This window comes from Brassica rapa, chromosome A08 (assembly GCF_000309985.2).
Source record: "Brassica rapa cultivar Chiifu-401-42 chromosome A08, CAAS_Brap_v3.01, whole genome shotgun sequence".
Taxonomy (NCBI): Eukaryota; Viridiplantae; Streptophyta; class Magnoliopsida; order Brassicales; family Brassicaceae; genus Brassica; species Brassica rapa.
The window spans coordinates 10,983,701-11,106,885 of NC_024802.2; the positions used below are offsets into that span (position 1 = coordinate 10,983,701).

The following is a 123,185-nucleotide window of genomic DNA, read 5'->3' on the forward strand; positions in this document are numbered from 1 at the left end:
TCGCGGCTGATAGTTTTGTCGTCCTCTGCCTCTTCCTCTGTTTCGCCCATTACCTCTGTTGGAAAAGTTCCGTTGAGGTTGTTGTTGTTGAGGTTTCTGTTTGTTGGAGGAGATGGTAGCAGCAAGAACTTTTGGTGAGGAAGACGACTCATCTTTGTGGGAGATTGTCTTCTTTCCTTTGCCAAGACGGTCCTCTTCCAAGATCAGCATGGATCGAGCTTCATCAAATGTGGGGAAAGGTTGTCGATGCATGATGACATTGATGATGTTGTCGTACTTGCCGTTAAGTCCATTGAGCAAGTAAGTGACCAACGTCCTTTCAGAAACAGGAGCATCATGGTTTGCAAGCAAGTCCGCAATTGTCTTTAACTCCTGACAGTAAGCGTGAATGGAGAGATCGCCGATTTCTTGCGTGCGAAGTTTGTGATCCAGTTGAATAGATCGCGCTTCTTTGTTGTTGCGAAAGAAATTCTCCAGGCGAAGCCAGATCTCTCGTGAAGTACCACCAGGTTTGAAAGTGCTTTTGAACAGATCCTTCGCGAGGGTCCCATATAGCCACAGCTTGACTAGCCCATCACGTTTCTTCCAAGCAGCATCTGCATCATCGGCAGGAAGAAGGGTGCCGTCGAGATGGCCGACGACGTCGAAGCTCTGGCAGTGGGTGAGAAAGAGCTCTTTCCAGGCGTCATAGTTACCATCATCAATATCCAAAAGGAAGGGAATGTAGTGTTTGATGTTGGTGACGCCATAGGCGCGTTCGACTGGAATCGCAGGAGCGGCCATTTAGACGAGAGAGAGAAAAGAAAGAAAGAAGAAAAGAAAGCGTAGTTAGGTTCAGAATCTAGAACCCTCTGATACCATGTAAGTTAATGTGTTTCCCTTGAATGATTATGTGTATTGATATGAACATATATAGTACAAGTACGTGAGAGATTCTAGGGATCATCTCTGATCTAAACAGAATATCCGAGGAATAATATCTAAGCTATACAACTGATAGTTATCCTCTAATAACCGATCTCAAAACAGTTTGACAAACTCGACCGGTGCAGCAATGGAAAGATTACTCTTGTAGATCTCTTGGATAGTAGCAGTGGCGATTGATCCTCTACAATATTTTGGTTTAGCTTGGTTTACAGTCGTTGCAAGTTACAACCTGATCAAATGATGCTAATGAGTAAATGATACTTGACGAGGAGCCTGCTCTCTGGTTTACCTAAACCGGGTCTTGATTATGTGGTTGGTCTTGTTGCCTTGCGTAATTGGTTAAGCGACTATTCACTCGTCCAATTTATATAAACTTGGGTGCTTATTGTCACGGCCCGTTTCAAGCCCAAAACGTCCATGACTTGCAGCTGAGCATCGGACCGGGCCAAAGAAGATTCAAGCCCACATTTACTTAGGTTTCTTAAGTGTGAAGTACCTTTGTAAAATATCTAAGTATTTTATATATTAAGAAGTGTGTAGAATACTTAAGAATGAAGTTGCTTAAGGGGAAGGAACTTCATGGTGAAGTAACTTCATGGGTAGGAAAGAATCTGAACCGTTGGATCGGTTTAATCTCCACCGTCCATTGAGGAGGTGATCTTGTATAAATAGGGGGTGAGATCCTCACTTGTAACATATCCTGAACTTAATAAGAAATCAGTTCATAAAGCTCTGTCCTCTCTCTAAAACGTTCATACTTCTCTCTCTAAGTACTGATCAGTTTCCGAAAGGCTGACTTAGCAAATCACAAGGGTGAAAGGTGCTAAGGCCGCACGTCCTGATTGCTGTGAAGAAATCAGTCCGTGACAGTTGGTATCAGAGCGGAGTTACGATCCAGACAAGGGGAGACTCTGTCCGAGTGAAGAAAATGGCTAAGGGAGATAAACAAAAAGAAGCAAGCTCGCAGTCCGGCGTGGAGGAGCGCGGACGGGAGGCTACATCCACACGTGCTGGCACCCAGCGGGAAAAGAGTGTTTCTCGTGAGGCTTTGGGTGTGGCTGTGGGCGAGATTGGTGAGAAGCTCGAGAGGGTCGAGCATACCGTCACTGAGCTGGAGAGTGTCGTGTTCGGTGGGCTTGAGGAGGTCAAGCAAAATGCTGCCGACTTGGACTCTCGGTTCATTCGGCTCGAGGAGCTGGTGACGGGATCCATGCAGGCTTTGCGTGATGACATCGAGGGGATGAAGGCACGCTTTACTGCGATGGAGGAGGACGTCGCACTGGTCAAGAGGGCAAGCGCGAACGTTGGAGCCGTTGAAGGAACCAGTGTTGGTAAGGTTGAATTTCCGAAGCCAAACCGGTTCAACGGTTCGCGGGATGCCAAGGAGGTCGAGAATTTCCTTTGGCAGATGGAGATATACTTCGACAATCTCAACTTGGTGGCTGAGAATGCGAAGGTGAAGGCCGCGACGTCCTACCTGTCAGACACGGCCATGCTGTGGTGGAGAAGGAAACATTCCGAGATCGAGCAAGGAACATGCCGGATCGATACTTGGGATGATTTCAAGAAGGAGTTGAAGCGGCAGTTCTACCCGGAGAACGTCGTGTATGAGGCCCGTAAGAAGTTGAGGGAACTTCGACAGCGTGGTTCGATCCGGGACTATGTGAAGGAGTTCACAACGCTCATGCTTCAGATTCCGAACATGACCGCGGAGGATCTTGTGTTCTACTTCACCGATGGACTGCAATCTTGGGCCAAGCAAGAGTTGCAGCGTCGGGGAGTCAAGACAGTGGACGAAGCCATTGCGGTGGCTGAGTCGCTGACTGACTTCCGCACCTCTGGTCCGTCTGAGTCCTCAAAGAAGAAGGAGCAGGTCGTGGCCAAAGGTGGGGGAGCGAGACGGGATACTTTCCGACCATCCAACTCAAGGAGCTTTGAGAGGGGTGCTCGTCGGGAAGACTTCGAGGCAAGGAAAAAGTCCTTCGTTCCTAAGGGAGGGTGCTTTGTGTGCAAGGGGCCACATGCGATGAAGGACTGTCCGAAGATGGGATCTTTATCGGCTATCATGGAAAGTCGGGACACCGAGTCTCCAGAAGAGGAGCCGGGAAAGATGGGATCGTTGCAGCTTCTCAACGCCCTGAAGGCTAACCCGGTGGTAAAGCCAACGAGCAAGGGGCTCATGTATGTCGAGGCTCGGATCAATGACAAACCGACCCGAGTGATGGTGGACACGGGCGCCACTCACAACTTCATGGCGATAGACGAAGCTGTGAGACTTGGTGTCAAGTGGTCCAAGAAGGACGGTTGGATGAAGACGGTGAACGCCAAGGCTCAACCAGTCCATGGGATAGCCCGAGGGGTCGGGATGAAATTGGGAAGCTGGAATGGTCCGGTGAACTTCTCAGTCATTCCTATGGACGACTTCAAGGTAGTCTTGGGTATGGAATTCATGAGACAAGTCTCAGCCATACCCATGCCTGCGTTGAGCTCGGTATGCATACTCGAGAAGGGATCACCGTGCATGATTCCAGCCTTGGAAGAGAAAACCGATGGGACGAGGCAACTATCGGCGATGCAGCTCACCAAGGGGGTGAAGAAGGGTGAACCCACGTTTTTGGCTATGATGAAGGTGGAGGATCAGCCCAAGAACGTGGAGTCTATCCCACAAGTCGTCGAGGCAGTCCTTGAGGAGAACAAGGACGTGATGCCAGCTAAGTTGCCTGAGAAGTTACCACCGAGGAGGGCGGTGGACCATCAGATCGAGTTGGAGCCGGGAGCCAAACCACCATCTATGGCACCTTATAGGATGGCTCCATCCGAGCTGGAGGAGTTGAGGAAACAACTCGATGAGTTGTTATCGACGGGGAAGCTGAGACCGTCGAAGGCACCTTATGGCGCCCCGGTTTTGTTCCAAAAGAAGCATGATGGTTCGTTGAGGATGTGCGTGGACTACCGGGCCCTTAACAAGGTGACGATCAAGAACCGTTATCCCATTCCGCTGATTGCCGACCTATTCGATAGACTTGGTGGGGCAAAAGTCTATACGAAGATGGACTTGCAGAAGGGTTACTATCAAGTCCGGATAGCGGAAGGGGATGAGCCGAAGACTGCGTGCATAACGCGGTATGGGTCGTTCGAGTGGTTGGTGATGCCCTTCGGGCTTACGAACGCCCCAGCCACGTTTTGCACCCTTATGAACCAGATCCTACAACCCTACTTGGATCGGTTCGTGGTGGCATACTTAGACGACATAGTCATCTACAGCAACTCGATGGAGGAGCATGTAGAGCACCTACGGACAGTTTTCCGGGTTCTCCGAGAAAACGAACTGTTCGTGAAGAGGGAGAAGTGCACGTTTGCCACTGAGGAAGTTCAGTTCCTTGGCCATGTTATCGGCCATGGAAAGCTGAAGATGGATGAACCGAAGGTCAAGGCGATTATGGAGTGGGAGGCCTCGACCAAGGTGACGGAGTTGAGATCTTTCCTTGGTCTGGTCAACTACTATCGTCGGTTCATCGAGGGATATTCAAGGAAGGCAGCACCACTGACGGACCTTCTCAAGAAGGGGAAGACATGGGACTGGTCCGGACGTTGCCAAGAAGCCTTCGAGGAGCTGAAGACTGCAGTAAGCCAGGAACCCGTCCTTGCCTTACCCGACTTCAGTCTCCCTTTCGAGTTACACACGGATGCCTCCGACTTTGCCATCGGGGGAGTGCTGATGCAAAATGGACACCCAATTGCCTTTGAGAGCCGCAAGCTCAATGAGACTGAACGGCGGTACACGGTTCAAGAGAAGGAGATGACCGCGATAGTCCATTGCTTACGAGTTTGGAGACACTATCTTCTGGGACCGCACTTCTCAGTCAAAACGGACAACGTGGCGACGAGCTACTTTCAGACCCAGAAGAAGCTGTCCCCGAAACAGGCAAGATGGCAAGACTTCCTGGCTGAGTTCGATTACACTTTGGAGTACAAGCCAGGAAAGGTGAATGTGGTGGCCGATGCACTAAGTCGGAAAGCAGAGCTAGCAGCAATGAGCCAAGTTGAGGGGACCATTATGGCTCGAATCCGAGAGGGGCTGGAACGCGATCCAGTCGCTAAGGAGCTGGTGAAACTATCCAACGAAGGGAAGGTGCATCGATTTTGGGTAGAGAACGGGCTACTCTATACCAAAGGTCGAAGACTTTATGTGCCTAAGTGGGAAAGTCTTCGACGAGACATCATTCGGGAGTGCCATAATACCCGATGGGCGGGCCATCCGGGACAGAAGAGAACAATGGCACTTATCGAAGCAGGATACTACTGGCCACGGATGAGGGATACCGTGGAACTTTATGTGAAGACTTGTCTTGTTTGCCAGCAAGACAAGACGGAGAACAAGCAGTCCGCGGGTTTGCTACAGCCACTTCCGATTCCAGAGAGACCATGGGACTCGGTTTCCCTAGACTTCATCAGCGCATTGCCTAAGTCCGAAGGGTTCGGATCCATCCTGGTGATTGTGGACCGATTCTCTAAGTATGGGACGTTCGTGGCTTGCGACCGGGACTGCACCGCGGAAGAGGCAGCAAGGGCGTTTTTCAAAAACGTGGTTAAGTTATGGGGACTTCCGCGGAACATCGTGAGTGATCGTGATCCACGATTCACCGGGCGCTTATGGACGGAGCTGTTCAAAATGCTTGGGACAGAACTAAGTTTCTCAACAAGCTTTCACCCGCAATCTGATGGGCAGACCGAAAGGGTGAATGCCTTGCTTGAGAGTTATCTCCGTCACTTTGTAAGCGCCAACCAACGAGACTGGGCGAAGTTGCTGGATATAGCCCAGTTCTCTTACAACCTTCAACGCAGCGAGGCGACAGGACGCAGTCCATTCGAGCTCGCAACGGGACAACAGCCACTAACTCCACATACTTTGGCTGCACCAAGGACTGAGGGGAGAAGTCCAGGGGCGTTCATAATGGCCAAACAGTGGGAAGAACATGCTGATCTTGCCCGAGCATGTTTGGAAAAGTCCCAAAAGCGGATGAAGAAATGGGCAGATGAGAAGAGACGGCCTTCGGAGTATTCAGTGGGCGACCTTGTACTTGTGAAACTACTTCCACAACAGTTCAAGGCATTCCGGAGCCTACACAAAGGCTTGATCCGGAGGTACGAAGGGCCGTTCGAGATAATTGGAAAGGTGGGAAAGGTTTCCTACCGACTTGAACTACCGGATACCCTTAAGATCCATCCGGTCTTTCATGTGAGCATGCTGAAGCCGTACCATGCTGATGAGGACGACCAAACCCGAGGAGTTTCGACTCGAGCACCACCCGTGGTGACTAAGTCTTATGATAAAGAGATTGAAGAGGTGCTGGCGTCCAAGGAAGTGCGGAAACGAGGAGTTCCACGACAGACCCATTTCCTCATCAAGTGGAAGGGTCTACCAGAGGCGGAAGCGACGTGGGAGCCGGAGGACGACTTATGGCAATTCCGGGAGGCACTAAAGGCGTACTCGGTGACGAGGGCGTCTCCGACTTAGGTGGGGGAGGATGTCACGGCCCGTTTCAAGCCCAAAACGTCCATGACTTGCAGCTGAGCATCGGACCGGGCCAAAGAAGATTCAAGCCCACATTTACTTAGGTTTCTTAAGTGTGAAGTACCTTTGTAAAATATCTAAGTATTTTATATATTAAGAAGTGTGTAGAATACTTAAGAATGAAGTTGCTTAAGGGGAAGGAACTTCATGGTGAAGTAACTTCATGGATAGGAAAGAATCTGAACCGTTGGATCGGTTTAATCTCCACCGTCCATTGAGGAGGTGATCTTGTATAAATAGGGGGTGAGATCCTCACTTGTAACATATCCTGAACTTAATAAGAAATCAGTTCATAAAGCTCTGTCCTCTCTCTAAAACGTTCATACTTCTCTCTCTAAGTACTGATCAGTTTCCGAAAGGCTGACTTAGCAAATCACAAGGGTGAAAGGTGCTAAGGCCGCACGTCCTGATTGCTGTGAAGAAATCAGTCCGTGACATTATGGTAACATGTATATAAGCAAGAGAACTAATGGGAATAAAAAAAGGAAACAGTGGTATACATATCTAAAAATAATATTTTTTCTAGTAGTGAATATCACAATTTCAGCTTTTTGAGTGTTTTAGAAACAATATTATGGTGTATGCGCGTGACATAATAAAAAAAAGAACCGTAAATGTAAACACTCTAATGTTTACTAATAACAAAATGTAAGAATTGTAAAAAAAAAATGTCAGATTCAGTTATTCGTAGTTATTTTTCTTTTAAAGAAAAATGTAAACTTACTAAATTGCGATGAGGTATTTAATAAAAAAAATGTAAAGCTAGCGTTGATAATACATGTATATAAGTATAATCGTACACGAGAAAAAGAAGAAGAAAAACAAAGTTTAGAAGGATAAAGATTGGTTTGAAGAAGAAGATGAACTGGTATAATTTGACAGCAGAGATCGGCACGGTGTTGGGTGTTCTTATCTTGGCTCTCGTTTCGTACTTGTATGGTCCCTGTTTAATTAGGAAGTGTTGTCCCCATTCTGAGATGCCTGATTCTAATGTCTAACTATTATAAGTTACTACTTTCAACTATGCTTTTTGTTATAGATTTTTAAATTACTTATAGAATAGCATATCGGCTTTTTTTTTTTCACGATATTGTAACTCTATCCTACGTATTGCATTGATATTATAGAATTCTGCAGTTTTATCATACGTTATTACATGTTAATAGTATACGTACCATCATCCAAAAATTTAGAGAAATCTCAAAACGAACACTGTACTTTACCATTTTATCAATATGCGCAGAGAATCAAATTATTCACACCAGAAGTATGTATTAATGACATAAAGCTCACAAGAGCTTTTTTGAAAAAAAAAACCTCACAAGAACTACTATCAAATAGACAATAAAAAAGTTTGTTTGACCAGATAAATTAAAAACAATAAAACATGACAATATCAAGAACTCAAGAGATGTCATGATGACATGACAACAAATGCCATGTTTCTTCTTAAGATCTTGTACAAGTAAACGATTTGAGAGGTCTATATCCAGCGATCGAACAACTCCCTTTGGCCTAATTTCTCTCAATGCTGAAGTCACACTTCTCATAATCATATCTCGACGGGTACAACAAGTATAGTGATAATGATCTAGAAACCAGTCTCTAGCTTACTAAAACCACGTTCGGATTGATCTTATCCTATGTCTTTGGTCTTGTCTTGCATTTATAATGTCGGATTTTTAATGCCAAAACCTCTCAATTATGTTTCATTTGGATAGAAACCACTCAATTATTGATTCAATGTATAAACCCTCCAAGTCACTTGTGTTAATGTAACAGCCTCTCCTTTAGTTGTATTGTTAAAACAAAATGATGTGTTTTGATTATTTTGTAAACTACATGATTTCTTAATAAAAATAACACATCATTTATTTAAACATCATGTAGTTTAAGCTTAGGACTTATGCTCTCTCTAAACCCCAAGTGTTTCTCAAGTTATCGAGAGAAAGAGATGAGGAATCTTAGTTTTTCAAATTCTGGGATTTTTGAATTTTAATTGTGAGATCGAAAGAGGGTTAATACGACAGAGGGCTTTGAGAGTCGCTTTGAGTTTCATGTGTCAAAATCAAAAAGGGAGAGTGAAGGAAGAGAGTTAAAGAGTTGTCCGCAATTGGAGCTTTGAAGATGAACAAGTAAATTATTTTGTTATTTGCTTTCTTTTGATTTAATTGGTTTCATCTTACTGTACTTATCAAATGTTTTAGTTTATATCATCAGAAGCTGAGTGATCCAGCAAGAGATCACCAGCTGAAGCTTGAAGTAATTCCCAAAGCACTTAGATGACTTGAAATATACATGGATCTCGACGAGGTTTCTATTATGTTCCATCCCATGTCGCTGTTGATTACTAGGAAGGATGAATTCTTTAAACTCATAGTTCTGTTAAAACAGCAGGTGGAATCTATCTATCTATCTATAAAAGAGGGTTTACTCCTTCCTGCTTGCGCCACGTAGAACGCCACGTCATTAAATCGGCTCTTGACAGCGCGACATGTGTCTCGGGTATGAAACTCACTGTTTCATCTGATTTGTTGCATGATGGGCTTGATCATTATACGTGTGTTTGAGCTAAAATTTTGGACAGTTTATTTGGCCCGATGAAATGGAATATGCCTCTAACCCTAATTCAGCTGTTTATCACAATCTCCTATATCCGCCATCAGAGTGACTGAGATGCAGAAGTCGACATGATGATTTCGTTCGTTTGGGGTTTTGACTTTTGATCAAGTCTTTTCACCTTCTTTTCATCCATCGAAACGAGGCAGATTCCAGATCCATCGCATTAATCCTTTAGCCATGATCTACACTTCAATGTGTGCTAATTTTCTTAGAGGTTTTACGGGTATAAAAAGGTACGCTTTCCACCTCTAAAGACCATCTTCTAAATCTATGAAACAACAAAGTAAACTTATTTGCTTAGGTTCTGGGAAGCGGTGAATGTTAAGAGCGGCGACGAGCTAATGAGAGTCGACATGCTCCTTAGTGACGCCAAGGTAATTTCGGCTTTTAATTTTTTTTTTGGTTTTTTATCCTAATCCAGCAAAAAATGGATCTCCAGTTTCCCTTCTCCTTCACCTTCTTCCTTTACCGTCAGTAATCTCTTTGTCTTCTCTCTTTCCAGTTTTTGCATTAAGTTTCTGGAATCAGCATAAAGTTCGTAGCTTTGGTTAATATAGTTACATTCGTCGATGACCTCACAGTTTTGTCTTTTCTCTTGAGGCTGAAGCTATCACATAACATTGCAGTACTCTGTTTCATGTATTGATTGACGCTAACTATTCTTAGATTCATGATTAATAGAAAAGTATCTTGTGTTTATTCATGCTGTTCATGTCTGTTTACATGAAATTGTGAAGGATTTCCTTCATGTTCTGTTCACATATTCATACTCCTAAGGAATCTATTTCGGCTTTTGGATTTTGTAGGTGCCATGATAATGCATATGTAAGCTCTTGGGGTTACATATTATGAGTTCTCTTGACGCATAAGCTACCTTCAGTTTGATGAGAGGGTTCTTTGAGCATCAGGTTTGTTCATTGTAACTGATGTTGGTTGTATGCATTTATGTGATTGATGATGTCGATACGTTTATATGGTTTCACTGAAACTATTTATTGATAGGCATTGTTCTACAACGCGCTAGCACAACCCCTGTCAAGAGTTGAAGTTGTGGAGAAAATTGTCAAGCTTGGAACAGTCACGTTGGAAACTCATACCAACATGTTTTCAAATCCGGCTTCAACGACACAAAACCTGACCATGCAACCAGAGTTTCTTTCAAGGTGGTTCCTTCAGTTTTCATTTTTGGGTTGTTTTTTTCTTAACGCTTAGCCATGGAGTATTAAGAACAGAAATTGTGAACATGTCAATCAATGAATACTGAAATTTAATGGCCTGAATCTGAACCTATCAAGTAAGTTTTTGATCGTTTTTGATAAGTTCAGATTCTTGCAAAAATATAATACTTGATAGGTTCAAATGGTGAACATGTAAATTTCAGTAGGGTTATTAATTCTCAGTAGTCTTCTTCTTGAACCGTCCACCATATGAGTCGAGATAGAAGCAAAATTAAATTTTATCTTATGTTTTGGTTTCCTGGGGTTATGTTGTTGTAGTATAGCCTGATACTGGTTCTCCCTTAGATTTTGGAGGATGGAAAAAATGTTCTTGATACTCTGGTTCAAACCACACAAGGTAGAGATGCAAAATGGTCTCATTTCCTTCCTTTGATAAGTGCTTTTGCTGTTTTCACATCCATATCAGATAAAATAGTGATTTTGCTGTGTCATGGGGACTTAAAGATAATTGTTCTAAACCCATTTTTGTACACTGTAATGTATCTGTAGAGCTGTTGATCTCGGTTATTTACAACGATCTTTAAGTGCTTTTTTTTTGTCTCTCTGTTACATGGTAGCATCTCGGTTTTGTCGTCGTTTCATCATTAGTTAATACTAGAGACTTTTTCTCGGGCTACGCCCAGGTTTCTTTCCATAATTTTAATTAATTTAAGATAAAAAATTGTATTTGAGTTTATATATTTTTAACCTTTTTGGGAAGAAAAACTACTGAAAGTTCGAATAAGTTTTATTTGCAACAGTTTTCAACATTGTATTAAACTATAAACTATGAAAATTGTTATATAATGATAACTCTACGATCTTCCATGAAAACCTGTTTTACATACATATTCCACACCAAATATTCCTTGTAGAATTATATTCGATTAATAATAATATGCATAGTAAATATAATATATTGGATTTCCTGGAATTTGAACATGATTTCATAAAAATATTAATGAACCACTAATTAATTACTAGACATAACTATTTATAAGAAAAAGCTTATGCAGCCATTTTAAGAGTGTTACTAGGATTTGACCCGTGCTTTGAATGCATGATTTATTATATTTTAAAATTTTAGAAATATTTTTAATGATAAAATTATGTGTTTCTATATAAAATGATCTAATCTATTTACAATTTTAATGATTATTTATGTTTGAAATGATGTGTTTATATATAAGATGATCTAATCTAATCGGATTTTGAAGGATTATAAATCTTATATGCTTAATATTATGGAAACAAAATTAATGATATTCGAAATTCCGTTACCATATAGGTGAATCGTATAATATAGTAAATTCCTAATTATTAAATTCAAAACACTAATATTCAAGACAATATAAACATGCTATATATTGTGCTTACTCCATTTTTCACGTTGAATATATAAATTAGTTTAAATTTTTGAATTAAACGATATTGCTTGGTAAACAAGCTTTTTAAATAATATAGATTTTCGTTATCTAGCATAATAATGATTGATAGATAATTTAAAAATATCAAGTAGATTAAATTTTTTTAAAAAAGTTTAAGAATATACCTGGAATACAAAAATAATGAATTAGAAATTTACAACCGTAAATAAAAAAAGAATGAATTCAAAAATTATTATTATATTTGATGTATGAAAATAATATATAATATATATAACTGTAAGTTAAAATTACAATATTATCATTTGTTATATTAAGATTTGTATTATCTGTATGTTCCATATAACACTAAGTTAAAATCTAACCTTTGATATATTATTATTTGAATAAACCTACTTTTAAATGTATCGAGCACCGTTTATATGTTCTCTTCTTTTCATCAAGGGTGTGTATGTGATCCACCTCTGGCTAATGGAAGCACTGACCCACGCTCAAATACCAACGAGCAACTTGGAATTTGCAACAAACACCTTAGGAAAGTTTACCAGCTCTCTAGTTATGGCTGGGAAAAAATTTCAATCCGAAAAACTGAATTGAATTCGATCTATCTAGAAAGGTACTATCGAATCTGAACCAAAATTAGTTAAATATATAAACGGGTATAAAATTTTGTTATCTAGAGAATTGGAACTGAATCAGATCCGAAAAAAATATTTCAAATATCCGAATCAAATTTACATTTAAATATAATAATAATTTTTAGATTTAATATATATAAAGTTATGAAAATATATAATACACTTGAATTTGTCTAATATACTTGAAAATATATACAAATAGTCAAGAGTAAAATTTTAAAATAACTAAACAATACTCAACACCAAAAATACTTGAAATATCTATTGATCATCTATCCAAATATTCAAGCCAAACCAATTTTTATGTTAAGTTTAGGTATTATGGCATAAACTATACAAATTTATTATTTTTATTTTTATATTTTAAGAAATTTAAAGTATATATTAATTTAAATTTTTTCTACAAAAATTTAAAAACGGCTTATCCGAACTTGAACCTTATCCGCAAAAAATGAATTAAATCCGAATCATATAAAAACTTGAATGGAACTGAAATTTTCAACCCCAAAAATCCAAAATCTTAATAGCCCTAAATTAAATTTGAACGGATATTAGCAACTCAACCTTTCAGAAAAATGATGTGTGTGAAGTCAGATAATACAAGAGATTCCTTTTTATTCATATATGCAAACAAATAAATTTATTGTCACACACCTAACAACAAACCTGCCACAATTATTCTTTTCAAAAGATTACAAGTCAACATTTCATTCTCTCCTTTTTGGGTCAAATTAACTCTCTTTTTTCTTTTTCTTTTTCTTTTTCGTCTTACCAGCTAATATATTCATATTTAAACGTACAAGTTAATCTATGTATTTTTGCTGCATTATTATTATAATATCTTTATAAGTTAGGCATTTCAACGGCAGACTGATATAACTATATATGTGTATGTGTGTATATATAGCATAATGTTTTTCTTTTCTCTTACAAGTTACAAATACATAAATCCACGGTCTCACTTAGGGTAACTAGCACACCAACAAAAGATTCACGTTAATTAAGTAAGAAAACCTATATGAAATGTGGGGCTACATTCAGGTGAAGCTTTATGGATATGGTAGCGCAAACGATAAGACACCAGTTACGCCGTTCATGCCAAAATAAACTATAAATGTGTTTTGATATCTACTATGCATGCCTAGAGCTACTACTCTATATGCAGTAGAAGATTAAATTATTCCATGAAGATATTATTCTATTAGCTAGCTGTGTTATCCGATAATGGTTGAAGTTTATCTTCCTGGTTAAATAATCATTCCATTTGATGTGTTTGGTCAAATGAGAATAGTTGATGTCTCTTTTGCTTCATCGAGAATTATTCACTCATTTTATTTTCGAGAAAAGACTACTTCATTGGTATTGCTTTTCTTGAAACGTTTTTCATGATATTCCGTTTTTGACCAAAAAGAGGCTGAAAACATGTGAATTATGGGTTAACTTTGCTCATTAATAAAAGATCAGTACACTCCTAATCAAGTATAAGCATAGGCTAAACATGTGAATTAAAAAATAGTGTATACATAATATCATAGTGACTAAGATATTTAAGTATGTCATGTTGGGACCATCCATAACGTTCTAGTAATTATATAGAGATTATCAGACCTAATTCATCTATTCTATTAAAAAGGAAGCAATCTTGTGAAATCTACTTAAACAAGGTTATTGCAACTATTCATTTTAGTCCAACCTATTACATATAACAAAATATAATAACTAACCCCTAATATAGCAACCAAATAATATCTCTAACATTTAAGTAAATCCACTTTAACTCACTCAATCTTTTTACATAAGATCTTTCAACATACCACACGACTATACAAACATTTAATATAAACCTTATTAAATGTTTCAAATAATTCACTAAACGAATTGCTTAAACCAACTCCCTACAATACGTGATATAAATGATATTAAAAAATTAACACATAGAGGTCATGTCAATTATATATATATATATATATATTATATCTCATCCTCTTCCATTATATCAAATACTTGCAATAGGTCGGGTCCTGTTAAAAAAATATATTGATCAAACAATATTCTAATACATCAATGTCGTTTATAGAATGTCATGACTTCATAGAAAATTATCGGTTCTTTTAAAACTAATCCGCCTTCACGATAATAATATTGATTATTCACAATTTTGAAAATTAATTTTTAGATACTATACTTTTATAATACTTTTCACTTAAAAATGAATCTATACAATTAAAATTCTTAAAAAATCTACTTAAACAAGGTTGTTAGACCATTTCGTTCGACTTAACTATTTTTTTGGTCTTACTTTATATTACTTTAACTATATAAATACTTTACATAATTTTCTCTAATTTAAATGAACTCATTTATTATTCTTCCATAATCTATTATATAACTACTCTAACAATAAATCTTCATTAATATATGACAGATTATTAAAACATGTGTACACGTGATGTGATCATTACCACATATAGTTCCATTAAGAATATAAAATTTTTAATGGTTTAGTTATGTTTAATATAAGTTGTAATGAAGAATCTTCTGGTGTATAACATTTTTTTTTTTCATTTTTACTGTGAATTGGAAACTAAAACCCTTAATGTCAACTATTCAACTATGAAACATTAATTTAATTAATTACATGCAATAAATTATTAACATTTGATCTTACATTCTTATATATGAACTAAATGATTAATCTTATCATAAAAAATATTAAATGGGTCTAAACGGGTGGAGATTTAAATGGAATTAGTAAAAGAAAAGATTGGTTTAAATAGAACATGTTTACTTACTTTACAAATTCTAACAATGCATATGATGCGTTTTATTGAATTTTCACAAATGTAAAATATCTTGGGCTTTAAATCGGATAGTTTAGGCTGTTTGAAAAAAATACAAGAAAATAATTAACTATTAATTATCTGAATAAAACTATTCGAGTAATTATTTTTTTTGCATAACTTGGTTTATAAATAGTATTTTAGGATATTTAGTTATTTAGAAATTAAATATAATTAATATTTGTAGGTATATAGTTTGTATTTTAAAAATCAAAAACTCATTTGGTTCTCAGTTTGGTTTCTATTTTTTCGGTTCCCAAGATATAGGATATGCTCGAATATTTATGAAATTCAGTTTAATTTTGGTTTTTTTTTCAGTTTGATACGGTTCAGTGTATCTTGGTAAATGTACCCAAACCTATACATTATTTTAGATAGAAATTATATAAGAAGAATTTATATAATTTCAAAAATAAATCCGCGCTTTCTAAGCGCGGATCAAAATCTAGTTGTAGTTTATAATCCAAAAACTTAGTTGTGCCGTGTACACACCAAACAAAATAATATTTTACGTAGGATCGCTAAAAAATAATAATTCAAATCCTTCACCTACCAAATTGATTGATATCACTCAAACTACTGTACAAAAATAACTTTTATTTTTAAATAAGAGGTTCAGTTGTAATATTTATAGATCAAATCCATAGGGAACGTGGATTCAGTACAGTTGCGATTAAGCCCTGAAATAAATATGAAAGCAGTAAATAAATGTGAACAATGCAGTTGTTTAGTAGTTGTTTGATGGAAGGAGGATTGCTAGACTTAATGTTTCAGGCAATCAAAAGTTTTGAGATATATATTGCAACGGCATCACGATCCTAGATCTCGAATTTTAATGCAAAGATATCCAGCTTTCTGTACGAGTCTAATCTATTAACTAAGTCTAGTATCTCAGCCGTCGCTATTTGTTGATACGGATCGAGCGTCGATCGACGCTATTGGGTTAGCATGGATCGATGCTTCCTTAGGCAAGCATTATCGATCTGATCGATGTGTTCAGTAGTCTTAACTAAATCAGTTGTCGCTTGTTTCTAGCAATCGTAGCTCAATAGAATCTATTCTGGTGCCGAACCTACCGCCGTAGTTGTCCACATCCTAATATCAGGATTCTAGTTAGCCACTCTAGAACAAAAGCAGTAAAATCAATTCTAATGAATGATGTTTAATTAGTGTCTTAGCAATTATATAGTTATGGCTAATCCTTCATAACCCTAATTAATCCCTAAACCTAACAGGTTGATGTATTCAAACATGATAGTTGTCACAAAAATCATAGAAATAATAGATAAAATAGAAATTAAATATAAAATCAACGGAGTTCCAAGAAGACTCTGAATGAGTTCCTCTCTTCTCTACTAACCTAAGAGAAAACCTAAGCAATAGAATAAAAAGTGTAGCCATCAACAATGGTTTAGAAAACATATATATAAATAGGATTTAAGTTGTGCAAGGGCATTCTGGTAAAATTGGTGATTTCTAGGCTTAAGCCGGTCATGAATATAGGCCCGACACATCTTCTGGGATCACAGTCGATCAACACCAAGGGTCTGTTGTCGATCGACATACTTTCATCTTCTCGATTGTCTTCTCGCGAGGCAGACATATCACTCTTTAGTAAATCAGGCATAACTTCTGCTATAGGATGCTGATTGTATGGGAATGTCTTTATCCATAGTAAATATCGGACGTTTGGTGCAGTTCTGCACCTCAAAAAGCTCAATAATCACCAAAGTTCACTAGAATGTACCTGAAACTGAAAATACTCTAAAACATACTCCAAGCCCATATAATAGACTCTAGAACAACTATTTACCATGGTATAAATGTGGTAAAATCCATGGTATGTCAACTTCCCGAGACTTACCTTTTTGCTTGTTCTCAAGCAAAACAAAGAGTAGTCTTTATGAAAGAGTTTTGAAAACACATGGACTCACATAATTTTATACTTGCTATCATCACCTTTTCAATATTGCAAATCACATCAGATCAGTGCTAACTTTAGAGGCACTTCATGTACTAGGCCTTAGCTTAGCAACCAAACCATCCAGCCCACTGCTGAACTGATTCTGCCTGACATACCCCTCTATTGACTTCATTTCTGCATATAAATGTGTTGGCTAAATCTTGAGAATATCGACCAAAGAACACATGGGCTTTTACCCTAACAAGTATTTGAACACATATGTAGTCTTCTCTGATCCTTTTCCTCTCTCTTCTCTCTTCTCTACATTTTTTTCTTTTTCTTTTCGATTTCGATTCTCTTTCTCGTTTTTTCTTTTCTTTTCTTCGACAAAGTGTAACTAGGTGAATAGTGGAATCACCGGTAATATACATACCTCTCACTTCCAACGATGTGTGGTCATTACTTTGAATTAGAATAGTGGGATCATTGGTAATGTACATACCCCTCTACATCTCAGGAAATCATATCAATCTTATCTTTTATATATGCTGAAGAGAGGTGAGAGAAACCAGAAACACACAGATTTTTACCTTCCAGACTTGCAGGAGAAATCCGATCTAGTGTATACCAAGCCTCAAAACAAGCAAGTTAAGTTGATTAAGGTTGGAAGTTAGCTTTGATTCCTTTTAGACTTTCTCAGCTATCGTATGTGTTATTGGCTGGTGATCCACTTTGGCATTTCCATTCATCACACCATGCAGTCAATAAACTCAAAGAATGATGCTAGAGAGTGGTTAGATAATAAGTAAAATTGAAAAAGTTCATCATCCTCTTCTTGTGGCTCAGAAAACATATAAATAGGGTTTAAGTCGTGCATGGGCATTCTGGTAATAATTTGTGACTTATGCGCTTATGTCGGTCATGAAATAAGCTTGGTCTGTCTTTTGGGATCACCGTCAATTGACACCAAGGATATGTCGTCGATCGACATTTCTTCATCTCCTCGACAGCTTCCTCTCACGAGGCAGACGTACTGCTCTTTAGTAAATCAGGCATAACTTCTGCTATAGGATGTTGATTGGCCTCAAACCGGCAGCATTGGAAATCTAACTCAAAGCGATATTTTGTGTCAAAAGATGGGTTCAATCGAACTATGGGAATGTCTCTATCCATAGCTAAATATCGTATGCGTATGTGTAATTCTACATCTCAAAAAACTCCATAATCACTAAAGTTCTCGAGAATGTGCATGAACCTGAAAATACTCTAAATTCATATTTCAAATCTATATAATAGACTCTAAAATAACCATATACCTTGGTATAAATGTGATAAAATCGATGGTACATCATGAATCGTGAACGAAACAAATAGACCATCATATTTTTGTTTTTATCTTGCCATATTTAATTGATTTTATAGTAACTGTTTTACTTTGACCATACTAAGGTTGATGTATGTCTCCTTCTAATTTGTCATGTCGGTTAGGTATTATATGTCCTATACTCCTATCATGTTTCTATCAATTTCCTTGATGAAAACAATTACCAGATACATAAAAAACAATTATAGCATAAGGTTCGTAACAACTTCCCCCACGATTAACGCATAAAAAATTGTACTATTATTTATTCTAATTTTATAAAAAGGGTTATCATAGTTTACATAATGTTACTATTTAATTGAATTAGATTGGTTTGGCCAACCTTTTATTAGTATACTTTTTACTAGTTTATAATGTGTACATTTCAATGCTCCTTTACTTACCCAGGAAAGTTCTAATGTGAAAAGAAACTTTGGTAGCGTAACGATGACCTCATTTATCAGTCAGCATAACGATCCACTTCACTCAAAAGAGTCCCATGTGTAACAAACTTTTCTTGAATGTTACATATTTACAGCATACCGAGGGTCAAAGTATTATATATAATATTTTCTGTTAATAAATTGTAGGATCAAAAGAATTATATCTATCAGTTTCAAAAAAAAAAGAATTATATCTATATATTATTATACAAAATATGTAGGGTCTGTAAATTATTGCATTTTGACTTGGAATTCTAAATCCATTATCAAGCAAGGTGAAGCAGTAAGCGACGAACTGAAGAAGAGAGGACAGCCTAGCATGTGCCAAGTCATGTGTCGGCAACGGTCAAAGGCCGGTGCCAGTTTTACACGTGGCTGCCTAATACTCCCAAATTATTTTTGACTGCATTTTTTCACGAATTGTACAAAATATTCATAATTTAAAATTATATTCAATTCGTTATTTATTTTGTGTAAACCAGAAAATTGAATAATCGTAATTATATGAAAAAATATTAATATCCAATATTTATTAAAAAGGAATTAAATAATAAATAATAATATTTTAAGAATATATACATATATTTGGATTTATATATATTTTTAGGGAGTAAATGATGACAACTAAAAGGAATATGTAAAATGATATGAATTATTATTTATGGAATTTAACGGAATGGAATCAATATTTCACTTATTCCAAAAGTTTTTTGATTTGGAATGATTTTTCAAATGATAGATTATTTTTTTTGCTCGAATGGTATGAAATGTTATGGAATGAAATGGAATAAAAATATTCCATTTTTTAATTTTAACTGGTGAATTTTTTTTTGGAATACACATGAATTAAGCATTCATAAAGTTTTAATAAAAAAAAGATGCATTCCAATTGCAGCATTAGTTTAATTTTTTTATTTTATCTATACAGATTAAATTGAATATCTAGTTAAAATATAAAAAAGTTCAAATATTCAAATACTGAATATTTATGTAACAGCAGATCTGATAGAACCGAACATCTAATTATTTTAATAAAAAATTTGATCATAAAACACCTCTAAAAACTAGGAGTGGACAAAAAAATCTAACCAAGCCGAGTCAAACCGAACCAACCAAACAGAAACCGATCCAAACCAAACCAAAATCTATTATCAAATAGTTTGGTTTAAGATTTTCTTAACCCGAACCAACCGAACCGAAGTCAGACCGAGTTAAACCGAGCCGAAAAACCAATGTGTTTTTATTATTATTTGAATTAAACATACTAGCAATATACAATATACTAAAATTCTAAGACTAAAGTCACTATTAACTTTATTAACGATGTTTGTTTTTTTAATTTCTCGTAAACTTTTTGTGGTCTTTTAAAGTTTTTCGTTTCAGTTTTATATTAGATTTAATTTACATAGTTTATTTTTAAAAGGCATTATTAACAATTTTTTTAATTTACTATTTACTTTAGTTAACTTTGATTTGATTGTGTCCTTATAAATTTTTTTATGGTTTTAAAGGTTTTTGTTTCAGTTTTATAATAAATTTAGTTTACATAGTTTATAAATTTTTTTATGGTTTTAAAGGTTTTTGTTTCAGTTTTATAATAAATTTAGTTTACATAATTTATTCTTTCATAATCACACATGCGTTTATGTTCTAAAGCATGATTTTTCTTAAAAGAACTAAATTAAGAAAACTCAATTAAACCAAATCGAAACACAAACCAAATCGATTACAAACAGAACCGAAATCGATTCAAACCATACTAATTATGATTTATTTCAGTTGAAAAATTTTTAGAACCAAACAAACCAAATCGAACCAAATTCAAACCAAATTGATAAAATAGCCGAAATGCCCACCCCCTGCTAAAAACTATGATATTCGCTTCGTATCCATCCTAACTTCTCAGCAAGTGAATGGTGACTGTTTCCAGTTCCTAGGAGACCATAGTCTTCGCTGATTTCATAAGACTTTTCTCCCCTACGTTGTTTCTCACTGTTCCACGTGTAGAGTAGAAAAATATCAGGTGTGAACTTTTCATATTTTACTTTTAGCCCCACTAAAAAGGCAGCAGACCAAACGAGCCCAAACATTTATAAATCTTTTATATTTTTATCGAATGTGCCAAAACAATTAAAGAGGATTTTTTGAAATCTTAGAGAAGATACGAATTCAAAGACTCGAACTATTATATAAGGACTTGCCATTAATATCCGATTGTTTTAAATCACATTACTTTAAGCATTATACTGTAATTTGAAAATACGGTCTATGTTTTTTAAACATCTATTTTTTTTCTTTTATTATTAATTTGGTATTTCAAACATATGGATAACTTTTTTCTATAAATATTCAAATAATACCTAATTACCTACAACATATTTACATATTCATGTGACCAAAAAATAAATATAAAAAATATCTTTGAATACAAAAAAAAAAAGATATCTTTGAATCCGAATTGATTAGCTTTCCAAATTTTGCTTACCATTAGACCACCATTTTGTAATTAGTCTAATCTGTTTCCTCATTAAAACACACTTGTTCAACTTTTTTTTTGTCAAATTATCTTTGCATAAAATGCTTATTGCCAAAAACTAAAAAAGTCATCCTAAAGGCATAAACTGATATTCAATTTAATTAATTAATATATAGTATTCTCATTTGGCGAATATATATAAACTTTCTTCGTTTTCACATTATTAGTTTCAATTTATTTGGTCAAAAAATTGTTTGGTCAACAATTGAATCTAAAGCAGAAATACATTTTACTATTGAGAAAACTAAGTTATGGGGAACAATAAAAGGTATTAACACACGTACCACTGAATCTCTACTAATAAAAGGGAGCTTTTGAGGCTCCGTAGGGCGTCCACATCAGCGGAAAAAATTTATTCCGAAAGATGACACGTGTCATAAAATATAGTTTTACATTTTAATATTAATTATTTTCGAAAATTGTAAAAAATATGTAAACATACAGCATTAAAAAATGGAAAAACTACATTAAACATATGTAAGATTACTATTTTTCACTTAAAAAAAAAAGACGGCTTATCTCCATAATGTAACATTACCGTTTTATAAAAAAAACAAAAAGCATTATATATAATTTCGAAAATAATAAATATAAGTAAAACATACAACATAAAAATGGATATACTACATTAAAAATAAATATGTTTGACTATTTGTTCAAGTTCTTCTATTAAACATTGCCGTTTTACATTAAAAATAGAAAAATACGTAAAGATTTAAACATCTATCTTAAAATATAAAATATAGACATTAACTAAATATAAAGTATAAAAAAAGAGAAATACTCATCTCTACTAATTAAAGGGAGCTTTTGAGGCTCCATAGGGCGTCCACATCAGCGGAAAAAATTTATCCCGAAAGATGACACGTGTCATAAAATATAGTTTTACATTTTAATATTAATTATTTTCGAAAATTGTAAAAAATATGTAAACATACAGCATTAAAAAATGGAAAAACTACATTAAACATATGTAAGATTACTATTTTTCACTTAAAAAAAAAAGACGGCTTATCTCCATAATGTAACATTACCGTTTTATAAAAAAAAAACAAAAAACATTATATATAATTTCGAAAATAATAAATATAAGTAAAACATACAACATAAAAATGGAAATACTACATTAAACATAAATATGTTTGACTATTTGTCCAAGTTCTTCTATTAAACATTGCCGTTTTACATTAAAAATAGAAAAATACGTAAAGATTTAAACATCTATCTTAAAATATAAAATATAGACATTAACTAAATATAAAGTATAAAAAAGAGAAATACTCAATATATAAAAAAATAAATAATAAGTAAATATTATAAATATATAAATATATGAATTATATATACAATAATAAGTAAATGCACAATTTTTTAAAAATGGAAAGAGTATATTAAATATTAAACATCTATCTTAAAATATAAAATATAGATATTAAGTAAATAGAAAATATAAGAAAAAGAAATACACAACTTAAAAACAATGGAAAAAGTATATTAAGATTTAACCATCTATCTTAAAATGTAAAACATAGATATTACGCAAATAGAAAGTATAAGAAAAGGAAATACACAATTTAAAAAAAATAGAAAAAGTACATTAGTATTTAAACATCTATCTTAAAATGTAAATCAATCTTAAAATATAAAATTATTAGTAAATAGAAAGTATAAGAAATAAAAATACACAATATAAAGAAAAATAAATAATAAGTAAATATATAATATAATCTCGAAAGATGACACATGGCATTAAAATATAGTTTTATATTTTAATATTACTTATTTTCGAAAATTATAAAAAATATGTAAACATACAGCATAAAAAAATGTAAAAACTACATTAAACATATGTAAGATTACTATTTTTCACTTAAAAAAAGACGGCTTATCTCCATAATTTATCTTCTATTAAACATTGCCGTTTTACATTAAATATAGAAAAATACGTAAAGATTTAAATATCTATCTTAAAATATAAAATATAGACATTAACTAAATATAAAGTATAAAAAAGAGAAATACTCATCTCTACTAATAAAAGGGAGCTTTTGAGGCTCCGTAGGGCGTCCACATCAGCGGAAAAAATTTATTCCGAAAGATGACACGTGTCATAAAATATAGTTTTACATTTTAATATTAATTATTTTCGAAAATTGTAAAAAATATGTAAACATACAGCATTAAAAAATGGAAAAACTACATTAAACATATGTAAGATTACTATTTTTCACTTAAAAAAAAAGACGGCTTATCTCCATAATGTAACATTACCGTTTTATAAAAAAAAACAAAAAACATTATATATAATTTCGAAAATAATAAATATAAGTAAAACATACAACATAAAAATGGAAATACTACATTAAACATAAATATGTTTGACTATTTGTCCAAGTTCTTCTATTAAACATTGCCGTTTTACATTAAAAATAGAAAAATACGTAAAGATTTAAACATCTATCTTAAAATATAAAATATAGACATTAACTAAATATAAAGTATAAAAAAGAGAAATACTCAATATAAAAAAAATAATAATAAGTAAATATTATAAATATATAAATATATGAATTATATATACAATAATAAGTAAATGCACAATTTTTTAAAAATGGAAAGAGTATATTAAATATTAAACATCTATCTTAAAATGTAAAATATAGATATTAAGTAAATAGAAAATATAAGAAAAAGAAATACACAACTTAAAAACAATGGAAAAAGTATATTAAGATTTAAACATCTATCTTAAAATGTAAAATATAGATATTACGCAAATAGAAAGTATAAGAAAAGGAAATACACAATTTAAAAAAAATAGAAAAAGTACATTAGTATTTAAACATCTATCTTAAAATGTAAATCAATCTTAAAATATAAAATTATTAGTAAATAGAAAGTATAAAAAATAAAAATACACAATATAAAGAAAAATAAATAATAAGTAAATATATAATATAATCTCGAAAGATGACACATGGCATTAAAATATAATTTTACATTTTAATATTACTTATTTTCGAAAATTATAAAAGAAATGTAAACATACAGCATAAAAAAAATGTAAAAACTACATTAAACATATGTAAGATTACTATTTTTCACTTAAAAAAAGACGGCTTATCTCCATAACGTAACATTACCGTTTTATAAAAAAAACAAAAAACATTATATATAATTTTGAAAATAATAAATATATGTAAAACATACAACATAAAAATGGAAATACTACATTAAACATATGTAAGATTACCATTTTACATTTTTATTTTAAGAAAATAATATGTAAACATACAACATAAAAAATGAAAAAACTACATTAAACATATGTAAGATTACCATTTTTCACTAAAAAAAAGACGGCTTATCTCCATAATGTAACATTACTATTTTGTAAAAAAAAAATTATATATAATTTCGAAAATAATAAATAATATGTAAACATACAACATAAAAAATGGAAATACTACATTAAACATATGTAAAATTACCATTTTACATTTAAAAATAACAATAATATGTAAACATACAACATAAAAAAATGGAAAAACTACATTAAACATGTGTAAGATTACCATTGTTCACTAAAAAAACGGGTTATCTTCATAATGTAACATTAGAATTTTATTAAAAAAAGAAAAAAAAACATAAATATAACTATTTGACTATTTGTCCAAGTTCTTCTATTAAACATTGCCGTTTTACATTAAAAATAGAAAAATACGTAAAGATTTAAACATCTATCTTAAAATATAAAATATATACATTAACTAAATATAAAGTATAAGAAAGAGAAATACTCAATATATAGAAAAATAAATAATAAGTAAATATTATAAATATATAAATATACGAATTATATATACAATAATAAGTAAATGCACAATTATTAAAAAATGAAAATAGTATATTAAATATTAAACATCTATCTTAAAATGTAAAATATAGATATTAAGTAAATAGAAAGTATTAGAAAAGGAAATACACAATTTAAAAAAAATGGAAAAAATACATTAGTATTTAAACATCTATCTTAAAATGTAAATCAATCTTAAAATATAAAATTATTAGTAAATAGAAAGTATAAGAAATAGAAATACACAATATAAAGAAAAATAAATAATAAGTAAATATATAATATAAGTGAATACCAAAATTAAAAAATGGGAAATTACATTAAGATTTAAAAATATATATTAAAATTTAAAATATAGATATTACGTAAATAGAAAGTATAACAAATGGAAATATACAATTTAAAAAATGGAAAACATACATTAAGATTTAAACATCTATCTAAAAATGTAAAATATAGATATTAAGTAAATTAAAAGTACAAGAAATGGAAATACATATACATGAAAATAAATAATAAGTAAATAATGTAAATATATAATATATGAATTATATATGTAATAATAAGTAAATACACTATTTTTTAAAAATGGAAAAAGTTCATCAAGCATTAAACATCTATCTTAAAATGTAAAATATATAATATAAGTAAATACACAATTTAAAAAATGGAAAAAGTGCATTAATATTTAAATATCTATTTAAAAATATAAAATTTAGATATTACGTAAATAAAAATATAAGAAATGGAAATAAACATTTTAAAAAATGGAAAAAGTACATTAAGATTTAAGCATCTATCTTAAAATGTACTTCTATTTTAAATGGTAGTAAATTATATAAAAATGGAAATACCACATTAAACAAAAAAAAATGTATAGTTTTACATCAAGAAAGTCCCTATAAAACTCATTATTCCATCCACATCAACCTCACACTATTAAGCAAAATTTCAAAGCACTCGAGCAAAAAAATGGTTTCACTATCAACTCTTGCCGTCCCAGAAACCTTTAATGACATTGAATGAGATTTTTTTATAACAACAAACTTTTTGTTAGGTGGATTCATTGTTGGGAAACCCGCAACTTCCAAAAGCCAAACTTATTCATGGGAATTGAATTGCTTTTCATAGACTCAAAGGTATTCTTACAAATTTAAATTAATCTAATCTATAATTTTATTGTTAATATTCATACTAACTCTTTCATGATCAAACCATTTCAGTTGATAACCATTCAAGCGTTTATCCCGAAACACTTCCTTCCTCGCCGAATCAGGTATTGGTTCATGTTGGTTTAGTATTGTTTTTGGTTTACTAACCGGTTTAGGATGGTTTTATTGTAAATATAATTTAAGTTGGTTTAGCATATATTATGTTTAAAATAACTTAAATTAAATAATAATAATATTATGTTTAAAATATAATTTTAGAGAGTTTTCAAATATAGTTTACAGAACATTATAGGTGATGAATTTAATTTATTAAATTCGTTTATTACTTAAAACTAAGTTTTTTAAAAAACATACTGAGTTATAAATATCAATGATGGACTGGTGAGTATAACATGAAGACAAAAATATAAATATCTGATTTTCAAGATAAGAAATTCAGCTTTTATTCAGATACTCAATATATAATATCTTAAATTATGTTTTAAAAAATATACATAATTTATATATATAGATTAATCTTCCAAACTTAAACTATTATATTATATATGAATAATGTTTTTAAATAAAAATAATTTCTGATTTAAAATAAAAATAAAAACAACAAATGTTTATTTTCAAATAATGGATGTAATTTACATTATACTATCATTTAACAAGTATTAGATACGTTTTGATATATCATTATTTTCTATTCCCAGAAAACAATAAATTGTTAAACATCAATATCATCTAGGTTAAGTATACGAACAACAAAAATTCAAACATCACAAAAAATATTTACATAACCATTATAATACAATAATTTAATCAAAAATACAATTAAAAAAATATTAAAAAGAATAGTTATATACTTAATATTTGAAAATAAAAGATATTTTTGCTAAAATTGTACTTACCTGGCCAAGGAGATCGACCATCTTTTTACGGATCGATCGAATGTTGAGCATGTGGTCGATCCAAAAATACTCTGCAGTTTAATAAAATCTCTAAAACATTTATTCCAACACTCAAAAGATAGTTTTGCTAAATATGATAACTAAATAGCCAATAAAATTACAAAAAAATATTTAAATAGTAAAAAATATGTTAATTTAACGTGTTAAAATTTAAAAATAAATTTTAATTATGACATGCATTTTAACATTTATATAAATATAAATCATAGCCTAAATATAAATAATTTAACAACTTAAATTAGAAAAAAATAAAAATCCCGGGCGTAGCCCGGGTTAATCCCTAGTCTTATATAATAAAGTAGAGTTGTGCTCTGCACATAGCCCTCCACGTCAGCCTTCACCATAGGGCAATTTTGGACACGTGTCAGACACTTTCGTTCAAATTTTTTTTGTATTGTCGCATCTTGTGGAATGGGCCAGATGTTGGTCTCTGAAAATATATTGGGCTCCCTTATGGTCTTTCGTTAAAGTCCCAGATGTTGATACGGTTTCTGCCATTTCAATGTTGGAGATACAAAACAAAAAACAACCGTATCCTTCCAGATTCCACCGCCTCTGAGCGATAGCTTTGTAACGGCTGTAGTGAACAATTACGTGATTTGAACCACTCTTTCCATTCTCTTGCATTTCATCGCCCTCAACATCTTCCAAGGTAACCGATTGAGGCTCCTCCTATAAATGTGTTTGTTGCCTGCGATGAACAGCCTCGCCGCCACGATACCAGTAAAGACAATCTCTGTCAAGCATAGACTCCAACACAGGCGTACACTCTTGCCGATTTGAGAGCTGGCCTTTGGATCTTAGTAAGTTTGACTATGTTCTTTTCCTTTTGCTAACCTCATGACTGTCGTCATATCTGAAAGCAATCTCTTATACTACATCTATCAAAGAAGATTACTACGTACGTTTTGCTATTGCCGGGCCTGTTCATTGAAAGTCATTCCTCTAATTCTCTGTTATTTCAACACGCATGCCTCTGATGAGTTTCTTCCATATTTTTTTCCTTTAGTTTCTAATGTATAATATGCTGGTTTGAACAGGAACTAAGCTTTGCAACTCAGATAGTTCATGTGGTAATTGCTGGAAACGCTGTTGAATTTTTCCATAAACTGGACAGATATCTCTACTTATATACAGCTTCAATTATCGCCTCTTAGAAACGTTATTACTGGCTGATTTTTGCAGAACATGGACTCCAAAGATCAATCAAAACTGTATGAGCCCATCAAAGAGCTTGATATCATGTTAACACAAGTGAGGTAAAACCAGATCTATCCGTATCTTATTAATTCTATTGTGATGAAAGTTCAAATTCCTGTTTTGTTTTGTGGACTGTTTTAGATAGCTGCAGGAGTTTCAAATTCAAGTTCAAAGTCTTGGACGTTCTTTTACGTTATATTCTTTGAACATCACTGTTTTTGGCATCTATGCATTTTACAGGGCTGATATCAGCAAGCTTTCCTTTCTGCGCATAGTCTTAAAGCCTCTTCTAAACCTGATCCTTACAGTAAAAACAAGTTGTTTTAGTCCCTATATACTGGTTCTTATTATGGAAATTTTCAGAATGTTTGGCGAGCTGTCAATGAACTATAAACTGACTGGTGAAGCTGTAAGTTGTTTTATTTTACGAGAGAACACGGCTTCTATACCATTTGTACTTGATTTTAGGGTACTAAAGTTTTCTTGGACAGGTTGCAGTTTAAAAATGATGAACAGGATGTATATCTCTTGGGAAGAATGTATTAATCTGAGGGAAGTGAAGGTTTCATATCGTATGAATGATTGTATTAATCTTCTTGAGGAATTTGATGTCTAAAATTGGTGCTTTCAAGTCTTTTCTTGCATGCCTCAGCGTGGATACTTCCATCGTGATCTAAAGTCAGGTACACGTGTGATGTGTATTTTGATTCCGTTTTCAAGTTTTTTAGCAGTTATAGTTGAATCATATTTATATTTATTTCTCTTATGCAGAAAATATGTTCTCTAAAAATGTCATCATTAAGATCACTGATCTTGGCGTAGCCTGGGAGGTCCATTCGAATATACAGAGTATGTCTAGACACGCTGGTAAGGTTCACATCTCTAATCTGTTGGAATGAGTCCTTACAATCATTGTATTGTAATTGAATGATGCATGTGCTGATTGCGATTACTCTAAATTTCTAACAGGTACATGGCACCAGACGTACCGACTACAGTCATATGTGTACACGTCAAAAGTTGGTTAGTGTTCTCAAGATTCAAATAAAAAGTGTTTTAATATGGTATTGGTCCATGTCTTAAGAATGGTGTAATTTTTATTGTGTTTCAGATATGTGGGCTATGGGTGCTATTCTGACTAAAGTTGTTGTCTCTTCGCTCTCTCTCTTCGAAGCTAGATATTCTTTAATGTGTGCAGTGTGATAGGTATCCCAACCAAAGAGACATGGTTGAAGGGGCTAAATCTTACTAGCGTTATCGATTACCAATTCCCTCATGTAATGTTTGCTCAAATATTCAACGTTTCTTGGGCAAAAGTAGTGTCACGGATATTTACGTCTACATCGTTAATCATTGTACCAATATACAATAATATTTATGATTAAACGAGAGCACTAATAGTGTATTATACTATTATCTAAAATAAAAAGGATTTATTGAGAGTTTTTTTTTAAGTACTTGAAAGTGTTTCCTATATATTCATTACAGAGAATTAGGGCTGAACAAAATAACCCAACCCAAAAAGTAGTATATGTTCAGAGTTCTCTGAAGTATGTGTGGTTCAGAATTATAAATTTAAATATTTTAATTATTTTCTAAAATAATATTGCACAACTATCTAAAAGATTTTATTATCCGAAAAAATAAAAAAATATCTAAAAACTACACAAAATAGCCAAAATAAAGATTCAACAACAGTTCAAACACACAAATATTCAAATATTCAAAATTAACCAATTTTCATATTAATTTAATTTATTTGAGCATATTTCAGAGTTATATGTTATATATTATTTTTAAAATTGCCAAAAATAAATACTAATATACAGAGAATTTATAGTCCAAAGAAAAACCAGGTCAAACATATATAACCAAATGCAGCTAAAAATGGAACCAAAACATAAATAAAAACATGTGAATTTATATGAACAATTTTACCAAAAAAATATTTTATGACAATCAAATCAATATTATTTTTGACGTTTCATCAGAACCGACCAATGAATATAAACTTTTGGTCCGTTGAGTTTAACTTTTCTTCGGTTCTAAACTTCGTTAGACTATTTACTATGTGTTATGAAACAAAACTTTCTCTCTATTCTTTTGGTATGTGATGTTATAAAACTCTTTTTTCTTAATGTGCTTTGATAAATGGTAATGTTAAAAGCAACTACTTGATTATAAAGTTACCTCATTGTATTTACAAAATTTTAGTCTGAAAATTAAACATGTTTTATCAAATCATACACATTCTGTTGAATTTAATTAAACCAATAATAAAGCTAATATTGGTTCCTAGGAAATCCGCTTGCTTTAACTTAAAAAGATTTAAAGCCTAAACTGCTTTTTTCGCAAATAATTCAATGGCCTTCCAAACAAGAATATCCAATACATAAATAAAACCATTTTAATAATATGTATAATAAAGTTGGCAAAATATAAAATATATAATAACATTTTAAATAATGAGTACATATATTTATAAAAGCAATATTATATTTGTATTAATTTAATTTTATTCACTATATAATAACTATTGAAAGATGTAAAACAACTACATTTGGATAAACAAATTTAGTGATGAGAAAAACTTATGCTTTTTAACAAGATCAACAAATACAGATAGTTAAAACTATTATCAGTTGTATAAATTAAATATTAGCATATTAAAATTAGTAAATAATTTCATTAATTTTCATTAGTTTTCCTATCATGAATAAACAATATTATCACTTTATTTTTCACTTTAAGTTACAAAATATATTCCTACTCTCTCCTGTAATGACTCTTAAATTAAACAAATAAATAAAAACCGTAATATATGCGTAAGCCGAAAAACCGGCATCTAACACATAAGTAAAAAAAATCCCAAAATTCATTCACCGAGAGTAAGAAAGCATTGACATTACATCATGACATCTACTAACATGCACTCCTAAAATCTATTATTAGTTCACAACCCCCAAATCTTAAAAGGCAACAACTAATAATTCAGACTCAAATGGACTGCCAACTAACCGAAAAGAATCAACGTCCGACCCCGGCGCGTAGCGCCGGAATATCCCTAGTCTATATATATAAAACAGGGTTTTCTCTCACCTCCTGCTGCCATGTCATCAGAGTAGTAGGGGCAAAAGATGCCACGTGTTTTCTTAATTTTCGTTGCTAAAATTATGTTCTCTAATTGGGCTGTAACTTTAATTCTCGAGCATTATGTTTAGAACTAACCCTTTCGACCTTCTCTTCTCTTACGCAGCTGTTTCTGTCGCCGGAGTTGGGTAAACGGCAACAATTATGCTTCCTTCTCGCAGCCACCGTTACGCTAAGCATTAACGTCATTGAATCAAGTAATCCCACTAACCATTTTTCAATGTAGCTCACCTTGAGGAGCTTAGTTCCGTGTATATATACACCTGAAGATTGCGCAAGCTCAATCCTTTACCTTTTCAGAATTTCGAATTTTTGTTATTTGATTTAGTTTAGGCCTAATTTTGTTCTTATCGATCATGGCAATTTCTCAAATTCATTTTTCAGAGCTGAAGGCTGGCCGATACAAACAAATGATGAAGGGATGATGCATGGTGAATTGATGCGAAGGTTTATTGTAACATTATCTAACTTTTTAATTACAGTTATAGAGAGACGCAATTTTGTTTCTCTGATCCATCCTCTCCATTCGCAGGCTACGCTTATACAAGGGTCGATCAACGTTCACCGGCTAAACACCTTCAGACATGTCTTGCAAGAAGGCTTGGTTTATGAGCTAAGTGTTTTCGATGTGGCATGAAGCAACCCGAGCTTCAGGTTTGGGGATGCTCCTGTGTCTATTAGGTTCACCGAGCATACCATCTTTGTTGAGCTCACTTAAACCAATGAGCTGATCCAGAGGAAGAGTTTTCGGTTCTGCAATCATGACTGGCTTTTCGCACTTGCCAACACGAATACTGAGTTACAAGGTTTAAATCTTTAAACATCCTTTATAAGGGATCCATAATTTTATTATACAATTCACTGGCAGGTACACTTAATTGTTGTCTTGGCTGTGACAGATATCGTTGGCGAAGTTAGTTGTATCAGAACAGCTTACAACAACAAAGAGACCCATAGTACTCAATGCCTTATGGCAACTATAAGGCTTGATAGGTATGGCTCGATACCCACGACTATCCTTTTGCAAATTTATTTCCCTCCTTAAACATATATGTGCTTTCTCCGTTTGGTCAAGGATCAATAAGTGGGTTTCTTCACTCTGTAGGGACATTCCTCTCTGTCTGAGTGTATTGACGGGCTTGCAGCGCTCCTGGCTAAAAAATTGCTTGGCTCTGATGTTGAACCAAAGGTTGTTCTTGCAGATCATATTAAATCTAACTTTGTTAGAGTTAAGAACCAACTCTCTGTCAACATTTGTACACTAGGGTCTCCCCATTAGGTTGTTGGAGTGTTGGATACATTAGAGAAGAAATTAACATAACTCTACAATGACTTTGAGGAAAGTCATGGCACATGCTATGTTATTGTATATAGCTTGACATCAGTGTCGGTTAGCATAGCCATCACACATTATATCTAATTTATGGTTGGCTTTGATTTCAGGACGCCGGCCCATTTTTATTTGATCATGACTTTGGAGCCCCTACCTTAAAAAGTAAAAAGGCCCTGTCTTTTAATTTGTTTAATCACTCTCACATCTTCAGCGGCACCTAATCCCACTGTAAAATATTGTTCTCATAGGGTTTGTGACAACGACGAAGGCTCCTTCTCCGGTCCTACCAAGTATGGTGGGGTAAAAAGTTGGATACATTATGAACCATATTGGTGGCTTCTTTTGTTTTTTTCCTTCTTTTTTCTGTTTTTGAGATTTGTGGAAACAACCCAGAATTATAAACTGGATTAATATGAAATACATTTGTAAAACTCTATAAGCATTAAACGCTGTTAATTCCATCCTGAAGTTCAGTGTTCCAAATATTTGTTGGACAAAGACCGAGGAAAAAAAGAAACAGTGCAAGAAATCACAAGATTCATGTCGGCGTCTAAATATGGGAAAATATTTTTAATTAAGTGGAATCGTAGGGTGTACATTAGAAAAAGGTGCAGAGTTGTTAGTGTTTTATATATTCAAATTAGAATAGCTAATACGCAAACTTTTATTCATCCACTAATTACTCTCCAGTGATAAGAAAAACCGTTACAAAAGCGATACCAAGACAAGCAGATAGGTTGTTATTCTCAAAAACTCATCTCACCATTTTATCGTCTTTTTCCTCGAGAAAGGCTACCTATTTTCCTTAGAACATGTATCGAATTAATCCTCCCCAAGAGCTCTGCCTTTTTAATATGGTGAAGAGAGCTGAGATCAAATCAACTTTCCGGGTAATGAACTCAAAATCAAACTACGAGGTAACTAACCACTGCCTCCTACTTTCTTCCAAATACCCTTAAACAACTTCATTATTTGTTGTTTACACAGATTGTGATGTTGGACGCCCATGGTTGAACGAGAGAGCTATCAGCCGGACCAACTCGACTAGGGGAAGAGTACGTTTAGGTAAAATGTTCTACACTTTATAAATCCACAGCCAGGCAGTGTAGGGTAGACCGTAAACATTGTAGCTATGGTTGCCATTAATTCAGCGTTTTGCCAATGTAGATGATTTGGGAAGGTAAGCACGCCGCAACAGCGCGAACCAAACAATTTACACGCATCATGAAAGGTTTGTCGTGCTTCCATAACTCTGTCCTTTCCGGCATCCGAAAATCCACAACTATACTCACACACTCAACAATTGCCATGTTTTTTGCTGATACGTATACATGACAAAACTATCTATAGATACTGTGAGTAACCACGATACAATATATATTGTTTCATCGCAGGTGTAAGACCTACCAGTATCCCTCCAGTACTAGCTTATAGCTCTCCTCAAACCACATCCAACGTCACACAGACACGAATTTATAAACCAAGCTTAGATTATGTATAATTTAATTTGATAAAAGAAAACTACGCGCCGGGTTCAGCAAATTTGTATTTATTAGTCAAAAATCAGCCTTCACTTTTAAATCTAATAGATGTTAAAACTTAAAACACTTGGAACATCTGCACCGATATATTATTTTAAACAAGTTTGTAAATATAATATATTATTTATTAAATCAAACATGAACACGAAATCAGGAATCCAGTGACGATACAATACAGAATGATGTTAATGACCCCTGTTTTTATTGGTTATTTTAGCGACATGGCCAGCTTTACAGAAGAAAGAAGAAACATGGAGAAATAAAAACTTAGATGTTAGATAGAAACTACGAAAATTAAATAGAGATATTTGGGTGTGAGATGAATCTTATGAGTCGAGAATTCGTCTGCTGATATAGTTATTAATGGAGTAACTAGATTTTGACCCGTGCAACCGCACGGGTGTTTGTTTTCACTTTTCTATACATAAATTATTGTTTTAGAACATAAGTGGTATGTTACAAAAAAAAATAAATAAATAACATAAGTGGTATATATTTTTAATGTTAATCATATACATAAATATTTATATAACTATTTCAAATACAATAATTTTATAATTTACATGTTATAATTAATTAATTGTTTAAACCTTATGTATTTACCACTTATTATTATATATTTATCTTATTGTATTTGCATTTAGTTATTAAGCAAATAAATATATTCATGAGAAAATATATTTAAAAAAAATTTTGTATTTAATTTATGCTAAATTCTGACCCGTATTTCAAAACTGGATTTCTTTTTACCAATATTTTTATGCTTATTCATTTTAGATAATTTATTATTGTATATATAAAAGTGTAAGATATGTTAATTTTTAGATATGTATTATACAGTTTGTTAATTTTCAGCCGTTCTATCATCATATTATATTTTAAATAAATAGTTTATATTTATGAAAATAAAATTTATAAATTTATCAATTGAATATAATTTTATCATATTTATTTTAGTATAATAATTATATTTTAACGTGATCATGACTATAATTTATTTATTTTTATTTCTAAACGATAACTTAAAATACATTAAGTTATTGTTTAAATATTACACAGATTTATTAGAATTTTCAAAATATAATATATAAATATATATTATATTTAAAATGAAAATATATTATGATTAAAGTAGTTGCAAAGATTTTATATTATTAACTTTAAAAATACATGTATTATATAGTTTGATAATGTTAACCCATCTTACCAACATATTAGATTTTATTTTTGAACATAAATATTTTATAATTACAAAAATAAAATATATAAATATGTAAATTTAATACAATTTTATTATATTTAGCTCAATATAATAATTTTAATTTAATATGATTGATTATGATTATATAATAACTAAAATGTTATAGATTTTTTTATTTTTCATTTTATATAATTAAATATATTAATGTATAATAATATTTTAAACTAATTTCGAAATTAGTGAAAATATTTAAATATAATTTCGAAAATGAAGATCTTGTAAAAATCTTTTTAAACAGATTTGTTAGAATTTTAAAATAAATATATTTATATTTAAAATGAAAAGATATCAAAAGATACTATGATTAAAATATTTTAAAAATTATATTTATTATTAGTCTGAATTAAAATATAGTATGAATTTCTATGAATAGGTCCATTAGGTCTATTTTTAAAAAAATCACACATGAATCAAGGTTGTGACTTCTGTTTTAATATATAAGATTGGGGGAATCTCAAAGAGCTTTTGAATTCAATTCAAGAAATAAACCAAACTAACATAAAAACAAAAACACACGTATCATATGTAGTGCACAAAAAAAGAAACAAAAAGATTAAAATATATTTTAAAATAAATATTCTCATGATGTTATAATTTGGATGTTTATGCCCATATGGTCAACAGTACTAAACAATTCAGATCCGCCTTCTCAGAAGAAAATGACAACCATTAAAATTAGAAGCGGTAAACAACTAATGAATGAATTACAATTAATGCTAATAACAAAATTAAAATAAACATTTATACATCTCATCATAACAAAGTAGAAAGTGAAAATAGAACACACAATGTGTTTTTTTATATAAAATTCTTATTGCAAGAGAGATGATATTTATAAACAAGACAATAATAGAAATTAGGCATATTATTTTCATTAGATGTACAAAGCTATCATAGATAAAAACTAAGAAATTATGATATATTTTTTAAAAATATAATTAGGTTTTAAAAAAAAAAGCTATTTCGAAATTCTTATGGATGTATATATCAAATTTATGAGAATATTTATAATAGTAAATAAAAGTACCAATATATTCAAGAATTTTTTTATAAACACTTAGTTAACAGAGACTGAAGTTATGTATCATAACATCAACGGTACCCGAAAATGATTTTTTAAAAAGCAGCTAAGTAAATTTAAACATAATATATAATCAAAATTAAAAGAAAAATGTAAAACAAAATGTCAAAATTAAAGAAGAAATTTTGAAGAGGGAAAATAATATTTGGATAAAATATTTTTGGAAAATAGTCAATTCAAGTCCAATCAATGCAGGAGTATGATTAATAATTCATTTACTAGATTGAGGATCCCTTTGAAGACAAAGTATTTAACTTATACTGTCACAATGAAGTCCCAAAAAATTGCCAAATCTTTGACATAAACAAAGTATGTGAGGATTGTTACTATTTTATTAGGATGAAACAATTTTTTTTTCCTTCAAACATGATAATCACAAAAAACAAATTGACATTTTTCCTTCTCAAATATCAACTGTACTTTATGTTTAAATTTCAACTAAATTAACTTTGTTACGACTATCGGTTTTTATTATACTTTTATTTAATCGATCAGTCACAACCACTTATGCTATTTCACTTTGAACTAAGCAACTTAAAAAAAAGTTATACACCATGGTCGCTAACTACTATCAAATGGATCAGAAAATATATCATTTTTCAACATATTTTCTCATCTTCATATTTTTGAACATATTTTCTTTACAAAAACTATAAAATAAAATGTAAATTCATTTAAAAATAAAATATATGAACCCGGCGCGTAGCGCCGGAAAACCACTAGTTATATATATCCCAATGAACTTTTAAATAACTCATTTCCTAATCAAATTAGCCAAAGCATACAATTATTTACCACTATTTATCCTCATTCTTTTTGAGTTTCAAAATGCATAAATACAAGAAAGAGAGACGAACGCTAGTTAATGTCCAAGCACCAATCTATACCTATTAGGAAAAAAACTTATCCCCAAACCTAAGAAACTTTCTTCTCTCTTCATCTTTATCTTCTTTACTTCCTTTCACGTTTTTTTCTTCTCTTCATTGTTCTTCACCATGTCTAACGAAACCAAAGATCTCTACAACTACCAATACCCTTCATCTTTCTCTTTGTACGAAATGATGAATCTCCCTTCTTCAGCTCAATCTTCTTATGGCAACAACGGTTTCGATCATGGCCTCCACAGTTCTCCGGGTGCGTACGACTCTCTACTTCAGAAAACTTTTGGCCTTTCTCCCCCTTCCTCGGAGGTTTTCAACTCTTCTATCGATCATGAATCAAATCGCTGTGCAACTAATGACGTTACCGGTGAGACTCCCACTAGGGTTTCAACATCTTCTTCCTCTAGCGAGGCTGATCATCCCGGCGAAGACTGCGGTAAGAGCCAGAGGAAACGAGAGTTGGCTGAAGATGGACGTGAAGAAAATCGAAGTTCTAAAACAGTGTAAGTCACTTATATAAAGGAAATAAATATCACACAAGAAAAAAATCTCAAAATAACATTATTGAAAGTTAAAAAAAAAAAGATTATTTCTACTTTATATGAAATATTATGAAATGAAAAATTGACACCCTCTGTTAGAACTTCAATATCGTATGTTGAAGTAATTTTATAATGCATGATTTCAGAAACAAAACGAAAAAAAAGGAGGAGAAGAAAGAAAGAGAGCCACGAGTCTCGTTTATGACTAAAAGTGAAGTTGATCATCTCGAAGATGGTTATAGATGGAGAAAATACGGCCAAAAGGCCGTCAAAAATAGCCCTTACCCAAGGTAATTTAATCTCATACTTATTTTTCATTTGCATTTAATTGTTTTAGATAAAAATATACTGGGTACTAATAGTACCAAAACGAAAATAGGAGTTACTATAGATGCACAACGCAAAAATGCAACGTGAAGAAACGAGTGGAGAGATCATTGCAAGATCCAACAGTTGTGATTACAACTTACGAGGGTCAACACAACCACCCGATACCGACTAATCTCCGGGGAAGTTCCGCCGCGGCTGCTATGTACTCCGCTAACTTCATGAATCCGAGAAGTCTTACACATGATATGTTTAGGACGGCGGCTTTGGATTATGGATACGGACAGAGTGGTTATGGTAATGTGAATGCTAACCCTAGTTCTCATCAAGAGTATCGCCAAGGAAGTGAATATGAGCTCTTGAAGGACATATTTCCTTCCAATTTTTTCAAGCAAGAGCCTTGATTGATAGCTATAATTAAACTACATATATACACTTATATATTACTTCTATATACATATACTGAGAGAGAGATTTCAATATATATGTAACTTAAAGATCTATTTTCTCTCTTATTTGCATGTACATATTTTTTCATGAGAGAATGAGATATAAATGTGGCTTGGATTATATTTTATGATGTTTAATGGGTCAACATTAGAGATATTTTCTGTTTCATTTCTTTTGGTAAAATTTTATTTCCTGTTTTGGTTGGTTTTAATTACATGATGTTGTTGTGTTGTGTAATGTGCACTATCAAATATAGAAGATAATAATATAGTTCCAGCTAAAATAGATGTTCCATATGTTACGTTCTTATTTTTTTTTTTGGTAGCTTGATCAAATTGATAAGCTCACAAGAGAAGAAGAAATTATTAATAATAATTTTAATATAAGGGTCTTGGATATAATCATTTCGAGTTGTGGACGACGAATATCTAGTGTGTAAGTGAAGAAAAAAAAACAAGTTGAGTTCTTCCTTGTATCGTAAGAGAGAATGGACCAAAGAAAGATTTGACTGCTTCTGCCTTGTTTCTTATCCTTTCTTTTTGTTTCTGCCTTGTTTCTTATCCACACACATTGAAACATAGACTGTGAAAAAAAAAACATAGACTGCATGTGGACCACTAGTATAACCCCTACCATCATCAGAACTGAAAACAATCTATATATATATATCAGAAACCAGTCAAGGTTTAGAAAAAAACCCAGTAAGAAACGGATCTAAAAAAATGCTGAGAATACTGGATTCTTAACTAGGATCCTGATCGGTTAATCGGAAAGTAAATTGAATATCCATAACTTCCATTTTTATTGTTTTTTTTTTTTGCTTAAACTTTGGTGGTCTATTCTTATTGTTCTGAAGCCAGAAATAAAAAGTTTTTTTTTTTGGTGTAAAAAATGAAAAGTTACTTACAAGGTAGGAGTATAACCTAGTCTTTTAATTGGGGTTCTTAGCTTCGGATAAAAAACGGTTCTTAGTTTTTCTTAGATTTTAACTAAAAAAAGTTAAAAACCATCTTTTAAATAAGAGATATAAGAGTTGTTTCTTAACCGAAAAATGTAAAAAAAAAAATGTCAAATCATGAGTTAAGAACCCCGGCTAAAAGACCGGGGTTAATCATGCCCCAGCATGCTTTTTTTGGTTTTGATTTTTTAACATACTGTCAAACTAAAATGTTAGCTTGGTAAAAAACTTAGATATCCCTTCATCGGAGACGGTCGATACACTTGAGTACATTAGCGCCTTTATTTCATATGCGAAAGTCACTAATGCATGAAAATAAATTTATATCTCAACTATATGATTCAGGAGAGCATCATAAAATCATGTAGCTTCTGATCTTCACATGCGTACTCCGATGTAACTTCACTTTTCTATTCACAAATTTGTTTTCGATTACGAAGTACAACTGATATGTCCAACCCCTAGTCTGTTCATGATGATCAGTTATTCATTTTTGGATTGATGTATATAAAACCCATCCAAATACAGTAATTTTTTTTTGGAAAACGTTGAATTTGAATTAGAGTGTTTTTCAAAAAAAAATTATAATAAAAGTTTGAATAAAATCACATTCCACATATCAATAGACCCACCACATTCTTAAAGTATATGTTCCCAAATATATTACGATTTTAGCATAATTAAACATTAAAAAGAAATCTTTATATATATGTTCCACATCTTGACCAATTTTGTTGATGTTTTGGCTGTGAATGTTGTGGCTTACATAGATAAGAATATATAAAACAGGTCCAATCATATGGAAAATTCATTTGACATATATATCTACTTTAGCTGAAACATTTATAAATACTTTTGATAATATATTTTATTTCTGATACAAACAAATCTCGTGATAATGATATCTTTATTCTTTTTCCGGGTCGTCATCAAATTTACCTAACAAAAACAAAAAGAAGCCAGGATTTTAGAAAGAGAAAGCAAAGTTATACAAGATCTTCCGGAAGAATCGAGTAATTGCCAAACTCCCTAGACAATTATAGTGACATGAAGAGTTAAATAAAAAAGAAACTAATACATACAAATATCGAAAGTTCCATTCAAAACTATTAACGAGTTTTCTTTTTTAACAACAATATCTAACTAATTAGCCAATCCAACCAGTTCAAAAAACTAAACCGGTAGAGTAGAATCGACATAAAGCATAACTGAAGAAGAACTTTTCGCACCATGTGTAAGTTTGTCCGCCATAGTTTTTTGTGCTCTTGGTATATATTTGATCCGAAAGTCAGAAAAAAAAGTCTTACTGCGGTTGAATTCTTCCATATGTGTATAGAAAGCTTGCTATTCTTCAAATGATGACACCATCTTCACCAATTGAGAACAATCCGTCGCAAGCTACATCATAAAATTCAAGGATCTTCATGCACTCTATTGCCCATATTAGTGCTTCACACTCAGCATGCAAGGGTGACAGACTTCTACAAAGATTCATCGCTCCCATCGTAACTCTGTTGAGCCATTATGTCGGTAAAACCAACCTTATCCAATATATACATCTTCTTCTTTCCAAGCTCCATCAATGTAACAAATTCTGATATTCTTCAAAGAAAGATAATCAGACGCTTGTTGCAATCTCCCACCAAGGTGGTTTTCATTTGACCCCTTCACTAATTGAGCCTCCTTCCATACCGTACTTTCCACATCGGCTAGACGAAGTATCTCCTGCAGGTTGCCATTCTTATTGGAGTATATCTTATCATTCCTTGCCTTCCAAATATATAATAATAACCACGGAAAGTATTCAAACTCATCCTCTTTCGCCAGCCTCCAAAAAAGGTAATTCATATTGGTGAAAACTGAAGGAGATGAAAAAACTGCCGGCGATGAGGGGATCCTAGATAGTGCTCATGATTGTAATGCTGGTGGACACTCAAAAAATACATGATTAGTGAACTTCTCATCTGCCCTACACATGCTACAACGTAAATCACAATCGAATCCCCGAGTCTTAAGGTTCTTCAAAACTGGTAGTGTACCAGATAAAATTTGCCACACAAAGTGTCTCAATTTCGGAGAACGCTTCAGTTTCCAAGAAAAGGCCAGCATGGATTTTACATTTGGCCTGTAAATAGTCATCCTTTAGTCATCCTTTGACCTCTATCTGAAAATAAGGATTCAACCTTAAAACATGATTTTACCGTATATTTACACGACTCCGTAAATCTCCACCCGACCGTATCTGCCTTGTGTCTTCTACTGACCACCAAGCCTCTGATGATCTTCACATCGTCAGGATGGATATAAGTGTTGAGCAAATCCACATTCCATGAACAATCAACCGAATTGATGAGATGTTCCACCCTTAAAGAAGGATTTAAAAATTGAGTATGATTTTTTGGTAATGCTGACTTCGGGCGAGGAGCGGGGATCCACAGATCTGTCCATACAAAGGTAGAATGACCGGTTCCCAATCTTTTGATTAGCCTTTTTTAACCAGAGATCTAGCTGAAATAAGGATTCAACCTTAAATATTGATTTTACCGTATATTTACACGACTCCGTAAATCTCCATCCGACCGTATCTGCCTTGTGTCTTCTACTGACCACCAAGCCTCTGATGATCTTCACATCGTCAGGATGGATATAAGTGTTGAGCAAATCCACATTCCATGAACAATCAACCGAACTGATGAGATGTTCCACCCTTAAAGAAGGATTTAAAAATTGAGTATGTTTTATTTGGTAATGCTGACCTCGGGTGAGGAGCGGGGATCCACGGATCTGTCCATACAGAGATAGACTGACCGGTTCTCACTCTTTTGATTAGCCTTTTTTAACCAGAGATCTAGCTGAACATATGATTGTCCACCCGTAACAAGATGAATAAGATCTGTGATTTTCCACAGGGTATGTGTTCCGAAAATATCGTCCTTTAAAAACCTTTGAGAACAAGCACTCGGGTTTGTCTATCAAACGCCATAACTATTTAGTCAATAAGGTTGTATTGAAATCTTGAAGGTCTCTAAAACGTAGTCCCTCATCCTCCTTGTGTGTACATACTTTGTCACAAAAGAGCCAATGAATTCCTTTTTTTATTCCCGCCGCCACCAACCAGAAGTGAGAAATAGTACTTGTTATTTTTACCCTTTTAGAAGTCGGAAACATGAATATAACGAGTTTTTAATATGGGAAATTGGGCTATATGACGTTTAAAATTTAATAATTCACTCTATATGTAATTTTCCTACTATACCTATATCCCATGTATTTTCTTTATAATAAGTTTTGTTTGCCCTCTGATACAACCGAGAAATCTGTAAAAATAAATTATATTAATAGTATTACCACTCACAAATAAATTGTGGTGTATAGAAAGATATACATAGTTTTTGAAAGTAATTTTATTAAGTTTTTTTTTGCCTCTGATACAACCGAGAAACCTGTAAACAAAAAATAAATTATATTAATAGTATTATCACTCACAAATAAATTGTGGTGTATAGAGATATACATAGTTTTTGAAAGTAATTTTCTTTGGTAACTATGTAAAAACAATTTGTCTCTCTTTTATATTTGATCCACCGCATCACCGTTGATACTATTTCTAGAACACATTTTTTCAGAAGAAGCCCGTCCGCAAGAATTCTCTTGGTTACTGACAGAAAGCTTCGCCAAATCTGAAACCTACTGTGTTGTCGATGATGTTCCGGGTGCATCAACACACATGCGGCAACAGACGAGACTCGTGCAGCGAAAGACGTATGAATATTCTAGAAAACTTTGGATACCGTTGATAAAAACACCGTCCTATCCTCCTCCACCTCTCCGCCAATAATCTTCTCACCTTTTTAAAATGTTACAATGTAATATTATTTTGTTCTATTCTATTTTACGAATATAGAATATAATGTAATTTTACAGTGAATAAGCATATATTATATTTTGAAGTTGTCTCATTGATATGAATATTGGTTAATGCATTAACCACGCTCACACAAATGATTTAATTCATAAGTCTATTCTACTTTTCATTTATAAAGTATAGTATAATATTAAAGAATATTATATTCTATTTTCAAATTTTAAATTTATTTAAAATATTATAAATATATATATTATAGTTTATATTTGAGTTTGGGTTTAATGATTGAGATTTAGGGTTTAGTATTTATGGATTGAAATTGAGATAATCTTTAGTATTAGGGGTTTTGGGTGGGGTTATAATCCTATACTACTTCAACTATATGGACTAGAACACTAAATGCTTATATATGTGGTCAATTAATGTGTATCGTGGATGGCTCCTCCTCCTTTCTGTCTATATATATAGTGTAGTACAATATTACAGAATATTATTTACTATTATCAGTTTTTTAATTTTTAAAAATATTAAAATATGTATTATAATTTATATTTGGGTTTGGGTTTAGTGATTGAGATTTATGATTTATTAGTTATGGGTTGGGTTATGGATAATTTTTAATTCTATGGGTTGTGAATGGGGTTATAGTCCTATAATATGTTGGCTATATGAAATAGAACACTCAGTGCATATGTATGTGGTCAATAAATATGTGATGTGGATGGCTCTTTTTCATATGGAATAGTTGTGACACATTCTTAAGCATATCATAGATGTTGACTGGAAACTTTGTTAAAAGAAAGAGTAAAACCGGTTGGGAAATGGCGTAATCTCTGACATTACATTATGTCAAATCAGGACTATTATATAATTTACACTCCATATATGGTTATTACGCAAATAAACTCTTTTAATAAAACTAATAATAACAAACTTTTGATAAAAATAATTAATTTAAATCTTGTTCCAGTTCATAGGAGTATTATTATTGTAAGTATAATGAGGCCTCAGTAAAAAAGCCGATACCCGAATCCAAACCCAAACTCTACCCGAAATAAAAATATAGAATCGGGTTCTGATCCATCAAATAATCCAGGTTTCATATTGTGATATTTTGGATATCGGATTCGGTTAGATTTACCCGATAACTAAACATAACCCAAACTAAATCAAACATATGCATTGGTATACCTACCATGTGTGTTACGGATTATATGTTTTGAGTTTTTAATTATCATCACTGTATTTGAATGCTATAAATTTCAGATGTTGCTTTTTTGAATTTGATATGTATTGTATACTTTTTTTTCAGTTTAAGTATTAAATTTTCCATGTTTAGACTTTTAATTATGTATTTTACTTGAGTATAATCCGAACCGATCTAAATAATATGAACTCAATCGATATATGATTATTTTATGGGCTTTAGGATATAATACAAAACCAATCCAAAACTAATGTGTTATATCTAAATTCGATCGCTACTTACAAATTTATTAGAATGAGACCTAACACGTTTTACTAATAAAACAGAAATCCGAAAACCCAATCGGAATTCGACGGGAACACAAAGGCTTAGGTACAATAGTGGAACATGTTTCAAATATCTCTTAGATGGGCCGTGACCCCAAATTGATCCCATTTCTTTTAGCTGGTCCCCACGTGGTATCAATGGGCCCAACATTACTTCCACAAGAAAACTTGTCCCTGAGAGCAGAGTCCGGATCGGAGATAAAAGCTCTGTTCTTCTTGTCTAATGCCCGTATGGTGCTCGAGCTAATGACCACATAGATCACAACAAGTTCCTTTTAAATATATTTTTGAAATATTCAGCATTGTTATATTAAAAGAATCAGTTTATATAGTAAAGATGTTTCGAATGCCTTTTGTAGCAGCATGGGACAAGTCATGTAAATCATCTTCAAGCTCTGTAGATCTTATAATTCCAAGAGGATAATTTTCTATTGGCCCTCTCAGATTCTATGGTCATTGCACATTTGCACTATCGTATCATATCTCACTGTTCGAGACTTCGAGTTAAGGTAACTTCAACTCTGTGTCTGAGTCTGTCGAGTCGTTAATGTTTTCTTGCTATCCACGTAAACTGAATCTGTCAAAGTACATATCAGGCGGTGGTTGGATTGAGTTTGGATAGATCAACGGCTTAACTCTTACCGGAGGTGGTGCAGCTGCATTGTAGCAAAGGAATGCTATGTAAGAAAAAAAAAATACTTAGAGGAATGTTCATCTTTATCTTTCTTCTTCTGGTGAAGAAAAAACAAAGTAGCAACAGAGGAAGTGAAGCTGTCTCTTCTTCTTGTATATACGCGTTTGATTTGAGCTAAATAAAAGGAAAAATAAACTATTTTTTTCCCTTGCAACAAAACTTATTAAAATGTCAAGTGTACACTAGGCCTCTCTTTCTTGTTGTATCGTTGTTGACTTCTGAATCCAATCAACAGATAATAAGCCAATATTCGTTTTTTTTTAATCAAAAATAAGCCAATATTCAAGACTTCAACAAATAAAAGACGTGAAAAACTAAATCAAGTGGACAGACTAGCCAATAAGATTAGACGGAGATAACAAAATAAAGCGTTTCACCAAACTCGGTCTATTTTAACAACGTTGTGTGTATGGAGTCTGCTTAGAGCCGCCAAATAAAAATGGTTTCAAGAATTCCAAGTCAACGGTCAACGAGAGCATATAAGCTCCATCTATATAACAGTTTCACTAAAAATCTGTAAGTCTCCTTATAGCCGACATGGAAAGAACTCAAGACCTCTATGCCAATGGTAAGAAGCATCTCTTAATGTATATATCCCTTTGAAAAATTATCTGAAAACATGCAGATCATTTTAATCTTACAACCACGAAATATGCCAACCATGATTGTTGTTGTTCTTTTTAATGTGTTCAGGTCAGCAGAACATAGAAGCAAACCTCGCAGATCAGGAGGAAATGAATAACACCATGGAGATCGAATCATCTCCCATACCTCAAGTTCAACCAAAGAATTGTAAAAGGTGGCTTCGTATCTCCATTTATGTATTCTTTGTCCTCTCCTGCCAAGCACTTTCCACAATTCTTGGAAGATTGTATTTTGAAAATGGTGGTAAGAGCACATGGATGGGAACACTTGTCCAACTAATAGGCTTCCCTGTTCTGTTTCTCTTCCGCTTCCTTTCCAAAACCAAAACACCAAAATCAACAGATATAAGTCTCAGAAAGTTCCCTTCCTTCATCACCCTTGGATCAGTTTACATTGTCACTGGACTATTAGTGTCTGCTAACTCTTACATGTCTTCTGTTGGGTTACTCTACTTGCCAGTTTCAACTTTCTCCCTCATCTTAGCGTCACAACTAGCCTTCACAGCCTTCTTCTCATACTTCCTAAACTCGCAGAAGTTCACACCGTTCATAGTCAATTCTTTGTTTCTTCTCACCATCTCCTCTGCTCTCCTTGTTGTCAACACTGATGAGTCACAAAGCACAACAAATGTTTCTAGTAGAGTAAAGTATGTGATAGGGATCATATGCACCATTGGTGCGTCTGCTGGCATTGGACTGCTTCTATCTCTAGTACAACTGATCCTCAGGAAAGTTTTAAAGAAACATACAGTCTCAACGGTCATGGACTTGGTCGCCTACCAATCTCTAGTTGCAAGCTGTGTGGTTCTCATTGGACTTTTTGCAAGCGGTGAGTGGAAGACTTTGACAAGTGAGATGGAAAACTATAAACTTGGAAAAGCACCATATGCTATAACTTTGGCCTCCATAGCTATTTCATGGCAAGTCTACACCATTGGTGTTGTGGGGTTGATCTTTGAGTCATCTTCTGTGTTCTCTAATTCCATAACTGCTGTGGGATTGCCTATTGTTCCTGTTGTGGCAGTGATAGTTTTTGGTGATAAAATGAATACGTCTAAGATCTTCTCCATCATTTTAGCTATATGGGGTTTCATTTCATTCGTCTATCAGCACTACCTAGATGAAAAGAAATTGAAGCTTAGCCATACAGATCATGTAGGAGGTCCTCCTCTACCTGTTGATGAAGGTCGCACAAACATACAAATCGTATAATCATGCATATATCCTGTATACATTATATGTCTTTACGTACAGTTTAAGCATAATGTATATACAAAAATTTGTAACTCTATTCGGACAACAATTCAGTTTTGACTTTTGAGTTATAAGTAACTGAGCAAAATGAATATAGCAAAGGTTTTTTTACCACAAATTTTGTCAGTTTTGGTGTACAATTTTCAAAACGATTAAAGCCAGTAGATTACTGCCAAAATAAATTATATTTTGTCTTCAAGAATTCTCCAAGCTAAGACCATCTCCAATGTACTTCATTTTTTACTTTTTGCTTTATTTTGAAGCAAATTTTGCTCCAATAGTGCTTCATTTCTTGCTTCAAAATGAAGCAATATAACTTCAAATTTAAAGCAATACTGTTCATTGCTTTATTTTTTCAAATTAAGAACTTTAATTCATTTAAATTTGAAGCAATACGGTTTATTGCTTCATTTTTGAAGCTGAACTTTCTAAATTATAAATTGGTCCTTAATTTTTGTTTGTTTCTATCTTTTACCAAAATAAATTATATATGTCAATAATATCCAATCAATTTTAAAATTTTGACAATTCTATTCATCTAACTAGATATTTATAATGAAAAACATGAGAATATTCATTTAAAGAACTTTAATTCGTTTTAAAATAATGAAAGATAAATAATATCACATTTTACTTCTAAACACTTTTATTAATCATTTAAAGAAAAATATATATATATAAGATGTCTCTTTTTCTTACAAAATATTGTGTTATGTGTTTGTTTATTTATGTTATGTAGTAGTATTTTAGAATGATAATGTTTGATTTATATTAAATAATAATTATGTTAAATTATTGTTAAAACAAAATACTTGGGTAAAATTACAAAATATGAAAAAGTATAAAATATTATTAATAATTAATGATAAAGGGGATATGGAATATATTTGGAATATTCCTTTTACAAAAAAAAGAAATGAATCAATCCATTGGAGGAAATGTGCTTCATTTTTTGCTTTATTTTGAATAAAGTACAATTTTGAAACTGAAAATGAAGCCAACCATTGGAGATGCATTAAATGGAATCAGAAAAATGAAAGTCAAAAAGTCAACAATAGCCTACTAGATTATTGATGCTGCTCTGCTGTCCCTATCACGTGCATCTAAACATATTTAATAGGGAAATTGGGGATCATGTCCATAGTGGAATAAAAACTAAGTGTATAACCATAACAAAAAAATAGGCTATGATATTTATATATTATTTGCCATATTATCCTTTCTCATTTTCACCTCTCTTTTTAATTAACTTTATAAGTTTAAAAAATTATAATTTGAATTTCTTATATACTTATAAAAAACATAGAATTTTTTTCGTATATGACATGTTTTGAATTTTGTAAAACTAACATATATTTATAAAATTGAATATATACAATAATAATAAAGTTTTGTTCTATTCTATTACATAAAGTTATATAGAATAGTAGCGATAAAATTCATCTTTCCTTAATCTCTCCTTCAATCTCCCTCTCCAATCTCCATCCACATATCCCTCTTTCTTTTCCTTCTCCCTCTCTCTTTCACTTATTTTTTCCTTCTCTCTCTCTAATATATAATGTTCAAATATTATATTGTTGTATTCTATTCTATTATATTCTATTTATAAAGTATAAAATAGAATAGAAATTACACTTTTTCTTTCTCCTCTTTTTCCCCTCCCAGATTTTCTCTCTCTCTCTCTCTCTCTCTCTCTCTCTCTCTCTCTCTCTCTCTCTCTCTCTCTCTCTCTCCATTTTCTTCTTTGTACTTCTTTCCTCTTCTTTTTTCATCATCCCATCGTGTTCTTTATACTCTTCTATTTATTTTTTACATCTTTCCAGCTTCCTCCGTAACTTCTCTTTTCATTTTTTTATCATCCCCGTCTTTGCTTTTCTTCCTCTCCCCTTACTCTCAATATTTTTTTTCATATACATATATCCACATGCTATACTATATGGTCATCAAATATAGAATGGTATATTTTATTTTGTAATATATCAACTAATTATGTTATTTAACATAATTTATTTTACATTAAACACTTGTCCTACGAATAAATATGCTTGTTCATATTGTCTACTGATTAAATTGCATTGAACCCTATAAATAAATAGTACTAAAAAATTATATTATTCTCTATTGTTACATTTATGTTCGAAATAATCCATTCTATATTGACAACATAAATAGAATAGTATTGGTTGTAGCGTGTGATATACACACATTCACGCGCTCGTAAATAACTATAATGTCCAATAATGTGGCAAATTGACACATTTTTCAACACATAGCTATATTCTTCATTTTTTTCCAATATGGTTATACAGCAAAATCACCCTATTTAATAATGTAACTTGTGTGTGTGGGGGTGGGGGGGGTACCAAGTTGTGTACGAAGAGAACTCTCAAAGAAATAACAACCAAAAATGATAGTTTAAAATTTTTGTTGTCACTTTCTCAATTTTTAATGGACATAACTCAAGAACTTTATGCCAATGGTAAAGAAGAAGCAACTGATATTGTAGATTGTTTGAAGCTTTTTTTCATAAATAATCATGAGTGTCAATGTTTCAGGCGACCAGAATTTAGAAGCAAACCTGATAAATCATGAGGCAACTGAATCATCATCATCATCATCATCATCATCTGTACCTCAAACCAAGAACTATAAAAAGTGGCTCTGTCTCTCCAGCTATTTGTTCTTTGTCCTCTTCTGCCAACCACCTACAATTTTTGGTAGATTGTACTATGAAATGGTTGGGAAATCACACATGTGGTAACATTTCTCCCCATCTTGGGTTTTCCTTTTTTGATTTTCTTTAGCTTCTTTCACAAATCAAACAACCCAAATCAACAGAAATAAATTTCAACATGTCTTCTTCCTTCACAATTCTTGCATCAATTTACATGTGCACTGGACTATCTGTATGCAATTGGTTTACTCTACTGACCTGTTTACGAGTGAGATGAGAAACTACAAACTTCGGCAAGTTTCCTATGTGACCTTTGGCATCAACAGCTATTTCTTGGAAAGTCTACACAGGTGGTTTGTGGGGGTTGATCTTCGAGTCATCTTATGTGTTCTCCAATTCCACAACTGCTGTGGGATTGCCTATCGTTTCAATCATAGATGTGATAGCTTTTCAATGATAAACTGGATGCAGTGAAGATCTTCTTCATCATTTTAGTTATTTAGGGCTTCCTTTCATTTGTCTATCAGATAAAAAAGAAGTTAAGGACTATTAGAGACAAAGTCTCCCAAATCGGTAATTGCAGAAGATCCTTAGTAATATATAAGATAGATGAGTCAATCTACTCTTCACCAATTGGTTTTAGGTTGGAAGCACATCTATCTTAATATGGTATCAGAGCCCGATCCATACAATCCAACCCGATCCACCACATCGGTTTGGCCCAAAATTGGCCCATCGATCTTTGCCTAAACATTCCGAAATTGACGCTAAGAAAACAATCATCTCGAAGGAGCGTACAAAGTCTTCCACATCAGTAGTTACAAAAAAACCTTATTAATATATAAAATAGATGAGCCAGTCTAGTTATCACCAATTAATTTTAGGTTGGAACCACAGCTAACTTAACAATGACTTGCGACAAAAACCAGGTCAAAGATGACACAAATTTGATACGTTTATGTAATTTTCGTAATGGTCCATGTAAATGGGATGCATGTCTCTCTATACAGCTTGAGCCATCGTTTCTTAATGTCTTTTCTTAGAAAGATAGGCCATCGTTTCAGCTTAACCTCAACATTATCTTGATTAGAAAAAACTTCAAGACTAGACAGACAAACAAACACCAAAGTGTGTTCCTAATCAATCCACATGTCTCATCATAAGAGAAAGATAGCCACACAAAACAAGTTTACGTTTGTCTTTGAGTTATGTTAATTTTTAATTTTTTTTTTGAATAAATGTTAAATTTATTTGAAATAAAAAAAATTGTACAAAGAATACAGCTCTATTTAAAATGTATTTACTATAGAGCTAAATTTAAGTTATTTGTGTTTTCTTCTTCAACGATTTGCAAACCACTCCTGCAAATAATGTTCAAATCTCCCATTCTGCCACGAAGCGAATCAATACGATTCCAAATCAGCTTGTCAATGATGTGTTGATGTTTCACCATTAAAATGAAAAGGCAAAATTTCAAAATTTAAATCCATCTTGACTCAAATCATATCTTGGTCAATAATTGTCGTATCTTCAAAAATTAAATTCATGACAAGACTAGAGATATTTATAGATGGGCATGTACTCGATGTGGGGACATGTAACATGTTACAATGAATACTTAACAATGATCTGTCCCGAATCACTGAATATATAGCTAGCATTTGGTAGCATATTATCAACCAAGAGAACTGATAATAATACCTAATACTCTAGCTCCTCCTTGTCCCATCTCCAAGGAGGTATATTCCACATCCACCATGAAGGGTGATCAAGAACTACAAGTCATCGGTGAGTAAGCATCAACCAGTTCCTGGTGAACTACTTTATGGTATCTTATTGTTCAATATATGAAAATACGTTATACGTAACGACAAAATTACTTTCATATACTAATATTCTTGCAATATTTTGCCTCACTTAGTAGTTCAGCATGGAAAAGAATCAGACCCAACAGTTGAAGAAGAAAGAAACCAAACAGGAGAATCTCACTCAAACAGATACAAACGGTGGCTCCTGGTGTCTGTCTACACATTCTTTGTCATTTCCGGACAATCAGTTGCTACAATTCTAGGAAGACTATACTATGACAATGGAGGAAACAGCAAATGGCTAGCAACTGTAGTTCAACTTGTAGGCTTTCCTGTTCTGCTTCCTTATTATCTCTTGTCAAGCAAAACACACACAACAACTCATAGAGATGATGGCAAAGCAGTCTTACATAGGAACCGTGTCTTAGTTTACTTAGCTCTTGGGGTTCTTGTAGGAGGAGATTGTTACCTTTACTCTATTGGACTGCTTTACCTACCCGTTTCTACCTTTTCTCTGATCTGTGCATCTCAGTTAGCCTTCAACGCTTTCTTCTCTTATTTCCTCAACTCACAAAAACTCACTCCAATCATTTTGAACTCTCTTTTGCTCCTAACTATCTCTTCCACCCTCCTTGCCTTCAATAGCGAGGAATCAAATTTCAAAAAAGTAACAAGAGGACAGTATGTCACAAGTTTCATATGCACCATTGGTGCTTCTGCTGGGTATGGTCTAAGCTTATCCTTACAACAGCTAGCCTTCAGTAAAGTCCTAAAGAGGCAAACTTTCTCAGAAGTCATGGATTTGATCATCTACGTAAGTCTAGTGGCCAGCTGTGTAAGCGTGGTGGGGCTCTTTGCTAGTGGAGAGTGGGAAACTTTGAGCAGTGAAATGGATAGCTACAAGCTTGGAAAGGTATCTTACGTTATGAACCTAGTGTGGACGGCTGTTACCTGGCAGGTATTCAACATTGGTAGCACGTGGCTTATCTTCGAGATTTCCTCTCTATTCTCAAATGCTATTGGCGTTTTGGGTTTGCCTGTGGTTCCTGTACTGGCTGTCATCATTTTTCATGATAAAATGAATGGGTTAAAGGTGATATCTATGATCTTGGCTATCTGGGGTTTCATGTCCTATGTATACCAACACTATCTTGATGACAAAAACTTGAAGAAAAGTCTTGGAATCCCAACAACCGGATCCTCCGACTCACCAGAAGCAAAAGGGTCAAGTGCGCAAAAGATACAAACTCCAGCGAGCTGAAGGCAGCCTACAATAATGAATAAACACAATATATTTGTGATGCAACTCAAGTGAAGTCTTAGGGTGACTTATTTTCCTATTTGCATCATTGTAACAGTTAGTTGGTTTGGCTTAAACAAATAATGAAATATTGTGATGTAGTTTTAAAAAAGACTACCTAAATCAGATTACCTCAGTGAAATGGCATCAACAACTCAGTAACTAAAACTTGAGTTCAATGCTACGAAAGATGTGGCTTATACTGTATAGAAAGAGAGGGTGTGCACCTTTGTAGCTATTATTATTATAACATCTAGTCAGTTGTTAGTTATAAGCCATGGGTTTTAACTTTTAAGTAACTGAGCAAAATATTTAAAACAAACATTTTTATAACAAAATTTGTCAATTCTTGTGTATATTTCTAAAATGATTAAAGCAAACATTATTTACTTCTGATGCATCATCAGTAGATTACTGGCAAAATAAATACTTTTTCTTAGAGCCGCCATTAAAGAATTCTCCAAGTTAAGTGGAAGCAGAAAAATCAAAGTTAAAAACTGGAGCAAGTGTGGTATGTTGTGACTTCGGCCTCAGCAGCTATTTCCTTGCAAGCCTAAAATCCTTGCTTAATGAGCCTTATCCCGGCCCTAGCGCTACCTCGATGAAAAGAAGTTGATGAATTGCCACAGAAACCACGTCGACGATGATTCACAAATTTGATAAATTATTACACACATTCGTGCATGTATCCTATATAAAGCTCGTTTGTGTAATTTTTGTAATGGTCCATGCGAACGGGGTGCATGTTTCTCTGTACAGCTTGAGCCTGTGTATCAAAATAGGCTGTTACTCCTGTCAATTTTGGGAAAATAGCTTTGAACAATACGTAAGTGACCAGAAATAATGTAGCGACATCATCTGCCACCCAGGTATTATTAATTAAGTTGCAAGAGATATAAAAATGTCTTTTCTTGGATAAATAGGCAGACTTTAATTCTCTGCCATATAATAGCTTAACCTCACCTTTATCTTCATCATCATTATCTTGAGGAGAAAAACTTTCAAGACTAGCCAAAGAGAAACCCCAAAAGTGTGTTCCTAATTAATCCACATGTCTAATCATAAGAGAAAGATAGGCACACGGCACAAGCCAAATTAATTCATAGTGGCAAAGACGTTTCAAAACTATCCAACTTAAGATCAAACAGCTTGTCTATATGTTATGTTGATGTTTCTCCACTAAGATGAAAATGACATTTTCCGTATGTATATTGGCTACACTTTATTTCCTACTTGACTTAACTCATTACTTGGTCAACCATTGTGACATCTTCAAAAATTAAATTCATGACAACGTAAGAGATATTTATAGTTGAGCATTCACTTAATGTGGGGACATGTTACAATGAATACTTAACAGTGATCGGTTCCTAATCACTTAATATATAGCTATCATTTGGTAGCATATTATTAACCAAGATAATTGATAATAAGATAAATAATACTTCAAAACTCATCCTTGTCCATCTCCAAGGAGGTATATTCCACATCCACCATGAAGGGTGATCAAGAACTACAAGTCATCGGTGAGTAAGCATCAACCAGTTCATGGAGAACTACTTTATGGTATCTCAATTATTGTTCAATAGATGAAGAAACGTTAAAAGTGACAACCAAACTACGTTCATAAACTAATTTTTGTGCAATATTTTCCCTCACTTACCAGTTCAGCAGGGAAAAGAACCAAACCCAACAGTTCAAGATGGAAGAAACTCGGTCGGTAGCAACCACACAAACATATACAAACGGTGGCTCAGGGTGATTATCTACACATTCTTTGTCATTTCAGGACAATCTGTTGCTACAATTCTAGGCAGACTATACTATGACAATGGAGGAAACAGCAAATGGCTAGCAACAGTAGTTCAACTTGTAGGCTTTCCTGTTCTGCTTCCATATTATCTATTTTCAATCAAAACACACACAACAACTCATAGAGATGATGACAAAGCAGCCTCACATAGGAACCGTGTCTTAGTTTACTTAGCTCTTGGGGTTCTTGTAGGAGGAGATTGCTACCTTTACTCCATTGGACTACTTTACCTACCCGTTTCTACCTTTTCTCTGATCTGTGCATCTCAGTTAGCCTTCAACGCTTTCTTCTCTTATTTCCTCAACTCACAAAAACTCACTCCAATCATTTTGAACTCTCTTTTGCTCCTAACTATCTCTTCCACACTCCTAGCCTTCAATAATGAGGAATCAAATTTTAAAAAAGTAACAAGAGTACAGTATGTCACAAGTTTCATATGCACCATTGGTGCTTCTGCCGGATTTGGTCTAGTCTTATCATTACAACAGGTAGCCTTCCGTAAAGTGCTAAAGAGGCAAACATTCTCAGAAGTTATGGATATGATCATCTACGTGAGTCTAGTGGCCAGTTGTGTTAGCTTGGTGGGGCTTTTCTCCAGCGGAGAGTGGAAAAATTTGAGCAGTGAAATGGATCGCTACAAGCTTGGAAAGGTGTCGTACGTTATGAACCTAGTGTGGACGGCTGTTATCTGGCAGGTATTCAACATTGGTGGCACGGGGCTGATCTTTGAGCTTTCCTCTCTGTTCTCAAATGCTATAAGCGCTTTGGGACTGCCTGTGGTTCCTGTACTGGCTGTCATCATTTTCCATGACAAAATGAATGGGTTGAAGGTGATTTCTATGATCTTAGCTATTTGGGGTTTCATGTCATATGTCTACCAACACTATCTTGATGATAAAAACTTGAAGAAAAGTATTGGAATCCCAACAACTGGATCCTCTGACTCACCAGAAGCAAAAGGGTCAGGTGGGCAAAAGATACAGACTTCAGCCTAGTTTAAACATAATATATTTGGGAGGCAACTCAAGTGAAGTCTGAGCGTGATTTTTTTCCCTATTTGCATCATTGTAATAGTTGGTAGGCCTGGGTTAAACTAAATAATTATATATTTTAATGTAGTTTTAAAGAAGACTACCCAAATAAGATTAGCTCAGTATAAAATTTTGTGGGTAGACGATCTACTTCTCCACGATAACCTACCATATAACATCAGATCCTCACCGAACTATGATCTCATGTTAGATTTTCACGAATTGTAAATTGCAAACCTATTTCTTTCCTAAATGATAGTTCGAAAGTTAATTACCCATAAAATAGTTTTAATCGGCTTACTAGTTTCAAATCGGATTATTCTTAACTAAATAATTTAAATCAACTAAACCAATCAAAAATCCATTTATATATATAAATTATTTTGTTGAACTTCTTACAACGAGAAAGTCAAATATTATTGACTAAACCACGACGTGAGGTGGATTGTGTTGAGAGACGACGCGGCTGTGTTCTTTTACGGAGAATCTGTTAAGTGTTACGATCACAAGCAGTTCTATTACATCGGAAGCTCATCGGAGAGCCACATTCAGAATCTGAAATTCTCTTACGGGATGACTTAGTTATATGTTGGCTAAAGCGTTGGAAAATATACAAGATCGGTGTATTCAGAGATACCCTGATTTGTACGGTTCCCATAATCGGATTCTAGCTTGTATGGCCGAGTCTAGTGTTCTATTATTCCTCTGTTTTTTGGTTAAATATATTATATCTAGCCTAGAATGATTAAAGGAAGACGACGACTGTTGCCCGACAGAGCTTCCACCGGAGGCAATGCATTTTAGACTAGACGGCGGAGGAGGAGAAATTGTGGCACCTGGTTTGTGGAGATACTCCGAGATGATGCGTGAAGTCGCATAAGGAGAAACGGAGGTTAACGGCTTTAGGAAGACCGTATCTTGTGTAGCAAGATGGGTTCGGGATGACTTCAATATGGAAAGATATATTCTGATATTATGTGTGTATCAATTCTCATAACTTCTTACCATAATTCTCTCTGTGTATTGTGTATATATTACTCTGTTTACACATAATAATATATTCATTCAGACCTACATCTTCCACATGGTATCAAGAGCCATCGATACTCTAAAAACCTAAAATTTCCTTTCTCTTGGCCGCTCTATTTTTCTCTTCTTCTTCTCTGCTTTTTTGCTTGAGCAATGGCCGCCAGCAATACTCCTTCTCCTGTCAACACTGACAACACTAGCTCGGTTGAAATCCTCACCGGCAACACCAATCAGTGCATCCTTCATGTCAATATGACAAACGTTGTGAAGCTCTCCTCCACTAACTACCTTATGTGGAGCCGTCAAGTTCTGGCTCTCTTTGATGGCTATGAACTCTCTGGATACATGGATGGATCTTCTGTTCCACCACCTGCAACCGTGATGAATGATGAGGGTATCTCTATCCCTAATCCACTTGTTACGTACTGGACACGTCAAGATCGGTTGATCTATAGCGCACTTCTTGGCGTTATCTCTCCGAATCTCCAACCGATGGTCTCGCGGGCTCAAACCTCTGCCGATGTTTGGAGTATACTGGCAGAGACGTACGCTAAGCCATCCCGTGGTCATCTCAAGCAGATCAAACATCAGCTCAAGAGCTGGACTAAGGGGAACAAGTCTATTGATGACTATCTCCAAGGTCTCACCATGCGCTTTTGATCAGCTTGCTATACTTGGCAAGACCATCGATCAGGAGGATCAAGTTGAGTACGTTCTTGAAGGACTTCCTGAGGAGTACAAGTCCTTAGTTGATGCTATTGAGGGACGTGATATTCCTCCAACCATGTCGGAGCTACATGAACGACTTCTCAATCATGAGGCAAAACTACTCTCTGCTACACCACTTCTCCTCTCTCCAGTCTCTGCTAATGTAGCTGTTAACCGCAACAACAACTACAATGGGAAGCAGAACAACAACAACAGTGGTCGTCGTCCCTCTCAGACCTGGCAACCGCAGCAGCAGTTTAAGCAGCAGCAACAACGCCCATCGAAACCTTACCTTGGTCGATGCCAGATCTGCAGTGTTCATGGTCACAGCGCGCGTCGCTGTCCTCAACTCCAACAATCAGCTGGATCAAATGTGAACCCCCCATGGCAACCAATGTCACCGTGGCAACCACGAGCCAACATGGCTTACAATTCCACCTACTCACCGGACAGCTGGTTGCTTGACAGTGGAGCCACCCATCACTTGACGTCGGATCTCCACAACTTGTCTCTGCACCAGCCTTATATGGGAGGTGATGAAGTAGTTGTTGGCAATGGCTCAAGCCTTCCGATAACTCATACTGGTTCCATGCTTCTTCCTTCTTCTACTCGTACTTTAAAACTAAATGATGTGCTGTGTGTTCCGCATATTCACCGTAACTTAATCTCGGTGCATCGTCTCTGTAATGCTAATCATGTGTCTGTTGAATTCTTCCCTTCATGTTTTCAGGTGAAGGATCTAGCAACGGGGGCTCGGATACTCCAAGGCAGATCCAAGGATGAACTTTATGAGTGGCCTACATTGAGATCCTCTGTTGCTTCCTATTTCGCAAATCCAGACACAAAAACATCTCTTGCTCAATGGCACTCTCGTTTAGGCCATCCATCTCTATCTACTTTAAAATTGCTTGTTTCCAAACATTTGTTACCTTGCTTTGATTCTGCTTTAAAAACTCTTTCTTGCAATGATTGTCTTTTGAATAAAGCTCATAAGCTTCCTTTTAATCAAACATCTATTACATATTCTTCTCCTTTGGAGTATATTTTTACTGATGTTTGGCAGTCTCCTATTCTCTCCAGTGATAACTACAGGTACTATGTTGTATTTGTTGATCACTATACTCGTTATAGTTGGCTGTATCCTCTCAAAACAAAATCTCAGGTCAAGGAAACTTTCATTCTTTTCCGGGCCTTGGTTGAGAATCGCTTTAACTCCAAAATAAAACATCTCTTCTCTGACAATGGAGGTGAGTTCTTAGCCTTGGCAGCCTTTCTTGCAGCCAACGGTATCTCACATCTCACTAGTCCTCCACATACACCACAACACAATGGTGTTTCTGAAAGAAAGCATAGACATATTGTTGAAACAGGTCTATCTCTCTTAACTCATGCGCAAATGCCTCTCTCTTACTGGCCTTATGCTTTTGCCACAGCTATTTATCTCATTAATCGCTTGCCATCTTCGCCTTTGTCTTTTGAAACTCCATATGCTAAGCTTTTTCAAACTCAACCCAACTATGCCAAACTTCGAACCTTTGGTTCTCTTTGTTATCCTTGGCTTAGGCCTTACTCGGCCAACAAACTTGAAAAGAGGTCTCTTCCTTGTGTTTTTCTTGGCTATTCATTGACTCAAAGTGCCTATCTCTGTTTGGATCCCACCTCTGGTCGTATCTATACGTCACGCCATGTGCGATTCAATGAAAATGAATTTCCATTTCCCAAATTGTCTGCTGCACCTAACTATTCTTCTTCAAGTTCTGTTCCTACAGGTATGCAGCAATCTGTTCCTCTCTTCCTTTCCAGGCCACTCATGAGTTCTTCTCCGACTACCGAGGTTGAGTCCCCGCAGTTAGCTCCATCACCGACGAGGGAACATTCCGCAGCGACACTTTCAGCACCATCACCAGACATCACTCAGCAATGCCCCTCACCGGCGACATCTCACACCTCTCAGCCACACCAACCTCAACCCTCACCGCCATCTCCACCTACTGAAGTTCATATCGACCCCTAACCTGAGCCTCCAGCTCCATTGTCTCCTGCTCAACCAGCACCAGCGAACCAACATCCTATGAAGACTCGCGCAAAGAATGCCATTATCAAACCAAACAAGAAGTTCTCTCTGTCAAGTATTGCCACACCGGCAACGCTTCGAGAACCGACAACTTGGACCCAAGCGATGAAAGATGACAAATGGAGGGGCTCGATGACGTCTGAGTTTAACTCACAAGTCAGAAACAGAACGTGGGATTTGGTTCCATTCAAACCGCATATGAACGTTGTTGGCTGTCGATGGGTCTACACTCTCAAGTTTCTGGCTGATGGTACTCTCGTTCGTCGCAAATCCAGGCTAGTGGCTAAAGGCTATCATCAACAACATGGTCTTGACTTCACTGAGACGTTCAGTCCTGTGATCAAACCTGCGACTATCCGTACTGTTCTTGGCATTGCTGTTAACAGAGATTGGCCGGTACGTCAACTGGATGTGAACAACGCATTTCTTCAAGGGAATCTCACTGAAGAAGTATACATGTGTCAGCCTCCGGGGTTTGTGGATCCTGACAAACCAAATCACGTCTGTAGACTTCGGAAAGCTATCTACGGTCTCAAACAGGCACCGAGGGCTTGGTATGTTGAATTACGAAACTATCTTCTCTCTGCAGGCTTTGTCAATTCACAAAGTGATGCTTCTCTCTTCATCTACAAGCGTAACAGTGACTGGGTCTATTTACTAGTCTACGTTGATGATATGTTAGTAACTGGAACCAATCAGGTGTTGGTACAACATATTATTGACAGCTTAGCTAACCGGTTCTCTATAAAAGATCTTGGTCAGCTCAGTTACTTTCTTGGTATTGAAGCAACACGTACAGCTACTGGTCTTCATCTGATGCAGAGGAAATATATACTGGATCTTCTTCTCAGGACCAAGATGACAGATGCTAAGACTGTTGCTACTCCGCTTCCCTCCTCTCCTAAGCTAAGCTTACACTCAGGTGCTCCTCTGGCTGATCCGAAGGAATATAGGATGGTGATTGGGAGCTTGCAATATCTCTCGTTGACAAGACCTGATATCTCGTATGCGGTGAATCGTCTCTCTCAATTTATGCATAAGCCGACTGAGGATCATTGGCAAGCAGCCAAGAGAGTCTTGAGATACTTGTCTGGCACGTCAACACATGGTATTTTTCTTCAGAAACAGGCACACCCACAGCTTCACGCCTTCTCTGATGCAGATTGGGCAGGGGATACAGATGATTATGTTTCTACTAATGCATATGTTGTCTATCTTGGTAATCAGCCTCTGTCCTGGTCATCGAAGAAGCAACAAGGTGTCTCTAGGTCCTCTACGGAAGCGGAATATCGTGCAGTCGCAAATGCAGCAGCTGAGCTGAGATGGGTGTGCTCCCTCCTCACGGAACTGGGTGTTCTTCTTCCACAGTGTCCCACTATATACTGTGATAATATTGGTGCCACATATCTCTCAGCCAATCCAGTTTTTCATTCAAGGATGAAACATATAGCCATTGATTTTCACTTTGTTCGTGGTCAAGTTCAGACTGGTCTTCTTCGAGTTGCTCATGTCTCAACTAGAGATCAGCTAGCTGATGGCCTCACTAAGCCTCTGTCCAGAACACGCTTTCAAGAGCTACGAAGCAAGATTGGAGTCACCTCACCTCCTCCATCTTGAGGGGGTGTATGGAAAGATATATTCTGATATTATGTGTGTATCAATTCTCATAACTTCTTACCATAATTCTCTCTGTGTATTGTGTATATATTACTCTGTTTACACATAATAATATATTCATTCAGACCTACATCTTCTACATTCAATACCACACGCCTTTGCTTTTCACAGCTTTTGTTCTCACCAGCAAACTGAAATAGAGATTAGTAGATTCATGAGGAGAAAGAGTTTGATCATGAGAGAAGGTCAGTTTTCCACCATGGCTCTAGGGCTAATGGTGTTGGTGAATGAGAAGATGATAATTGTTTTTTAATTATATATAAAAATGGATTTTTGATTGGTTTAGTTGATTTTAAATTATTTACTTAAGAATAAACCAATTTGAAACCAGTGGAAGCAGACATTATTGATTTCTGATTGGTTTTTGATTGGTTTAGTTGATCGGATTCAAGCTTGTATAGTGGTTTAAAGCAAACATTATTGATTTCTGATGCAACAACACTAAAATACTGGCTAAATAAATAAAGTTTCTTAGAGCCGCCATTTCAAGAATTCTCCAAGTTAAGTGAAAGCAGAAAAATCAAAGTCAAAAAAAAAAAAAGAGCTTAGGGAGCCTGCTCTGCTGTCCCTTTCAAGTTTCACCTGCATAGATATAAAATGGACATGACTATTTACCAATAGGGCTAAGCGAAATATCAGTAAACTAGGTCAAGATCCGCACCTTGTGCGGGGTAAGACTATTATTAAATAACAAAAGTTATATAATATTATTTAAACTAATAATGTTTTAGCAGAATAATACTCTACAATTTTAGAAAGAAATTGTAAATCAGAATTGTGGGTTTTATACAAACAAAAATAGTTTCATTAATTGTGTGTTTGAAATCTGACTCGGATTCGCAGTCGGACCAGTAAACCTGGTGATATGATCCGATATGTAATCTAGTTTGAGTTTTAGGAAAAAATGTGTTTTGAAATCAGACCGGACCAACCGATCCCATGACATGCTCTCCTAACCGGTTTCGAATTATACTAAAAAACGGATTTGAGTTAAACCGGTAAATTTGGTCAAAACTTGTCAATTCAGTAAAACCGGTGACCCGGTTCAATATTAAACCCCGATTTTCTCAAATTCAAGTTATTTTAAAAAAAAATCAAAAACAGTATTTCATTAAAATCATTTTAAAAAATACCTTTCTAAATAAATTAGTTTTCATTAAATTTTATACTATTTTTTAATTTTTAATTTTATTTTTATCATTTTAGTTATATTCTAATAATAATATATTTTATAAAAATAATTTTATAATTGTACATATATATATATATATATTCAATTTAAATTAGAATAAAACTCGGATAAACCGATTGGACCGGTCCGACAATGCCGAATCAATATCTCGTCCGGTTTTCAAAACATTGGGAGAAAACTATTATTTAAAAAATTGATAAAATCCAGCGACCCGGCTACCGGTTTAACCACTGGTTGAACCAGTACATAATTTTTACTTATTTTTAATTAATTGTTTTACTTGCATTACTAAAATCGGTTTTGTATTCTAATTAAGAAGCTATGTTTTTTATTAAATTTTCTAGATACATTATTAGGTTATACTAGATTTTTTAACCGCGCTACGCGCGGATAAGATATTATACGTATTTCTCAATTTTGAAAAAAATAATGTATAATATTGTATTACATTATTTAAAAAATATAAAATAAGACTACATAGAATAAATATATTTTTAAATTTTCTTTGTGGAAATCATTATGTTATTTGATTGTTCTACTTGATTCACATATTTGCATAGTTATTTGTGATAGATGAATAACTATATTTTTATTATCAGTAAATAATATATATTTATTATATAATATAAGAAAAATAAAGTTATTTACTTTTAAAACAAACTTGTCTCATGTTGGGGACTCGGTTATAGACATATCATATTCGAATGAGGCATTTTTTAGTTATCAATCTTCTTAACAGTCAAGAAACAAATCTGAATATCAAAACAATATCTCATACGATCTCTTTGTGGAATAATTGCTCTGAAGAAATTGAATTTATGCATCAAAAAGGACTGGAAATGGATGTGCAGATGTGTTAAATAAGTCAGCTTTACAAAGTACTATTCATAGTTCATATATCATTTATCTCCATCCTATTTTTTTGTCCACCATTTCTTAAACATCTTGAAATAACTGATGCTAATTAATAATAAACTTTTAGCTGGCAAAAAACATCAATTTGTCTAATTATCGCTTAATTTGTCTAACTGATATATATGCATTTCTCAATTCTAAAAAATAATGTATAATATTGTATTACATTATTTAAAGAATATAAAATAAGACTACATAACATAAATAAATTTTTTAAATTTTCTTTGTGGAAATCATTATGTTGTTTGATTGTTCTACTTGATTCACATATTTGCATAGATATTTGTGATAGATGAATAACTATATTTTATTATCAGTAAATAATATATATTTATTATATAATATAAAAAAAATGAAATTATTTACTTTTTAAACAAAGTTGTCTCATGTTGGGAACTCGGTTATAGACATATAATATTCGAAGGAGACATTTTTACAGTTATCAATCTTCTTAACAGTCAAGAAACAAATCTGAATATCAAAACAATATCTCATACGATCTCTTTGTGGAATAACTGCTCTGAAGAAATTGAATTTAGGCATCAAAAAGGACTGAAAATGATGTGCAGATGTGTTATCTAAGTCAGCTTTACAAAGTACTACTATTCATAATTCATATATCATTTAATTCTATCATTTCTTAAACATCTTGAAATAACTGATCTTAATTAACAATAAACTTTTGGCTGACAAAAAAAAAATCAAATTTGTCTAATCATCGCTTAAATATTTTATTAATATTGTCTAAGAAGCTTTCAATTGATATCATAGTTTAATTTTTATTAGTTTTTTTGTTAATTTCAGAGTTTTTTTGTATTTAAGATTTTTTTCCATATTAAGCTTATATTTCTTTCACATAATATATATATATCATAACAATTATCATCAAATCTGTTTTACTTATTTATTATTTTGTTTTTAATGAAAATATACTTTTTAAATAATTTAATTTAAAATAAAATTATATATAAATTTGTTGTATTCTAACAATTTTTTTTACCAAACAAAGTATCGGAGTCTTGAAAGTTGAATCCATATTATTGTAAATGTACATAAGAGTGTGATTACATATTTAGTGATTCTTGTATATGTGTCCAAGAAAGTTTCAATGGCTTAGTGGTATCTGCCATATATTTATGTCATACTAACCCGGGTTCGATCCTTACCATTGCATTGTTTTTTCATTTTTTACAAAAAATAAATGTGATGACGTGGCAACTTCGAACTTTCTGATTGGACGATTTTTTGTGCCTACGTGGACACTCTAAGGGGAGCTTATATCTCCCTTTTAGTATAGTATAGATAAGAAAAATGAAATTATTTACTTTTTAAACTAAGTTGTCTCATGTTGGGGATTCGGTTATAGACATATAATATTCGAAGGTGATATTTTTACAGTTATCAATCTTCTTAACAGTCAAGAAACAAATCTGAATATCAAAATAATATCTCATACGATCTCTTTGTGGAATAACTGCTCTGAATAAATTGAATCTATGCATAAAAAAAAACTGGAAATGATGTGCAAATGTGTTATCTAAGTGAGCTCTACCATTCGTAGTTCATATATCATTTAAGTCTATCCTTTCTTAAATATCTTGAAATAACTGCTGCTAATTATAATAAACTTTTGGCTGGCAAAAAAATCAAATTTGTCTAATTAGCGCTTAAATATTTTATTAATATTGTCTAAGAAGCTTTCAATTGATATCATAGTTTAATTTTTATTAGTTTTTTTGTTAATTTTATAGTTTTTTGTATTTAAGATTTTTTTCCATGTTAAGCTTATATTTCTTTCACATAATATATATATATATATATATGTCATAAAAATTACCATCAAATCAGTTTTACTTATTTATTATTTTGTTTTTAATGAAAATACACTTTTTATTAATTTAATTTAAAATAAAATTATATATTATTTTTTTGTATTCTAACAATTTGATTGATTTAATTAATTTGGTTTGGTGGATAACTTAAAAAGTTTTCATATGAATCGGGGAAAGCAAGCTTATGTTGTTATATTATATTTATTTGTGTATATGGAATCTATATATAATGCTAGTGTAATAAAGAAAGAACATTATTTTTTTGTAACTTCAAAAAGATACATTAGTACAATTTGAAATTATTCAAAATTGAATAAAATTGTAATTAAATAAATCTAATTGTTTTTTTATCTTGTTTAGTTGGATTCTCATGAAAATAAATCGATAGGTTAAACAAATGTTTCAAAATTTGTTGTGTTATTGTTTTGTCTATAAATTACAAAATTTAGTGAATTGATATATTTAATTATTGCACCCTTAAATAATATTTTATTAAGACATTAGAGAACTATGTTTTGAGTTCTTTTGTTAAAATTGTACAAAATCTATGCTTTTTCATATTTGTCACGGAAATTTATATGTTAAACTTACTTTTACAAAATTCTTAACTTTGTCACGAAAACAAAAATCTATGTTTTTTCATATTTGTCAATGTTCTCACACTTTCAAATAATATATTAGCTTAGTCACTTACTTTTTTTTATTTTACAAAACAAAGTATCGGAGTCTTGAAAGTTGAATCCATATTATTGTAAATGTACATAAGAGTTTGTGATTACATATTTAGTAATTCTTGTATATGTGTCCAAGAAAGTTTCAATAGCTTAGTGGTATATGCCATATATTTATGTCATACTAACCCGGGTTCGATCTTTTCCTTTGCATTGTTTTTTCATTTTTTACGAAAAAATAAATGAGATGACATGGCAACTTCGGATTCTCTGATTGGACGATTTTTTGTGCCTACGTGGACACTCTAAGAGGGGCTTATATCCCCCTTTTAGTATAGTATAGATATCGTAGACGACTTCCATATATTATCAAATCTTGCCTTGCTGCCAAAGTTTGTCATATTAAATATAAATTTCCTATATTTTCATCATTCCGATGTGTGTATCAAATATATTTTATTTGATTTTTAACTATCCCCTATTAAGTTAGTACTATTTAATTGTTTGATCTAAAAAGGAAAACATCATTTATACCTAAATAGATGTCAATCTCTTCCATGTCTCGGTACTGGTTTACGAAAATTAATATTAATATTCTATACCAACCGATTTTTTATTTAATTTTGTTGGTTCAATTAAAAATTTAAAACCAAACACCTTCTTCTGTTTTCCAATTCTCAGTTATATAGAGATTTTATGCCATAACTATAATGGCTACCAAGGTTTTATGTTGAATTTTTTCTTGAGAATTTAAATATTATAACTGTTACTCTAGACTAACAGAAGAACATGTCCGGTCAGAGTATGCTACAACACTCGACCTGTCAGAGGTTTGGGACGGACTGCAAGGACCTGATTGCAATGATAGAGCAGCCACAAGATTGGCCCAACTTCTCAACTGAGTTGGAAATCGTTCAAACTCTTCGGTTATGTTTTCCGGACTTCAAGATAAGCTACGTTCCAAGGACGCAGAATGAGATTGCGGATTCGTTAGCTAGGAATGCACGTTCTTTTCATAGATCCTTATGTTTTATTGGTTGTTCTATTCCGGTCTGGCTTCCCAGACCACCTCAAGTTTGAGTAATAGAATAGCCGTTTGTCGTTAAAAAAAAAAAAAAAAGAACATGTCCGGTTTTGTTTGTTTATCAATTTTTTCGGATGTATAAATTATCATCGTTGTTTTTAAATGTATAAACTATCATCATAGTTCTCTTTGTCAACTTTTTATGGTTGACCATTGTTTACCAACACCCTTGTTTATGGTTTAGTATCGTACTATTGTTTATCAAAAAAAGCTAAAATACCATGCACATGTTTATCAATCGCCAAGTTCTTATGATATCAATAGCAAGTTATGTTTTTTTTTTTAATGTTCAACCATAGTTTATATGTTTGTTACGGTATGTCATAAATCATATTTCGTAGTACTACATCCCTTTATAAAAACGTGATACACTTATATTTCCTCTAAATATTACATTCTCTAGCAATTGGATTTGGACAAACAAATTATGCAATTGAATTCTAAGCTGACACGTAAGCAAAATTAATAGCTTAATTGCGTGACACATCAGCAAGAACGTTTTTTAATTAGTATAAAATACAGGTTATAACTTTTCAAATGTTTCTCTATTAATATATAGGGGATTTTGATTTGATTCGTTATTCGTTTCGATTCAAAATGAAAAAGCCGGATATCCGTAACTCTACGAAGCAAAGCAAAATCTAAAAATAAACATTTATAAAAATCGAAACAAATCACAAATATTAATATTTTTAGAAAGAATATTCAATCCGATCCTCTGTATGTATAAAATGGATGCAATGAAGATCTTCTCCATCGTTTTAGCTATATGGGGCTTCTTTTCTTTTGTCTATCATCATTACCTTGATGAAATGAAGTTGATTAACTTCTACACAAACCATGTCGAGGAGGATACACAAATTTGATGGAATGTTGCATATGCATATATCCTATATAAAGCTCGTTTGTGTAATTTTTGTAGTGATCCATGCGAATGGGATGCATGTCTCTCTGTACAGCTTGAGCCTGTGTATCAACAAGGGCTGTTACTCATGGCTTACCATGTTTTCCCAAGGTTATTGAAGGTTCGAGTTGAGTTTCTTAACCCATATACATAGGTTTCTTAGTTTGAGGGATTAACCAATTAGAGTCGAAAGATTGCATAAAACTATAAGATATTTACCAGTTTTAATATAGCTTAGAAAGATGCTAACGCACCATTCTGATTTATGGTTTAAGCGCACTTAAGATAAACAGAGATTTGAACAAAATGTAAGTGAACATTAATAATGTAGCGAGATCCTCAGCCGTCCACTATTAAGTTGCAAAATAATTTAAACTTTCGTTTTGTAATTGGATATGCATTTAGATTTTGTATATCAATGTTGTATTCTTATGTTATGTTGCATCTAAATTTCGTTTGTTTTTTAAGTTGATTCTTATAACTAGATGTTGCATTTTAAGTTGATTTTTACATAAATATATTACATCTTAATGCAAAGTCAAAAATGTCCCAAAAAAACAACAGATGGGCATTTGCATCCAGATGTGCATCATACAAAAACAAATGTCTTTGCTTGGAAAGATGGGCAGACTTTCTCTGCCACGTTTTGGCTTAACCTCAGCATTATCTTGAGGAGAAAAAACTTCAAGACTAGCCAAAGAGAAAACTCAAAAGTGTGTTCCTAAATAATCTACATGTCTAATCATAAGAGAACGATAGTCACACGGCACAATCCTAAAAGAATTCATAGAGACAAGTAAATTTCAGTACTATCCAGCTTGAAAATCACACAAATTGTCTTTGTGTTATATTGATGTTTCTCCAGTAAGATGCAAAGGAAATTTTTCTGAGTAAATATTAGCTACACATAATTTTCATCTTGACTCAACTCATCTCTTGGTCAATAATAGTGCCATCTTCGAAAATTAAACTCATGACAAGATGAGAGATATCTATAAATTGAGCATTTACTTAATGTGGGGACATGTTACAATGAAAACTTTACAGTGATCGGTTCCTGATCACTAAATATATATAGCTAGCATTTGGTAGCATATTATCAACCAAGATAACTGATAATAATACCTAATACTCTAGCTCCTAGCTTGTCCCATCTCCAAGGAGGTATATTCCACATCCACCATGAAGGGTGATCAAGAACTACAAGTCATCGGTGAGTAAGAATAAACCAGTTCCTGAAGAACTACTTTATGGTATCTTATTGTTAAATATATGAAAATACCTTCCAAGTGACAACAAAATTACTATCATTAACTAATTTTTTTTGCAATATTTTCGCTCACTTACCAGTTCAGCAGGGAAAAGAACTAAATCCAACGGTTCAAGATGAAATCAACTCGGTCGGTAACAACCAAACAGGAGTGCCTCACTCAAACATATACAAACGGTGGCTCCGGGTGATTGCCTACACATTCTTTGTCATTTCAGGACAATCAGTTGCTGCAATTCTAGGAAGACTATACTATGACAATGGAGGAAAAAGCAAATGGCTAGCAACTGTAGTTCAACTTGTAGGCTTTCCTGTTCTGCTTCCATATCATCTCTTATCAATCAAAACACATGCAACAACTCATACAGATAGCAAAGCAGCCTCACCTAGAAACCGCGTATTAGTTTATGTAGTACTTGGTGTTCTTGTAGGAGCAGGTTGCTACCTTTATTCCATAGGACTGCTTTACCTACCCGTCTCTACCTTTTCTCTGATCTGTGCATCTCAGTTAGCCTTCAACGCTTTCTTCTCTTATTTCCTCAACTCACAAAAACTCACTCCAATCATTTTGAACTCTCTTTTGCTCCTAACTATCTCTTCCACCCTCCTTGCCTTCAATAATGAGGAATCAAATTTCAAAAAAGTAACAAGAGGACAGTATGTCACAAGTTTCATATGCACCATTGGTGCTTCTGCCGGATTTGGTCTAGTCTTATCATTACAACAGGTAGCCTTCCGAAAAGTGCTAAAGAGGCAGACATTCTCAGAAGTTATGGATTTGATCATCTACGTGAATCTAGTGGCCAGCTGTGTTAGCTTGGTGGGGCTTTTTGCTAGCGGGGAGTGGAAAACTTTGAGCAGTGAAATGAATAGCTACAAGCTTGGAAAGGTATCCTACGTTATGAACCTAGTGTGGACGGCTGTTATCTGGCAGGTATTCAACGTTGGTGGCACTGGGCTGATCTTTGAGCTTTCCTCTCTATTCTCGAATGCTATAAGCGCTTTAGGACTGCCTGTGGTTCCTGTACTGGCTGTCATTATTTTCCATGATAAAATGAATGGGTTGAAGGTGATTTCTATGATCTTGGCTATTTGGGGTTTCATGTCTTATGTATACCAACACTATCTTGATGACAAAAACTTGAAGAAAAGTATTGGAATCTCAACAGAAGAATCCTCTGACCCATCAGAAGCAGAAGGGTCAAGTGGGCAAAAGATACAGACTTCAGCGAGCTGAAAACAAGAAAGATGAACACAAACTATTTGTGTTGCAACTCAAGTGAAGTCTCAGCGTGATCTTTTTCCTTTCTGCATCATTGTAACAGTTAGTAGGTTTGGCTTGACAAAATAGTGAATTGCTGTGATTTAGTTTTGAGAAAAAAACTGTGACTGAGAATCAAATCCAAAATATGTTCTGTTTTTTTTCTTCCACAAGTCCATTCAAGGTCATCCAAACTCTAGAGGAAAAAACTGTGTGATAGAGTATTACTGAAGTGTGTATACCTTGAACACGAAAGTGATCAGTGATCACTCATAGAGGAAGAATACAGAGGTCCCAGGATCATCGCAAAGAATCTGAAAAACTTCCAACCACATTTAATAAATAACCTGATTCAAATAAATTTCTGAAACCTTGGTAAAAATCTGAAAGTATTGAGCCACAGAGCGCGAAAAATAGCAACAAGTCCAAGCAGAAGTTACATAAGACTGACCAACCTGTCATTGCGCAAAACAGAGAGAAGACTCAATGAATATGCACATACACATGAAGAAGAGACTGTACTAAGCTCTTCTTACCAGAACCAAGAACAATAAGTGTACTAAAAGACCGTTAAGTGTTAAGCTAACTATGGTTAAATCGAAGCTGCATCTGGAGACCATCTTTGACTTTTGAGTATTAATAAGGATTGGGCTTTGATGTTTCATTGGTCAGCGTCTCACTTCTCTTTACCACCGTTAGAGTTGGATATTGTTTAAGATACACGTGGCGTAAGCACGTGACCTACCCTGAAGCACATGACTTATAATGTAGATTTTTATTTTTTATTAATATTTATTATAAGGCAAGTTTAAGATATTACAAAGAGAAAAAAAGAACAAAACCTCCATTGAAGCAAAAGACTAACTCATCTTTGTTCGTTTCGTATCTCATCAATGACGACGACGAAGCTATCAAGCTGTTTCTTAACCAATGGATTAGTAGGAATCTCCTGCAAAAGAGAGCACGGAGGTTCTCCTCGATTTTTCTATCTCCCTTCTCGTCGATTGCTTCCTGCTTCCTGTAAGATCCGACAACAACGTGGTTTCGAGTGAGTGTCTTTTTCCTCGTTCATGTTCTGTTTCTTTGTTGGGTTTGATGATTAGGTAAGAATTCAATCGAAAGATATAACCTTTTTCTCTAAATTTGATGAATCTGTTCTTTAGATACCTTGCGTGGTGTCGTTTAATCTCACCTCTGAAACTTATCTCTGGATTCCACTTTTGAAATATTCAAAAGTCTCTTTTTTTCTCAGCTTGTGTCTGAAAATTAGATTAAAATGTTGCATTTGATTTTTATGATATGACTGTGGTTTGTTATCTGGATGCTAAGCACAACTCTTTTGATATCTTTGGCACATTCTCAGCTCTAATAAAAGACAAGATATCAAGAAAGGCTCTCCTGAACCAATCATACCCATTAACTCAAGTCTTCAGAGCAACAGCGATGAGGAGGACTCACAACCTGATAACGGTTCAGCAGACACTATTCATTCCACGGTAGAAACTAATCGTGTGGATTCAAGTACTGAAAACAGAGATGGAGATGTACAGAAAAGTGAAGTTACTCGGCTTAAAAACAAACATACAAAGAAGAAAGAGAGTGATGGGCAAGACTTGAATGTTTTGACCGTTCCTGAGGTTGCAAAAGCTTTGGTAATGGTTTCATTTTAGCATTGATGGTGTATTTTTGCAAAAGAGTCTTTTCTTTTTAATAGCTTTTGGTAATGTTTTTTTTTACAGTCCATTAACAAAAGTGGAGGCGAGCAGTTCTCAGATGGACAGTTTGGGGAGCTAATGACGATGATAAGAAACGCTGAGCAAAGTGGTTTTTGTGTCTCTATTTTTTATTGTTTTTTATTTTCTTAATATTTTGAAATTCATATATTAATCCATGATAACTGACAGATATTCTCCGGCTTGACCAAGCACGAGTCAGCGCTCTCGCCGAGCTTAGCAAGATCCTAAGTGAAAAGGAAGCATTACAAGGAGAAATCAATGTTCTGGAAATGAAATTAGCTGAGACTGACGAAAGGATCAAAACCGCTGCTCAGGAGAAAGTACGCGTAGAGCTTCTAGAGGAACAGCTAGAGAAGCTTCGTCAAGATATGGTTTCTCCTCCTCCTGAGAGCGATGGTTACGTTCTAGCTCTCAGCAATGAGATAGAAACGTTGAGGATAGAGAATCTGTCTTTGAGAAACGATATAGAAACGCTCAAGTCGAAGCTTGAGAGCGTTGAGAATACAGATGAACGTGTGGTCGTGTTGGAAAAGGAATGCTCCGGTTTGGAGTCTTCTGTGAAAGATTTGGAGAGTAAGCTGTTGGTTTCTCAGGAAGATGTTTCCAAGCTTTCCTCTCTCAAAACCGAATGTAGTGATCTTTGGACAAAGGTGGAGAGTCTGCAGATGCTGTTAGATAGAGCTACTAAACAAGCGGAGCAAGCGGTTTTAGTGTTGCAACAGAATCAAGATCTTAAATCTAAGGTTGAGAAGATTGAGGAATCGCTTAAAGAAGCCAATGTTTATAAAGAATCATCAGAGAAAATCCAACAGTACAATGAGCTGATGCAGCATAAGGTGGAATTACTCGAGGAGAGGCTAGAGAAGTCTGATGCGGAGATATTCTCCTATGTTCAGTTATATCAAGAATCGATCAAAGAGTTTCAGGAAACACTCATGAGACTGAAGGAAGAGAGCAATAGAAAAGAGCCGAGAGATGAACCGGTTGATGACATGCCTTGGGATTATTGGAGTCGTTTGCTTTTAACTGTTGATGGATGGCTGCTTGAGAAGAAAATAGCAAACGATGATGCAGACTCGCTGAGAGAAATGGTGTGGAAGAAAGATAGAAGAATCCACGATACGTACATTGACGTCAAAGACAAGAGTGAACGTGAGGCCATCTCTGCATTCCTCAAGCTTGTATCATCTCCAACAAGGTAGTAAACACCTTGGAACATCGCTTTCCTGTTTTTAGTATTGGAATAGTAATAATTTTTCTCCATCTGGTGTTGATTATAGTCAAGGATTGTATGTGGTTCACATTGCAGCTGAGATGGCACCTGTAGCTAAGGTTTGTTCAGCTAAAACCCACCTGAGAACTTGTGTTGATTTTCAGCTTTTGTCATTCCTAATTTCCTTTATGTTAATTCTTATAGGTGGGCGGTTTGGGGGATGTTGTGGCAGGTCTTGGTAAGGCATTGCAAAGAAGAGGTCATTTGGTGGAGATAATCCTTCCCAAATATGACTGTATGCAGTATGATCGCGTCCGTGACTTAAGGGTAATGTTGTTGCTGTAAATCATAAGAAGACTTAAAAAAATCAGTATCCTTGATTAGGCTGGGCATTTCGGGTATCGGTTCTAGTAGGCTAGGGGATCCATTTACTAATTGACATATTTTCAATTCGGGATTGGTTTGTGTAGCTTTGGTTTGGATAGTAAAACTAAGAGCCGGAAAATACTCGGAAAAAAAATTGGTTTCCATTTGGTTAGATATATAGATATATATATATATATATAATTAATATTTTAATATATTCGGGTATACATTCGGTTCTCGGTCCGGTTCCGGTTTGGTTATTTTGGATATAGAATTATAGGAACCATTCGGGTATGGTCTGGTTTTTGGTTCGGATTATTTTGCCAAGCCTATTCTTGATGATGGTTGATATATTCACTGCAGGCTTTGGATACTGTTGTGGAATCATACTTTGATGGGAAGCTATATAAAAACAAAATCTGGATAGGCACTGTTGAAGGTGAGGAGGACACTTTGATTTTATTTTACTCTGTTTCCTTGTTTGACATCAAAGTTTCTTCTGTCTATATAAAGGTTTGCCTGTACATTTCATCGAGCCTCAACATCCAAGCAAGTTCTTCTGGAGAGGACAGTTCTACGGAGAGAAAGATGATTTCAAACGCTTCTCTTATTTCAGCCGCGCTGCATTGGAGTTGCTTCTTCAGTCCGGCAAGAAACCAGACATCATACATTGTCATGACTGGCAAACAGCTTTTGTTGTACGGTTTTGTCTTTAATCAGTGGCATAAGTCTTGTTGGTGTAGGATACCTTTTAAAGCTCTTCCTGTTTTTTTTATTACAGGCTCCGCTTTATTGGGATCTGTATGCTCCAAAGGGGTTAGACTCCGCAAGAATATGCTTTACATGTCACAACTTTGAGTATCAAGGTACCTCATCTGCTTCAGATCTTGGATCATGCGGCCTTGATGTTAACCAGTTAAACAGACCGGACAGAATGCAAGATCACTCATCTGGAGATAGAGTCAATCCTGTTAAGGTAAATGGGTTACAAGTCTTAACATAAACTAATCCTGTTACTCACCTCTTATCTCTTTGTTTCAGGGTGCTATCATTTTCTCAAACATTGTTACAACTGTGTCCCCTACTTACGCTCAAGAAGTTCGAACATCTGAGGTACATTGGTATTTGTCAGTATTAATCAAACAAAGCTTTTAATTTTAATCGGTCTTTTTGTATATTGACAGGGAGGAAAGGGACTCCACTCAACACTCAATTCCAACTCCAAGAAGTTCATTGGGATCCTTAACGGCATTGACACAGATTCGTGGAATCCAGCGACGGACCCTTTCCTTAAGGCTCAGTTCAACGCTAAAGATCTACAAGGGAAAGAAGAAAACAAATACGCACTTAGAAAGCAGCTTGGACTCTCTTCAGCAGAGCCAAGACGGCCTTTGGTAATATTCTTATTGATTGATGGGAGATACTTGAGGCATATTGATTCATTTATTTTATTATACTTAGGTTGGTTGCATAACAAGATTAGTGCCACAGAAAGGAGTTCATCTAATCAGACATGCTATTTACAGAACGTTAGAGTTAGGTGGACAGTTTGTTCTTCTTGGTTCTAGTCCAGTGCCTCATATTCAGGTAATAGTAACCTGTCTGGTCTCTGATTTTTTTCCAGTTTCATTGTTTTAAGCTTTGATGCATTTTTGGTTTTTATTAGAGGGAATTTGAAGGGATTGAGCAACAGTTTAAGAGCCATGATCATGTCCGGTTGTTACTCAAGTACGATGAAGCTCTGTCGCATTCGATCTACGCAGCATCTGATATGTTCATCATTCCTTCTATTTTCGAACCTTGTGGACTTACACAGGTTACTAATTACAAAGACATTATCTCTTAAGAAGGATCATGAATGTCACTAAGTAACTGTTAAATCTATGTTCTCTGACTCTTTCTCTTGCACCAGATGATCGCTATGAGGTATGGCTCCATTCCAATCGCGCGTAAAACAGGTGGCTTAAACGACAGGTAAAAAAACCAAAACTTAAAGACCTTGTCTGGAGGAAAACATTACTATCTCTTAGATGACATTGGTTTACTATTTTCAGTGTCTTTGACATCGATGATGATACAATACCAACTCAGTTTCAAAACGGGTTTACATTTCAAACCGCTGATGAACAGGTAAGCTAACGATTCTCTCTTCTTTTAGTTTTAGTTTGGTTTGGTTTTATATCTGAAGCAAGAAGTGTTAAAACAGGGTTTGAACTACGCGTTGGAGAGGGCATTTAATCACTACAAGAAGGATGAAGAGAAGTGGATGAGACTGATGGAGAAAGTGATGAGCATAGACTTCAGCTGGGCATCATCGGCTACGCAATACGAAGAGCTCTACACGAGATCAGTGGCCAGAGCTAGAGCTTCTCCTAACCGCACGTGAGTTTTTTTCACGTGCCTCCTCATAGAGATTCTTTCTTGTAACACACTCATATTTATTTAGTTATATATATATAAAATCTTCTTTACTTGTTCATAATAGAATAACACTCTGGAGGTTGAATCACATTCAAAAGATTTATGCTCCCTATGTTTATATCGAAATGCACAATCTTCGGTACACAACTATTGTGCAAGTACTCTAACCCACGAGCAACACCTACCGCAATGTTGTATAAAGTGTTCCAGTTCATCTTTGTGGACATATTCGCAGAAATAAACTTGTCAAGGGATCCATTCGGCATGAAGTCATAAATAATAGCTCTCTTGCTCCCTTCATAGCAGAATCCAAAGAGAGAAACAATATTAACATGAGATGCTCTACTCATGCTGGCTAATTCTTTGATGAAATCTTCTCCATTGCCCTTTGACTCATTCAAGATCTTGAGTGCAATATCTCTCCCCGTAGCATCAGGTAATTTTCCTTTAAACACAGTTTCAAATCCCCCTTCTCCTAGAGCATGAGTAAATGACTTTGTCATCTTCGTCACTGTGTCATAACTATATCGTTTCAACATTACCGCCGCTTCAATGTCCTCGTCCTTCGAATGACTCTTTCTCTTTGCACTCAATATTACTGCAATTGCAACAATAATGCTTATCAAAGCTAAAGCTGCTAAGCCTCCTGCAAGATAAAAAAAAAAGCAAGGCTTAGGTGTTATGAACATGAATAAGTAACAGAGATTGAGATATCAAAGGTGGTACCGATTATGAGTTTTAATCTCCGTGCAGGAATTTCTGCAAAATGTATCAAATGAAAATTGTGATCATTAAAGCAAGCATACACACAACACACTGCGAATATATTTTTTCCTTGGATAAAGAAAACAAAATGAACTAACGTTCTCCTCCTTCTCCTCCTGCTAGTGGAACGGAGATTCTGTTGCATCATGCGAAAGAAAAAAACATTATTACATTACATATATATATATATATATATTGTAATCACATTATACGTATATATCAATTGGATGGGTGTGTGTGAGTAATGCATATACTCAATGGGCGACTAAGAAAATATCAAAATATGCTAAACTAAAAAAGTTATTTCAACCTAGAGAAAATACACCATGTTCGGATAACAATTTATAAACTCTTAAAATAATAAATATATAAGATACGAAATTGTTATATATTAAAAACATTGGAGTTTCATAGTGTTTAAAATGTGTGATTTCATTTATATTATACAAAATTAGCTACAATATATTTACAAAAACATTTCAATAAATATTCTTGTGTGCTGGTTTGGTTTGAGTTGTTAAACATCATTATTATTTATTTAAGTTATTATATTATTTTTCAAAATCATATATGTATATATATGTATATATATATATATATATTAATTATATCTAAGATATTAGTTATATTTAATTTTAACTAGTATTTTGAAACCTGGATTGGACCGCCCAGTCGAACCATGACTCTTTCTTCTATAAGATTATGGGTTGTGTTAAAACATGTATTTGAATTCAGCCGAAAAAATAATTAAAAATCGTAGCTTACTCGATTCAATACCAAAAATCAAAAAATAATTCTTTTAAAAATATTTTGAAAATATTTTATGTTGTCTTAAATATTTTTTTAGCAAAATTGTAAAATATTTTTCACCAATCAAACATTATTTTTTACCGCTTACTTAATAAAATCACACTTATTCTGCATAATGTATGAATTGAAGTTAAACCGCACTACAATTTTATTTCATATTGTTTATATTATCAATGTCGCGATTATAAGATCCTTAGAATCTAGAGTTTGGGAATTATTTTCTTTTTTTTAGTTGGGTTTTACCACTAGATTTAGGATCTAATGTTCGGGTTTAAAGATTAGTTTTTTAAGACTTGACCTTTGAATTTAAGTTATTTCATAACACAAAGACTATTATATATATATATATATATGATAAATTGTATTTTTATAAGGTTTTAGGTCCATACATTATTCCATGTCGAAAACCAAGTAAATATTATTCCAAGACCAATGTTTCACTAAACTGTACCTGAATCCATCTTTTGTGTCTTAACGCATAATTTCTACTATCAATCAAAATGTTCCCAAAAACAAATATAAAAATGGCAAGACCAGGGCTGTGCCTGAATAGAGGCATATAAACAAGGCCGTGCCTGAATTAAATCATATAAAGCATGTGCTTTGGAGTCAAACAAAATTTATATATTTAGGGGGTCATTTATAACAAAAGCTTTAGATAGCTCTAATGGTAAGGACCTTAGGATGCATAGTCGAGGTTCTGAGTTTGATTCTTTAATTTATAGTTCTACGTAGTGCTGGGTTCGTGGGTCAACCCGCCTCGATCCTCCCCCCACCGCGGGTCGAATTATTTTTCGATTTAAAAACTCGATCCGTATACAAAAAATTTTATATGCGCACCCTTTTCGCCAACCTGTGAGTAATATTAATTATATTAAAAATAGTTATTTTAATTAGAAAAGAGTTCACATGCAATGAAAATATCATAAAGCTATAGATATTAACACATTAAAAATATGAAAAGAGGTACTATGTCGGAGCTGATCTCTGGCCACTAGCCAATCCAAGAATTTGAAAATGCCACCAGAGAACAAAAATTCAATTTTATATTTTAAAAGCACCGGGGAATCCTAAATTTTAATACATACTCTACTATTATTTTGAGATTTTTATATGAAAGCTCAATATTTATAAAATCAAAACTAAATTAAGTGTAATTTAATATTAATAATTTAATCTTGTTGTTTTGGAATGATTTTGAAGATTCTGAAACTAAAGTTATAGACTTGCATACTTACAAATAATAATAAATTTATGTTAATATTTTTGTTTACAAATTGTTTTTCAAATTATATACGCATTTTTTTGTCAAATTATATACAGATTTTAAATTACGGAAAGTATACAAATGAATAACATTATTTGAATTAGCTAGCTGTCTTAATTGGCTTAATATTTGTAGAGTATTTAAAGGAAAAAAAAAACGAATTTAATTGTATGTGAATGTCTAATTCATGCATCTTCCCTTCTTCTCTGTTGTGGGAGAAAGAATATGTAGAAAATGACTAGCATACAATAAGTGGCCTCATATACCTGTCGAAAGATCGACCATAAAGTATATATCACAAACTCCTAAGACACATGAAAAAGTATTGGAGGCAAGATTATCTTAACTGCCAACCGACATTATTCATTATGTTAGTGGAAATCTCTAGAGAGCCGGCAAAAGATATTTTAGAATGTGAGCTGCCATTTGTCAACAACTCACGGGAACTGTTTAAGAAAAGTATACAATTACCAGAATAATTACATACTAGGTTAAGTAAGATCCGCGCCTTGCGCAGGATGAACATTATATATATAAATTATTTTATATATTATATGTTTATAACATATTATGAAATAATAAATATATATTGAATAATTTAAAAGTCATTATCTACTACTTATATAATTAAATTGGTGCGAACATATAAATAAATTTTATAAATTTTATAAATCTAAAAAATATTTTTTCTATTTGATATGATATATAATTAAATTTAAATGATAGTAACATATATATATATTATATTTTAATATTAATATTTATTAGATGATGCTTTTTGGTCATATTTTTTTATCATTTGTATCTGTTATAACAAAAAGTCTAAATTAGTGATAACAAAATTTTCATTGTGGGATTAATGATTTAAGTAATTTATAATATTTTAAACAATTTAGTTGACAATATTTTTACAATTTTTTTATCAAAAAATGTTCAAAGTAAATTTCAAAATTAAGATATTTATGTATTTTTATATGGCATATAGTTTAAATTAAAATGATACCTATATTTATATATATTTTATTTTTGATACTTATTAAATGAGACTTTCAACTTATATTATTTTTTAATTATTTGTATCATGTCATAACAAAAGTTTTAAATCATAGATCACAAAATTTGAATGTGAAACTTTTAACAGTTTTAGTAATTTATACTCGTTTTTAAAAATTCAAAATACAATATATAAATAATGTTTTTAATTTTTATTATATGGTTACTATGATTGTTTAATTTATTTTAATAGTTTAGAATTAAACAAATATAATTATAATACACACTTAATTTTATCAAATCTTTATTATTCAAAATTATTAATTGTCATATATAGTTTAGCCACATTAGGCAATTCCGTAATCTTATTTAAGGAAATAATGAAGCACATTAATAATGTATTTATTGTGGTTTAATAAAAAGCTTATTATATATTTAGATGGACCAACATATTTCTCTAAAGATTCTAAGAATCATTCTAGTGATGACACGTGGCTACAAAAAATGTTGCAATGCTCACTACAAGAAAACGTAGCAGTAACAACGGCGTTTTACGAGGAAATAATTTCCTCGTAAATTTACATACGCTTTACAACACAATTACGACGAGACATAACTTCGTCGTAAACTCCATGGTAATTTACGACGAAACGTTTTCGTCGTAAAGTCAATGTAAGTTTACGACGAAAGTACGTGGAATGCGAAATAGTTGTAAATGTTACATCGATATTACAACGAATCGTGTTACCGTTATATAAAGGTGAAAACGTGTATTCAGTGTGCTTTAACTTACCTAAATTCGTTGTAAACGCGTTGTAAATTTTCTATGTAAAATTCATGTAAAACTTACCATATTTCTCTATATATATGTCATTTCCCACAACTCTCTTCCTCACAACACACAACTCTCTTCCTCACAACACACAACTCCTCATTCAGCCACCAATTACTATTTCGAAGATAACGATAACGAACATGAGTCATTCGTCTGTCTGCCAATTCAGTGGAGCGACAAGGAGAAAATGGAGGGAAGTGCAGTTGGTTTATACTTGAGTGGAACCTCCGACCATCGTCAAAGGTTCCTCTCAAGTACAAACCAGCTGCACTTCCGTCCACTTTCTCCTTGTCGTTCCACTGAATTGGCAGACAGACGAACGACACAGGTTCCTTATCGTTGTCTTAGAAATAGTAAATGGTGGGTTAACAACGCAATTACGACGAACCCAACGAAACCAAATTTCGTCGTAAACGCCATGTAATATTACGACGTAAGTACGTCGAAAAGAAAACTTTACATCGATATTACAACGAATCATGTTACTGTTATATTTAGGTGAAAAACTTATCGAAGTTCGTTGTAAAGTCGTTGTAAAAAAACTATGTAAAATCCATGTAAAAGTTTCCTTGTAAAATCGTTGTTATATTTCAACTACCCAACTCGAAAATTTCTCTATATATATGTCATTTCCCACAACTCTCTTCCTCACAACACACAACTCTCTTCCTCACAAGACCCAAACGGAAAAAAAAAATTTAAAAAAAAAATAGAAGAAAAAATGGTCGGTGGCGGTAGTATTTACGAGTTACGAAGTTGGATGTATTTGCACAAAGATTCCGACGGGAGAGTGACGAATGCATTTCTGAACGGGCTAGAGACATTCATGCACCAGGCGGGCTGTACACCGATCACGCAGGAAAGCGGTAAGATGTTCTGCCCCTGTTCAAAATGCAAGAATTCGAAATTTGCACGTAGTGAAACTGTATGGAATCATTTAGTAAACAGAGGATTTACACCACAGTACTACATTTGGTATCAACATGGAGAGGGTTATAGGGGAAATGAAGCTAGTAGTAGTAATGCTAATTTTGAGGATGCTCATCATAATGAAGAACTGAATCATGTGCATAATGAACTTAATTATCATCAAGAGGAGCAGATGGTAGATCATGATAGGGTTCAAGATATGATTAGTGATGCATTTTTAGAAACAACTACAACAATAGCAGATGGAACTGGAAATGTAGAAGAACCTAATTTGGATGCAAAAAGGTTTTATGAAATGCTAGATGCTGCAAATCAACTAATCTACACTGGTTGTAGAGAAGGTCTCTCTAAATTGTCTCTAGCAGCTAGGATGATGAATATTAAAACGGATCATAATTTACCTGAGAATTGCATGGATGCATGGGCGGAGTTGTTTAAAGAGTATTTGCCAGAAGACAACGTGTCTGCTGAATCTTATTATGAGATTCAGAAATTGGTTTATAGTCTTGGGTTACCCTCGGAGATGATTGATGTTTGCATCGACAACTGCATGATCTACTGGAAGGAAGATGACAAGTTAGAAGAGTGTCGATTCTGCAAAAAACCACGATTCAAACCGCAAGGCCGTGGGAGGAATAGGGTACCGTACCAAAGGATGTGGTACCTACCAATTACAGACAGATTGAAAAGATTATATCAATCTGAGAGGACTGCTGCGTCGATGAGGTGGCATGCCGAACATGTCCAGAGAGATGGTGAGGTTGCACATCCATCAGACGCAAGAGCGTGGAAACATTTCAACAAGGTACACGGAGATTTTGCTACAAATATTCGGAATGTCTATCTTGGGTTATGCACCGATGGATTTAGTCCATTTGGAATGTCTGGTAGACAATATTCTTTGTGGCCAGTCATTCTTACGCCGTATAATTTACCGCCGGATATGTGCATGGAACAAGAATTTCTATTTTTGACCATATTAATCCCAGGGCCGAAGCATCCAAAACGGTCTCTTGATGTTTTTCTTCAACCGTTGATAGAAGAGCTAAAGCAATTGTGGTCAGAAGGGGTGAGGACGTACGATTGTTCCTTGAAAAACAATTTTACGATGCGAGCAGTTCTGATGTGGACGATAAGTGATTTCCCTGCTTATGGGATGTTGTCTGGCTGGACAACACATGGAAGATTATCTTGTCCGTATTGTCTTGGATCCACGGATGCTTTTCAACTGAAGAATGGTAGGAAGAGTTGTTGGTTTGATTGTCATCGTCGGTTTCTTCCACTTGCCCATCCGTACAGAAGAAATAAGACATTGTTTCGACACAAAAAAATTGTCAGAGACAGTCCTCCTCCATATCTCACCGGCCAGCAGATCGAAGCGGACATTGATTATTACGGAGCTCAGGAAACAGTTAAGGTTGGAGGAAATTGGCATGTTCCTGGAAATATGCCTGATGGGTATGGTGTATCTCACAATTGGCATAAGAAGAGTATATTTTGGGAGCTACCCTATTGGAAGGATCTTCTCTTACGCCACAATCTGGATGTCATGCATATCGAGAAAAACTTTTTTGAGAACATCATGAATACATTACTTAACGTCCCTGGGAAGACAAAAGATAACAAAAAGTCAAGGATGGACTTACCTGATATTTGCTCAAGAAGTGAGTTACATATCAAGAGCAATGGAAACGTTCCTGTTCCCATCTTCCGGTTGTCATCAGCAGCCAAAACAACCTTGTTTGACTGGGTTGCATCGGAAGTTAAGTTTCCTGATGGTTATGTTTCAAATATGTCAAGATGTATTGAACGAGGTCAAAAGTTCTCCGGAATGAAAAGTCATGATTGTCATGTGTTTATGCAACGACTGCTTCCATTTGCTTTTGCCGAGCTCCTTCCAGCAAATGTCCACGAAGCACTTGCAGGTAATTATAAATTTATATATATACATATGTTACGAAATGTTATTAATTTGATTCCTTTTAAAATATACAGCCATCGGAGCATTTTTCAGAGATCTTAGCACACGTACGTTCAAAGAAGAAGTCATCGAACAACTTCATCAGAACATTCCGATCATATTGTGCAACCTGGAGAAGATATTTCCTCCTTCATTTTTTGACGTCATGGAGCATCTAGTTGTCCACCTACCGTATGAAGCATTGCTTCGTGGACCTGTTCACAACGGATGGATGTATCCGTATGAGCGACAGATGAAACATTTGAAGGGGAAAGCAAGAAATCTTGCAAAGGTAGAAGGTTCAATAGTTGCAGGGAGTTTGACAGCCGAAACATCTAACTTCACATCATACTACTTTGCTCCAACTGTTCGTACGAGAAAAAGAGTTCCTAGGAGATATGATGATGGTGGAGTACCGACATCATATCCAATTGATGGTGTTCCTGACATTTTCTGCGAAATTGGACGGTTTGGTGGTAAAACGAAAGAAGTATGGTGGTCATGTGAAGAAGATAAACATAGTGCCCACACTTATATTCTGCTCAACTGCGAGGATGCAATGACCCGTTACTTTGAAAGGTAAATATTTTTGTGAATGTTAATTATATGAATTAAAATTAATTATGTATGATTTGATTATTTGTTCAATTTGCAGGATGTTTGTATCTCAAGTTGAAGAAGCAATACCAGGAATATCTGCAACTGATGTGGATACACGTAAAGATAAGCACTTTGTCAAGTGGTTAAAATCACAGGTAATATATCTCATACTAATTAATTAAGTAAGTGTTTAAGAATATATATATGTTTTTTGCAGGTTGATTATGACGATCCTTATTATCCCGTATGGTTTCACGAATTGGTTCAAGGTCCAGTTGCAAAGGTCACCACATCACCTATGTATTTCACACGAGGATTTACCTTTCACACATACGAGTATGGGAGACATCGGGCAACGAGTAACTACGGAATATGTGTGAAAGGTGAAACAGACTTTTACGGGATATTGCAGGAGATTATTGAAGTGGAATTTCCGGGGTTATTGAAGCTAAAATGCGTCCTCTTCAAATGTGAATGGTTCGATCCTGTTGTGAACCGAGGGATTCGGTATAACAAATTTGGTGTTGTGGATGTCAATTTTGGGAGAAGATACAACAAATTTGAGCCTTTCATTTTAGCTTCACAAGCCGAGCAAGTTAGCTTCCTTCCTTATCCTCGGCTTCGAACTTCCGGGATAAACTGGGTAACTGCTATCAAAGTTACACCTCGTGGACGCATTGTCGTTGGAGAAGAACCGCCCTTGCAAGAAGAAGACGCTATCACTGAAGTTGAGGTACCAGAACAACCAACTGATGAAATCCTTTTGATCGACCCGCAAAACTTTCAATATGAAGATATTCCCGAAGATGCGACAGATGAAGCACGTGAAGACGAGTTCGAGAGAAGCGACGATGATGATTGTAATGATAGTGATGAGAACGAAAACGATTTAGAGTGATGTAATAGTGATGAGAACGAAAACGATTTAGAGTGATGTAATATATGTATCAAATGTTGGATTTCTCTATTGTAACATTTTCTAAAAGAAAGAGTAAGAAGTAGTATGAAATAAGATATGATGTTAGATGATATGTGACTTTGGGGTTTAGGGATTTCATTCTCGGTGTTTAGGGTTAAGCGTCGTAATTTCGTCGTAAATGGAAAAACGCGGGCCTGGTAATTTCGTCGTAAAACGAAAAACACGGGCCTGGTAATTTCGTCGTAAAACGAAAAACACGGGCCTGGTAATTTTGTCGTAAATGAAAAAACGCGGGCCTGGTAAATTCGTCGTAAATGGAAAAACGCGGGCCTGGTAAATTCGTCGTAAAATTACGTCGCTTTTACGACGAATCCTAATCTATATAAGGAGACGCCGAGAGCGAGGCTGCCTCGCTCATTCCTCCCAAATTCCTTTGCTCTCTCTAAGGTAAACTCTCTCTTCTCTCTTTTTTTTTTTTTTAAATTAGTTTAGGTGATTAGTTAGGTAACGGAATTAGTTTAGGTGATTAGTTAGGTAATTAGTTTAGGTGATTAGTTAGGTAACGGAATAATATTTTTATTATGTCGTAATTGATTAAATTTATTTTAGTTTTAGATGGCTCCTAGAAGAAAATCCAGAGCACCTAGTTATAGAGATTTGTTTGGCGACGATGGTTCCGGTACATCTTCTTCCGGTCCATCGTCTTCCGGTCCATCATCCTCCACCGCAGTTCCAGACTCTCAGCCTTCTCAGAGAGTTGCTTGGAGTCCTCCTCCACCGCAGATGCCTCCACCGCAAATGCCTCCACCGCATATGCCTCCACCTCCTCCTCCAGCGGCTGCACCTGAGCCTGTCCCAGAAGGTGCAGTTCATCCGGATTTGCGTGTGCCTTCATATGCCCCATTCGCGAGATATACGGTAGAGGATTTGCTTGCCCAGCCTGGACGGGAGGGTTTGGATGTTCTAGACCCCGATAGACCCCGAGGAACTTATTGGTAAGTTATTAATTTTTATTACATTAAAATTTAAATTATTTTTATTTTCTAACGGTTAAATTGTTTTCCTTTCAGGTTTGGGGCTAACAACCGTGTTGGCCGGAGCGTTTCGAAAACGATTAAGGGTTACTACGACGGGGCATATCCGAACTGGAGCAAGACTCCAAATCACGTTAAGATCACTTGGTTTAAAATGTTTGCGGTAAGATTTTTAAATTTAATTAAATTTTCACTTTTAAATATGTATATATTTTTTAAATATTATTATTAATTGTATTTTTTTTAAATTTTTTGTGTTTCAGCAAAAGTGGCATTGGTCTTTGGGAATCACTGAGATGGTGAAGGCGGAATTCGTTGCAAAAGCAAAGATCCGCCTCTGCAACACAGTCTCCGATTGGAAGGACAAGTGGGAGCTCGACGGGTATGAGAGAAAGCCCACTGAGCTCACGAAGGATGTGTGGGATGGCCTCATCGCCTATTGGAAGCACCCCTCTTCGATCAAAAAGGCCAATTCGTGCTCGGCTTCTCGAAAAACGAAGGATAAAGATGGTAATTTGCCCATGCTTCACAGAACCGGCCAAAAACCACATGCAGGCATCCGTCTAGAAGTTGTAAGTTTTGTTTTTAAATATTTATTTTAAAATATTCAATTAATATAATTTTTAATATTTTTTTTTGTAGTTGGAGAAGACGGGAGTCTTACCATCTCTGTCTGACCTATTCAAGATGACTCACGCCACATCCGACGGAGTCTTTGTGGATCCTGCATCTGAGAAACTCGCTCAAGCAGTGGCTACTCAGATTGAAGAACGGGAGACGCAACTAACTTAGGAGTCTCCCGATGGATTACCCGTCACATTGTCCACCGAAGAAGCCGACAGAATCTTCGAAGAGGTAGTACAACTAAAATTTTTTGTTTACATTATTTTTAATAACTATATTAATATATGTTTTAATTTTATAGCTGGCTCCTAGAAAGAAGGGACGAATAGTCGGTATAGGCTCTGTTAACCAAGTTGCAAGGGCAACTTCGTCATACACTTCGAGACGGGATGAAGAGACTTCTCAGATGAAAGCTCGAATGGATAGCCAGCAGGTTCGTTTAGACTCTCTTGAGGATTTGCTAGACGTGATGGCCGTGGGAAACCCGGTTATGCAGAGAATGTTGAGTCATAGACGAGCCGCTCTTGGGTTGCCAGTACGAGATCCCCAAGAGTCCGATCCAACCCGTCAACAGCCGAGCAACCCCACCGACTACTTCGATGATATGTAGTTTTTTTAATATTTCGGTTTGTATTATGAATTTAAATATTATGACTTTTAAATGCTTTTTTATATATGTTTTTTATTTTCATATTTCGTTTTAAAATTAAAATTATTTAAAATTCTGAATTTTAAATAAATTCAAATTTATATATATATATTTGAGGTTAAAAACAATATTCAAAATATATTATAAAACGAAACGTCGATGTAGGCTCGACGTAAACATTTACAACTGATTACCGTCGAAAATATTTACGAGTCTTTTACATCGAAGATTTTACGTGGTCTTTACATCGAAATGTTACGTGGAGTTTACATCGAAACATTTACGAGGGTGTTACAACGAAAATGTTTACGTGTGCTTTACATCGAATCCATTACGTGGAGTTTACCACGAAATTTTACGTGTCGTTTACGACGAATCTCTGCCCTGCGCTTTACGAGGAATATATTTTGTCGTAAACTTAACAAGTCATTTACGACGAAACGTCGGTTACGACGAGCGTTTTACGACGAAACGTGTTTCGAGGTTCATTCGTCGTAACACCCCGTTTACGACGAAGTTACAACGTATATTGCCCTCGTAAAAAATATGTTTTCTTGTAGTGGCCTCTCAAATAATATATAGGGGATTTCTGGTAGCTAAGTCTTGTGTATTGATTAAAAGCAAAACATACCGACACAAAAAAATTACTCTTAATTATAAGTAGTTTTACTTAAAAGCACAAATATTTATAAAGTTATTATTTTAAAAAATATATCATTTAATCAATTAATTCAACTAATTTTAAAAAACTGAACATTATTTTATTGGTCACACAATATCCAATAAATGAAAAAGGTACATTAAAATATGTAAACTATTTATTTTGTGAAACAATTTTTTTTTTGTTAAAACTACCTACATTTGGAAAGAGAGAGAGTAACAAAGAATATTTTTTTCTAAAAACGTTATCATTTTCTTCTAAAGGATTAAAAAAACGTACACATACAAGTATGGGAGAGTAAGACACATACCATAAAACCAGATAAAACATTCTGAAATAAAGCCAGAAACTTCTCACACAATAGAGGCATGAAAAGCCTTTTCTGAAAAGGTACAATATTGCAGTAACTCACGGAACCATTTACAAAAGCTAGGTTATAGCATTTCTTAGGATTTATTAGATATTATAAATTTGAGGATTATACGAAAATGATTTAAGTTTTAACCCAACTAAGTAAAGAAAGAAAGCAATGTCCAAAGAGTTAGTGGACTACTAGCACAAATCATGAGTGGTGTGACTCATTACTATAGAAGCCTTAAAAAAGATATCACGAGAGACCGACATTCTAATTATAACCCTAAAATTGGATTCTCACATGCCTAAAAGAGAGACTTGTCACGGACTCACGGGTATCACTTACTGGCTCTCCTTTTTCTTATATAGTTTTTTTATATTATTATCTAGATTTTCTCATCACATAATAACAGTAATACGTGTCTATGTCGTGTGAGAGGGTGGTTATATAAAGTCTTGAACCTAGTGAGACCATAAGGAAAGAGAGTTGAAACAAATATATCAAAAGGAAAATGAAAGGCGAGTTTCTCACATTTTCTCTAATGTCTCTACTATTAGCCTTCTCATTTGTCTATGGAGGAGGAGAGTCTGAAAGCCCTACTCATTCTGCGGCCAGCCCGAGTAGTGATCCCACCGGAGGATCCAGCGGTGCAACCGGTTCGGCTCATGGACCTAATTGGGGATATGATTGGGGATGGGGATCAACCCCAGAAGGTGGTTATGGTTATGGTTCTGGTTCTGGTTCGACACCGGATGGAAAAGGAAAGGGGACCGGATTTGGGTTTGGTTCAGGGTCTGGTTCAGGAACTGGGTTTGGGTTTGGCTCAGGAGGAGGAGGAGCCACAGGCGGTGGTTCTGGCCATGGAAGTGGGACTGGACACGCAAGTGAAGGGGGTGGATCAGGCGGTGGAAATGGTGGAGCTTCTCCAGGTCGTAGAGAGAGGAGCCAACACCGCTAAAATAATAAGCATTTCTTGTTCATCTTAACACAAGCATAGATACATTATAAGACTGGAAAAAAGACAAAAGAAAATTACTATGGTTGGCACCACATATGTATACTACAATCTTAATGCATAAATAAGGATCAAACGAATAATTAAATAGTTGCGTGTTACCTCTGTACTTTGTATCATAACTAGACCTGATATATCTTGTGTTTTGTTTACGAAAAAATTAGTGTGTTAATATTTGATTTATTACTTATAGATGATCAAATGCGAATTAGCAAAAGGAACAGAAGTGTCTGCCGTTTCTTCTCACCATTTTGTATAAAAGAGAACTTTTGCATGCATATAAAGAACCAGGTGCGGACGCACGTTAACGGTGGAGGAGGCAGCTGCCCTCATTTTTTTTTTGTCAACTCTGATTTCATTTCATAAGCCCTCACGCTAAAGATACATGAATCAGGTTTACATTAAAGCCCAAACAAAGATACCATTTACAAGTTAAATTAAAAGGCCCATATCCAATTCAGCAAAGTTTTCGGCCATCATTATCATCATAACTACGCGTCCATCCTTTAGGGCATGTTACAACGCGTGTTTTAACACGTGTCCCTCATGCACAAAGGTGTATTCTCCGATGACCGTAAGCTTTCCGCCGCCTGGGCTCCTCCGCGAAGATGGATGCATCTTTGTCTTTTCCATCACTTCCCGATCCCATCTTTCTCCAATCCTCCGCCCAAACCATTGTTTATAGCCTGACTTCTGCATCGCCGATTTATAAGTTCTGGGAAAGACTCGAAATTTGATTCAGGGAAAGACTTTTATCGGACCATCTTCAAGATGCCGATTCAACTAAGCCTCCGAGAAATCACTCGAGATAAATCCAATAACTCATAATACCTTGTAGCAAGGAAACTTTACCCAATCGCCAATCATGGCTCACATCAGAGTGAGAGTAAAGATTGACTCCTATAAACAAAGTATATGGGGATAATCTTTGGGAGAAGAAAATCAGACTATAAACTAAACGGGATTTGAAATAGTTTGCGAAGGGGGAGATTGAAATCACCGATCAAAACAAGATCGGATCTTTATTGATTCAAACCAAATCAGAAATAAGAAAGAGATTTGAAGAACAAAACTGATTTGATTTGAACAAACACAACAAAAGTCGCCTAACGAAAGTCTAATCGCCTAGCGAAGATGAAATCGATCACTTGATCGAAGATTATAATACAGAAACAAAAATCGAAAGTCTCATCTCCTTCTCCGTGAAAGGTCGTAGTGAGAGAACGGAGAAGAGGAGAGAGACTTTCTAGTGCCGGTCCTGATAGGTGGCAGCTGCCCTCATAAAATACACGTAATGTAAATTGTTAAGGAAATTAAATATTTCCCCCTATCATCACAATTATCTTGCCCCCCATCGTTTTTTTCATTCACTGTTTTTTAATTATTTCTTGATAAAACTGGGTTTGTCCATATAATACTAGGATCGGTCCGTCCTACGGACGGAAAGTTAGAAAAAAACTATTTATATGAATTTACATTAATTTTATGAAGCATATTTTAAAAAAATTATTTCAATTATTTTGGGTTTTTTCTACATTTTGGTTTGGTAATAAATATATATGTATATAATTAATCTAGAAAGCTAAGGTACTAATTTAGGAATATATTTATCATAATATTTTTTAATTGAATTATATATTAAACATTTCAGTATAGTTCTACTTTAATGTTTCTGGGAATATATCTATACAGATATTTATATACATTTAATTTAGAATATTTATGTAATTTAAGATTTTTTGTGCCGCAATTAATTATTGTTCACTTAAGCTTCTTTTGAAGCATACACAAATATGTACGCTAAATTTTTTTTTTCTCGTCTTTAATGTTTACTGTGAAAGTGTATTGAGTTATAGCTTTATTTTTCAATTGAATGTGATATATGCATTTTATAGATCAATTGAACCTTTGGAACATAATAGTTGTGTTGTGTGTAAGAGACCTCGTAGATTATACGTGATATTTAAACAAATTTGCAAGTGGATCTAGTTGATAGTTTCGTCATATTAGCAAACAGAATTTTAAATAAAATCGGGTGTTGATTTTTTTAAAAGTATAATTTTTAATCCACCGGGGAACATATAAAAAGTATTATGCGATTGGACATCTGACGTACTCGATCAAATTTTCATTGCTTACTAAGATCAGTTAATAAACATGCATATAGCAAACCTAGAAATCAGAACTAAACAGTTAAATAAAAATTGTTTCAATTTTAATTTTATAATGTTACTCTTTCCGTTTCAGAAAAATGTATGTTTTAGTTCTTTTACACTTATTTAAAAAAAAAACACATTAGATTTTAGTTACCAGTACATTATTTTTTGTTATCAACTATTCTCCACAACTTTTAATCAGTAACTCTTTATAAATATCATAATGTTTTCTTAAGTTTACAATTTGTAATTAATTTACTCATTGAAAATATAAAACATATATTTTCTTGAAACAAATTTTTTTTTTCTGAAATATAGATCTTTTTAAAATGGATGGAGTATTAATTAGTGACTATAGATTAACTTTTTACAAGTCATGTTAGATAAATCTAATGCGATAAATATTTTTAGTAAACTTTCAACACTTTTTCAATAGGTTCCTTTGTTTCAAAATAATAGGTTTTTAAGGTTTTTGTTTAAGAGATTATTAACTTTTATTCAATCTATCTTATTTGTATAAAATAATAATGATTATATCTGACTCAACTAATAGATCGAAAATCATGCTGTAAAATACATATGGTCATAAACATCAATTTACATTAACTATTTGTATAGAAACTTAAAAATATCAATTAAATTGAAACACAAAGAAAATTCTAAAACACCAGTTAAAATAAAATAGAGGGAAAAAGATTTATTTAAAGTGTTATAAAATTGTGTGCTAGTATTTATATTTGAATAATTAATAGTTTTGTGTTTTATATTTTAACCCCGATAAAAAAGATTTTTCACACCGTCACTGGTGGCGAACCCAAAACCATTTTTAATAAAGACTAGATATTGACCCGCGCTTTGAAAGCGCGGGATAACATTTTAGTTAAATTTTCGATTTAAAAGTTACTAATTTTTCTGATCTAAATTTTAATATTTGAGTTTAAGATATTTAACTGAGAATAATTTATTTTAACATCTCATAGTGATGGACATTCAAAATTTAGGTTAATTCAATTTTCAAGTTATTGGGGCTGGGATGTTAAGACCCATTTATGAATCATAACTTTTCGAATCAGATCGATTCGGGTGATGTTGAGTTCGAGTCGGGTTTTTTATTTTTTCATAAAACCCGAAGCGAACTGAATTAGAAATAGTTTGGGTTTATTTGGGTGTGTTTATTTGGGTCTAAAGCCAAAAATTCCAAAATCACCAAAAAAACATGAGTTAAACCTAAAAAACAAAAAAAAACAGATAATTCATGTAATTGGGGTTTTGGATATTTTTCTTAAAATTTATATTATATATAAATTAATACTATTATGTTGATTTTCAGTTTGGTTTTTGCTCTTTGGGTTTAGAAAAGTAGAAACCATTCAGATTATTGTATATTTTTATCCAGTTTTAGTTCCGGTTTTTTTTGGTTCGGTTTTAGTTTGTTTTTCAGATATTGGATAATATATCCACGACTACAGTCTCATTAGGTTTCTTATCTACATAATATTTATCTTACTAAAACATGATTGAATTTCCTAAGGATACCTTATAATATTACTTTCGTACAATTTAATTTCGTCTAAAGGGATATTTGGTCTTTGACTAAATTTTTTTTATTATTTGTAAACTTATTCAATAAAATCATTTATGGCTTAAATATCATATTTAAATTGCTATATTCAAGGGATGTACGTAACAAATGAACGTCATATACTGTGAAAAACATTTTGCAGTATATACACTTTTTCAATAATAATTATTAAACATAATATTTCTTTCTAGCCCAAAATGGTAACATACCCGACATTAAATAGTATAGATATCTATATAATCGAAATTAATTTCATTTAAAGCCATTATGGTTTTGTGGCTATAGGTACTTTGGACATCCATTTTTCTTTTTAAAGCAATTTTTTCAGAGAAATTATGTTTTACTTTAAAAAAGTAAAGCTACAGAAAAAAAGTTAGAAACTAAAATATGTTAGCTTTCAAAATTAAATTTTCTACAGCTTTTATTAAGTGTTTTGAAAATAAATCGACAACAAAAAAAATTAAAGCCAAAGGAAAAAAACTCACACAGCCTATTTTTTAAAACAAAAAAAATATATTAAGCTACATTAACAACCAATCAACCCCATAAGAGCCGGGTAATTTTATTTATAGGAAATAAAACTTGTAAAATAAGTTTATAATATTCACAAAATCGTAAGAAAAAATCAACAATTATAGCATCAATACAATTACAACAACAACTCTTTTTACACCCCCTTGATTTTGCTAAGTATTTACAGGAGTACCACACCTTTTTAATTTTAGATCAAATAATTAGGGAAATTTGTTGTAACTACCAAACAATCTTCCCCTATTTTCCAACTGTGAAATTTTATTTTATTAAACAAAACACTTGTAAATTATAATATTATGTATTTTCAAATAATTGGTATATGATTACATGTATATGTGTGTCAAATATTTTTTTTTCAACATGTGTGTCAAATATCTATGTTTGTAAATTATACCATATAGATTTTAGTCTTGTGGTCTGATTGAGTGTATTTTTATTTTGGACAATTTAATTCAAAAATAATTTAAATACTTGATGGTTTATTATATAAAATCATATTTTTTTATTATCGCTGGTTAAGTATGCTATTGCAATATTTTTAATTGTGTATACACTATTACATTTACAAAAAAGTATTATATGAGAATCTATCATCAGAAAAACCTTTAATGTTTATAGAGATAAAAGAAACAAAACTTAGAGACAATAATATAGAAGGAATTAGCGTCAGTGATTTTGAAAACCAAGCATTAGTCATCAACAAAGTTGGATTTGCAATAAATATTAGAATTACTCAAATAAGTTACTGACCTTATTGGTCCAGATTATTTACCTCATCAACTCTAAAATTATGGGTCAAACGATGGGTTTTGAAAATTTCTTCGATCATACACTGGTCGGTCAACAACCTTGATTCATAAAAAAAATAGTGAGCTCTTTGAAAGAAAAAAAAATGGTGGATAACAACGACAACTTGCAAATCAAGATTCTCATAAGCATGGGTAGTGAAACTTTATATTATGAGAAAGTTGGTTTAGGTTTCTACCTTTCCATGACCTAATCCGGTTGTTTATTATACAGAGTCAAACTTGCATAAGTCGAAGTAGATCATCCGAAAGATGTTTAAGAGAACCAAAAAACCATCATTCAAGTCATCGATATGATTCCAATTGAACATCTAGATTTACAGAAGACCATCGGTGATAGCAGGAAAATATGTTCAAAGATCTTTCAGTCTTATTATAATCTAACAAATATTATGATCTTTTATTTATTTTCAGTTTATCTCATTGATAGACTAACGTTTTGCAAGTCATTACCGATGATTTACATTTTCAGTCCGATAAGCTTCTACAGGCTTCGGCTAACTTCTGTCTGACATGCTTCAGTATCGACCTTTCAGAGATAAAAATATTTATTATCCTATCTTTAAAGTACATTTTTGAGATTTATCTTTGACTGACACCTTTCTATATATTCTGAACATAATCATCATTTTATCCACTGATAAATAAAGGCTAGAAAAGAGATCTCTAATATCATTTGAATCTGTCAAACCTGTTCAAAAAGGTTGCCAGAAAGATCAATATATTTTGATAGACAACATATAAAGATGATGGAAAAAAAGATCTCTACTATCAAATCAAATTATAGTATTGATTTGGTAGAAATGGGTGGTGTAGATGGTAGTATTTATACCAAAAGGGCGTGTAGATTAGGCGTGGTGTCTCTATAAATTTGGAATATATAATCTTTTTGAAATAATTGGTAAATCTTAAGCTTAACTATTTATCCATAATATTTGTCTATGACATTGTTAATATGGAATCAAATCTTTTTTAAAAAATTATTTGTTTAGATTATATATTCACATAGTTTTATACCTATGAAAATATGAAATGAGTTAAATGGCACACTCATTAAAATCGTTGGAGGTGACATATTAGTATGTAAGATTTGATAAAACATTCCAAAAGGCATATTTCTTGTTTTCATCGAAGCATTCCATAAAATTAATTCATATAGCCGATAGAAAGGATTTCATATACTATAATTACACATGTTTAATTAACTAAATAATTAACAAAAATAAATACACGGAATTAGGAGATGGTTTGTTGCGATTTCAAAACAAAAAAATAAAAGAATTTAATTGAAATCATAGTTTAAAAATAATTCAGTGGCATAAAATGGTAAATACTTTAAAACTCGAAGGATACCTCAAAAAAGGCCCTTCAGTTTTAATAGTATTGATATGTAAAATTTTGTCAAAATACAAAAATATGAAATATAGTTTAGTATAGTGTCACTAAACGGATTTGGACCAGGATTTGTAGGTTTATTGATAATCTTTTAAACCAAATACACTAAAATCAATAGATTAAATTTATTATGATAAATTTAATTTATAATATTTTGTGGTTTCAAGTTATCCTACTACTACTTTTCACATGGGTCCGCTAGTCAAGAACCATGGCGTTTTAACTGTACAGTCCTGAAATTTTGGGGACTTGAAATAAAACTGAAAATGGAGACTTATTTATTATCACAAAAAAACAGTGAAATTGTGTTCATAGTTTGGAGGTGGTGAGGTTTTTCAATGGAGAAAAAAAAAAGAAATTTAGTCTTTAAACAAAAAAAAAGAAAAGAAAAGAGGTGCAAGTGTCTAGAAAAATAAGAAGGATACGGTAAGCAAAATGATTTTTTAGTTTTATGGGGTTTGTTACTTGGCCCAATTAATTGTTATGTACTTATTAAGCCCAAAATGTTTAAATTGTAATCTTATATTACATATATAAATGGGCCTTTTCTCAATTTGGGGCCTATAAAAACGGGAGTCTGAAACATATGTTTCAATGGACTTTGCCAAGGGCCGGCTTCAAAATGGTTATGAAATGTTTATACCGAATAACTGAACCGGAATGAAATTCGCATTCAACCGCGTGGATAAACCAATATTTTCCAAAATCCGACATTTGTTGATACTCTTACCGACCAGAGCTAGGCCCATTCATTTTATTATTAAGAACCCAATATCTGGAGTAATTGAGTTACTTTCAGCCTTTAGATTTGGGGTTGGTCGAATTCTTATCCAGAAAGTTACATCCAGTTTTGGAGTTTGTCGGATCCTCATCCAGATTCCAGAGCAAAATCCTAACTTTCGAGTTTGCAGTGGACTTTTTCTGTAAGAAATCAGTGGTTCTTCGATATCAAGTTTTTAATGAACTGCATTTAAGAGAGACATCAGGACTAAGCTAACTAGTAAAAAGTAGTTTACGTCTATTTTATTATACAAACATATGAGAAACTAACCCAACCAAGGCCTAACATAGAAGCTGCTTCGAAGGCAGTGTGAACACCTTAATCATTATCCTCAAGGACCACTTTACCTCTCAGATTTTTCTTTACTACCAAGATTATCTCTTTGCTTTTTATGTTTCTATGCTTTTCTTTGCATTGAAATGATTTCTTACTCTTAGGGTCTGATTGGTGATCATTCGGGAAACAAGAGAAACAAATACAAAATGAATGTACGGAAATAAAATAGCTGGAATAAAAAGAAATGATTGTTCTTTCTCAAATTTAACAATGAATAATTTTTTTCTTTAATTCTCTACAAAAAAAATGAAAGGGAATGAGAGAAAATTATTATTCCTTCTGAATGGTAATTTTTTTAGGAACGTTGGAAAATGCATTATTCTTCGTCGTTCCTTGGTCACCATTCGTACCCTTAATTAAGGAGAGATGAAAAATAATCCAAATCAGAAGAATTTGAAGTTATTAAAATTGCATTGTTATTTTTTTATTCAGACCTCAAGAATACAATTTTATGGTTAATACTTATATATTAATTGAGAAACATAACAACATATTGTTGTAGCCACGTGTTATCATGAGAATAAAATTCAGAATTCTTAGAAAAATAAGTTGGTCAATCTTAACTTATATTATATATTTTTATTAAACTAACTATCAAATTGATAGATAGTGTACAAAAGAATATTCTCGCATTTTCCTTAAATAAAAGTTACGGAATTACCTAAAAAATATTTGATAATAATTTTTGTATCTTAAATCTTTCTTTGTTTAATTTTATATTATTAAAATATATTAAACAATCACATTAACCATATAATAAAAAATAATTTTTTTATATGTTATATTTTGAATTTTTAAAACGACTAAAAATTACTAAAACGTTAAATGTCTCACATTAAAATTTTGTGATCAATAGTTTAATTTTTGTTTATAATAACAAGATACAATTGATCATAAATCATATAAATATGAAGTCTAATTTAATAGACATTCATATTCTACATTAATATAGTTTAAAATTAAACTATATAACATATAATATAAATATGTTAATTTCTAAATTTGTATTTAAAAATTATTGAAACGTTAACATTTTAATTTTGAAATTTGCATTGAAAAAATTGCACATTATAAATTTTGTTTTTATCATATAAGTATGAATTTTCAATAATACATATTTCTATTAAAATATATTATATATCTATATCCATGTCGTTAAAATTTAGTTATATATCATATAAAATAAATAAAATGATTGTTTTGATTTATTTACCAAACAAATATCGTAAATAAACAATATGTATTGTTTTGATATATATGTTTACTCTAATTTAATTATATACATAATACGTAAATGAACACAAATAAATAATAATCTATAAAAAAATATTTTTATATATAACGTTCATTCCGTGCAATTGCGCGGATCTTAACCTAGTAAAACATTATTAGACTACAATTAGGTCTTCTGTCTTTTTGTTTGTAGTGTCTTTAAAGGTTGAAAAGACTTAATGGTTCTTCACTCGCATTCAATTACAACAAACCGTTATCTAGAACAATTTATAACAAAACTCTCACATTGTAGGATTATTATCACGAGAAATTCATTATGGTTTTGACACTACATAAATCTAATCCCGCGAGGCGTAATCTACTAGAATTTGAGAATCTAATTACGCATTACTTTGGCTGACCTTGATATTATTATAAGCAAAATTACAAATTTCAAGTACATTTAATGAATTAGATTCCGAATCCAGAAAAAAAAAATCGGCTATGTGAGTATTGTATGGTTGTGGGGGGAAAAGTAATAGAGCATTAGTTATGATTAATATACGTATGTATTTTACTTCCTCTTCTAAGCAACCGAAAGGGTAGGACTCGTGCAATAGATGGATCCTAGAAGCATTGCATGACTCATATTGTTCCATGCAAGCAACAAAAGGTTTTAAAATATCAACCGATAAAATTTAAGTGGCTCAAGTTTATTTGTTTTGGCATATTAGTCGAGGGATTTTGATTTATACATTGGCCTACTCAGATATTTATATGATAACTACATATCATCGACATGGTTCGACTTTTTCGGAGGAGTTATTCGTTTATATATTTTGATTGATTTAGAAATTCATATGTTATTTATAAATCCAAATAAAATATAAAAAATTTCAAATTTTCTCGAATCAGTATTTACAAATCCAGAAGTTTTCCCTCGGATTTGAATCTTTGTATTTTCAACAAAGAAATCCATGCAAATCCATTCAAATCTATTATGAAATCAAATCTATTAGTAAATCCGTATGATTGAATAACATTTGATTTGAATTAAAATTTATGAATCATTAAACCAATAACACATGATTTATATACATATTTTAAAATCATAAAACCAAAAATACTATAAATTTAGTTTGGATTTTCAAATCCATCAAAATACACTAACAAATAGAGTATATATCGAAAATTACTCTGATATGTCAGCCTATAATCTCTTGGAGGAGTAACCATTGCAGATTGATTTAGCTCCCCTTTAAAAAAAAAGAAAATTGTGACACTAGTACACTCCCATTGGAAAACCCTAATTTATAAATACTAAGTGATGTTTACAATTCAGTTACACAAGGTTATATAAAAGTCCAAATATGATAAACATATTAAAGAAAAAGCAAGGAATTTATACAGAAAAAGTGGAACAAGAGAAAGAAAGAAGAGTATTTGTACTCCCTACACACAACTTCCCCCATATTTGCACTCCATACCCTATTTCCCTTTAATTTTTTTCCCCCATCACTATCATTTTCCCTCAATTCAATGGTATCCCACTCTTTTCAGTATATTGAGCTAATTTGCTCAAGAAAGAAACTACACGTTAAACCTGCCATACTAAAACACACGTGAAAAATGGCAAACAAGTCCATATGTATGAAGCCCGACCGTGTATGTTACCCCCCGGCTTCTAATGCTATCATTTGGATCCTATGCTTCCAAGCTAGCCCTATATTTAAATAGTAGTTGCAATCTTTTACTTTCTCTTTTATACGTGTGTTAAGTGTTAACCAGAGATTTCAATTTCGTAATCACATTGGACGAATCACGACAGGAGAATAAACTCGGCATATTCCATCGATTAACCTATATATGGATGCTATACTGCTCTAATTGTGGCTACTAGCCATACAATCTATCATAAAAAGTCAGTAAACCAAGAGGCCAAAACGAAAACGTCAAGAATTTAAATTAAATATCTGTTTAAATAAAATCAAAATATGGAAGTCCCTTAATATATTGATTTAATTATTTGATTTGATTAATAGTTCAGTAATACCACTATGAAATACAGGTTTCAAATATCAGAAGCTAATTAATATTCATTAGTATGTGTATAGATTAACAAAGAATTTTTAAAAAAAAAATCAGTATGGTAGAAGGTAAAACAGCAAGAAGTAGAAATTTATAAAATTTTATCTAAGATTATAATTTTAAATATATACATATCTATTTTTAAATATAAATTAAATAAAAGCATTGTTTATTATCTTAATTTTATGTTCAATTAAATCAAAATTTATACTAAAATATTGATAAAAAAATCCAAAATAATAATAAACTTTTTTTTAAGATATAATTTAAACTTATAAATTTTATTACTGCACATGGTACATGAAAACACCTAGTTTATTGTAATACGTAGCTAGCTAAGCTACGTAACCCAACAAATGAGTAGTTTATTTTGTTGTAAGATTTTTAAAGTTGAAACAAAGACTAACCACAAAACAATACGAATGTCTTCTAAAACAAAATTATAATAGAACTTGATGAACTACGTCTGGACATTCACTTCCTTTGGTCGGGTTTGGGTCGGTCTTATAAGATCCGAAACCTTCGAATCTTAGATATTTAGATCCAATACTGTAATTAGAATTTTCGGTTCGGTTCGGTTCGGTTCAGCTCCTATCGGGTCCTGATCGGTTCAGGTCTTAAATAGTTGGACCCAATAGGATAACTAGAGATTTCCAGTTTGGATTAGGTTCGGTTTCGGATCGGGTTCAGTTCGATTCCTTTCTGGTCCGGCCCCAAAATATACCTAATCACACACAAAATACTTGAAAATATTTAAATACTCAAAGTATGATAAATTTTATCTAAAATCTGATCCTTAGACATGAAAAAAACCCAAAATTTTATCTAATTATCGAAATTATATTTTTAAAAAATCTAATTTTTTACCCGAAATCTAAAAACGTACCCGAAAACTCAAATATGAAATTAAAAAAATACCCATAATACCAAAAAATACCAAAACACCCATATATACCTAATATATACTAGAAATTTTGAGTTTTCGGATACTCTGCTCGGGTCCTTCACAACAAAATCCAATAGGATAAAAAGATCGGTTCCGACCCGAACCAGAGTTTTTCGGGTCGGTTTCGGGTCGGTTTCGGGTCGGGTCATTGGATCCGGAACAAATGCCCAGGTCTAGGATGAACTCAGAAACAACTTTAGCAAAGAAAGGAACTATATTTAGTTTTGAGAAATTACTCAGAATAACTCATAAACTTTTGTATTGACTAGAATAACTCATAAGGCTAACAAAAATAGCAAAACACCCCCTTTCCTTTATTATTCACAAAATTGCCACTGAAATTTATTAATAGAAAAATATTTAATTATTTCCCAGAAAAAAAACTCACTTCGGCGTCAAGAGAGCCGTGGGTCGTGTTCTCCAAAGGCGACAAAGGCAAATCAGGCCCTTCTTTTTCACTTCCATCTCCAACGACTTCTCCGTCACAGCCACCTTCCATTTCATCGTCCGTAAGAAGAAAACCAATTTGTTGGTAATGAACTTCATCGCTTTGATTGTTTGACTCTCGGTCATCTAATTTGTCTTCATCTTGAATTTGATCTTCGTCATTGTATATGTCGAAAATTGGATTACCATGAATATCTCTAAAAACTATTTCTACACTCTCAGCGAACAAATTCACCATGATTCCAGAATCGAGTTTTGATTAAGAAACCAAAACACCAGCTCTGATACCATCAGAAGCTACGGATAACACAAGTAACCTATTGATTCTAAGAATACCTAGGAGACGTTGCCTTCTTGAACTCGTTGAGATCCACAGATCTCAGTGCTTAACAAAAGCTCTTTATAAAAATATCAATACCAATAATCTGAATACAAACTTAAGCCTAAACGGCTATATATAAGAAAACCATAAAATCTTAAAATAATAAAGATAATTATCCATTATTAAAAAATCAAATACTTAAAATAATTAAAATATTCTTTAAATATTCTCTCTCCATCACTGAGTTTGAGTACTGACTCTTACCTTGGCGCAAACTCAGTACATAACATTGTTTATTTGATACATCATTGGGTTCATGTTTCTCCAAACATAAAGATTGCAACAAGTGATTAAAATCACCATGAAAAAGGATAATTTGATCAGGAAGAAAAGAAAAAATGAGAGAGATGATGATTAATATTACGTGTATACGCACACCAATTAACCTAATGTGCACACTACCACAATCGAATGGTATGTCGATGTAGCACTTTAGAATCGAATCCACAGAGACCAACAACTACTCTTTATTTCTATAGGATTAATATCAAGCTAAAACAATGTTGGGGTTTTAAGATTTGTGTATCGTGACAAGCAAGTAACAAGATTAATTAAAGATTTCAGCTGATTAAAATGCTAGCCTAGGGTAGTTTATCAGGTGTTAAACAAGTGTGAGCCAAACAATTATTCAAGTTCAATTAAGAGAAAGTCTAAAACTTGGATCACTCAAATAGAACAGTCCACTGTCGTGGTACTGCTCCATATGCTAATCGATTTTGATACCTAAACTCTTGTTTGGATCAAGACGCGACATCAAGCAATACATATCAAGTCCGATATGTTCACAAAACATCATAATATCTACTTTCGCTGATTATGGATGCAATGCTCATTCATAACAGATCTAGCAAACTATTATACTGTTAATGAACAGGTTAAACCTATGATCTAACATTAAACGACCAGTTTAATACAAGCATTAAGAACAGTTATGAATGAAGACAATCAATGGTTTCACTTATCTATGTTTAACTCACGAATCTAACACCCTAACACCCTAGACTAAGCAAGTGGATTACTTAGCCATGAACAAATAAATTACAGAGACAATAGATGAAGAAAACATGATGAATCAATAAATAAATAAGATAGGTTTCATGAATCTTCTCAAGGTGAGAGAGATGAAGCCTTCTCCCTTTCAAGGTAGCAAATCTTCACAACGGAGTTCTAGGTCTGGTTTCTTCTCCAAAAAAATAGCGTAGAATGTCTAAAAGAATAAGAAAAGATATATTTGCAGGTCTCTGACGGCCCAGGAGAAAAAGGGGAAGCCCTAGGTAAAATCCCGAAATATTTGGAAACTTCCTTAAAAATCTCTACCGCTGGACCATGCACTCGGGGTGTTCTGCGCGATCGGGAACAACCATCAAGACTGTTCTGCATGAAAATCACCAAATTGCACTCTTTTCTGCCTCTTTTGTTCCAGCTGGTCCATCTCCTATCCAATGCAACTCCAGACCTATAATGACTCGAAAATGACTAGGAAGACTCGATAAAGACTTGAAAACTAATTGAAAGGCATATATACAAGATGTCTAAAACACCATATATCAATGATTACTACAAAAAAATTACCTAATTCTAATTTTAATTAACCTAAAAATAAAAGATTCGAAATTAATGTAAACCGGTCGAAATTGAATATTAAATTAAGTTTGGTTTACATAAGCCTAGGTTTCCATCAATAAATCTACCATAACATAAATTAAAAATTCTTCAACCACATAAACAAAAGGGCAATTCTCTCAAATAGTTATTTTTAAGTTTTTGTCACAAAATAGCACTCTAGAAAGACAATGACCAAAGTAGCCCCTTTTTCTGAAATTTTTAATTTTTAATTCTTTTTTTTAATTTGAAACTTTATCTCCAAAATCCCACCTCTTAACTTTAAACCCTAAGTTTAGATTAGTTAACCCTAGAATAAAAATACATTTTTACATTTTAATAATACTTATTTTGGTCATTTTCTTCATTGAAGGCTATTTTTGTGATAAAAAGATAAAAAAAAGACTATCCTAGGGAATTTCTCTAAACAAAAAGTCTACCAACAATTTTAAGTCGGATTCATAAATCTGCCGTAAGAAAATAAGTCGACATAATAAAATGCGTTGACCACAAAAATCGAAAATTTATAACAAATCTGCTACCTCATTCGGCAGGCATATTCTTAAAAATTTGTTTTCTATTCAAATCGGACAATTAACTCTGCCGTAAAAACAAATTTGATGTTTTTAAGAAAGTCTGACACCACTTTAACGGTAGATTTTTTTTATACAAATTTTATAAACATACTTATTATTTGACATATTTATTTTTTTGAGATTAAATCTACTGTCGATCAAAAGTTACGGGTATTTTGGTAATGTTTTTTTGTTATAACAATGGAAAAGGGCAATTTTGATCAGAAAAATATTTTAATAATTTTCAAAAAGTATGAATCATTCTAATAATAACACAACTAATTTGTGTCATTAAACATCCCTTTAGTTTTTTTTTCTAAATATCAACCATGATCTAGATTCTATTTAAGAAATTTCCCTGGCAGAGAAAACATGATCACTGAACTACACGATTTTGTTATTGCTGCTTCTTTCTGTTTATAGGCTGCTGTTAATATCTGAATTAATGTTCTTGTTCTTTACATGTCGTGTCAGATTCTCTGATTAGATTTTACTTAGGCCATTTCCAATCTAACACTAAACTTTATTTTAGTGTGGTTTTCACTTTTCACAAAGAGAGCTTAGCTTACGATTAGATTATATTAAAGAATTTATGTAATATAAAAAAGGTAATTTAAAAAGATTGAATTTAAACACCAAAATGGTGTTTATTTAATCTACGTACTAGATTTCTAATGAATATGTCCAACAATCTTTCATAAATAAATTTTTTAAAAATTCTTCTCTTTTAATAGTATAGATTTGAAATTAATTGAAATTACATTTTGTTATGCTGAATTTTTTTTTAACAAAATTGTATCTTCCATTTTTACACTTCACTCTAAGGTGCGCTTTCAGTTTCAACACGATATATATAACCTTTGCTGAAGAGGAAGCACCTCAAACATTGTCAATCTCTTGCACTAGAAACTTCTTGGAAAGATTCTGCGTCGAAGAATACAATATGGACTCGATGAAACACAACAGTTTCCTCTCTGCTGATCTGTTGCCATCTCTTGGAGCAAGCACAAACCAATCAACCAAGCTTCGTAAACACATAGTTTCTCCTTTCGATCCACGTTTCAGGTGTTTATTACCTTTAGACACTCCTTTTGTATATTTTCCGTTCTGTTTTGCTTTTGTTGTCCTCTTGAATGGTGGCTTAATGTTTGATTCATCAGGGCATGGGAGATGTGGCTAGTCATTCTTGTGATCTATTCAGCTTGGATTTGTCCTTTTGAGTTCGCCTTCATCACCTACAAGAAACATGCGCTTTTCATTGTAGATAACATTGTCAATGGTTTCTTTGCCATTGATATCATTCTTACCTTCTTCGTCGCTAATGTAGACAGCCACTCTTATATTCTAGTCGATAATCCTAAAAAAATAGCTATGAGGTAAGAAAAATTATATTACTCTAGTATGGTTTTGCGTTTTAAAAGTACTCATATTCTCATAACAAGTTATGTTTTTCAGGTACCTTTCTACTTGGTTTGTCTTTGATGTCTGCTCCACAGCTCCGTTTAAGTCATTGAGTCTTCTGTTCAACTACAAGGGAAGCCAAATAGGATTCACAGTTCTTAGCATGCTCAGGCTATGGCGTCTCAGACGAGGTAGCTTACTGTTTGCAAGGTTCATTTTCAATACTAAACCATAAGCAAACCATTTTATTTGAGGTTCATAAGAGTAACGTTTTCAAGAATCTACATGAATCTTAATCTCTCACCCTCATATTTCCATTGCTTCAGACTCGAGAAAGATATCCGCTTCAACTACTTCTGGACACGATGCACAAAACTCATTTTGGTAAGTCCCATAAAGAGAGGAAACTCTTTTTTTCTTTTCATTTGTAACTAGAACTTACCACGTATAGTTTTCTATATCAGGTCACTTTGTTTGCAGTACATTATGCTGGATGCTTCAACTACCTCATTGCAGATCTATATCCTAATCGAAGAAAAACATGGATTGGAGCTGTGTACCCAAATTTCAAGGAAGCAAGCTTATGGAGTAGATATGTGACTTCTATTTACTGGTCCGTTACTACATTAACAACAACAGGATATGGCGACTTACATGCTGAGAATCCAAGAGAGATGTTGTTCAGTGTCTTGTACGTGCTCTTCAACCTCGGTTTCACATCTTACCTGATTGGAAATATGACCAACCTTGTGGTTCACTGGTCTAGCCACACCAAAACCTTTGTAAGTTCACTTTACTTTCTTTGATTTTGAAGGTATAAACAATTTAGTGAAAATATTAATGAAATTTTATGTTTTAACAATTTTGGAGTTCTATGCTTTATATATATCCTCTTATAATTTGAGAGGTCCTAAGCCATTGTTTCAGGACCAACCATCATGGCATCTGCTCTGTTAAACTAATACGAAAATCTGATTATTTTCAATTCAACAGAGAGATACTCTTAGATCTGTTTCAGAGTTTGCATCAAGAAACCAACTCCCACCAAACATACATGACCAGATGTTATCACACATCTCCTTAGATTTCAAATCAGAAGGTCTCAAACAGGAAGAGACACTGAATGGTTTGCGCAAAGCAACTCGGTCAAGCATTGCAAACTATCTCTACCTCCATATTGCTCAGAACGTTTACCTCTTTCAAGGAGTTTCTCATAACTTCCTCTTTCAGTTGGTACAAAAAAATTTCATTTGTCAACTTTTTCTTGTTCATTTCTTTTCTCTAATGTGTCATGTTATATTGTTCCAAAAAAGGTTTCAGATATCGATGCTGAGTACTTCCCACCCAGAGAAGATGTAATTGTACAGAACGAATCTCATACTTATCTTTACATTCTTGTCTCAGGGGCAGTGGTGAGTGACTTAGATTGAAAATCAATAACGTCGTAGGAAAGTTGAAGTTACATTCTAACATTTTTACTCTCTCTCTCTGGTGTGATTGTACAGGAATTTACTGCTTACATTGACGGTGAAAATCAGGTATGCAGACAAAATATTTAACCACTAGATAATCAAGAAAATGGTCAAAAAAGTTGTAATTAACATAATCCTCACATTCATGTAGATACAAGGGAAAGCAGTTGTTGGAGATGCATTTGGAGAGATTGGTGTTTTATGCTATACACCACAACCTTTCACTGTTAGCACAACAGAACTATCTCAAATTCTACGCGTACACAAAAGATCTCTCATCAGTGCTATGAGAGCTCATATTGAAGATGGACGTATCATAATTAACAACCTCTTTATGGTAAGTAAGCAAGATGTCATAAATGGAAATTTAGTGTATTTTAGGTGTTTTCACACAATCCCAACTCATTTTTATATGATGAAATTTTCAGAAACTTAGAGGGCAACAGTCAATAGCAATTGATGCTGCAAAAAAACAACCAGACGTCCTCCTCCAGAAGTGGCTTGGTGGTAGTCTAAAGATATGTGAAGGAGATGCAAGTGATCAAGGAAAAGGACACAAGTATTTACAACTGGATGACTCAGAAAACATTGATTTGGAATTAACCAAATCGATGGATTCAAGAAAAGATGGTTCTAGTGAAACGAAAAGAGGTCAAGAACATAAAATAAAGATAGCGGAAGAGGAAAAACCAAACAAATATATTGATGAGAAAAGTTTCTCTAATGCAGATGTTGCCTCATTTAAATTAACATATCCACATTGCAGATTCAAACCTAGTAAACAAGAACCCGCAAAGCCGGAAGAAAAGAAAGTTACCATCCACTTGAAGTCAGAAGGAAAATATTTGCCAAAGCTGATAATCTTACCTTATTCCAAAGTAGAGCTTCTAAGACTTGCAGGTAAGATAATTTACTTCTTAATGCGAAGTTTCAAGAAATTAACAAGAATTTACAAAAGTAAAGAATTAATAAGAACCCAAAGACTTTTCCAAAAGGAATTTCTAATATTAAATGTGTAATTATGCAGGTGAGAAATTTGGAAAACAAAGCTTCACAGTGGTCACCAATGCGGAAAACGTTGAAATAGATGATGTAGATGTCATTAGAGATGGTGAACATTTGTTTTTTTACTATCAATGAGTACGAAGGTAAAGAGCCTTGATGTGACTTATTATTTACCATTTCCGTAGGCCCGACTATGAGCCCCACTATGAATCCAATCAGAACATGTACCTATCTTTTGACTAATTTTCAAAAATATGTTTTGAACGATCCCTAGAATTTGCAATCTAAATTTAAAACAACCAAAACTAATAATCTAGACACCAAAGTAAAAGAAAACGAATATTTATATCAAGTTTGAAGATCTATTATAATTACCTTGCACTCACGTCTTATTGTTTTTCATCTTTACTCTTTCCAACCAAAACCCTATTAGCCCAAAAAGAGAACCCTCAATGCAATCTTTACTTTGATAGGTATTATCAAAACGATTCCAACAATTCAACGCAGTATGGACCACATATTTGACAGATCGGTCGAGAATTGTTGTTGGATCCTTCAGATTGGGTTCATCTGGAAGAATTAACTTGTTGAAAGAACTTTTGTCCGCGTGTGGAAAACCCAATACGACCTCTGCTTCCAAGTTCCAACTCGTAAGTAAGTACCGACGTCCTCTGTTTCCTTTATTTGTGTAAACGGTCTTTTGTAATTGAAAAGCAGTACATCGGATGGAACGTCATATGACTGTAATTGGGTAGCCTAACCGGAAGTGTTCCATCCTTAAAAAAAAACCCAAACTCTTAAACTTCTTGTTTTTTCTTTGGGCTTCTAAAGATTAACATTGAACTTCTCCTTTTGGACTCTAGTAAACCCTACTCTCTTTTTCAACCGGAATATAATTTGACGAAACATAAACTTCTCAAAAGCTTCATTGATGTCTCTCATCCTCACGTTTGTCTTCCTCATCTCACCATCATCATCTTCGAATCAAGAATACCCACACTAAGGAAATGGCGACGAATCACCAGTTCACGACATCAAAGCTGATCCTGAAATTTTTGAAGAAACTATAAAATATACTATTTTTAATAATTTGGGAGTTTATGTTTATATAAATTGTCTCTTAAATTTTAGGAGCTCTACACTAATGGTTTACTTGACCCTCACTCTTGCAGTTCAGAACCGTGAGTATAATCTCTTGTTTCATGGCTTTCCCTTCTTAGAACATCTCCTACATTTTATATTTTATTTCAAAATGTTGTGGAAAATGGAGTAATCAACAAATATATTAGAAGTATTATTCCATTATGATTTATAGGTTTGCGTTTTGCTTTTCCAATGCATAGATTTTCATTATGGGTTATGTATTAAATTTAAGTATTATATTTAAATATCTAATTATATATAAATGAAATTAACTATGTGATATAGCTATGCCGCAAGAGTTTGTCGATTCTATTTCTATGCGTAAGGGTCGAAGTAACACATAGCTTACATGTGCGACTAGCCGCCAATATAAGTTTCTATTTTCTTGAACAATAAACTGTTTTTGTTTATTGACTATTATTTTAGGATATCCATATGTATAATTTACACGATAACGAGAACAACAAAAGTATATCTATATATATTATTATTTTTTACAAAGGTATATATATAATTTAACTATTTACCGAAATTTGATTGAAATGTTAAACTGAATATGGAATTATATCTTAGATATTTTTTTTTTTGTTTTGCATAACTATCCTAACCATGTTATATCTTCTCGAAAACTTCCCCTCTAAAACAGTCTAACCCCAATCATCGCCAATATCAAAATTTTCCAATACTTCAAGGTTGACTTTGCCTGTAAAAAGAAACAAAATTGAATTCGTTATTACACATATAGTGCTTCCAGAATCATCTATTCTCGCTGTAACCCCAATCTTTATGGATTTAAAAAACAAACCATACTAATTGCTTTGTACCTTAGTGGCAGAAGATGAATATGTGGCAGACTTTGAAGTCGCAGTTGTAGTACTAGTAGACGTCGTGGAGAATCCCAAATCGTAAGCCAATGATCCATCTGGTTGAAATATTCCATAATTCTTCTCCGAAATAGGACCAGGTTTCATATCCTCATTGAACAATGCGAATATATAAACCTCTAGCCTGGAACTCCGTCTGGCCGGAGTCCCTTCTCCGGCGAACTGTCTCATCATAAGATTCCTTATATACGTGGCAGCATTCAAAGGAGACGCTCCAATCTCTCCAACATCTCCTTTGGAAGGCCAACCTGTTTCCGCAACCCTAACTTCTATGTTACGGTACCCTAATTTGGCAGCAGCGAAAGCAACGGCATCTACTTGAGCATACATCATGTTGTCATAGTGTAGTCCTGTGTTGGGATCGGTCATGCCGATGTTACGATTGAATAGAACGTAGTCGATAGGGATTGTGTTAGGGTTATCTTTGTAGGCGAAGTAAGGGTAAGCATTGATCCAAAAAGGAGATCGCGTGGCTTCCAAGAATCGTAGAAATTGTTGCATCACGGAGGTAACCTCCGGCTTGAAACTTCCGGCTGATGGAGGATAAGATTCGGCTAGGACGGCGAGAGAGCTTGGAGACGAGACTTGAATATATATGTCTAAACCTAACTGGAACAAGGCTTTGTGGATGTTGATAATTGCTGGCATCATGTATCTATTACAAACCACAAAGACAAAATAAAATCAAAATAGTATTATTGTATAAAAACTATAACACAGTACTGTAAAATGGTATGTAAAGGACTAACTCTGAATGTAACTAATTAGATTGAGATGTAATGATTATTTGTTACCTGATTAAACTAGAGTCTTCGTCGGTGAAAAGCTCGTTTCCCACCATGATTCCGGTGATACTTGTGGCCGGAATATAGGGTTTGATGTGGGAGTTCACCCACTGGAGAGCTTGTTGAGGATCTTGTAACAACGTTAAGACCTGATTTTCGATGGTGACGATGATCTCTATGTTTGAATTTGCAAAGGAACTAAGAATTTGAGGATTTGTGTCGTATATTCTTGTTTTGTTGATCCTTAGAGATCTCAAGAGGTTTATAACTTTATCAGGTGAAGGCAAATTGTCACCAACTTGTCCGTAATTGATGCCAAGAGATGCAACACTTTGTAGTATATTCCCTGAATTTATTTTCAATAGAAGGATTGTAAATTATAGAAATTACATGCAAAATCTATTATACTAAACAAATATTGAAAATCAGTAGGTTTCAAAAGTGTTATTAAGAGCATCTCTATTAGACTATTACTAAGATGCTCAAACCAATAAAAATATTATCTTTATATAATTTAAATAAATAACTATTTTAAAAATAATTATATTTTATTTTAAAAAGGAATTAAACCAGTCACATGGTGCCAATGGTTGAAAAGACTTTCATAATATTTTTCGATTGTTAAAATTTTTTCTCATAATTTATTTTATTTTTTCACGGATATGCTCCCTCAAATATAAGTAATGGAGATGCTCTAAATTTTATAATAATGTATGACACTAAATCATTATCGTAAAATTCGGCGTAACTTGACAAATTTTAAAATCTCATATGAAAATATAAATAACTTGATTATCAAAAAAAAATAATATAAATAACTATGAAAAAACTAAATCACCTGAGAATACTAGAGAAATCAGGAGAAAAACATTAATGAGATTAGGAAGTCTCGTGAGTGTTCTTGATGTCATGTTGAGGAGAGAGAGAGATTGTGAATCTTTTCGGTTTTAAGAAAGTGTTTAAGGAATATATATAGACTACACAAGAAGCCAGCCAAGTTGAAAAATACTTTTCTTTGCTTGTTTGTTTTTTGTTTTCTCTGTGGTTTTATCTCTAATTTATTTTGTAACAGGAAATGTTTAGTTCTGAAGGTTTTGATTTTTTAATGGTTTTAGCTGTTTTGCTTTGCCTTCCCTATATCACTTTTCACATTTGTGCCTTTTTATCCATTGAGGGCTTTCTATAGACCAGAACGTCGGATTTCTTATTATATATATATATATATATATATCTATATATATATATATATATATATATATATATATATATGTATATATGTATATATTAGGTTTCAAAATCTTTATGCGTGTAAATCTTGTCGTTCAAAATTTATGCAGCTTCATGACGATGAAATTTGCATGCACATGTAGGGTAATACGTTAGTGTGTGTTTTGTTTAGATATTCTACAAGTTGTGCTAGCGATTGCTTTGATGAGAAAGTGAGAACTGTATATTAAATTAACAAGAAAAAATGGAAAATAAGAATCGGATACACATAAGAGGACGAAGTAGAAGTTTGCAAATATATCCCCTTTTTATTAAAATAGGAGCATCCTTAGAAACTAACCTTACCTTCATTGTGTTATTAATCAAAATATCATTTTCTACGTATCATGACAAGAATTATTTTCACACATTTTAACTAAAAGTCTTCTTTTCACTAACATAATTACATGTATTGCCAATGTTATAGACAGTGCCGGCCTTGGAGGGAAGCGGAGGAAGCTTGTGCTTCCGGCCGCAGTGAGATTATCTTAATTAGCGGCCACAAATTTAACAAAAGTTCTCAACAGCACTAGTGGTTGCGAAGCTCTTATGTAGACAAGAGGGAGTGAGTTCGATTCTTCTTCTATGGTTTTTTAAAAAATATTAGAATCAATTAATTTATAGGCCACTTTTTTAATATTTGCTTCTGGTCTCATAAATACTGAGACCGGCTCTGGTTATAGACCAACTTTAGTAGACATTTGTAATAGTTAATATTTTGACATTATAATAACTATATGTAAATTAAATTATTTTTCTTTCTCTTGATGAATTTGCGTGATCCAATGTATGTAAAGTAAGTTGAAAGAGGAAATCTTCTTATTTACAACAAATTGCGTGATCAGTAGGATATATGGTGTGTTAAGGAAATTTGGATGATAATCTTGGAGCGCAAGTTTTGGTAAATTAATTCGTGAATATTTGTTATAATTATTAAGATACAATTTCATGATATGAAATCTATTTCTACTCATCGTGTATATAAATAAGTTGCCTTTGAACACATCTATTCGTCACAATCTTCTCCTCATTGTTTACTGATTTTGTTAAATAACTATGTTTACTTTCATAAGCTGATATCTTTTCTTATTTCTCTTAATAAGATCGCAAACAAAGAGTTATGAAGACACTTTTCACAACAATTGTGACTTTTTGAGTTTTATTTATTTATTTGATTACTTAGTATTTGTTCCTTTCATATTTATTATTCTATCAACTATGTTTCGTTTTATCTTATATTCATAATTTATGTTATGAAAGCAAATTTTTTTGCCTAGGTTTTGTTTTTGCTTTAATTCATAACTAATTTTATATAAGTTTTTGCTTACTCTTATAGATTCACTTTCATGATCTATATTTCAATTACATATAACCAATAACATAAGTTTTTTTTTAAAAAAACTTACTTTATATAGATATACACAATTTCGTTCATTCGTTCATTAATATTGTGACTACGACTTTTATAATTCTAATACCTATAAATGAAAAATTATAATTTTTCGGTCTATTCACTCCGTGCAGAGTGAAGGTTATCACCTAGTTATAAAGTAATCCGAGAAAAAGCTAGTGTAAATAAGCATATCACAAGCAATAGCTATTAATTACCAAACATGGTAGTTCAAAAAAAAAATATACCAAACATGCTAACTTAAAGTTACCAATCCCCTATATATTAAAAGAGAAGCATTACAACATATTTTTATAATCACATGTCATCACCACAATAATTTTTAGAATCCTTAGAAAAATATGTTGGTCCATATAAATATATAATAAGCTTTTTATTAAACTAACCATAAACTAATCAGAAAATATTCTTCATTGTTTTCTTAAATAAAAATCACGTAGTTACCTAATGTGGCTAAAGTATATATGACAATTAATAATTTTGAATAATAAAGATTTGATAAAAATTACTCTATTCTCTATCATTTTAAAATTTTTAACTAATTAAAATAAATTAAACAACCAAGTTAACTATATAATAAAAAAATTAGATTTTCTTGTATATGCTATATTTTTAATTTTAAAAAACAAATATAAATGACTAAAGTTGTTGAAAACTCACATTGAAATTTTTGTGATCCATGGTTTAAAATTTATGTTATAACAAGATACAAATGATTATTAAATTACAGAAGTATGAAGTCTCATTTAATAAATATTATATATATGTATATTAATATTTTTTAAAAATAAATTATATACCATATAAAATACATAAGTATTTTAATTTCGAATTTGCTTTGAATTTTTTTGATAAACATTTTGAACAATTATTGACAACTTAATATTTAGATTTTAAAATTTGCATTGAATGTTTTTAAAATTATAAATTACTAAAACTATTAAACATCCCATAATATTTTTATTGTTATCATTTATTTAAAAATTTTGTTATAAAGAAATACAACGATCAAAAATAATATGAGTATAAAATATTTTTTAGCAGATGTCAATATTAAAAATGTACTTTATATATATATGTTAATATCATGTAAACTTAAGTTTATAACATATAAAATAGAAAAAGTGTTTGTCTCGATTAATAAAATTTATTTAAGTATTTGTACCAATTTAATTACATACGTAATAATTACTAAATATTTTATTATTCAATATATATTTATTATTTCATAATATGTAAAAAATATATAATACTTAATTTATATATAATATTCATCCTGCCCAAAGGGCGGGTCTTAACCTAGTTATCTATATTATTTATAATTTCGTTCAAACTACTCTAGGAACATTTTTCTAGGTTATTTGCCCCAGAAAATCATGGAAGGACCACACATACAAGGTGTATGATACACCCATATATATATTATTTTTTATTTTTCTAAAATCCCATTTATTTTGTTGCAACGATCTATATATATTGTAAAAATCATGGAAGGACCACAACATACACCCATTTTTTTTTTTTTTTTTTTTGCTAAAAAGCCATATATTTTGTTGCAACAATCTATATATATTGTAAAAATAGGTTTTGTTAAGATGAGTTCAAAGTTATGTTTCCATCGAAGTTTAAAACTATCATTAAAGAAGAACAAAATGAGACCAAAAATAATACTTGAACTTGAATCGTTTCTCAAAAAAAAAAAACTTGAATGAGACGAAATAAAAATGTTCTACGAATTAAGGGACAAAATTAGTTTTTCCAGTATAATGATTCAGACAAGAATATACGAATTAAGACCCAGCATGACTACTATACCTGTTGGTTTGCGTCACATTTAATCTGGTTAATTAACACGATCACATAACAAATAAAAGTTGATTGGGTTTCGGTTTTAAAACAATGGTTTGGTTTAGTGCGGTTTAGAATCGTTAGATGTCCTGTCCACTCTTGATTTCTCAATATACAATCTAAAAGTGGAAAGTTCACAGAATTTAGGGCCATTCCGATAATTCTGCCTAAATAAAAGGTATCATCGGTCGACTAAAACACGTGAAGATATATAAACTCATTAGCCTCCCCAATATTTAACTCCTTTGACGAATATGGAGATAAGGTTTCCAAATGTTACAAAAACCACCCTTCCTCTTTATCTCGGACGACAATGATCACAACAATCTCCGGTACACGAGCTTGAAAGATGTGATCTCGAGTTCTGATGGCTTTGGTTCGTTCTTTTGTCACTCTGTTCCTTCGCAAGACGGTGTTCTCTTGTCGGAAATGGATTCTTCAAACATTGCCATTAGAAACGCGCTAGTGAAAAGAGCAGCTTCGATGTATCTTCAATCTTCTATGATCGTATCAGCTCCGGACACGAACTGGTTTCAGAGATTCTGTCTGAAAGCCAAGCATGCGGTTGAATGTCTCAGACCAGTTTACCGGATTTTTTCTTGGTCTAGTTAAAGAGATGTGTTTTAGAAAGGGTGATTCCGGTTTGTAAATGTGTAAATACTGTATGATATATAATATAGATAATCAAATAAAATTTCAAAGCCTTTTTTTCACATCAATCTAAAATATGAGAGAAACGATCTATAAACATCATTATACCATCGTAGAATTAAGCATCATACAATAATTAACGTTTTTTATTAGCTCGTTTGGAAGAAGACCACAACGTTTCTTTTCTCAGATCTTCTGGAGCTTTTGTGTCCACAAACGGCTGCAAAAAAAAAGAGCAAATTCGAAAATAATGTTACAACACCAGCAGGACCGATAATTCATATGTTATTAAATACTTAAAATGTGGAGGCCAAGGTGGGATGTCTCATTCAACTATACTCAGACCGGCCTTGAACACCAGTCTCAGCCTAAGCACAGTTTGTTTTGCTATTGGGTTTCACCGATGTTAATTCCAGCTAGAAAAGTGTTTTGATTAGTTCATTAATCCATTAGCCTAATGCTTTGATTCGTGCTTTAGTGTCCCCTTCACAATGAATGCAGATTGTGAAAATAACTAGACAACATTCATGAATCTTTCATTCGAAACTAAGAATCAGAATGGATGTTTAGATCAATTAACTGAATCTCTAATCTCTCAATTAGTTAAAATGTGTGAAGCTGATTTGATGTTGCAGAAGAAAGGTGGGGGGAGATTAGAGAATTACTTCGACTAGGATAGAATTTTGCCGGTGGAGTAGGCATTTCTTGCGGCGGATCTTCGGGATTGATTTAAGATTTCTTCCGCCATTGATGGAATTTCAGGTTTCTTTTCCACACAACTGCTGATCACTTACCATTCGTTTTTTCCTTTCTTCTAGACACCGTTCCTTTCTTCTAGACACCGTTTATTTCTATTTTTCACTGTGGTTTAAATTATTTTAATAAGGCGTATTTGTTTAATTTGAAAACTATAATTTATAACATCTTTTTAATTTACTCATAGTTTAAACCAAAATATCAGTGTCTCTTTTTCGACAAAATCAGAATACAATAGAATTTCTATAAATTAATAATGTTGGGATTTTGAAATTTTATTAATTTATAGAGATATTAATTTATAAAAGTTTCCTTATTTAGATTTTTTATTTTAAGATATATATATTCTAAGATAAAAAACTATTTGATTTTGGTGTATAGACATTAATTGTTATTTTATGAAATATGAGATTTATATTATTTGGTGTATATAATATATATTGCATAGAACTTAAATGTAGTTTTAGATATAATATTACTAAATCTCATCAAAAATATATTAAGTGTTAAGTAAATATAAAGATACTTCCATTGTGAATATAAAACAAACAATATAATAATAAATTTTTACTTATATAACATATTTATACATATAAATTATTAATTTATAATTTTAATGGGATCATATATTTACATAGAATTTTTTTAAAAATATTATCTTATTATTTTATCGATTTTTGTCAAATTTTAAACCGGCTCAAATTGGGACCAACGAAATTTATTAATTTATAGAGATCATTAATTTATCGAGTATTAATGTACGGAAGTTCTATTGATATCATAAGTATTTTACAAGATACAAACACAATCTTACTACAACCAGGGGCGGACCTACTTGAAGAGGTGTAGGGTCACCTGACACCACAAAAAAAATGATAAAAAGTTTGTTTTGTATGAAAAACAGTAAAGATTAAGCAGCGGAATTGGTAAAGTATGGAGTATGACTCCACATAAACCAGGGTTTGATTCCCACCTGTGACCTTTTAATTGTTTTTGACACCAGTCTCATTCATTTCTGGGTCCGCCACTGACTACAACTATTGATTCAAATGTAGGAAACTGAAAACAATTTGGATGGAACAGTGGAGAATAATTATGCTTTCCTAAAAAAGCCTAATAGGCTAACAGGTAAAATCTAAAAAGCGTATGATCTAATTCACTAAACTTGGATATAACTTTTTAATATTACGAATTATATAATATACACACATCAAATTTATGTCATTTTAAGAAAAACTATCACATATCACCATATAACGGATTGCACTGTAAAATTTATATAATAAGACTCAATAACTAGATTTTGTTGTTAAAAACCACCTAAAATAGTACAACTTGATTATTTGGGGGCATGTATATTAGTATATAACTGTTTTTTTTTTACTTTCTAAAACATCTTCTAAATTTAGAAAATATGTTATTTAGAGATTAGCATGCCATTGTCTTGACTCTTGATATTTTTTGATACTGACATTTTCCGTATTTATTATATAACTGTATGAAATTTGTTAAAAAATTGTAAACAAAATCTTCTAATCTTCTCTATATAAAAAAAAACATGCCCGTGTTCCCATCCAGTAGTAATAAAACAACCCAATCTTTCATACAAACACCTTATAATCTTCTTGTTCTCTGCCCATTTCAAGACAAGTAAAACCCTTATCTTTCGTAACAAAACTCTTAAAAGACTGCATCATGGCGAATGAAGTGACGTTTATTCAAACATGGGGAGAGGTAGCACCTTCACTATTTCATCGGATTCAACAAGGAAGATTATCGAGGAGCATTTCGCAGCCTAAGTTGGAAACTATTTTTGAAGAAAGTTTTGATAGTTTTGCAGTTCAGGCGCCAAAACGGATTGTAATTTTTCTTTCTGTATTACTCTCAGTGATTTTGTACTTCGTGATGTACGTACAAGGCTATCAAAGACTATCATTTGCTTCTTTAACCTGTAATTTGGATGTATTGTGAATAACAAAATATCTCCATGATTTTCAATGGAGGAGTTAGAACTTGAAAAAGCCTGATTTGTTTACTAGAGAACTTGTTTTGTATAGGTCAAAAAAACGTTATAACAATTTCTGAAGAATAATATCTGAAACATTACCACCATGAACTGCAACAGAGGCATAAGATGTTTTTTAATCACTAAGCATGAGATTATATATAGAAAAGTCTTCTGCTTATACATTTACCACACAACGAAAAAGGCTCTTCTGATTTTACACAAGTTACATTGAAATGCTTATACATATATGTAAATATTTTCAAGAAAATCGAACAACACGATCATGTCTATACAACAAAACACAAGAAACGGCCGATATGATCGCCGGAACGAGGAGAAAAAGACGGTGTCCTTGTCCCACCACAACTTTAGAAGAATATTCTTGATAATTTAAATCATCAAACCTTTCTTCGAAAATGGTCTCTAGCGTCGGAGACATCGAACATCTCCGGCGAGAAATCATCGGAGCGGTACCATCTCAGCTCTAGTTAAAAAGCTTCTTCTTCCTAGTTCTGATATAACCATGATAGCTCGATCTTTTCAACTTTTTCTTCTTATTCTTGATTTTTTTTGAAGAGAAAGTCGTGATGAAAGTATCTGGATTCTAATTATTCTCGATCTGAATTATTGGTATATATATAGAGTCTAATGCACGGCAACAATTTTTTTTAGAAAACACGGTTTTTATTTGTTGAGAAAAAAATTGAGAAAAGAAAACAGGTGTGGATCAACGGCTGTCTCTGGTTCAAATTAAGCTAGTGGTATGTGATACTACACACGTACGTACTCTTTTGAAATCGACAAAATTAGATATTGTAAAATAACGACAAAGTTTCCTCCATTATTTAGTGATGCATCGAAACAAACAACACACAAAAATAAACACAACAACAAGATTTTAAAAATTGATCGAGTTTAATTTCATATACGGACAACCAATGATTCTAACTTTATTTTATTGGGTTAGGTGTTCATAAAAAGCTTAATGGTGAGAATTAGGTCAGAGAGTTGTAAGATCTTAGCTCTAGCTCTGATACCATGAAATATATTATGAAAGCGTGTGTTTATTGATACAATAGGCTGAGTATATATACAACGTAAGAATATCCTATGCTAGCTAGGTAAAGGTTATCTAGTCCCATAACAATAGGGAAACCATATTATCATGTTTATCCCTTTAATTTTCGAACTAGACATTTAATATACATTTAAAAAGCTTGATTATGGATAAAATTATATCAATTCGAAAACGACTGGATATATATCCACTTCCTAAATTCAAAACATAATTATTTTTTAAAGATAATAGTATACATAAGTTGAATATATATATATAGTTTTATAACTTTATATCATTCATTCACATGTTAGCTATAAATATCATAATATTGTCGGTATGATATTTATTATTTTCTTAAACCTTTCAATTTTTTTTATCATAAACATATAAAGATATCATTTTCAAAAGGTATTAATAGACAAATAAAATAATTTCTCAAAATAATCTCACAGCTTGAATTACGGAGAATACGACACGAGAAGAAATTTCGGAGAACTGTACGAATAGTTGAACTAGTTCTTTGTATCTATCGCATTTTTGGTTTGGCAAGTCTTGTCTGTTTAGATGTATCTCTACTTGGACGAGAGACACACGAGATATCTTATATTATTAAAATTCAAGTATTTTGGAAACATAGATTACAATTTTTTAAAAAAATTATTTGGAAACATGGATCTATATTATTAAAACTCAAGTATAAATTAAGTTTGTTTGGAAACATAGATTACAATTAAAAAAAAATTGTTTAGAAACATATATTGCACTTTAAAAAAAAAAGTTTGTTTGGAAACATAGATTGCAGTTTTAAGAAAAAGTTATTTATTTGGAAACATAGATTGCACTTATAAAAAAAAATTAGTTTGGAAACATAGATATCACTATATTAAGAAAAAAAGTAATGGACTTATATTTTTAAGAAAAATTGGATGTCCATTATATTACGAGAAAATATCTATCTGGTACCTAATCGGGTTCGGTTCAGGTCTGTTTGGGTTTTGGGATCAAAGATTTCAGCCCCATTCGAATATTTCTAAATTTCAGTTTGGGTTCACTTCGGATTTTCGCGGATTCGATTTGAGTTCGGTGTTAACCCATTTAAATTACTTTAAAATTCATTATATATTTTAAATATCTCATAAACTATAAACAAAATAATATATTAAATATAAATTTGAATAACACATGTGAGAATACATAAACTTAACATATAAATTAGTTTAGTTCAAATATTTGGATAGAGAATCAATAATTACTTTAAGTATTTTTGGTGTTTTAAGTATACTTTTACTATTTTAGATATTTACTATTGATTATTATATTTTTAAGTATTTAAACCAGCTTAAGAGTATCATATATATTCTCGATGTTTTTATATACATTAAAATCTAAAAATAATTAATATATATCAGTATATAAATCTATTTGAGATACATTCGGGTACCCGAAATACTCCGGTTCTGATCGGATTCGTTTTCTCCAAAAATTTAAATTTTGAATAATTCAGATATTTAATCAATTTCGGTTCGGGTTTGGTACTACCTTTTCAGATCGGGATCGGTTCGGTTCTTCAAATTCGGTAATTTTGTCCATCTCTTCTATTTTATTAACATGAAAAACAAATAGAAACTTTGAAAAAATACATTTGTACATACGCGAGGGTCAAAATCTAATTTCCAATTAAAGTTTGGGTACAATCAATATATCTTCTACAACTTGCAGAAGTTTTTTCTTCGGATTCTATTTCTACATAAAATATAACTCTTTATTTCTTTTCAACTTTAAACAAATTACTCTTTTGATTCTCCAAAAGAAGCCTAAAAAAAGCTGAACTTCTCGATACATTTCATCATGTGGCTAGGCAAATATGAATTTATTACTTAGTATTCATTTGAATATTCGGAGAGAAAATTTATCCATGGACTGTACTTTCTTTTAGAAATTAGCCTAAACCATTCTTTAAATCCTAAATATGTCCAGATTGTAAATTAAAAAAAACCAAAAATATCTTTAAAGGGTAACACAAATTTATTTCTAAAATTTCAATTAGAATTCACAAAATTCTTTACTTTTTGTGGATAAGAAGATCAATTATACAGTTCACGGTTTGTTT

The 123,185-nt window shown here is 33.0% G+C and overlaps 14 protein-coding genes, 4 long non-coding RNA genes and 1 pseudogene across 24 annotated transcripts; 13 read left to right on the forward strand and 6 right to left on the reverse strand.

Annotated features, from left to right (window-relative positions):
- Nucleotides 1-27,588: 27,588 nt before the first annotated feature.
- Nucleotides 27,589-30,318, forward strand: LOC103848699 (cyclin-dependent kinase F-4-like). 2 transcript variants are annotated; one of them, XR_004450261.1, is made up of 8 exons: nucleotides 27,590-28,236; nucleotides 28,474-28,506; nucleotides 28,619-28,692; nucleotides 28,874-29,042; nucleotides 29,125-29,316; nucleotides 29,405-29,500; nucleotides 29,603-29,656; nucleotides 29,745-30,318. XR_004450261.1 is itself a non-coding variant. In XM_033277397.1 (5 exons), exons 2-5 carry the CDS (start codon nucleotides 29,277-29,279, stop codon nucleotides 29,834-29,836), a joined length of 282 nt encoding a protein of 93 aa, XP_033133288.1. In that variant the 5' UTR covers nucleotides 27,589-29,042; nucleotides 29,125-29,276; the 3' UTR covers nucleotides 29,837-30,318. The 2 variants fall into 2 exon arrangements, 1 of the variants encoding a protein (XP_033133288.1); XM_033277397.1 differs by having other exon boundaries at nucleotides 27,589-29,042.
- Nucleotides 30,319-31,774: 1,456 nt separating this feature from the next.
- On the forward strand, nucleotides 31,775-34,832 carry LOC103848607. Its single transcript, XR_629148.3, has 7 exons — nucleotides 31,775-31,980; nucleotides 32,168-32,230; nucleotides 32,316-32,589; nucleotides 32,683-32,776; nucleotides 32,889-32,972; nucleotides 33,227-33,278; nucleotides 33,365-34,832. It is a non-coding gene; the product is annotated as an uncharacterized LOC103848607 (long non-coding RNA).
- A 1,357-nt stretch (nucleotides 34,833-36,189) lies between these two features.
- On the forward strand, nucleotides 36,190-39,777 carry LOC103848608 (WRKY transcription factor 28). The gene is made up of 3 exons (XM_009125484.2): nucleotides 36,190-38,383; nucleotides 38,569-38,712; nucleotides 38,802-39,777. Exons 1-3 carry the CDS (start codon nucleotides 37,995-37,997, stop codon nucleotides 39,151-39,153), a joined length of 885 nt encoding a protein of 294 aa, XP_009123732.1. The 5' UTR covers nucleotides 36,190-37,994; the 3' UTR covers nucleotides 39,154-39,777.
- A 5,353-nt stretch (nucleotides 39,778-45,130) lies between these two features.
- LOC103848606 (probable purine permease 8) lies at nucleotides 45,131-53,127 on the forward strand. Of its 2 annotated transcripts, XM_009125483.2 has the most exons (4): nucleotides 45,131-46,817; nucleotides 46,943-50,626; nucleotides 50,703-52,609; nucleotides 52,743-53,127. In XM_009125483.2, the coding sequence occupies exons 1-2, from the start codon at nucleotides 46,787-46,789 to the stop codon at nucleotides 48,103-48,105; spliced, it is 1,194 nt and encodes a 397-aa protein (XP_009123731.1). In that variant the 5' UTR covers nucleotides 45,131-46,786; the 3' UTR covers nucleotides 48,106-50,626; nucleotides 50,703-52,609; nucleotides 52,743-53,127. The 2 variants fall into 2 exon arrangements, with proteins under 2 accessions (XP_009123731.1, XP_033133275.1); XM_033277384.1 differs by having other exon boundaries at nucleotides 46,943-52,609.
- On the forward strand, nucleotides 52,481-54,167 carry LOC103848604 (purine permease 21). 3 transcript variants are annotated; one of them, XM_009125482.3, is made up of 2 exons: nucleotides 52,481-52,609; nucleotides 52,746-54,065. In XM_009125482.3, exons 1-2 carry the CDS (start codon nucleotides 52,579-52,581, stop codon nucleotides 53,888-53,890), a joined length of 1,176 nt encoding a protein of 391 aa, XP_009123730.1. In that variant the 5' UTR covers nucleotides 52,481-52,578; the 3' UTR covers nucleotides 53,891-54,065. The 3 variants fall into 3 exon arrangements, with proteins under 3 accessions (XP_009123730.1, XP_009123729.1, XP_033133276.1); XM_009125481.3 differs by having other exon boundaries at nucleotides 52,485-52,609; nucleotides 52,743-54,065; XM_033277385.1 differs by lacking the exon at nucleotides 52,481-52,609 and adding an exon at nucleotides 52,632-52,649 and having other exon boundaries at nucleotides 52,751-54,167.
- Nucleotides 54,168-55,292: 1,125 nt separating this feature from the next.
- Nucleotides 55,293-56,922, forward strand: LOC103848605 (purine permease 21). The gene is made up of 2 exons (XM_033277386.1): nucleotides 55,293-55,455; nucleotides 55,596-56,922. Exons 1-2 carry the CDS (start codon nucleotides 55,425-55,427, stop codon nucleotides 56,735-56,737), a joined length of 1,173 nt encoding a protein of 390 aa, XP_033133277.1. The 5' UTR covers nucleotides 55,293-55,424; the 3' UTR covers nucleotides 56,738-56,922.
- Nucleotides 56,923-57,320: 398 nt separating this feature from the next.
- LOC117127332 lies at nucleotides 57,321-62,585 on the reverse strand. Its single transcript, XR_004450280.1, has 2 exons — nucleotides 62,342-62,585; nucleotides 57,321-57,718 (listed from the first exon to the last, which is right to left on the reverse strand). It is a non-coding gene; the product is annotated as an uncharacterized LOC117127332 (long non-coding RNA).
- A 5,958-nt stretch (nucleotides 62,586-68,543) lies between these two features.
- On the forward strand, nucleotides 68,544-71,763 carry LOC103834052 (purine permease 21-like). Its single transcript, XM_009110107.3, has 2 exons — nucleotides 68,544-70,072; nucleotides 70,210-71,763. Exons 1-2 carry the CDS (start codon nucleotides 70,042-70,044, stop codon nucleotides 71,364-71,366), a joined length of 1,188 nt encoding a protein of 395 aa, XP_009108355.2. The 5' UTR covers nucleotides 68,544-70,041; the 3' UTR covers nucleotides 71,367-71,763.
- On the reverse strand, nucleotides 71,271-72,051 carry LOC103834051. Its single transcript, XR_626388.3, has 2 exons — nucleotides 71,927-72,051; nucleotides 71,271-71,845 (listed from the first exon to the last, which is right to left on the reverse strand). It is a non-coding gene; the product is annotated as an uncharacterized LOC103834051 (long non-coding RNA).
- A 126-nt stretch (nucleotides 72,052-72,177) lies between these two features.
- Nucleotides 72,178-77,244, forward strand: LOC103834053 (probable starch synthase 4, chloroplastic/amyloplastic). Of its 2 annotated transcripts, none has more exons than XM_009110108.3 (16): nucleotides 72,178-72,438; nucleotides 72,754-73,042; nucleotides 73,130-73,214; nucleotides 73,295-74,324; nucleotides 74,407-74,458; nucleotides 74,544-74,666; nucleotides 75,069-75,144; nucleotides 75,219-75,403; nucleotides 75,487-75,681; nucleotides 75,747-75,818; nucleotides 75,890-76,099; nucleotides 76,167-76,292; nucleotides 76,372-76,521; nucleotides 76,618-76,679; nucleotides 76,760-76,835; nucleotides 76,912-77,244. In XM_009110108.3, exons 1-16 carry the CDS (start codon nucleotides 72,284-72,286, stop codon nucleotides 77,089-77,091), a joined length of 3,066 nt encoding a protein of 1,021 aa, XP_009108356.1. In that variant the 5' UTR covers nucleotides 72,178-72,283; the 3' UTR covers nucleotides 77,092-77,244. The 2 variants fall into 2 exon arrangements, with proteins under 2 accessions (XP_009108356.1, XP_009108357.1); XM_009110109.3 differs by having other exon boundaries at nucleotides 73,130-73,211.
- LOC103834317 (PR5-like receptor kinase) lies at nucleotides 77,093-80,677 on the reverse strand. Its single transcript, XM_018653881.2, has 2 exons — nucleotides 77,853-80,677; nucleotides 77,093-77,772 (listed from the first exon to the last, which is right to left on the reverse strand). Exons 1-2 carry the CDS (start codon nucleotides 78,037-78,039, stop codon nucleotides 77,174-77,176), a joined length of 786 nt encoding a protein of 261 aa, XP_018509397.2. The 5' UTR covers nucleotides 78,040-80,677; the 3' UTR covers nucleotides 77,093-77,173.
- Nucleotides 80,678-83,472: 2,795 nt separating this feature from the next.
- LOC117127326 lies at nucleotides 83,473-86,230 on the forward strand. The gene is made up of 4 exons (XM_033277374.1): nucleotides 83,473-84,651; nucleotides 84,722-85,265; nucleotides 85,342-85,441; nucleotides 85,504-86,230. The coding sequence occupies exons 1-4, from the start codon at nucleotides 83,607-83,609 to the stop codon at nucleotides 86,182-86,184; spliced, it is 2,370 nt and encodes a 789-aa protein (XP_033133265.1). The 5' UTR covers nucleotides 83,473-83,606; the 3' UTR covers nucleotides 86,185-86,230.
- Nucleotides 86,231-86,458: 228 nt separating this feature from the next.
- LOC117127327 lies at nucleotides 86,459-89,723 on the forward strand. Its single transcript, XM_033277390.1, has 6 exons — nucleotides 86,459-86,652; nucleotides 86,821-87,200; nucleotides 87,276-87,402; nucleotides 87,503-87,811; nucleotides 87,882-88,094; nucleotides 88,165-89,723. Exons 2-5 carry the CDS (start codon nucleotides 86,821-86,823, stop codon nucleotides 88,029-88,031), a joined length of 966 nt encoding a protein of 321 aa, XP_033133281.1. The 5' UTR covers nucleotides 86,459-86,652; the 3' UTR covers nucleotides 88,032-88,094; nucleotides 88,165-89,723.
- A 236-nt stretch (nucleotides 89,724-89,959) lies between these two features.
- On the forward strand, nucleotides 89,960-90,733 carry LOC103834054. The gene has a single exon (XM_018653449.2). The coding sequence runs from the start codon at nucleotides 90,101-90,103 to the stop codon at nucleotides 90,512-90,514; it is 414 nt and encodes a 137-aa protein (XP_018508965.1). The 5' UTR covers nucleotides 89,960-90,100; the 3' UTR covers nucleotides 90,515-90,733.
- A 142-nt stretch (nucleotides 90,734-90,875) lies between these two features.
- On the reverse strand, nucleotides 90,876-92,852 carry LOC117127333. The gene is made up of 2 exons (XR_004450281.1): nucleotides 92,649-92,852; nucleotides 90,876-91,960 (listed from the first exon to the last, which is right to left on the reverse strand). It is a non-coding gene; the product is annotated as an uncharacterized LOC117127333 (long non-coding RNA).
- Nucleotides 92,853-106,103: 13,251 nt separating this feature from the next.
- LOC103834055 (potassium channel KAT2-like) lies at nucleotides 106,104-110,622 on the forward strand. Of its 2 annotated transcripts, XM_009110110.3 has the most exons (11): nucleotides 106,104-106,450; nucleotides 106,546-106,761; nucleotides 106,841-106,996; nucleotides 107,113-107,170; nucleotides 107,251-107,568; nucleotides 107,780-108,019; nucleotides 108,100-108,198; nucleotides 108,292-108,324; nucleotides 108,410-108,595; nucleotides 108,687-109,158; nucleotides 109,286-110,622. In XM_009110110.3, the coding sequence occupies exons 1-11, from the start codon at nucleotides 106,155-106,157 to the stop codon at nucleotides 109,396-109,398; spliced, it is 2,187 nt and encodes a 728-aa protein (XP_009108358.1). In that variant the 5' UTR covers nucleotides 106,104-106,154; the 3' UTR covers nucleotides 109,399-110,622. The 2 variants fall into 2 exon arrangements, with proteins under 2 accessions (XP_009108358.1, XP_033133267.1); XM_033277376.1 differs by having other exon boundaries at nucleotides 108,687-110,622.
- Nucleotides 110,623-110,915: 293 nt separating this feature from the next.
- LOC103834056 (glucan endo-1,3-beta-glucosidase 11) lies at nucleotides 110,916-113,760 on the reverse strand. The gene is made up of 4 exons (XM_009110111.3): nucleotides 112,914-113,760; nucleotides 112,085-112,421; nucleotides 111,231-111,945; nucleotides 110,916-111,109 (listed from the first exon to the last, which is right to left on the reverse strand). The coding sequence occupies exons 1-4, from the start codon at nucleotides 112,984-112,986 to the stop codon at nucleotides 111,044-111,046; spliced, it is 1,191 nt and encodes a 396-aa protein (XP_009108359.1). The 5' UTR covers nucleotides 112,987-113,760; the 3' UTR covers nucleotides 110,916-111,043.
- A 2,168-nt stretch (nucleotides 113,761-115,928) lies between these two features.
- LOC103834057 lies at nucleotides 115,929-117,313 on the forward strand. The gene has a single exon (XM_009110112.3). The coding sequence runs from the start codon at nucleotides 116,874-116,876 to the stop codon at nucleotides 117,210-117,212; it is 339 nt and encodes a 112-aa protein (XP_009108360.1). The 5' UTR covers nucleotides 115,929-116,873; the 3' UTR covers nucleotides 117,213-117,313.
- A 2,832-nt stretch (nucleotides 117,314-120,145) lies between these two features.
- LOC103834058 lies at nucleotides 120,146-120,540 on the reverse strand (annotated as a pseudogene).
- Between the last annotated feature and the right edge of the window lie 2,645 nt (nucleotides 120,541-123,185).

Excerpts from the sequence above, each read along its gene's own strand:
- LOC103834317 (XM_018653881.2), bottom strand. The coding sequence starts at position 78,039 with ATGATGCAACAGAATCTCCGTTCCACTAGCAGGAGGAGAAGGAGGAGA. Across the intron at positions 77,773-77,852 it reads GAGATTAAAACTCATAATCG|GAGGCTTAGCAGCTTTAGCT; the intron begins GTACCACCTTTG and ends TTTATCTTGCAG.
- LOC103834054 (XM_018653449.2), top strand. The coding sequence starts at position 90,101 with ATGGAGGAGGAGAGTCTGAAAGCCCTACTCATTCTGCGGCCAGCCCGA.
- LOC103834057 (XM_009110112.3), top strand. The coding sequence starts at position 116,874 with ATGTTACAAAAACCACCCTTCCTCTTTATCTCGGACGACAATGATCAC.
- LOC117127327 (XM_033277390.1), top strand. The coding sequence starts at position 86,821 with ATGGCTCCTAGAAGAAAATCCAGAGCACCTAGTTATAGAGATTTGTTT. Across the intron at positions 87,201-87,275 it reads AGACCCCGAGGAACTTATTG|GTTTGGGGCTAACAACCGTG; the intron begins GTAAGTTATTAA and ends TTTTCCTTTCAG. Across the intron at positions 87,403-87,502 it reads CTTGGTTTAAAATGTTTGCG|CAAAAGTGGCATTGGTCTTT; the intron begins GTAAGATTTTTA and ends TTTGTGTTTCAG.
- LOC103848604 (XM_009125481.3), top strand. The coding sequence starts at position 52,579 with ATGAAGGGTGATCAAGAACTACAAGTCATCG. Across the intron at positions 52,610-52,742 it reads TCAAGAACTACAAGTCATCG|TAGTTCAGCATGGAAAAGAA; the intron begins GTGAGTAAGCAT and ends TGCCTCACTTAG.
- LOC103834053 (XM_009110108.3), top strand. The coding sequence starts at position 72,284 with ATGACGACGACGAAGCTATCAAGCTGTTTCTTAACCAATGGATTAGTA. Across the intron at positions 74,667-75,068 it reads ATCGCGTCCGTGACTTAAGG|GCTTTGGATACTGTTGTGGA; the intron begins GTAATGTTGTTG and ends TATTCACTGCAG. Across the intron at positions 76,836-76,911 it reads TTCAAACCGCTGATGAACAG|GGTTTGAACTACGCGTTGGA; the intron begins GTAAGCTAACGA and ends GTGTTAAAACAG.
- LOC103834052 (XM_009110107.3), top strand. The coding sequence starts at position 70,042 with ATGAAGGGTGATCAAGAACTACAAGTCATCG. Across the intron at positions 70,073-70,209 it reads TCAAGAACTACAAGTCATCG|TTCAGCAGGGAAAAGAACTA; the intron begins GTGAGTAAGAAT and ends CTCACTTACCAG.
- LOC103848605 (XM_033277386.1), top strand. The coding sequence starts at position 55,425 with ATGAAGGGTGATCAAGAACTACAAGTCATCG. Across the intron at positions 55,456-55,595 it reads TCAAGAACTACAAGTCATCG|TTCAGCAGGGAAAAGAACCA; the intron begins GTGAGTAAGCAT and ends CTCACTTACCAG.
- LOC103848608 (XM_009125484.2), top strand. The coding sequence starts at position 37,995 with ATGTCTAACGAAACCAAAGATCTCTACAACTACCAATACCCTTCATCT. Across the intron at positions 38,384-38,568 it reads AATCGAAGTTCTAAAACAGT|AAACAAAACGAAAAAAAAGG; the intron begins GTAAGTCACTTA and ends GCATGATTTCAG. Across the intron at positions 38,713-38,801 it reads AAAAATAGCCCTTACCCAAG|GAGTTACTATAGATGCACAA; the intron begins GTAATTTAATCT and ends AAACGAAAATAG.
- LOC117127326 (XM_033277374.1), top strand. The coding sequence starts at position 83,607 with ATGTCTGGTAGACAATATTCTTTGTGGCCAGTCATTCTTACGCCGTAT. Across the intron at positions 84,652-84,721 it reads TGTCCACGAAGCACTTGCAG|CCATCGGAGCATTTTTCAGA; the intron begins GTAATTATAAAT and ends TAAAATATACAG. Across the intron at positions 85,266-85,341 it reads ATGACCCGTTACTTTGAAAG|GATGTTTGTATCTCAAGTTG; the intron begins GTAAATATTTTT and ends TTCAATTTGCAG.
- LOC103848606 (XM_033277384.1), top strand. The coding sequence starts at position 46,787 with ATGGAAAGAACTCAAGACCTCTATGCCAATG. Across the intron at positions 46,818-46,942 it reads TCAAGACCTCTATGCCAATG|GTCAGCAGAACATAGAAGCA; the intron begins GTAAGAAGCATC and ends TAATGTGTTCAG.
- LOC103834055 (XM_033277376.1), top strand. The coding sequence starts at position 106,155 with ATGCTGAATTTTTTTTTAACAAAATTGTATCTTCCATTTTTACACTTC. Across the intron at positions 106,997-107,112 it reads GGTAGCTTACTGTTTGCAAG|ACTCGAGAAAGATATCCGCT; the intron begins GTTCATTTTCAA and ends CCATTGCTTCAG. Across the intron at positions 107,569-107,779 it reads CTAGCCACACCAAAACCTTT|AGAGATACTCTTAGATCTGT; the intron begins GTAAGTTCACTT and ends TCAATTCAACAG.
- LOC103848699 (XM_033277397.1), top strand. The coding sequence starts at position 29,277 with ATGCCTCAGCGTGGATACTTCCATCGTGATCTAAAGTCAG. Across the intron at positions 29,317-29,404 it reads CCATCGTGATCTAAAGTCAG|AAAATATGTTCTCTAAAAAT; the intron begins GTACACGTGTGA and ends TCTCTTATGCAG. Across the intron at positions 29,501-29,602 it reads GAGTATGTCTAGACACGCTG|GTACATGGCACCAGACGTAC; the intron begins GTAAGGTTCACA and ends AATTTCTAACAG.
- LOC103834056 (XM_009110111.3), bottom strand. The coding sequence starts at position 112,986 with ATGACATCAAGAACACTCACGAGACTTCCTAATCTCATTAATGTTTTT. Across the intron at positions 112,422-112,913 it reads GATTTCTCTAGTATTCTCAG|GGAATATACTACAAAGTGTT; the intron begins GTGATTTAGTTT and ends AAATAAATTCAG. Across the intron at positions 111,110-111,230 it reads ATTCATCTTCTGCCACTAAG|GCAAAGTCAACCTTGAAGTA; the intron begins GTACAAAGCAAT and ends TTCTTTTTACAG.